The sequence below is a fragment of the Delphinapterus leucas genome, unplaced genomic scaffold (genome assembly GCF_059928025.1).
Source record: "Delphinapterus leucas isolate spDelLeu-1000000601 "Yukka" unplaced genomic scaffold, BTC_Dleu_Yukka2 spDelLeu_asBTCV2_sq25, whole genome shotgun sequence".
In the NCBI taxonomy this organism is placed as follows: Eukaryota; Metazoa; Chordata; class Mammalia; order Artiodactyla; family Monodontidae; genus Delphinapterus; species Delphinapterus leucas.
In genome coordinates, this window is record NW_028322234.1 from 2459054 (window position 1) to 2603232 (window position 144179).

At 36.6% G+C, this 144179-nt stretch overlaps 1 long non-coding RNA gene and 1 pseudogene across 2 annotated transcripts; both read right to left on the reverse strand.

Moving 5' to 3' along the window:
- Window positions 1–8922: 8922 nt before the first annotated feature.
- LOC149744021 (uncharacterized) lies at window positions 8923–73865 on the reverse strand. Of its 2 annotated transcripts, XR_016391569.1 has the most exons (4): window positions 73294–73865; window positions 71650–71837; window positions 67406–67816; window positions 8923–13051 (listed from the first exon to the last, which is right to left on the reverse strand). It is a non-coding gene; the product is annotated as an uncharacterized LOC149744021 (long non-coding RNA). The 2 variants fall into 2 exon arrangements; XR_016391570.1 differs by lacking the exon at window positions 71650–71837.
- LOC149744022 (calmodulin pseudogene) lies at window positions 42089–47369 on the reverse strand (annotated as a pseudogene).
- Window positions 73866–144179: the final 70314 nt, after the last annotated feature.

Here is a 144179-nt window from a genome sequence, read left to right on the forward strand (position 1 = left end):
CAAGCTAAATAACCTTGGACACGGATTTTTCCCAGAGCTTCCAGATAACAGCTCAGCCTGGCTGACACTCTGACTTCAGTTCTGTAAAAGAGCCTCAGGAGAGATCCCAGCCAAGCCGCGCATACTAGAGTACCTAAAGATCTGTGAGATAAATGAGTATTGTTTTAAGTCACTAAATGTGTGGTAGTTGTGTCACAGCAATAGGAAATAAATATAAACAGCTAGTGTAAATATGTTCAAGAATTTGAGGGCAACATGAACCCAATGAGGAGAGAAGTGAAAAATATAAAAATAAATGGAATGTGTAGGGCTGAAAAATACATTGTTTGAAATTCACTGCATCTGTGTAACAGCAGTTGCACACTGCAGAAGACAAACTTGAACATTGTTCAAGATAGACCATATATTGTTCCATAAACAAGTTTCAGTACACTTAAAATTATTGAACTCATTCTGATAACAACGGTATTAACTTGAAAATCAATAACAAAATATCTAGAAAATCCCCTAATATTTGATATTTAAACACACTTAACTCACAATTTTTTTAAAAATCCAGGTAGGGGCTTCCCTGGCGGCGCGGTGGTTGAGAGTCCACCTGCCAATGCAGGGGACACGGGTTCGTGCCCCGGTCCAGGAAGATCCCACATGCCACGGAGTGGCTAGACCCATGAGCCATGGCCCCTGAGCCTGCGCGTCCGGAGCCTGTGCTCCGCAACGGGAGAGGCCACAACAGTGAGAGGCCCGTGTACCGCAAAAAAAAAAAAAAAAAAAAAAAAAAAAATCCAGATAAATTAGAATATATCTTTAATGACTGATAACAATAACAGCCTGTCAAAATCTGTTGACTCTATCTAAAGCAGTTCTTAGGGAGAGATTTATAGCTTAAAGCCATATAGTAGAAAAGAAAATATACATTTAATTCAATCATCTAAACTTCGCATTCGAAACTAAAAGAGTAAAATAAATTAAACTCAAAGTAAAAAGAAAGAATAAAAAGTATAAATCAATAAAATAGAAAAGAGCAAAAAGAGATAAAACCCAATAATACCAAAAGCTGTTCCTTGTAAAGACCAGTAAAACTGAAAATGTCTAAGCTGGACAGATTAAGAAAAAAAGAAAGAAGAGAGAAATGACCAATATAAAAAGAAAAACCATCACTCTAGACCCTAGACTCATGGAAAGGAAAATAAGGAAATGTCATGAAAATTTTATATCAAAAAATTGATAACTAAGTGAAATGGACAAATTCATTGAAAGGCACAACTTACCAAAATTGACTCAAAAAGAAAGAAAAAAATCTAAAAACTTTATGTTTGTTACATTTCCTTTACAGTGAAAAACCTTCCCGTGCCTGGGGCTGGTGGTGGGAATGGCGATAAACTGGAAATGGGCATGAGAGATCTTATTAGGGTAATAAAAATATTCTAAAGCTGATTCATGTTGATGGTTGTATAATTTGGTAGTTACTAAAAATGACTAAATTGTATCCTTGAAATTAGTGGATTTTATAAGTAAAATTCATCTCAACAAAGCTGTTTGAATAAGATAAACAAAGTAACTATAAAAAATCATTCCCACAAAGAAAATTCTAGGTCCAGATGGCATTCCTTGGTGAATGTGATCAACAATCTAAGGAAAAATGTCAATCTTACAGAGACTCGTTCAGAAAATAGGGGAGAAGGAAGCAGAAATGGTGAAAATTTCACAAAACATATATTTTACAAAGAACTTGTACATAAGGAAGGTTATATACTACACACACACACAGAAAAAATATATGTTCACTAAAGAAGATACACAAAAGGCAGTAGGCACATAAAGAGATGTTCAGCACCATTAGTTTTCAGGGATAAGCAAATTAAAACCAAAATGAGATCCCACTACCTATTACAAAGGTTAAAATGAAAAAGACTGACCATTGTGAGTGTTAGAAAGGATACAGCAGAACTAGTACTTTTATACACTGCTGGTCAGAATGCAAAATGGTGCAACCACTTTAGAAAAGTCTTTCTCAGTCTCTCATAAAGGTAAACATACACTTACCATTCAACCCAACATTTCCACTTCTACCCAAGGAAAGAACAATCCACAGGTATTTCTGTATAAATGTTTATAGTGGTGTTATTCAAAATAACTATAAAATGGAAACAACACAAATGCCCATCAAAAGGATAAATACAAGTGGTATATCCATACAATGGAATACTACTCAGCTATAAAAGGGAACAACTACTATACACTAAACAGATATATCTCAAAAATGTCATAGGAAGTAAAGGAAGAAAGACAAAAGACAGTGTATGCAATATGACATCTTTTATATGAAATTCTAGAAAAGTCAAAGTTAATATGTAGTGAGAGCAGATCAGCCTGGGTCTGAGAATAGGGGATGGATTGAGTAAACAGGGGTATAAGGTACCTTTCCAGGGTGATGAAAATGTTATATATCTAATTTGTGGTGGTTTTTAGTATATAAAGTTTTATGCTTAGTTTATATTTTATAAGCTCATCAATCATATATTTAATATGCATATACTTTTGTTTATGTAAACTATACCACAATAAAGTTTATATATAAGGTTAAGATCCAATTATCTGGGCAAATTTTTCAACTCATCCATTTTTATTATCTATAAACTGAAGAGTTTTTTTTTTTTTTTGTGGCTCTCTGAGATTTAACATTTCTTTCAGCTCTAATTATATGCCATGATTTTTATATAAGTTTTGATAAAATAACTTGCATGATGCCGCCTCATGAACTTTTACACTTATATTTATGTTGCTTCTTGTAAAACATTATTTCCCTATAAATCCAACAGTGATTAATATTATAATTAATACTTTAAAAAAGGAATTGATAAAAGTGTTTTAGAAACCTCTTTCGAATACTGATAATGTCTTACTTAGGATGTTAAGACCATACCTGTCTTGCTCCTACTTCAGGTCCACTCTTAGAAATCTCTGAATATAAAATGCGGTGGTATCCCATGATATTATCCACAATAGTCTTCTCTAAGCCAGATTTGTCACAGTCATGTCAGCCTTCTTCACATCCTGTCACACTTTAGCAGTTATAAAGATTGGTTCCTTGTGATTTTTCGTTAAGTCTCCCTTTCTGAGGCTTGTTCATCCTGGTGTTCTTACCTATAGGACAAGGTTTCAAGTCCATGGGATGGTAAGTCTGCATTACCTAGCTATTCCAGTCAGGAAAGATATATGGAGAGATGGCCAGTCTATAAAAGGTAACCTGATAGAGTCAAACATAGTTAAGAATCTGGTTATTTATTTCGAGAGCAGCTCAAAATTGTGATATGTCTGCTAAGAGTTGGGGCACTTCTGACTCAATCATAACTGAAAGGATTCTTTAGGGACTCTATGAAATCAAAAGATTAAATTAAGACAAGTTAAAACAACTTTAGAAGGCTGACAGAAATGTTCTACATCTTGAAAGGGATAGTGGTTACATGGGTAAATATATCTGTCCAAAGTCATGGATTCACACACTTAAAATGTGTGCATGTTCTCTGTATAAACATAACTTGAAAAGGTTAACAACCATTTTACAAGAGTAACTTTACAATGGAGAAACACGTCAAACACTACCTCAGCCAGGTGATCAAGGTTAATGTCAACAATGATAAGCCACATTGATAGTATACACCCTTGATGTTATGTGATAAAATTGGCACTTTACCTCTGTGATCTCCTCCCCCAAACCCATAACCCCATTATAATTGTGAGGAAAACATCAGAGAAATCCCAGTTGGGAGACATTCTACAGAACACCTGGCCAGTACTTCGCAAAAGGGCCAATGTCATCAAAAACCAGGAAAGCCTGAGAAACTGTCACAGTTAAGAGGAGCCTAAGGAGACATGATGACTAAACATAATGTGATATCCTGGATGGGATCCTGTAACAGAAAAAATACACTAAGTGAAAACTAAGGAAATATGAATAAAGTATGAACTTTAGTTAATAATAATGTATCAATATTGTCATTAATTGTGACAAATTAATATAAGGTGCTAATAATAAGGGAAAGTGGGTGTGGGGATATCAGAACTCTCTGTACTATCTTTGCACCTTCTTTGTAAATATGAAGCTCTTCTCCTAAAACAAAAGATTATTAAAATCATTCTCAATGAAAGACAAGAATATACAATACAAGGGAGCTCAAACATATCCATGAAGGAGGCAGTGTTCATGTTATATAATTTATTGTCAAAATCTGAACATGTTTTGAAGTAGAAGGGGATGCAATTAATAATTGTATCAGGACAAGAGGCATAAACTGAGATGTATGGTCCCCCTAAGTACAAAGTCATATTAAATATCCAAGCTCTTGTTTCACACTTCCTGTGTCTCAATCCAAACTCTACCACTTGCTAATTAAGTAAATTATTTCACCTCACTGAGCATTATTTGCAATTTGAGAAAGAGAGTAATACCTTGTAAAATTTGGGAGAATTAAATGAGATGATCAAATTAAAGAGCTTACTTAGCAAATGCCTGGCACATAATCAGTACTCAATAAATGGTAGATGACAATTTGTGTATATTTGGACATTAGCGAATCTTGCTAAAGCATGCCTGCATAATTACACTGAATCCTCTACACTAATGTATCCTCTTGTTTTTCACCCTAACCAACAGTAGTCATACAAATACTTACTCTTTAATAGTTAGCTCAGATGTGACATGACAACTTCTAGGTCCCACCCAGGATGTGTTAGGAGATTGAATGTCGTCTAGAATAATGATGATGAAGGTTATCATCATAACCATCATCATCATAAATGATACTGACTACATAGCTTCTTTTCCTTTCAGTAACTCTCACTTCACCTTATCTTGGTGGGTCTGTCAGTATCATGGTCCCAGCACCCAGCTGCAGAAGTGGTACATGGACAAGGCTGAGGCACATCCTCTTAGATACAGAGATTGCTCCAGAAATGGGCCTAAGACTAAAGCAGAGTCAATAAATGTCATGTGAGGAAAAGAGGTAACTTTACCTTTGGAGTCATGACCTCTAATGACATTAACCCAGATCTGCTAATTGTCTTCTTTGCAACAATGTGGAAAGACAACTCAGAAGCAAACAAAATTAAGAGGTAGAGAAGGAGATAGAATTCAGGTGCCATGGTTTGAACTCCTGAGTCCAGCTGTGCATGCACTCAGGAGTTCAAACCAGGAGACCAGCTGTGCATGGACTCAGGAGTTCAAACCTGAATGCAACCTCATGCAAATTTTTTTCCTACTTAAGCTAGTTTGAATTCCTTTTTCTGTCACTTACAATTGAAGAAGCCATAAGTAATAGAGTGAATTGTCTGTCTCACTCTGCACTTGCCTACAATAGCTTTTATACTATTCATGGTTTCTTGAATTTTTTTTCCCCTCCCTGGACTTACATCTTGGATAAAGACTGAAGTTCAGAGACTTGGTGTTTAACAACTTGGAATCCTTCCCTCTTGGTTGATAATTTGTAAATGTTGGCTGAATAAATGAATTATACAGTTCTTACACAGGTGAACTCAATTACTGGTCCTCCATCATTAGAATTTGCAAACAGTATGTGAATAGAAGGACACACTCTCTGGTTTGATTCTGGACATTTTCCTCCTCCATTATCGTCTCTATTTCAATCTGTTATGAGGTCATTTTTCTCTGATGCCTTGCTTCTCCTTGAAGAACAGGTTTTTGTGAGATAGCTCACACATACTCTTTATTTGTTCATTATTCCTGCATTAAAGTTCAAGGGGCTTTTCTTGTTGTTTCGTGTTAGTCTTTCATCTGTATAGCTGTCATTTTATTTCTATGCATTTGCAATTCCTTGCTCACATTTGCTCAATGGGAATATTCTCCATACTCAGCAGACCTCTTTCAATTGTAAGTGATGGAAACCTAACACAAACTAGATGAAGCAAAAAAAAAAAAAAAAAAAAGGTTACTTTGTTGACTCATGTAGCTGGATGTCCAAGGGGCAACCTGAGCTTCAGATACAGCTGGATCCAGGTGATTAAAGAGTCTTGAGGTGCTTTATCGTTCAGGGTCTGTTTGCCTTTGTATCTTTTTGCTTGGTGGCTTAGTTCTCTCCTGTTGTGGCTAGGCTCTTTGCATTGACAGGTAAGATAATCACTGTCCCAGCTACTTTATAAAATCATTACAGGTCAAAATGCTAAAGTAATAGTTACCTCTATGCCAATGACCATAGAACAAGTACAGAAAATAGCATGAAAGTAATCTAGTTGGGCAAAGCTGAGTCATGCTTTACACCAGGAAGTGATCAGACACTGTGGCTGAGAGACTCAAGAGAACTATGTGGGTGATAGAGGAACAATTCCACACTGGGATTAATAGCTGTTCACTAATACAAAGTAAAAAAAACCAACAAAAAAACAAAAAATAATTCCCTTTTATTGTAACTAGGGAAAGCTAGTCCTCAAGATAGCCCTTTCTTCATGACTTTTTCCGTCTTTCATTCTAAGACACATCTGGACATCAAAGTGGCAAGCTTAAAATCCCCATCACCATCACCATACTCTACTCTAGAGTCTGACTGCCTTGTCCAGCCATCAAAGACAAATATTTAACTCTTTTTGCCTATTACATGTAGGGTCACATAATACAAAAAGTTAACAAGAACTGAGTTCAATTAAATTAGAATATTAAATATTTTTGTGAACTCTCCACACCCACCAAGCACATAGTCAACACTCATGCAGCCCACTTCACCTGCTTGCATTAAGGCTTGACTCCCACACCTGCCTCACTTCTTACAGCCACGACTGTTTTCCTTAGAATTTCTAAAATATCACAATGGACTGCTTAAAATCTTGGAACAAGTGTCTACTCACAATAGCTAACATATGGTAAGATTATCTTCAGTTTGGTGTCTCAGTTTGGATCTAGACTGTACATTATTTAGATCAATCGTTCTCAACCGGGGGTAGTATTGTCTCTGGTGGATATCTGGCATTCTCTGAGACATTTCTGATTATCATGACTGAGTAAAAGACTGTCATATCTCCATGTATGTGGTGGGTTGAGGCCAAGGATGCTGCTAAACATTATACAATGCATAGGACAGCAAACAACAAAAAAATGTGTCACTCCAAAGTTTTAGTGCTGAGGTTGAGAAACCCTGATCGAGATGAATACATTTTGGGGAAATTTTTATTTTATTATTTAAATTCTTTATCACATACAGTATGAAGAATATAAACAGGTGAAGAAATAATTATTTGAAGGAAAAATGCAGTAGGCAAGAATAATTATTGATGATTTTAATTCTCTTTATAACTCTTTTCTTTCATTCTTTCTATTTTTTTTTTAAGCCATCATGTCCTATTATGGAATTCCAATTGGGTTCTTAGATCTTTAATAGAACAAAAACATGAAATAAAAATCAAAAAGCACTAAAACACAAGAAACCATGTTCCTAGTTCCCATTGTATCTTTTAGTAGAGTTATGACTTGGGAAAATCATTTAATCCCTTAAAAACTAATTTTCCAACTTTTCAATATGAAATATTTATATTAAATTATTGTTTTAAAATAAAATGTTAATCTACTAAAGAAAAACACAATGTAAAAAGAAACCCAAAGAAATGCTATGAGGGGAGAAAACCAAGGAACCAAAAACCCTAATTTAGCTTACCTTCTTTCTCCACAATGGTACTGAAACAGAAATTCTTCTAGAGTCATCTCACTAATCACTGAATTCAATGAACTCTATTTTCCTTTCCAGCTCTAATGTTTAATTACTAAATCAAACTTTATCTGTCCTAGGCTCCGTTTTTAAAATATTTTGCTCTCTATCAAGGATTAAAGTTTGACCTAATAAAATAACCAAATCTATCCTCTTAGAAACCATCAGGGAGTAATATTTCTGAGATAAACAGAGAGGAATCTTAGAGCATTATTCGAATACTTATAATCTCAAGAATAATGCCAGTCTAGAGCAGGTGACATTTTACATGAGGATGCCATTTTGCTTCTGCCAAATTATGTGAGAAGATGGTTTATTCAAGACTTGTCTAAAAGGGACAGCTCCAAAATGCCAAGCCACAGAGCAAGCCGTGTTCCAGAAACAGGAACAAGTGATGGAAGATCACTCCCGACAGCATTCACTTGGTATAAGAAAACAATATGTCTCACATACAGAAAACCAGTTATGAATTGAAAAGAAAATTTTAAGTATGAAACAAAATTTTCTTTGTTAACCAGTGGATTCTTCTAAGAATGTTTATGTCCAAAATTTCAAATAAGATTTTGGAATGCCAGAAAATGAGCAGGAATGTAAGACCAGTAGAAGTACTTACTAAGAATGTGTTCATCCCTTCTAGTTTGTCCATTTGTTGGTGCATAATTGTTCATAGTAGTTTCCCATATTCCTTTCCATTTGTGTGGTATCTAGGTGTAATGTACCCTCTTTCATTTATAATTTTGTTTATTTGAATCCTCTTTTATTTTCTTGATAAGTCTAGCTAAAGGTCTGTGTGTTTTGTTTATCTTTTCAAAAAAACTCAAGTTTCAGGGATCTTTTCTATTCTCTTTTTAGTCTCTCATTCATTCATTTCTGCACTGATCTTTATTTCTTTCCTCCCACTAACTTTGGTCATAGTTTGTTCTTCTTTTTCTAGTTCTTTGAGTTGTAAAATTAGGTTGTTTATTTGAGATCTTTCTTTTTTCTTCATGTAGGTATTTATCACTAAAAACTTCCCTCTTAGAACTGCTTTAGATGCATTCCATAAGTTTTGGTATATTGTATTTTCATTTTTATTTGTCTCAAGAAATGGTTTTGATTTCTCTTTTGATTTCTTCCTTGACCCACTGGTTGTTCAGTAGCATGCTGTTTAATCTCCACATATTGGTTAATTTTTCAGTTTTCTCCTGGTAAACTAGGAGAAACTAGGAAACTAGGAAAACTTTTTAGTTTTATGCAACTGTGGTACGAAAAGGCTTTTGATATGATTTCAATCTTCTTTATTTTTTTCAAAGAAGACAGTCAAACAGGTACATGAAAAAGTCCTCAACATCAGTAATCACCGGAAAAATGCAAAACCACAATGAGATACCATCTCATACCTGTCAAAATGACTATTATCAGAAAGACGAGAAACAACAAGTGTTGGCGAAGATGTAGAGAAAAGGAACTCTCCTGCACCATTGGTGAGGGTGTAACTTGGTGCAGCCACTATGGAAAACTAAGAGGGTTCCTCAAAACATTAAAAATAAAACTACTACATGATCCAGCAATCCCATTTCTGGGTATATATACAAAGGAAATGAGAACAGGATCTTGGGAGAGATATCTGCACTCTCATGTTCATTGCAGCATTATTCACAATAACCAAGATATGGAAACAACCTAAGTGTTCCTCAGCAGATGAATGAATAAAGATGAGGTGGGGGGTGTATATACATATGTACATATTATTCAGCCATGAGAAAGACACCTTGCCATTTGTGACAACATGGATAGAGCTTGAGGGCTCTATGCTAAATGAAATAAGCCTGACACTGAAAGACAATTATTGTATGATCTCATTTACATATGGAATCTAAAAAAACCAAACAAACAAAACCCAAAATTCATAAAACTTGTAGAAACAGAGAAAAAAAGGGTGGTTACCAGGAGCTGGGAGGTGGCAGAGAAGTGATATGTTGGTCAAAGGTTATAAACTTCTAGTTATAAGATAAATAAGTTCTGGGGAATCTAATGTACAGTATAGTAATTTACGTTAATAATACTGTATTATACACTTGAAAGTTGCTAAGAGAGTATATCTTAAATATTCTCACCACAAAATATAAATGGAAATTATGCTACATGATTCAGGTATTAGCTAATGTTATGGTAGTAATTACTTTGCAATATATATGTGTATCAAGTCAACATGTTGTACACCTTAAATATACCCAATGTTATATATCATTTATATTGAAATAAAGCTGGAAAAAAGTACTTACTAAGTTTCTTTGCTTCATGCTTCCTCCTCTCTTAATCAACCTTACCAATTATTTTGGTTTAAGATTTTCTGCTAGGTTTCCCCTTTGATGCATCTTTCCTGGATGTCTTTGTGAAGAAAACACAAATGAATAGAAATTCTGTTGCATGGCTCTGTCACTATCTGAGTGTACACTTGACTTCAGAAGGTCTTTATTTGCACTGAACCTTTAAACATATTGAAATTCCAATATTTGGGCTTTCAAATCTAATCAAACTTATCCTGGAGTAGAAGGGATTCACACCTCAACACAAACAAGGTTTCTTTCAACCTATCACATGGGTGGACTTTGAGGGCGCGATGCTAACTGAAGTAAGTTGGAGAAAGACAAATACTGTAGGATATCACTTATATGTGGAATTTTTAAGAAGTCAAATTCATAGAAACAGAGACTAGAATGGTGGTTACTAGAGGCAGGGGGTTGGGGGTAATCAGGAGATGTCAGCCAAAGAGTACAAACTTCCAGTTTTAAGATGAATAAGTTCTCTGGGTCTAATTACATTACGGTGATTTTAGCTAATAAAACTGTTTAATATACTTGAAAGTTGCTAAGAGTAGACCTTAAATGTTCTCACCACAAAAAATAAATGGTAGCTACGTGACATGATGGAGGTGTCAGCTAGTACTATGGTAGTGATCATTTTGCAATATATAAATGTATCATATCAACACATTGTATACCTTAAACTTACACAGTGTTATATGTCAATTATATCTTAATAAAACTGGAGAATTTTTTTTGAATTCCTGTTGTTTCTTTCTCTTCTTTCTTTTTCTATTAGTGTTAAATATCTTGGCTTTTTCTTTTTATTCCAAAGCAAAATTTCCCAAGTGACTAATATAGAATAGTAATCCCAAAAACTGTTTTTTTTTTTTTTAAAGAAAATAGATGACCAAATATACCCTCTTTTGGATATTCTCCATTCCCATTTGCCAAATAAATTTTCTGAAGTCCTGCAGCAAAATTAACTTTTTAAATTGTCTCCTCAAGATATCTCACAAGTGAACTCTCTACCCCAACGCTCTCCTTTATATTTTTCAAGTAATAGCTACTAAAACCTGTGAAGATAGCAGAACTCATTCTGGAAAATGCTGGTCTTTTATTTGTATTATTTCTTTCCTCCTCTTTCCTTCTTTCCAAGAATTTGCAATCTTCATTGTGGCTCATATGTTACTCCCTTTGTAGCAAAGCACTTTTGCAAGAATCCCCAGTGATGCTGAATGTCTGATTTTAATAGTGTCTTTTAAGTCTTCATCATAATTGAGTTTTCTGCAAGGTACAAGAAACCTCCCATCATTTACTACCTGGTTCTCTTTGTCCCTTGATTTTCAAGGAACTATTTATCATCTGATTCTCACTCCTTTTATATGTCTCTTTTCCCCCTTGATTCTCTTTGTATCATCTTATAAATACGTCTTCACCAGGAATCCACTAGTTCTACTCTTTCTTTCGTTTTATTTCCTCTTCTTGTGTGATCTCATTCACTGCATCCGTTCAATTACAAGTGTATACTAATGACTCTCAAATCAGTATCGCCCGCCCAGACTCCAGTCCTGAGCCTAAGAATCAAATTTCAGTGGTTCCCAAATACTAGTCCGTAGTTTACAAACTTTGGGTAGGAATTTCGTGTTTCTTTTTTTTTTTTAAGCTTGGCGCTCATTAGAGTGCCTTCATCATTACACATACTTAATACATGTTGGTTAAATCAAAACTTTGAACCAAATTAACTACATGGCTTAATAATACATCTGAAAGTTTGAAGTCTATTTAACTTGCCATTGGTTAAATCACTTAATTTCTTTGTCAGCTCCATCTGAAAATTGGAGAAGATAGACGAGATAATTGCTATGATTCCTATTAACATTACCTTTCAGTTTCTAAAGTCTCTATTATCTCTTTTAAAATGAAAAGAATCTTGTAAAAAAACACCTAAAACAAGAGAAGCCTTAACTAAGCAGTTACGTTATTTCAGTTTGAATGCATTCATTTAATACACTTTTCTGAGTGCCAAATATGTGTCAGGCACTGGGCTCACAATTTTATTCCGATAACTAAGAAATACTGGGTATAAACAGAAAGATAATTCTAAAGAATGTGACTTACATTTCCTCTTTAGGTCTTATATTTTCTTATATGAGTTTAAAAAATATTCCACCAAATCTTAATTGAAACTAAAATGAGTTTGAAAAGTGGCCTAAAAAAACTCATAAATTCACTGTTAAGGGTACCACTAAATAAATATTTATGCTAAAATATTTTCATAATTTTTTAAACTTGTAATAAAGTCGATCCTAGTTGCAAGGGCTTAGAGGGCAGTCAAAGAAAAACTGTACTGTGTTAAACATTAAATAATTACTTCATTTTGTGTTTGCTATAAATTTTGAAAATATAAAGGAAAATCAGAGAGAAAATAATATTAGCCTGATATTGATCAGAAGTGCTGGAAGGCAAAATAATGACATCTACTCATTATCAGAGTTAAGAGATGTTATGAATGGGGCATCTGGCACATAGCAGTTCACGAGCAGCAAAAAAAAAAAAAAAAAAAACTCCATAAAAGCATTGAATGGCACCCTGCTCACAGTATTTCAGAGCTACATATATGAATCAGAAATCTCAGGAGACTGAGAAATATTTAAATGTAACCCTCCTCACACTGGAATGAAGTACTTTAAAATAAATAGTAGCTGATGTAGACTGACAATTAGTGATAAGGGCACATACTTTTATCCAGATATTTTTACATCTTTAAAACTTGATCTAAATTATCAAGTAAAATTTTACATAAAATACTGAAGAAAAACTGGCATAAGAATAAGTGACATAGGGGCCTATTTTTAATATGTGAAACGATGTACTTTTAGTTTTTGTGCTTGGTGGGATTTACTACATAAAGCATGGATGAGTGTTTGTTATCTCCCTTTTAGACCCTCACTGCATTCAGAGTCCAGTCCTTATTCGCCTTGGTCTTCCCAACACATAGTTGAGTAGGTGTCCAGGAGAAGGGGCTCCAGAAGGCTACTGAATTCAACCAAGCTAAAAGACAAAAGAAAAGAAATACAAAATACATGCATGATTGATATGATTATATGAAATGTGTGTAAACATGGGAGAAGCCCTTTTAACTGGTCTCAATTTAACTAACCTATTGGGTTAACTAAGAATACCAATTTTCTTTGCAAGACTTAAAACTTATGTTCATCAACCAAGGACTGCACCAGGATACTAAATTATGGTCTAATACTCTCCCATTTCTGCCACCACCACATAAGCTGCATGTTTATCAAGAATAATTTGTGCTTTTTCTCAATTTTTTTCCCCCAGGTGTCCTTTTTATTACTTCTTTGTTATTTATATAACCTAATGGAATATGAGCATGGAAAGAGCAGTTCTTTTGAAGTCTGTGCTTAATGGTTTCAAAATACTTAAGCAGGTTACAAACAAAGTCTTGAATTATGTATAGAAAAACATAAATTTAAAAAATTAGGCAGAGGAATATAAAATCTATGAGGATTATAGTCTTGGATCATTTTACAAATACATTTACGTTCTCATTTCACTTAAAAAAGACAAACAACATGGAAATAAAAGACAATGCATTATAAATACAGTTTATACAAGATAAGTAAATTCATGTTAAGATACAAAATAAAACAAAAACAAAAACCAAATAACAGTAAATGTAGCCCTGCTTCAAATTATTATAAAGTGAATGACAGTTAAAATAGTACATCTATATCAAACATTTTTAAATGACTCCCCTCTTTAAATTATTTCTGTCATTAATTGACCGGTGAGGCCAGTCATAGTGAATAAAAAAAGACTACTCTGTCCAAACTAAACATAATATATGATACCAGATGTCAAAATTTAAAACACTTTCCTAGTACCTCTTCTTACTGGTAAGCCAATTTCTTTCTTTGTGCCCATTCTACCATGAAGGCTTGGCCATGAAGTTTGTTACCTCAGGTAAAAATAGAGCAAGTTCAGCACAGAATAACACAGTCACGATTCAGCTTCAAGTCTCAATGCTGACTTATTTTTTTTCCTATTAGAAAAAACTTATCTAATACCCTATGTCAACAACAATATCAGAATCTCAAAATTCCAAGGGATCTTGTAGCTAACAAGGTAGAAGGCAGTGTTGGATTAAAAAATATATATTAATTAGATGTGTATTTTAGTTAGTGGTCTCACAGTCATTTATATATAACTTTTAAAAAAACCTCTTCTTGCAAGAGAGGTACCTAGAAAATTATTTTGCTTTGAAGGTCTGCTTTTTAAATTGCATGGTGATGCCTCTTCACTTGCTAAGTACCCTGAAAGTTCTTCCCTCTGAAAAGGATTTGCTAGCTGTTGTTTATAGCTAAGGAAAGAGAGTGGCTTGATATGTTTAAGAAGAGAGTAGACATGAGATACTGTCAGGTCTGCACAGGATTGGAGAGGGATCTAGAAGGCCTGGTACACCCCCAGTGGAATTGCTGAGGATTGAGAGCTAAACTTCCTGGGGAGGCTGAGACCACCATGGTAAGGGAATAGGTAGCCATGGGATGGATGCCTTGACATGAAGAGTCTATGCCAGGACCTGGAAAGCAGGCATTTCAGATGCTCTCAGAGCATCTGAAGCAAAGAAAATCAAGATGGAGCCAAGTTACTGCAGAAAGGGAACCACTGTACTCTGAAAAGACCATGAGTTATACCAGCTTTAAGCTACTTCAGCAGCAGGTAGAGCAAGATGTGAAACCATGACTCAGAGTCTAGTTAAGATCACTTATGGTAATCTAGAATTTATTATAAGTCAGGAAGAGAAGAACATGCAGACCATAGGTCCCTTTGTCAAATCTCTGGGCACAGGTAGGTATCCCCGTGCACCTAGAGCGGGCCTGCATTGGGAAGGAAACGATGGAACACCCTTTGAGATGGGATGAATAACCTTGATAGTAAGTGTGAACTATGACTTCACTGAGTATTCACCTCATAATGAATTACATTCCCTTAGGAAGTTTAAGTTTTTCTGAAGTACACTTATGGAGGAATAAAGCATCATATTTTATTCTTTCCACATTTGAGTGGGAGCAAATACAGTTTTTACATATATATATATGTATATATATATACACACACACATACACACTCAAAGATATATACATACAAATCTAAGAATAGAAAACTAAAGTATCTGGGAGGAAAACCATCTTGATCTCTCTGCAGAGAAAAAAATATTTGTTCGATTGATTCTATGGAAATTGGAATGAATGAAAATGTGTAGCTCTAAGAGTCTTCGTTTTACTTATTAAAATGATTTATGAACAGTTTTGAAAAACAGAAACTCTTTGGTATACACCCTCAGAATGTTTTCAGACAGTCATAAGAATTCATGTCCCAGAGTTAAATTATTCTGATAGATGTAAATATCAATATCAAAGAAGTGCAGAATAAAAAATTCTTACTTCTTAAGTGAAAATGGGATATTGAGGCAGTTAACAGCTGAGGGTAAGACGGGGGAACCCATCTTAGATGAGGTGCACAGGAAAAGTATCTCCAAGTAAGAAACATGTCAGGCAGGACAGAAACATGAGAAGGGACTAATTACAAAAGGAGCTGAGAGATAGAATAAAGAAAAAGAAAAGAGAAAGGAAGACAGAAAGGCTGATAGGAAGGCATTCAGGTTAAAGAAAGGAAAGGAAGGAAAGAAAGGGAAAGAAAGAAAGAGAAAGATTCTTCCTCTGGGGGAAAGTGTGAGGCTAGGTGTTGGAAAAGAGATCGGAGCACAGAACTAAAATAAGAACAGAGTAGCTGCAGTGAGACGAGCAAGGTGGAAAGTGACACCAGATGACACTGGAGCAAAGGTCAGCAGCCAGGACATGGCAGTCATGAGAAGGCCTTGCTGTAACTGCAAAAATGTAAGAGCTGTTCATTTTTGAAATACCAAATGTCTGACAGGGCAAAAAGAAATGAGTTCTTTGCCATGATTTAAGAATTCTGTGATCACACTTGCCTTCTAAAGTACGAAAATCCTTTCTATCACAAACACTTCTCACAAACACTTCTCCACTCTGTCGAGCTATGATGCTCTTCCTACCATCAATTCCTAATAATGCAAAGATGCCCAGTGTACGAGCACTGTAGAGTGTGTGTGTGTGTGTGTGTGGTTTCAGAAAATAATAGTGTTTTTTTTTTTCCAATAGGAACGAGAATGTTTTGAGGCTCAAGAGTCTAGGCACACACAGTTCAACGGATTTACTTTGGGTCATACGCCTGGTCTACCACCTAGATCTACTTTACCATTTTCCTAACTGTGGTCCAGAATAGCCACAGGCCATGAGTTCTAACAGATGTGATTTCCTCCTGTATTTATAATGACTGCTTCCATATTTCTTCCTCTTCTCTTATAAACTCTGCGTCCACAGTCTAATCCCCACCCTCCTTGGAGTCAACTAACAAACCTATTTCATACTCTATTAATGATTCTTTCTTTTTTCATTTTTCCAAATATCTTTTCCAAAGCAGAGATTATTAAATAAATTATTTCCCAGAACACTCAGAAATGATTGAATTAATCAGAAAGTTTTAAGTAGAATTGATTTCTGAGGAATACACGAATTTCTGGAAGGGGGCAAATCATGATGAGTTCCTAGACTCTTTTGCAAAATTTGGCAGTTCATAAAATAAATTAGAGGTTTCAACCTGTTTTCTGAGGAAAATAAAACAAAACAAAACACAGTAACTGCAAGCACGATAAACTCTTACAATTAATAAAGTTTCCAAGGTTTTTATTATCTTTATTTTATTTCTATTATAAATAATTGTAAAATATAATGTACTATGAAAGTCCTTTTGTATTCATTAATTGTATTTATACTTAATAACCACTGGAGTTCCCTGATATTTAATTAGATTATTTATTTTTCATTTTGTTAGGTCAGATTTCAGTATCTAAAAGATGAGTGGGGTAGCTGTAACTTCTACTAATGAAGACATTGACTTTTTGGAGACATTTTCTCTAACCCGTTTTCCCTCAAGTGCTTTGCTTAAACTATTTTTCCAAAGTAAGATAAACTTTCTCAAAGGCTGAATTAGGGTAAGTTGAGACAAACGTATTTTATTTCAGATATCCAATGAAGAATATATTCTTAAAATTGCCAGCAGCAGTAAATGACATACAAACAGAGCAAACAGCACGCTGAGCCCCAGCAAGTCCACCTGTCCTTTGTGTGCATTCTTTTCATCTTTCCCACAGTCTTTAGGTGTCGCTAAAGAGGCTCCTAATAAATTGTTATATAGTCTTAGTATTCCAAAAATTGCAAGGAGGAATCATCGATGTCAAGAATTCTTTGAAAAAGCTACGTAAGAACCGAAGGTTGACACACACTCTCTCTCTCTGAGTGTGGTTCCCAACAGGAAGCCAATGTGTACTGCATGCCTAGGCTTCAGTCCAAGCAATTATCTCTTGGCTAGAGTCAGGATGAGCAGAGATCCAAGTGTCATCGCTAGATGACACTGAGAAGAAAGTGGCATTTGGTGGCTGAATCAAGCAAAACTCTGATCTTTGATTCATGGTGCTGTCTTGTATCCTGGGATGAGCTAAGAAATTAGTGTGTTCCCTTTCATTTGTTGAAAGGAGCAGCCAAGTCTCTGTGGGTGATATTCTGTTAGGAACTGGAAAATTCACTACACCAGAAATGGGCAGCCATCCTAAATTTTCTATAAGATAAATTAACTTGGACAATATCATTGGAACTTCTACCTGGGGTGATCCAAAAGTAATGATAATTTCGATCAAAAAGTATAAATTCAAGTGTATTTGAGTTAAGAGGGCTCATAATCACTAAGAGAAAAACAACAAAAATATTTTCCTTCAGACTATACTACAAAGCTACAGTAATCAAGACAGTATGGTACTGGCACAAAAACAGGAATATAGATCAATGGAACAGGACAGAAAGCCCAGAGATAAACCCACCCACATATGGTCACTTTATCTTTGATAAAGGAGGTGAGAATATACAATGGAGAAAAGACAGCCTCTTCAATAAGTGCTGCTGGGAAAACTGAACAGCTACACGTAAAAGAATGAAATTAGAGCACTCCTTAACACCATACACAAAATAAACTCAAAATGGATTAAAGACCTAAATGTAAGACCAGACACTATAAAAATCTTAGAGGAAAATATAGGCAGAACACTCCATGACATAAATCACAGCAAGATCCTTTTTGACCCACCTCCTAGAGAAATGGAAATAAAAACAACCAAATGGGACCTAATGAAACTTAAAAGCTTTTGCACAGCAAAGGAAACCATAAACAAGACCAAAAGACAACCCTCAGAATGGGAGAAAACATTTGCAAATGAAGCAACTGACAAAGAATTCATCTCCAAAATTTATAAGCAGCTCATGCAGCTCAATAACAAAAAAACAAACAACCCAATCCAAAAATGGGCAGAAGACCTAAATAGACATTTCTCCAAAGAAGATATACAGACTGCCAACAAACACATGAAAGAATGCTCAACATCACTAATCATTAGAGAAATGCAAATCAAAACTACAATGAGATATCATCTCACACCGGTCAGAATGGCCATCATCAAAAAATCTAGAAACAATAAATGCTGGAGAGGGTGTGGAGAAAAGGGAACCCTCTTGCACTGTTAGTGGGAATGTAAATTGATACAGCCACTGTGGAGAACAGTATGGAGGTTCCTTAAAAAACTACAAATAGAACTACCATATGACCCAGCAATCCCACTACTGGGCATATACCCTGAGAAAACCATAATTCAAAAAGAGTCACATACCAAAATGTTCATTGCAGCTCTATTTACAATAGCCCAGAGATGGAAACAACCTAAGTGTCCATCATCGGATGAATGGATAAAGAAGATGTGGCACATATATACAATGGAATATTACTCAGCCATAAAAAGAAACAAAATTGAGCTATTTGTAATGAGGTGGATAGACCTAGAGTCTGTCATACAGAGTGAAGTCAGTCAGAAAGAGAGAGACAAATACTGTATGCTAACATATATATATGGAATTTAAGAAAAAAAAAATGTCATGAAGAACCTAGGGGTAAGACAGGAATAAAGACACAGACCTACTAGAGAATGGACTTGAGGATATGGGGAGGGGGAAGGGTAAGCTGTGACAAACTGAGAGAGGGGCATGGACATATATACACTACCAAACGTAAGGTAGATAGCTAGTGGGAAGCAGCCGCATAGCACAGGGAGATCAGCTCGGTGCTTTGTGACCGCCTGGAGTGGTGGGACAGGGAGGGTGGGAGGGAGGGAGACGCAAGAGGGAAGAGATATGGGAACATATGTATATATATAACTGATTCATTTTGTTGTAAAGCGGAAACTAACACACCATTGTAAAGCAATTATGCTCCAATAAAGATGTTAAAAAAAAAAAAAAAGAAAACAGATCCTGAATTAAACGCATGTGACTCTGTTGCCTGAGAGAAGGCAGTGCTGATGATTTCACATATATATGAATGTAAACTGAGGCTCTAAAGTCTATGCCTGGGACCAATCCTGGTGCTGCTCTGATTAAGGTTAAATGAGAAATCTCTTTCCCAAAATGGCATCTTTTAACATTTAATAAAAATTAACTGAAGTGCCTACTATATGTGATGTCCTATACTAAGTATCAGGAATTCAGAGGGAAACACAAATTACCCATAGTCTTTCCATCAAGGGTATCCCCTGTCTGAGGGAGGCGGACGTTAAGCATGTTAAGGCACAAATAAAAATCTAATTATAGGTGGCGATTAGGACTCTACTGAAAGGTGCTGGTGGGAAGTGAGGAGCTAGTGAGAACAAAGAAGTGGAAGTACTGTAGCTTGGGGCGGCAGTGTCTCACTCTGTAGCCAAAGCCCCACCTGAATTTTTTCGCCCTCTTATATGATCACCTTAACAAACTATGCAGTGACGTTTGGTGTGTTTTGAAGACATAGCTGGTGTCTTTGTATGCAATGTTTTAATCTGCCGTAGGGGTTTGCCATATCTGTAAACTCCACTACTAGGTCAAAGGTTCCTGACCAGCCTGCTTCAGATACCTTAATCCGAGTGTCTAAAGAGCCGATGAAAATATTTACTTCTTAATTTTGATATATTTATATACAGCAAAACCAAATTAATGTTCTGCTTAGCAAGAAACATCAACTGAAGCATAATTTAAAGTTTATGAGAACTTTTAAATAATGTCCTTGACTACTCAGCTTTAGAATTCGGCACAAATTATATTTTCAAACTCTCATAGCAAATCTAAACTTAATTAAAAGAATATTCTAAGTGTTTTTGAAAGCCAGTGATGACATTATGATGTCCAAATCCTATAGCATTAATATGTAAATAACTGTAAATGTAGTCACATAGTTGAAGTATGTTTTCTGTCAAACCCGTTCAGCTGCAACATGCATTTATTGTAGTACAGTGAAATAAGAAAAAAAACGTAATTATTGGTCATTCCCACCACGACAGTAGGAATCAGAGATATGGGAATAATACTGCTCTCTTGTTAATTCATAACACTCAGAAGCCTTATAGCTAAATCCCTGTGTGCCTCTTTTCCTATAACAAAATTTTAGAAAAGGATGATAAAAAGCAAATAAAAAGGGAATACAGTTTTCCCTTAACTTCAATCAAAGTTGGGTAAATGTCAACATTCTGGAAGAATCCAAGAAACACTTGACAATGGCAAAATGATCAAGAGTGACATAATCAACAAAATTCTACTTTTTTTTTCTGTTCTGAAGTTTGAGGAGTTGCACTTACTAACAAGATTACACACTCTTTCGTTTTCATTAAAAAAATAAAAATAATCATGGATGATACAGAGGAGAAATTTACAATCTGTACCTTTTATCCTAAGTTACGCAGCTCAAGTTGCAACTGTCAGCTCCAAATATATTTTATAATAAGGGCACAGAGTTAAAATCTTGATGGACAATAATATATCAGGTTGCTATGGGCAAAGAATAAGACATTTCCACTATGGCTTCTGGAAACAACCATTATATTGGTGGTCTTCCCTATTCGCCAAGATTAATCAAAAATGACTGTCTTATGTTTGCTTTACACAGGCAGACAAAATCTTTTAAATTCATGATTCAATGTTCAACATTCTAGTTGATTATTTTAATCACATCACACACAGAAGTACTTCAGTCATCCAATATTTCCCAGGAGGCACAGCCTCAAGTGCCATCTCTAATCTTTTTAGAGCACCTTCTTCTGCTGCCGTTCATTAATTAAACAGAGTTTTGCTGATGATTCTTTTGGCTGCTGTTCCCCTAGAAGCTGCCCGATCTCTTGTCATCATACTGTTTCCTTCATCGCAACCACGCTGGTTCATCATCAATTATTTTCCTCCTTCAGAACTACTTTCCTCTCTTTGACGACTTGATAAATCTTTACAACCAAATTCTACCTCACTTATTCAAATTACTTTTCTTCAAAGGCACTACCGCTCTGTCTTTGTAATCATTTCCTTATTCCCCAAAGGAGTTTAAGACTCCAACATCAACTACAGACATACATAAGTAAGTGCCCAGATTAAAGAGCAAAATTTCAAGCCAGGAGCCAAGTTTGATACTAATATCCGTGTCATTCAGAAAGGGTCAGGAACTGGGGTAGCAATAGTAATCTATTCATTTATTTTCATTCACTCAATGTATTCAGTGCTATAATTCATTCAGAGCTATATTTATTAAGTACCCGTGTTGTGTCACCACTGTTCTGGACACTCTGGTGGGCAAAACCGAAGTGGCATTTTTGGCAGATTGTGTTTCTCGACAGAGTCATACCCACATGTCCCTCTCATCATGTAACTTTGACATTTCCACCATAGAGGGATGAGGGCCTATGTTCTTTCCCCCTGAATGTGGATGCACTTGCAACTATGGCAGAAGTAACGTTATTTGACTCCTGAAGCTAGATTTACAAAGCCACACAGTCTCTGCCTGGTACTTCTGTGACACTCACGAGTGGCAATAAGTTACTATGTAAGTAGTCTGACTGCTCTGAGGTGGTAGCCATGCTGTAAGGAAACCCAAATAAGCAGCCAGCAAGAAATGAGTACTCCAGTTTTGATTGAGTTCACTACCAAAAGCCATCACCACCTTGCCAGCCACATGAGTGAGCTATCCAGAAAGTGGATCTCAGCCTCAAGTCAAGCATGGAGCAGAACAAGTCATCCCCACAGAGCCCTGCCCGAAATGCAAATTCCATAACTACTGTTGTTTCAGTCACTAAAAACAGTCACTAAGTTTTGGAGTGGTTTGTTACTCAGCAATAGATAACTGCTACATCCCAGACCTCAGAATACTTACAGCCTACAGTGGAAGATACAAAATGTTACCAACTTACATCTCTATGACATACTGTGATATACACCCTGTTGTCATATAGTTCACTCTGTTTGGGTCAGTGGGGTAAGAACAAACACCCTAGGAAGCCACACTTCCAACTGAAACTTCACCTTTGTATGAAAGAAAGAGCTGTTTCTTCCTCATAAACTTCACTGCCATTTTCTGGAACACATGGCATATAAATCCAGGATCATCACGAGCATGAGAGTTATGTTTGCAATTCAGTTACAGCTCTAGCCAAAACCTTGACATTCAGAAGGCTCCACAAAGTCAAAGTCCAGGAAACCAGAAAATAATTTAACCCCTTTTGCCAGAACACTCTTCCTAAACCTTAATATAATCATGGACTATTAATCCCACTGCTGGGAAGCTTTCTTTTTAAACTACCACACCTGGAATCTAATGATAGTGATGATGTTCCTACTCTATTGCACCTACTACTGATAATAATACATTTATTGATCGATTACTACTACTAAATATTTTACTAAGCATTGAGTATACATTTTCTCACTTAATCATCAAGTAACCCTATAAGATAAATGCTAATGTTATCAACGTTTCATGGAAAAGGAAATTGAAGCATAGTAAAGTGAACTCAGTTGCCCAAGGCCACCCAACGTGTGAGCAGTGGTGTTGTGTTTGAACTCAGATAGCTTCAACCCACAGCCTGTACTCTTAACCACTGTGTACACTGTCCTCTTTTGTACTACGGCAATGCCTTTCTCGGTTTACTCATCTTAACTGCCCAATTGATAGCAAGTTCCTGAGGGCAAGAATCAAGTCTTAGTCATATTTTATCTGTATAACCAATAATGAAGTGCCTGGTAAAAGTATGTTTGGTGCTATGTAAATAGACATTACATAAACCCATGATGGGATGAACTGTATAAGTCACTTCTCCTTCCTGGTAATATCCTTGACAGGAAGGTGAGGTGATTACAGTAGGTAGTCAGAAATATCCGTTTCAGCTCTGAAATTCAATTATTCTCTGACCTCTACTACCTTTTTTTTAAAAAAAAAAAAAAACCCTTCACCCTTAACATTTTTTGAAATTTATTTTATTTATTTTTGGCTGTGTTGGGTCTTCGTTGCTGCGGGCGGGCTTTCCCTAGTTGGGGCGAGTGGGAGTTACTCTGCCTTGCAGTGCATGGGCTCCTCATTGCAGTGGCTTCTCTTGTTGAGAAGCATGGGCTGTAGGTATGTGGGCTTCAGCAGTTGTGGCACGTGGGCTCAGTAGTTGTGGCTCACGGGCTCTAGAGCACAGGCTCCATAGTTGTGGTGCACGGGCTTAGTTGCTCTGCGACACGTGGGATCTTCCCGGACCAGGGATCGAATCCATGTCCCCTGCATGGGTAGGCGGATTCTTAACCACTGCACCACCAGGGAAGTCCTGACCTGTACTACCTCTAAGTGAGGCAGGAACTGAGAATTTTCATTGCCTTACCCCTAGACTAGAGAATAAGATGTTTCTAGTTTCATAGGGTTGTACTGAGACTGGCTTCTCCTCTTAGCATTGGGATTTCCTGTGCTACTTTAATGAAAGAGTTCATTCTCTACAGATCCTTGAGAGTCACTCAGTTGAAAGAGTCAGTCACACCTTTGTTCCTAGAGATTGGGGGAGAAACAGAAAATTCCTCAAGGCCCACAGGGCTTGGCAGTTCTTAGGGGAGACAGAGATCAAGGTTGGGATGCCATTATCACTCTTTGGGTCTCTTTGGTCCTCAGGAACGACCCATTCAAGGCCTCCTCATCACAAGGTAAGAGAAATGAGAAGCTGAAGCTCCTTTTGCAAGGTGGCAAAATGAACTCCACATTTTATAGCCTAGTTCTTGGAATTTGATGTATAAATGCTGTGGAATGCTGAGTCGGCTTTAGGAGGGAGATGATCTACCTCTGCTACCTAGTTTAATTTTGCTTTTTGTGGGGGGAGGGGAAGAGGAGGGAGGTATTAAGTTCATTGCCAAGCAAAATTACTCAGCACAACCCTCCCTATTTGAGCTCTCACAAATGAGAGGCATGGATCTCTGCCTCAGATTCTCTGCTCCACTTAGGTGTCAGAGACATCACATCAAAGCCTTTTACTTTTCCTCTCAGAAATGCTTGTATTTTGACCCTGTGACATCTACTGACTACTCTCTCATATAATTTACCTGGACTTCCTGGGTTGTAATGTTTTACTATTTCCCCAGCAATGACTTTAGAAAAGCATTTTGTTACCTACAGGACACAGTTCATGCCCTCCTTTTCTTACTTATAGTCTTGCCAAGTTGTCTGTAAAATGGGTCATTTCCCTTACTCACTAACATGGTAAAATGAAAGTTGCCATCTTTGGCAGGGAAGGAAAATAGCCTAAATGGGTAGAAACCGTGTTTGACTAAAGGGTTAATATATGGCAGTTTGACACTACAGATATTTAAACATTTTCCCCGTCTGTAACCACAAGTATTATATTACATTCCTATTGGATCTGCCTACAGTAGTACTTGGCTCTCTTTTCTTCATGTGTTAAATATACATTTCCTTTATAGCTAACAGTTTGGTCAACTCCTGGAATTTATATCTCTTCTATGAGCCTCACTGCTCTGTGATTTCCTGGGGACCACTCCTAGACTCATCTTACTACTCATCCTAGTGGACCCTTGTAAATATTGACCCTTGGTATCTGTCATTACAGTGATGATCGACACAAGCAGGCACTTCTGCGAGCCTGCCAAGACGACTCATTCTCCCAGGGTTACCCAACTGCCTTGCTCACATTGGATGTTGGCCAATTTCCTCCAAATCAATGTGGGAGAGCACCAAACTTCTATTTTTTGTCCCTCCTTTGTTCTTTGACAACAGCGTCTAATGACCACACTCTCCCTCCTCTGTTTCCATGGCTAGTAACCCTGAGGTCACTTTGACTCAGATTCTTTCTTTGAGATGAACATTAGTCAGACTGTTAGGAATTCATGTATGTATAGCTTGGCAAAGAGGTATATAGAACATTGGAATGACAGTCACACACCGTCCTGGGCTTTTGGTTTCCCTTATTGCTTTCAGTCTGCCTCACTGTGTGGAAACACTGAGCTCCCTGCTTCTTTCTAACCTTCAATGGTTTGGTATCTTTGATTGCTTAGTCTCCTTATAAGATCTGAATCCACAAATCTCCTCTTTTACACCTGTCATGAAGAATTACAGCATTTTTGAAACATGCAAATAGTCTCTTTACTGCTTGGCCTCCTTCCAAACCTCTACCTTCCTTTCTTCCATTTATTCATTAGACATTTATTGAGCACCTATTATGAACTGGTATTGTTCCACATACTGTAGCTAACTTGTTCTACAAAAGAAATGAGATTCCTGGTGCTTATATTTCTGGAAGGCAGGGAAAGGAGGGACCAGAAAAAAGAATAAACTATAAACAAGATAACCATTGAAGAGATGAATTAACTAACAGCAATTATAAGGGGTAAATGTAATAGAGAGTGACTGGGGGCGGTAGGACTATCAAAGAAGATTTCCGAGTTCAGATGAAATGATCCTGAGAAGGAAGGGAGGAGTTCCATATTTGAAAGAATCTAAGATAGTAAATCTTAGAAGTTCTTATCACAAGAAAAAAAAATTGTTTGTAACTGTGTAAGGTGACAGAGGGTAACTAGACTTATTATAGTGATCACTTAGCGGTGTATACAAATACTGAACTATTAGGTCATACACTTGCAACTAACACTGTACGTCAGCTTTACCTCAATAACAAAAGGAGTTAGTCATGCGACCAATGTTTTACAATAAGAACATATTTCGGGCAAAGGGAACAGCATACTCTGTGATGGGAAAAACTTAGCCAGACAAAAGAACAGAAATAATGCAATAAAAATGGTTGAACCAAGCATAAGAGCAGGAAGGCATTGCATCTCACCCATATTACCAAAGGTTAAACAAAGAATTAGTAACGATAAAGATGACACTGATCATTTACTTCTTCTATTCATTTGTTTCAGTGACACGTGAAGGAACTCAGCTTAACCCATCAGATACTGAACCAAAAATCTGTGAGACTGCAATCAGGCAACCAATTCAGTACATCTGGTTCTGTTATGTTACCTCAGCCTGTCCTTCCTTTCCAACTTTCTTTCATAAGAATATATCTTTGAATTCTACAGAAACATGAGTGTGGGATATAGCATAACACCAAATTTTGAGAATTAGGAGATAGAAATATATGCATATGTGTTCCAAGAAACAAGCACAAGACTATTTAGAGTTATGCTATTCATATCAGTCAGACGAACAAATGCCATTTATTCTAAAATGGATTAATTTTAGAATACTTACAGTAGAATAAATTGTGATACATTCATACAATAGAATGAAAATGACCAAGGTAATGCTACAAAAAAGAACATGAATTACTATCACAAATGTTGAGTTGTGTGAAAGAAGATAGACATAAAGGCATATACACTACTACAAATCAGTTTATCTGAAGTTAAAAGTACATTTAAAAACATCATTTTTGTTTGTTTTTGCGGTACGCGGGCCTCTCACCGCCGCGGCCTCTCCCGCCACGGAGCACAGGCTCTGGACGCGCAGGCTCGGCGGCCGTGGCTCACGGGCCCAGCCGCTCTGCGGCACGCGGGATCCCGCCGGACCGGGGCACGAACCTGCGCCCCCCGCATCAGCAGACGGACCCCCAACCACTGCGCCACCAGGGAAGCCCTAAAAAACATCATTTTTGAACGCATGTGAATGTGTAAAACTATAAAGAAAAGCTAAATTATAATCATGACCCTCAGAAGAAGGGCAGTAGGGAGGGGGGAAGGAATGGAGTCAGAAGTAGGCTGGGCTGCTCAACAAATCTGGGAAGCAAGCAATTATCCATTTCTTGACCTGAGTGGCATTACATACGTGTCTTTTTTCTTTTTTCTTTTTTCTTTTTTTTTTTGATAAATCAGTGACCTACATATCTTTTATTATAGACTCATCCTTAAGGATACTAAATTTCACAATAAAAATTGGTTAAAAGTAGAGAATAACATAGTTCCTAGTATACACTAAATATTCCATTCATTTAAAAAGATGGTATTATTAGTTTGGATAAGACATTTCTCCTTACCTGGAGAAGGATTAGGTGAAATGTTTTCTAAATACCCTGATAGCTCAAAGGAAAAAAAAAAAAACACACCTATTTTAAGAAACAGTTTAGGGACTTCCCTGGTGGCATAGCAGTTAAGAATCTGCCTGCTAATGCAGGGGACATGGGTTCCATCCCTGGTCCAGGAAGATCCCACATGCCGCGGAGCAACTAAGCCCATGCACCACAACTACCGAGCCTGCGCCCTAGAGCCCGTGAGCCACAACTACTGAAGCCCGTGCACCTAGAGCCCGTGCTGCACAACAAGAGAAGCCACCGCAATGAGAAGCACGCACACCGCAATGAAGAGTAGCCCCTGCTCGCTGCAACTAGAGAAAGCCTGCGCGTAGCAAGGAAGACCCAACGCAGCCACACATACATACATAAATACATAAATATACATATATATATATATATATTTATATATATATAAAAGAAAGAAACAGTTTAACCTACTGAGTCTACTAGCCTACTCTGTACACAGTTCCCTCGGTGTAACATGAAATCCAGATTTATGTTTGTACAAACTAACATTTGGAAATAAGCATTAATAAATTAAAAAATATAATTCATCATTGCTAGAGTAATTTAGATCTTACTGTGTGTTCCATAGCCATTGAATTTCTATTTTGCCTTTCTTTACATGTGCATAACTAATAGACTCATTGCAATAGTTTATGTCTGTTTTCCCTGCTACTTTAACAACTGAATGGAGGTAGGGCCCTTTCTTGTTTTAATGACTGTAGAATCCTTGGAATCTGCAGTACTATGTGGCACACAGCGGGCAGTGAAGAGTGTTCTGTGGTTCTACTGATTCAAGTTATCCTATCACAGGGCTCACGGTACTTTTAGAAGTGAAAAGTAATACTAGCTGTTAGAACAGATGCACGCAAAAAAAAAAAAAAGAACAGATGCACGCAAATTCTCAGTGACGGATAGTAGCTTTACTGGCAGGGTGTGAAACAGTGGTGCTCCTGTGTCACTAGTGATGGGGGCACAATGAGAAATCCTGGCAGAGCCTCCATCACCAGCGACACACAGGAGCACCACCGTTCCAGACCCTGCCAGTAAAACTATTATTAACTATTACAGTTTGGTTGAGCCTGCAAAAACTACTCAATTGACTTTTTTCACCCAGCCTTATACACCCTTCCCCACCAGAAAGCAGGTGAAGGAAAGATATTGAATCGGCATTTGAAAGGACTTCACTTCTCTCCTTTCCAAGCCACCCTTCAGTGTGACCAATATCAGTGATTACTTTATGTTATGAAACTAGAGAGTAAACATTTAATTTATGTTTTTGTTTGGTTGTGAAGACGTAGATGTACACACACACACATACACACACACAAAGAGAAAGAGAAAGAGAGAGCGAGAGAGTACTTGCAAGAGTGTTTTAGAGAATGTCTCAAAACATTCAACATTCAAAACAGAGAACAGTTCTGCTGGAAGATTAATATTCATTCTCACATAGTGCTGGGTAAGTTTGAAATTAAAACCTCAATTCCTTGATTCATATCAATAAAGGGATATTTCCAAGAAGCTCTTTTTCACATCAAAACCTTAATTTGTCAAAGCAAACAATGTCCTTCTTTTTGCAAATGCTTATTACCTTTTCAGACTATTCCTAAACTGCACATTCTTTCTTATTAAAAGTCAGCTACAGATATGTTGGCCATTCAAGACAGATGCTGAAATTTTAAATTTTCTAATAGGTTACCTTCAAGTGCTGAGTGATCACCAAGAACTGGAAATGGTGGATAATCTGCCTCTGTGATTCCAGACTAGAGCTCACAGAACCTTTGGGTAATCAACATATAGAACAGCATCACAGCACTGGGGTGGTTTAAACATGGACAAACTGGCATAGGTAATGTGGTTGAGAATCAAATCACTGAAGTACTGGAGATTAAACAGAATTAATGAATATTATGCTGCAGTCTCCATAAATGAGCCAACAAATATGCAGCAAAATCCTGAACTGCAGCCTTGAAATAAGGAGCTTAATGTAATTCCATGTTTATTGGTTTGCCTAGAAACTAACTTAGAAGGGGGTTGGGCAGGCAGGACTACAAAACGTGAAGGGTTCATAGGTTTAATAAGGAAATTATTAACTCTGAACTGCGTGGCGATGTGAGATATAAGTTCTCCAGTGTTATCCTCTTCCACAAGCCCCTTAATATATTAGAAGGCAAGGTTAGAGGGCATGCAGAGAGGTTGCTATACAATGACAGAGCAGTGCTTAGGGCTCCAGACAATCATGGACAGCAAATGTCATCATATTCAAACCTGCCGTCATTGCAGCCAGAGATTATCTCCCCTTCTTGACAAACTGCATCTGTGGGTAAAGCTTGCTTATTGATTTTTCCTAAAATATCTTTCTCGAAACATACTGCTTAGGACTTGGTTATTACATGAGAAATTTCACCAGTTAATTAGATTACTAAGGATGCTAAACATTTAAAAAAGGACAGGTAGGGGATGGGAGAGAGGGTTAGAAGACAGTTGAATAGCTCTTATGATAAGAAAATTAACAGGCTGTGAAATGGGGCATGTGACTTCATTCAAAAGCCTTTTGGAAGAGGAGGGATTAGTTTTTAAGTTTTAATTGCAAACCACAATGTCTTAAGGAGTCACTGATATCACTCATGTCAGAATCCCTGTCGTTAGTTCAGCTTCTTGTTTTTATTCAGATATAGAAACTGAAGAGCTGATGCCCAGGTGGCAATTGAAGAGGTATCATTTTAGCATTTCCTCTAAAACCATTAAGATTTACTCTCACTTTTAGCCCTCTCACTTTTAGCACAGTGCACACGCAGTGCACATGCAGTGCACACACAGGAGACATCGTGCTTTAGCATCTTAGCTTGAAAGAGCTGCTCAGGGAGGACATATTTTCTCCTAATTATTCTTGACAGGTATTAGGTCAGATTAATTATTTTAAAATTCACCTGAACAACAGCGTCTTTGCTAATTACTTCAGGGCATATACGTAATTCATTTACAACAGGGAAAAAAGGAAAAGACTAGGGGAGAATTCAAACCCTGACCCCTTTGGTGGACAATGCATAAAAAGAGGTCCCTTTGTGACCTAAAAGGGGACATAGGGAGCAGAGAGTATCTGGAGCCTTTACTTCAGAACGAGGATAAATGTTTCTTTATATAAATATCCCTATTTATATATTTATGTGTTTTAAAGTATCCATATTTAAATTATTTTTAAAGATACATTTGAAACTAGTTCAGAACATATATGTCAGAGTAAGACAGTGAGTGGTTAAGAACATGAATTTTAGAGAAAAGATTTTCCCAGCTCAACCTCTTGCAAGCTTTGCGACCTTGGGCAATGTACATACCTCTTGAAGGTTCAGGTTGTCCTTGTTAAACTAATAATAGCATTTAGCACCTACCTTAAGGCTTGTTGTAAGAATTAAAATATGAGATATGTAAACCACAGCATGTGACAAAGAGTAAGTAATATTTGTTAGGTATTATCATTTCTACAGAAACATAGGAAATTAAATAAATGTTTGCCTAGACACTTTGAAGCTAGTCCTAAAAATTACCTTTAAAATGAATTATACCTGTTGGCTTGAACTGCATTAGAAAAGCCCCTTTAAATTTAGGTTCAAATTTCTACAGGGAAAGATGGATTAAAATATTTCAGTAGACTAAATATCCACTGATATTAAGCAAAAGTCAAAACTGTCCAGGGGCTCTCAGGCTGATAGGAGAGTGTTAGTGCGTATGACTTGTCCAGGCCCTACTCAGGTCTCTGAAAGCATTTCGAAACCATTGATTTGTCAGAGAAGCCCAAAGGAAGATTTTTTATATGAAATCTCCTAATATTTAAATGCTTGCTCAGAGGTTTTTTAATAATCATATGATACAAACTTATTCTCACATCGGTTTTTATTAACTGAAGAATTCTAGGGTAAATTACGGATTTGGGAACTCATAATCCAGCATTTAGATACATATAAACTGAAGACTAATTTTGCTGAGAAAACAAACTAGGTTCAGCCTCTGTTACAAAGGATCATTTTGATTTCCTTTTCAAATACTAGAATATATTTACAGCTTAAAAATTAGATGGAATAGAAGCCATTAAAATTGATGACATTGAAGGAAGGAAATAGTAGAAATATTTTCCAAATGCAGACCCAAGTTGAAAATACAACTTGTAACACCATCTGCATCAGCGCCATCTATTTTGTTGCCTAACACATATGTTAACATCGTTGTCACTACTTTAATTTACACATCTCTCTTGAAAAACAACTGGATACTGAAGAGAATGCACGCCTCACCAGGCATGTGAGGCAGAAGTCTGGATGGTGCTAATCACATGTGGCCAAGAAGACGCTTTCTTACTTTCCATGAAGGAACTGTGTGTCTTAACACTATCATTAATCTACAAGGACAAAATGTGAATAGAATCCTTTGACTATTTTAGGGTGAAACTCAGCTACTACAGTGAAAAAAAAAGGAAATAAATGTGCTCAGGGTGGGGTGGGAAAAAGAATGCAACTATCTTAAATTGCCAAATGGCTGATTGGAATAATCATCAGGTACTGGCCATTCCTGGTGTTGTGTCTTCTCTTCTCCAGAGTAACAAACGCTCGTGAGATACTGAGTCTGAGGAGGTCACAGATGCCCACATTTCTCCTCATTGAGGAGGTAGCTGAGTTGGTTGGATGTGAATAAAATGCTCAGAAACAGAATAATTAGAACAATAACAAGACTTCCCTGGTGGTGCAGTGGTTAAGAATCCACCTGCCAATGCAGGGGACAGGGGTTCGAGCCCTGGTCCGGGAAGATCCCACATGTCGCAGAGCAACTAAGCCCGTACACCACAACTACTGAGCCTGCGCTCTAGAGCCCGCGAGCCACAACTACTGAAGCCCACAAGCCTGAAGCCCGTGCTCCACAACAAGAGAAGCCACCGCAATGAGAAGCCCACGCACGGCAACGAAGAGTAACCCTGGCTCGCCACAACTAGAGAAAGCCTGCGTGCAGCAACTCAGACCCAACGCAGCCAAAGATAAATAGCTAAATTAATTAATTTTAAAAAATAAAATAAAATAACAACAGGCGCCCTATTATCTTTGCGGAAATGAAAGAGGCAAACAGATTTTCGCTCATTCTGTTTTTGTTTCTCAGGGGTAAATAAGCGGTAGCTGGCTTTGGGTAAGAGCTAGCTTTCCAGAGTGAGGAGGCTCACCCGAGAAAAGGCTAAGCTTTTCAGTAAAAAGGAGATTTAAGCTTCTTTTACTTCACAGCCTAATGTTTTTGTTAAACTCTATTACAGTACCTAGGTCCCCAAATAATTTTGGGTTGAGTTATAGGAGCAGAAGGGGTAATAGGTCAAGAGTTATGAGGGTGTTTTCTCATGTAAATGGTGGTTTGATATTGTTGGTATGATACATATATTTACCTCGTTGTGTTATGATTAATACAGAGAGAGTGTATAGGGCGGTAATACTGTCTTAGCCCCTGTGAGGATAATAGTGATATTGGACTAGAAGAAAGATATTACTACAAATAGTTCTCTGATTAAGTTGATTGTTGGGGGCAGGGCTAGGTCTGTAAGATTTACTAGTAGTCATCATGTTGCCATTAGTGGAAGAAATGTTTGTAGACCACGGACTAAAATTATGTTTCAGCTATGAACACGCTGATAATTTGAATTTGCCAGGCAAAATAATATAGACGATGTGAGGCTGTGGGTGATTATTAGGGCCCTAGTTCCTATGGAACTTGAAGGTGTTTGGGTAAGAAGAGCTACTATGACAAGTGACACGTGCTTAACGGAGGCGCATGTGATGAGCTAGTTTAAGTCTGTTTTGTGCAAGCAGATTGAGCTCATTATAATTACTCCTTAGAAGGACAATATAAGGAATGGGTACCCTACATACTTTGCTAGGGGTTTCAGGATTATTGTGATTCGTAGCCACCATGTTTGCGTTGTAGGGCTGCAAGAATCATAGATCAGGCGATAAGGGCTTCTACGTGCATTTTTGACATCATAGGTGTAACCCATAAAGGGGTATTTTTACTATAAAAGCCACTTTACACACTAATCGTGTGAAAATATGGGATCAAAAGTTAGATATTGTTTGGGCTCAGTACTGCATTGTTAAAAAGTTTAGCGAGCCTGTAGTATTTTGGATAGACATTAGTGCAACTAGAAGTGGAAGGGATGCCACTAGTGAGTAAAATAAAAAAGTAGAGTCCTGCATTAAGCCGTTCTGTTTGGTTTCCTCATCAAGTAATAATAACTAATGTTGGGACTTGTGTTGCTTCAAATCAGCTGTAGAATGGAATCATTTCCATGGCCTTGAATGTTAAGATTAAGAATATATGTAGTATGATTAATATAGTAATAGACAGTTTGTTTGCTTTTTTCCCAAGCCAGTGATTCTTTAGGTAGCTGGAATTGCCTAGCTCTGAGTGTTAGTGGTAAGAGTCATGCCGTTCGAGTTGGTAAAGGTGCTGACAGAGGGTCAGAGAAGATTAAAGTTAAGGCTGCTGTTAGAAAGGTAAAGACTAACAAAACTAATTAGTATGCTGTAGGTTGTGGTGTGAATTCAAATTATATTGCTTTTCGATAAACGTGTTAGTGGCATGAATATAATAGTTAGAACAGTAATTTTAACACTGGAGAAGGTTTGTATTTCGATGCAATCAGTGCCATAGGTGTTTGATAATATTCCTAGCAGGGATAACCTAGCGCAGCTTTTCAGGTTATGAATATTAGTCAGATGACGAGTATTATGCTAGCTAGAGTGAAATGGACATTTAGAATTATTAGGGTTGCTATAATGAATAATGATAATATTATTTCTTCCTGACATAGCAGAGAAGATATTAAGTGAGATCAATAAATTAATAGCCCTATAAGGGAAACTGTGAATGCTGGAATAATATTTATGTAGACAAAAGATACTCAGTAATTATGAGTTTAATCATAGTTTAACGAGACAAAATCATTTGTTTTCATTTAAACTAATTATCATATTTGTGTCATTCTGATCCCTTTTGAGTTCACTCACAGGCTATACTTACTGCTAGTAGTGAGATCAGGATTAGTGCTATGATGAGTATTGTTTTTAGGTTGCTAGTTTGGACTGCTCAGGGCAGGGGCCGAAGGGGGGCAATTTCTCTCGATCAAGGGGAGAAATGTAACGGCTACCAGGAAAATCTTTATGGAAAATCCTATGGGGTCAAATCCGCATTTGTAAGGACTTGATTCTTCTGTATCTGTCTTTAGTCGGGGAAGTCAGAATTCGCTAAGTACAAGTAGTGAAGCTAGTACTATGTTTGTGGTTAATGCTATACGGTTTATTATTCTTTTCAGATTGTACTAATTGACTGGAAGACAACTAATTGATACTAAAAGAACACACCCTCAACTCCATTTCACTGTACAGTAGAAACTAACACAACATTGTAAAACAACTCTACCCCAATAAAAGAAAAAACAGAATAGACCCTCATCAATAAATGGGGATGTATAGAAACAGCCATACTATGTCTACAAAGTGTATCAGGCAGTGGCTTCAAATCTGAAATGATTTGAAACTGTAGTTGGCACAGGCAGCAGACAATGAGGAAAAGTAGAGCCAATGATCATGTGTAGGCCATGGAAACCTTTGGTTATGAAGACTGTTGACCTGTGTACTCCATCTGAGATTGTAAAAGCTGTTTCATAATATTCTGAGGCTTGCAGTAGTGTAAAGTAAACTAGGGAGATTGTAATCAAAAGAGCTTGAGGAATATGCTTACAATTTCCTTCTATCAAGCTGTCATGAGCTTGGGTAATAGGTACTCCAGAGGCCAGTAAGACAGGTGTTGAAAAGTGGTACTTCTAATGGATTTAGGGGGTGAATGCCTGTTGGTGGTTAGCAACCACCTAGTTCAAGTGTAAGGGCAAGACTTGAGTGATGAAAACCTCAGAAGAAGCCTATAAAAAAGAGAACCTCTGAAATAATAAACAGAATTATGCCATATCAACATCCTTTTTGAATGAAACTGGTGTGTGATGGCCTTGAAAAGTGCTTTCCCTGGTGATGTCTCATCATCATTGACATATTGTTAACATACTAGTTAATCAGCCCGAGGATAATAAAAAAGTTGAGTTAAAATGGAATCATATGACTAGATGGGATGCTAAGAGAAGGGCTAAGAGGGCTCCTGTAAGAGGTCAGGGACGAGGATTTACTATATGATACGCATGGGTTTGGTGAGTCATTAGGTGTCATTGTGTAGGTAGAGGCTCACTCACAGGGTGAGCACGTAAGCTTGAATAAGGGCTACTGCATATTCGAGAAAAGTGAGAAGAACAAGACTAATAAATATAATGAGGGCTGTGGGAGGATTCATGCTTAATAGGGAAAGGGATGCTCCTCTGATTAGGTGAATTAACAGGTGACCGGCTGTGATACTGTCTGTTAGTCATAGGGCTAGGGCTGTTCGTTGGATAAATAAGCTAATAGTTTCAATAATTACTAGCATAGGGATAAGAGGGATTGGTGCCCCGGGTGATAGAAAGCGGCCTACAGATGCTTTTGCTTTATGGCAGAAGCCAGTGATCACAGTGCCTTCTCATAAAGGGACCACTGTGCCTAAGGTTATTGAAAGTTGCGTAGGGGCGCAAATGAGTTCAGTAAGAGGCCTAGTAAGTTTGTTGGCCAATGAATAAGGGACATAAGGATTAATGTTCTGGTTTGTCCTTTATAGTTCTGGATGTTCATTATTTGTTCTGACATAAGCTGAAGAAGTCATTGTTAAAGAGAAATTATGTGGTTATTAATCAGTCAGTTGAGTGCGGGGGAAAAATACCTGGAAACATAATAATTAAAAATAACAACAGTCAGCCCTAGTATCGTTGGGGTAATAAAAGAAACAAATAGATTTTTGTTCATTCTGTTTTTGTTTCTCAAGGGTTAAATAAGAGGTAGCTTTTTTTCTCGGTGAGAGCTAGCTTTCTAGAATGGAAAAGCTCAAAGAGAAGAAAGCTAGCTTTATCAATATCAGTATCAATATCAATACTTTGTACATAATCTTTGTATTTCTTGTATCAACCATCTGTAACTGATATTATCATTGCCACTGGCAGGGCCAGCACATCAAGGAGTCAAGATGTGGGGTCTGGGTGAAAAAGGTACAGATGAAAATCTTTAACATAGACCATCTGAGATCTTTGCCTACCTCATAAAACTGTTTCAGCATTAAATTTTACATAAGAAATATTTTAGCAATGTCTTGATATATAGTTACTCTAAAATAATAGAGGATGTTATTGTTGGTATGGTTGTGGCTTTTATCTTTATCAAATAAAACCCAGTCCTAAATTTAAAGAGGTTCCAATTGAAATAGAGAACATTAACATGGAATGCAAGCAAATGAGAACCAGAAAAAAAAATATCATGAATAAAATTTCATTGTAGGGTTTGACTACATTATTGATTGTTTTTATCATTATGAAATATGAACACCTGCTCTTTCGTGAATGTCAACTCTGGGCTGAACTGTGTTAGGCGCTTTACATACACAATCTCATTTAACCTCACTTAATCACTCTAAGGTAGGTATTACTATAATCGTCGTTGTAAATATGAGGAAATTGAGCTTAAATGAAGTTCAGTATTTTTCTCAAAGTCCCCCGGATGGTGGTGATGCTGAAGCTATGACAGCAGGTATTGATCTCAAGCAGGTAGCAGGGTGTAAGGACTTCCCTCCTTCTGCCCCACTGGACCCCGCAGTACACCATCTAAATTTGTTTGGGCATATTTACACCATCTCTCTACTGTTATGTGTTTGCAAGAAACGATGGAGGTGGAGTGGCAGCTCATGTGATGGAAAGCGTAGAAAAAACTCAGTTCCACGTTTAGCCCCATGGATGTGGACCACCACTAGGGGTCAGGCTAATATTCAGGCATATTTCAGTATTTTTTGGCATAACCATAATGCACAAAACACAAAGCAGCACCTTAATTTGCTCCCCAATATCCAAATGTAAAACAGAACAGCTCTGTGGAAAAGTATTTGGTAGTTTCTTAGAAATTTCGACATAAACTTAACACACAACCCATTCTTTTTATTGCTGAATTGTATAATATATCCATTCATAAGTTGATAAGATGAAAAGCTCCAAAAAAATTAGAGATAAGACCAGGCCAAGGGTGAGATAAGACTTTGACTCACGCTGTTTCCTTCCTAAAACATTCACCCCTACCCATATCCTGCTGTAGCAACCTCCTCCATCCCTTCTAACTACTTTTAAAAGATTTTGTCTCTGCTTCATGTCTCTTCATCCTCATATCATATTCAACCCTCAACCCACTGCAATCTGGCTTCAGCCCACATTATTCTACTGAAACTATTCTTGCCAACTTTGTTATGACCTCCATTTTGTTACATGTAGTAGGTGTATTCCAGCCTTTATCTTTACTTCCTGTCTCAACACTTCTGGCCCTGTCGATGATTCCTTCTCTTATACTGATTCTCTTTCCATGTGATCATTGATATTTTATACTTTTAATTTTCCTTCCACACCTATGGTTACTTCTTCACCAGCCTTCTTTCCGGGTTCCTCCTCCTCTGTCCATCTTTTATGTGCTGATACTACTTAGGCTCCTATGCAAGATCCACTTTTCCTTTTACTTGAAAGTGGGGTCAGAGGATCATCTGCATCAAAACCATGGTAAGGAACTCTATTTGTCAAGCGTGTAGATTTGTGAGCTACATCCTATAACTACTCAGTAAGACTCTGGAGTTGGTGCCCAGGATTCTGAATTTTATCACACCTCCTGGGTAATTCATCTGACCCCAAAGTTTGAGAATCTCTTCAACATCTTCCTTGGGTAATATCATCCATTCCTAAATGCTCAATTACCATCCACCTGATAAAAGTTCTAAACTTTATATCTCTAGGTCACATCTCATTCCTGAGCTTTAAAATCCACAGGCCCAAATTTCTGCTAGCCATTTCATTTAGAGTCCTACAGAAACATAAAACTTTCTATGCCCCCAAATGATCTCACTACCTTCACTTGCAAACTTCTGTGTTTTCTATCTTTGGAAGTGGAACCAGCCACCACTGCTGCAGATTCCAGAAATCTAATTAGCTTCCCTGACCTCATATTCTCACCCTCCTCTACTTCCAAACAGCTGTGAAGCTCTCTCAATTTAATCTTCTAAAAAATGATGATTCCAGCTACTTCTCTCCATCAACACTTAGTGCTATTCTAGTTGAGGCCAGCATCATGTATCATCTGGAACCACTGTAGCAGATTCCAAAAGAGTCCCTCGGCCTCTAGACTTAGGCTCTCACCTAACCGTGATCTTTTCTTTACACTGAAATGACTTTTCTAAAATGTGAACCTGACCAGGCAGCTTCCTTATTTAAAACCTTACTACAGAATCCCGATGGTCTTAGAAGGATGTTCATGCTTCCATGGTACAACCTCAGCTTACTGCCTCAGTCTTATTTATTATCCCCAGTCCCTGTTTTATCTTTTAAGAATTCTAACTTTTAGTTAAATTTAACTTCTCTTCGAAGAACACCACATCTTCTTTTGTCTCCATACTTTCACATATTATGCTCACTGTGACTGAAAGATTCTTCTCCATCTCTTTGCTTGGCTGAATTCTACTAATACTTCAGGTATCACCTTCCATATCACTTTCCCTGGGAACTCTCTCTGACCAGCCCCCCCACCAAATTCAAATAAGAGGATCCTGCAGTGTGTGATTATAATACGCTGTACCAACCCCATCATAGCACTTATTATCGTGCATTTTAAGCTTCAGTTTACTTAACCTTTCCTGCACTAGACTATAAGTCTAATGGAGGCTGGAACCACGTGACCACAGCTTGGAATGTGCCACTATATATCTACTGAATGATTCAACAGGTGAATGACTTTTTAAAAAATAACCACAATCTAAGAAAAAGTGTTACAATCTTATATTTTCAGCTTTCATATAATCGAATTAAAATCAAGACTGGGAAATTACATTCTAGATCTTTAAATGATAATATGAACATTATTTTAATATAATATTTGAAGTTTTAAGAATACATAAGTATAAATTTATTAATATTTTAGGGAAAAGTATTAGACAGTGTTCACAATTCATAATTTCAGAGCCACCTCAGAATGAGCCATAATAAATTATATAAAATTCTCTTCACATATTTGGATATAAGAAATACCACTATAAGTTTTAAGCTATTTAATATTGTATTCCTATTTAATAGTACCACAAATTGAATAAAGTTCTTATTTAAATAGACATGAAAAAGAGTCTTGTTCAAGGTCTTTTATCCCTGTTTATTCACTTTCTCTGAATGAATGGAATTTGAAAAGCTATAATATACATTCCCTTATTTGAAAACATATTTTCCTCCTCTAAAACTCATTTTTTTACTCTGTAGATTTCAGGATGACCTCTTCACTGGCAATTTCAAGGTACTTCACTTACTTTTGCATGTGGGCTTTTTAAATAGAACCTGACCGCTTTGAACTTTTGTATTTGAAATCCAGAAAGCAAATTCTCCTAGGGTTCCACATTAGGATTCTTCAGCTAGAAGCTAAGACTGGATGTGCATAAAATCAAATATTCAAGCCCTAGAAGTCTGTTCTCATGCCTCCTCACTCAGTGGCCATTCCATAGCAAACTCAGCTCTGGACAGCTCCCTCAGAAATTCACCAAGGTGGGGGAATTCATCATAGATCCAATTCAAGGTGTTGTCACATTGCCACCTCATGACAAATCAGAGCTATGCAACTTCAGAGGACATTGGTATATCCACTGGGATACAGAAATTGATAACAGAGCTGGAAGGTTAATTTTTGCCTTCATATAAATGCTAAACAATTTTTAAAAATGCAAATAATGGAGTTTGGAAGACTGGTTCCTTCACTTACTAGTTGTGTGACCCTAAAGCAAGTAAGATAATGTTTTTTAATGAGCATATATCAAATTAAAAATAAAGTGTGGCTTAAGTATACCACAAATGACATCACACAGGTCCGAAATTGAGTTCTTTTCAAGGGCTGGTTTGTGAATTACATAAGAATATGGGATATAACTCAATATACTAGCATACTCCCTGGTACTGTACACCATTCTGGTTAGCACCAATGGCTCCCAATGACAGGACACCGCACTGCCTGGAAGAAAGTGTCATGATATCAAACAATAGGGCAGAACTCCACCAAGTAATACTGAATACTTTTATTAAGGAAACAGAAAAAGAAAAGAAAATATGAAATAGTGGCAGTTTCTTTGCACAAAAGCTGAGTAAAACTTGTTACCCTCAGGGTAGAAAAGTTTCTTGAATTGGGAAATCATACTCTGAGCTGAGAGTTTGGAACATTTGTTCACAAACCTATTAACTTTTCTATAGCTTCACATTAAACATCGCAACTAGTTTATTCCCATCTGGGCCAGTAGGCCAAATTCTACCCTGAATTTTTCATTCCTATATTCCCTGTGGCTGTTTTTACTGATCTGCACGCTCTTTCTCAACAAAAAGTGGCTTTACTCCTCCCTTTCTAATTTTCAGAAACATCTTTGTCATCCTTATGACCTTTCAGTGAGGGACATTCAGCATAAAGGGGAAAAAAATATGTAAAAGCATCTTTGTGATGGTTGGCAGAAGATGTAAGAGCTGATATCTATGCCCTTGGGTGATTATGTACCCACTGGGGCTCCAGGTTTCTCATCTGCTCATCTGTGAAATCAGGAGAGTGATCATAAATACTATTATAAGTTTTTGTTTCTCTAACAAAGTAACTTTCATATACATTATCTCATTTAATCCTTATAACATCCTTATATCCCTATGAGGCAGATAATACACCCAGCAACATTTCATAATGGTATTATACAAATCCGCAGAGGTGAATATGAATCACTGCGCCAGTCAAAAACTCTCATTTAAGGCTGGAGGGAAGATTACTTGTTAACATGCAACAAATATTTCCTGAGCACCTACTGTGTGTTTACCACTGTATCTACACAATAAGGATGGAGTAATGAACAAGTTAGAACACACCCCTGTCCTTAGCAAGCTTACATACGAGAGTGGAGAAAGACTATAAAGTAGGAAACCAGATAATAAACTAGATGATTTAGAGAGGGACATAGCACCGTGAAGATAATAAAGCAATATACAACTTGGAATGGATTTGAGGCAAATTGTGCCAAAAGCAGATTTTCTTTAAGTGGCTAAAACAAAGTTTAAAAAGCAAGTAACAATAAAAGAAAATGTTTCCGGTACAGGACCAGCAGTACAAAAAAATAGTGTACGAGTACCTGGATAAAACACCCGTTTTGCAATAGTGCAACTTTTTTTTTTTTTTTTTTTCTGGTACGCGGGCCTCTCACTGCTGTGGCCTCTCCCGTTGCCGAGCACAGGCTCCAGACGCGCAGGCCCAGCGGCCATGGCTCACGGGCCCAGCCGCTCCGCAGCACGTGGGATCTTCCCGGACCGGGGCACGAACCCGCGTCCCCTGCATCGGCAGGCGGGCTCTCAACCACTGCGCCACCAGGGAAGCCCAATAGTGCAACTTTTAAGTACATATTGTTGACTGTCCACAGTCCATGCAGAGTTACAACTCCACGCTTCAACAACAACATGCTGACAGTTCCTAAAGAAAACTACTTAAAAAAAAAGGCATAACCCAGATGTTCCCTCATTTGACCAACTCCATCTAAGTTTAGATGTGCAGAAGGGCTTATTAGATATATCCAGAGTAAGCCACATGCAGCATGTTACATGATCAATTTTTCTAAAATAAGGTTTCAGGGCAATGACAGTAAGATAAGGGAAGAAAACATGGAGGAATGAAGTCCTAATTACTATACACGCATATTTTTTGACAATAGGGGGAAACCTTTTACAGATAAGTTACAAACAAAGAAAAGTCAAATAAACAATTTTGTACAAGAAATTTAACACGTTCTGTACAATGTGTTCACTTTGCTGTCATCTGTACAAACTCTTCTTAGTTTACTTGGCCATCACCGTCAATATCTGCTTCCCTGACATTTCATCAACCTCTTCATCTGTTAACTTCTCTCCAAGGTTTGTCATCACATGGCGGAGCTCTGCTGCACTAATATAGCCATTACCATCCTCATCAAACACAAGGTATGCTTCTCTAAGTTCTTCTTCACTGTCTGTGTCCTTCATTTTTCTTGCCATCATTGTCAGAAATTCCGGGAAGTCAATTGTGCCGTTACCATCAGCATCCACCTCATTAATCATGTCCTGTAACTGCTTCTGTGGGATTCTGCCCAACAGACCTCATTACAGTTCCCAACTCCTTTGTTGTTATAGTTCCATCACCATCCTTGTCAAATAGTGAGAAAGCTTCTTTGAATTCTGCAACCTGCTCTTCAGTCAGCTGGTCAGCCATGCTGCAAGCGTTACCGGTCTCCGGGACTCGACTACTCAAGCACTCAGCTCGCTTGCTCCACTCGGACTAATTCTGTTCTGCTACTTTAATAGACTTATTTTATGCCTAACAGAAACTCAATACATGGTTGATGAGTAAATCTCCAATCAGAATTCATCCCTCCGTTACCTCTATGCCTAAGGAACAGAGTCTGAATCTGTTGTAACAATACTCCCTGTGTGGAAGTCTGGAAAGAAAGTAGAAAGATTTTTGACAAGGACAAAGAAACAGATTTGAGAGATTCCAGAGAAAGAAGCAAGGACCACGATGATGAGGGGGAGGTGAAATTTTGGGGGGATTCTGGGTGGGTGCAATGAGGAAGGAGGAAAGTTCCAGAATGATGGCCAGGTTTGGTGTGAATAAATGGCTAAACTATCAGTTCTCCCAAAAGAGGGTTACCTGGTTTATAATGTTTGACACATCCCTTATCACACAAAAGTGCTCGATTGCTTGAATTGTTTTGAATAGTATGTTTTCATTAGTGCTAATAATGAAAACATAATTAAAAGCATGTTTGTAGTGAGAGGCAATAAGTTCATTCTTGCACATGACAAATTTAAAGTTCTTATGGGACCACTAAGCAAAGAGGTCCCATTGCTTGCTGGATATATACGAATGGAGCAGATGGGAAATAGGGTCTAGATTTGTAGATGTGATGCTGATGAGGTTATTGAAAGCAACACAGTATAAAGAGAATATGTAACCTGAGAAGAGAAGAAGTCAGACATTGGAATATCAACATTTAGTGAAGCGATAGGTAACTATGATGAGAGAGGGGTGGAATAGCCAAAGGTGTAGGAGAAAGACCAGGGCAAACTGGTTTCACAGAATTCAAGGTAGAAAAAAAATCATGTAGAAGAGAGTACTCAACTGTGCATTTCACTGGATATAAATTTTTTATCAATTAAAAAAAACCACTTACCCTCAGACATCCTTTACTAATTTGTTTTGGCCTAGATTGTTTTGCTTCTAGAGATTCTCTGCCTCTGTTGGTATGCTGAAACAGCAGCCTCCAGTGGTTATGGTCATGGAGAACTACGATTTATGGACTAGGAATGGTTTTTTCACATAGTACATGCTCAACGAAGTGAGTTGAACTAAATTAATTGTTCTTCACTCACAAAGAAACAAATGCTTTGCGTGACGCTCTCTTAGGGCAAAGAACATTGGCTTAAAGTGAAGATCCTGGGATTATGCTGGTAAAACAGTCAAGACTGTTTGCTTGAAATACTGATCTACGGTCCAATCGTTGTTTGCTGGCTGCTGTGGCAATCTGAAGCTCACAAGATCAGCATCTTTGCTCTCCCTTCCCCTCAATTTTTGGTTGTTATGGGAGGGACAGCAAGCCAATAGTTATGCTTAGCTCTGAGTATATGATCAATTATTTCTTTCTTCATAGTATGCTTTCTTAAAAAGCCAAAAAGTGCATTTTTACCCTAACAAGGCTTTTAAAAGTTGCTCATAGTGTGCCACTGACAACAATAGTCCTAAATTTCAATTTCTACTCCACCTCTCAGACTTGCTTTATCTTTTTTAGATCTTTTCTTCTCATCTGATGAGAACATGTTTTTCCAGACCTCAAGAATCTTGAGAACTCCACTGAGTCCACACCACCAGGCACTGGGGTCTTGCAGAGGCGCACAGTTACTAAACAGTTGCTGACCCTTCCTTATAGCTCTCTATCACTTTCTTGTTTCCACTCGTCTGACTTTGGAGCTCTCTTGAAAGCCCATCTCCCTTAAGCTACTTTAAGCCCCTCTCAATTCCACCCAACATTTTTCAATGGCTCCCTGCTTCCTTAATCTCTACTTCCCATCTATTCCCCTGGTAAAATTTAGCTTCTCTAAATTCTTCACTTATGTTTTGCATTGACATGCCTTATGTCCAGTCATTTCAGTGAAAGGAAATATCCTAAAAGGGAAGGATTCACCAAGAAGAATGAGGACCATTGATGGATTATACTTTTGCGTGTGTCTTTGAAATTCCAAATTCATCTTCATTTTCAGCACGTGGTTATATCATATGATGAAGTGAAATATCAATATGTTAAAAAATATAATTTTGTATTTGTGACGAAATCTAATTTATTGAAGCTATATTTCTATACACACACACACAAAAATGGCTATGTTCACAGTTCCCTAAATCTACCATATTTTAGAAATGTAAACATTTTTATATTGGTAGCTACATTACCCCACTGTTTTACTTATTTTACTTAAAAAAAAAAGAAAATATTTGCCTTCTTGTTAAAGGAAAGCTATGTAAGGAAAAAAACGTTACTTTAAAACTATAAAAAGATATATCAGAAGAAAAAGAAGTATGAGAGGCATCTAGGAATTTCAGAGTTCTCTCATGGGCATGGTGAAGTGAACACTACAATCAAGTTAGAGTTCTACCACATACTATTCCTATGTTTCTGGAAAAGTCATGGAGTCTATATTCATGATCCATAGGGACGCTGTCAGAACCGACAAGATAACCTACCTAAAATTGCTGTGTGCTCTTATGTTCTCCCAGAATTGTAGTGAATGGGAATTATTTGGATTGTGTGGAAACAAGTATATAAAGCAAGCTCCAGAAGAATTCTGTTTTCTTTGTTTTTCTGATCAGGTTCGATACTATGATCAGATGCATTATATAACCTCTAAATGCTCTTGTCCACTGTAGAATATAACTAAGTACTTCTATTCAAAACCAAGTCATGTTACCCATCTGACTATAATAACTCACACACTGGGTTGGCCAAAAGTTCCTTCGGGTTTTTCCGTGGATGTTACAAAAAACCCAAAGGAACTTTCTGGCCAACCCAATAGTTTGAATTGAAAAATCTTTGGATTAGAATGCCTACGTGCCAATAGCTCTAGCCATTGGTGTTGACATATAAAATGAAGGTAAATGCAGCATCTTTCTTACACATTTCACTACTGCTTAGCAAATGGCCCACAAAAGGAGTATAATACATATACTAAATTGATGGCATAAATCAACGGATAAATGAATGACCGAATGAATGACATACAGAAGCTATGGCACGTTGAGGCAATGAATGCACTGAGTGACTGACGGGAGTCATGGGGTTGTGAAGTTGCTGGGAAGTCCACCTCACACTTCACATCTGGCAAACCATCACTCATTTTTGAAGCCCCAACAATGAAAAAAATCTTCCAGCTACACAGCTTCTGAACCTCAGGCAGGACTGCTCACTCAGAACTATGTCTATCCCTCCTTAAGATCACCTGCCATGCTGCACGACAACTGGCACTGGCATTTGGCCTGTTAGACCACAGACCCCCTGGAGGAGGAGCTGTGCATTTCTGAACACACAGAGCCTGGGACCGTGCCTGACACACACAGGAGGTCTTAACAAGAAAGTAAAGAGTTAGTTGAATAAAAGAGTACTTTACATTTCACTTGAACTCCTTACTGAATAAAGACAATGATTTACTCTTCAGGGAAAAAAAAAGAAAACGAAAAACCCATCAATTAAGTAATAAGCTCAGTAGAGTTGGGAAGGAAAAAGAGTAAAACAGGCAGTCATAGCACAGCTGAAAAGCAGACTCAACCATTTATTCTTCTTCTGCACTTAAAACATTTGAGAATGCCATTCTCAGAAAATTACTATAAACGTTCTCATTTATATAATAGGAGAAGCCAGTGCGTGTTTTCCTTCTGTAATTACGGTTATCCAAGAAATCACATTCACTGCACTTCCCCCACCCCTTTCCTTCCCAAAACCACAAAGATTCTCAATTACCATTTAGTAGGTTTCCTTGTATATGGGCACTAGACGATGAGAAAGTAAGTTCTACCCCTTCCTCCTTCGAGCATAAATAAAATGAGGCCAGGGGTTTCTCACTTACTTTGTTCTCTGCTCCTTCCTCAGCACTTCGAACTGTACCTGGCACAGAGCAGATACTCAATAACTAACTGTTGCTTGAATGACTGACTACATATTTGATAATAAAGTCATAAATCCTCTCAGCTGAAAAATCTTTGTTTTCCATTCTTAGTACTTGCTTTTTTTTTGGCATGATATCTAAATGTAACCAAAGAAAACTAATAGAAAAAATTTTAAAGATACCTATAAATTTTTATACATATTCTTCATTCATTCTCTTTACTCCAATTTAAATCTGAAAATTCATATTAAGGAGCCAGAAGTGTCCTAACTAAACTCAAGAAAATGGAGGCAATGTCTTCAGATTTAATGATTTTAAAATCAGTGTGTGAGTTGACTAAATTTGTTTATAGCATTTTTTGTTGAGCAGGAAGTTTTAAGCATATTTCTTAATGCTTTCATTGTGCAACTTAACTTTTTTCCACTGTAAACATATAAAAATGTAAATATGCAGTGAATCCATAGACGATCTGAGTCCTCTTAGTTCACTCTGCCTTCCCACAGGTGTGTATTCCTCTAGCACTAATCTTTGAATTATATTCAAAGCAATCCTGATCAATATAGAAGTCCTGAACTTAACTACTTCGTTACTGCAGAGTTTACAGAGGTGAATTCTGGGTGAAATTTCTAAATCATGCCTTGTTACCACTGGAGATATTAAGTATAGGGCAATTTACCCTGTGTCGCCATACATTTCACAAAGCTGCTAAGTTAAACACATTGCAAAAATAACTGCAATGGCAATTTTAAAATTTCTAAACATTTAGAATATTTCAAATAGACTAAAACTTACCTAGGGGAAAAAGTAATGTATATTCATATATTCACCACACCACAGATTCAGTTTGCCAAATTTGTCTCAAAACTTTTTGTTTTTAATGGACTAGGTCTTCACAGATATAGAGATATAGCTAAAGCTTTCTGTGAACTGCTGCTCAATCTCCCACATCCTCCCCCACCAGCCCTTTCCCAGGCACTCCCTCTAATGACTTTGGTGATTATCATTACTGTCCATATTATTCTTTTACAAAATATTTCTCCCTAAACAATATTTGCAATATTTTCCGTTACTTTAAACTTTATATAAACTGTATTTACAATATGCTCAACATAGAATAACACCCGATAAATGCTGTTAGTCTTTTTGTCTTTTTGCCATGGCATATGCTTTTTTTTTTGTCTCTTGACACTGCATTTGAGATTTACTATGTTGAGACATGTAATTATGATTAATTCCCTTTAGCTGTGTCACTGGGCTCTAATCAAACCACTCCTGTCTGAAAGCATCTTTTTCTTTCTTTCACCCAGCAGCTCCTGGGATCCAGCCACCAGCTCAGGAATGCCTCTCCCCCAAGACTACTTCCTTTGACCTTGGTCTTTTAAAACACTTTGTTGGTATAGAGTGATTTTTTCTTGTAATTTAAACAGGCCTAGCATTACTGTTTCCATTTAATGGACATGAGATAATTTAGAGGTTTTAAAGTGATTTTATGTATAGACCATGTAAACTGAATAAATAAATACATGAGAAAACAAGTAAAAGAAAGACCTTGTAATAAACATTATGTACTGTATTTAATGTTTTAATGCAAATGACTCCATAATTAAGTCTGTATATGTTTCCCTGCTCACATACTAGGGAGTTTTTCTAAAATCACAGCTAGTAACAGAACTGCTAGGTTAAAAATGGGTACAATTTTACTTACTAGCTACTACACAATTGTTCTGCAAATTAGGCTTATCAAGCTATGCAAAAGACAACAGGGTCTAAAAATGTCGCTTTCTAAACACCCTTACCAACATTTGGTATTGTAAGAATTTAAAATATTTTACCGATTTCCTAGATCTCCTTGTTTCTCATATATTTCACCAATTTCTAGTGAAGTTGAACATCTTATCAATTCTTTATCCATCAGTCCAGTATGGTCCCTTCTAGAAATTGCCTGCTTCGATCCTCATTTGTCCATTTTCCTATTAGTTACTGTCCTGCTAATTTATAGAAATTCTTTATAAATATGAAATATTGATCCTACATTGTTTACATGTGTTGCAAACATCTACTCCCAGTTTGTGACTTGGCTGTTTATAGTGATTTTTATTGAACAGGATATTTTTATTTGGATCAATGTGTCAACTCTTTTATTCAAGGTTTGAATTTTATATTTCATTAAACAAACTCATTCTTATTTTAAGTTTATAAGAAATCATCTTACATTTTATTTTTAAAATTTTAATATTTTATTTACATAATTAGGTATTTAACCTAAATGCAACAGATTTTTTTTATATTTGAATGGTATAGATTTTTCTTTTCTATATGGATAACATAGTACTTCCAGGTTAGTTATTTACCAGTCCATTTTTTTCTTCAGTGATCTGTAATGTCATCTCTATTATGTATCACGTTTACATTCACATGCAGGCAACAGCATTCTTTCCCTGGTTTAAAAAATCTAGATCAAGAGGACAGTAAGTTGTTTTAGTCAACACAGCCTGCCATAACAAAATGCCACAGGCCAGGTGTCTTAAACAACAGACATTTATTTCTCACAGTTCTGAAGGCTGGGAAGTCCAAGATCAAAGTGCCAGCAGATTCAGTGTCTGGTGAGAGCTGATTCCTGGCTACAGAGGGCCTCCTTCCAGCTTGTGCGTACATAGCCTTTCCTCCATGTGTGCTTGTGGGGAGGGAGTTGACTCTCCTGTCTCTTCTTCTTATGAGGACACGAATCTCATCATGAGGGCATCACCCTAAACCTAACTACATCCCAAAGGCCCTCCAACCATCACACTGGGGGTTAGGGTTTCAATATATGCATTTCGAGGGAGCACACAAAACACTGAGTCCGTAACATAGGTGCTCAATAAGTGCTCTTTGATGCATCAAAAAGTAATTTAGGGCTTCCCTGGTGGCTCAGTGGTTGAGAGTCCGCCTGCTGATGCAGGGGACACGGGTTCGTGCCCTGGTCCGGGAAGATCCCACATGCTGCGGAGCGGCTGGGCCCGTGAGCCGTGGCCGCTGAGCTTGTGCATCCGGAGCCTGTGCTCCACAACGGGACAGGCCACAACAGTGAGAGGCCCTAGTACCGCAAAAAAAAAAAAAAGTAATTTAAACTGATTCTCTGCAGCAGCCTATTACTGAAACATCTTTTAAATCATCTTTCCCCTCTATGAATACAGAGCTAACCCTAGCTATAGAGGAGCCTCATCATTTGGGTATTTAGCTTATAATATTCTAATTGTACACATCTAGGGAGATAAAGAGAGAAGGAGAGAAACAAGAATTTAAGTAGCCTGAGTGAGTCTGCCTGCCCTTCCATGCACTAAATATAACCAGGGGGGTAGTGAACAGGGAGACACAAATTAACTGTGCCTACAAGGTATGTCGGTCCCTGGAACCTCTCTCAGAGTAATCAGCTTGCAGTGTGTGCAGTGTGGTTCTAGTTTGAAGATATGCATTTTTCATATACGTATTTTACTTCATAGAATTGTACACAAATCTCCTTACGCTGCACTTTATGTCAAACTTAACGGATTTCTAAAGGCATTTTTTTACTATACATGGTTTCTGCCCTAAGTGCTGACTAAACCCTAATTGCTGAGGCAGACACTACTCCACCGTAATCAGTGTGTCAACAGAACATCAAAATACTCTTCTTCTTTAAACAAGAGGTCAGATAAAAAGAGAAGTTTCTAGTCTTCACTCACAGGTGAACCAAGAGGTGCAGGGATAAGAGTGATTTCTGAGATAAAGCCAGCATGAAATAGAAAACTAGTGAGGATGTGCTGTATAGCAAGGGGAACTCTACTTGGTGCTCTGTGGTGACCTGGATGGGAGGGAAATCCAAAAGGGAGGGGAATATGTGTATACATATGGCGGGTTCACTTCACTGTGCCGCAGGAGCTAGCACAACATTGTAAAACAACTATACCCCTGATTAAAAACAAAAATAAAAACAGAAAACCCCAGCATGTCTTAGTTTCCAAGGTAAACACAGGTATACCAGGACCCTGAAAACCTGGAAACAGAGCCTCTGTCCACCAGCAACAACTGGGCAACAACAACTTGGCCCTTTCCTCCTGGATGAAGAAATGAGTTTGCTGACACTGTGTTTGTTTCAAGACCCAGAAAGTGCCAAATACTATGAAGTCACAGAAATGAACATGACACGTTATGGTGGAAGCTCTTCTCAAAAGATGGCAGACACATTGAATAGAAAAGGGTTTGGCTGTACCAAGAAGCGAGTTTCTCAAAGCTACAGAGAGAATGACTTTGCAGGGACAGTGGCATTGCTGAGAAGGTGATTCCCTTAGGAACACTGTTGACAAACAAAGCTTTGCTGATAGTGGCTACACCTGCCAATTCTCTGTGTGGCTAACTCACTTCTGATAACCTTTTATATCAGCTTGTTATGTCAGGAACTTAATCCAGCCCAGCAGTGGTTCTGTGGTGCTGTCCAGACAAGCTATTCTCACCTGAAATGCTTCAATGGCTGTATCTATCCAATGGCAAGGAAAATTAGAATAATTTTCCCAACAATTTATTATACCATAGTAATAGTTTACCTGAGGAACTGGGAGCAGAATTCATTCCCCATTCTTTAAAGCATGATTCCTTTCTGAATCAATCACAGGATATTAGCTCTTCTAGGTATCTCAGAGATTACCAAGTCCCATAACTTGGATAAGAATCTGCAAAGGAGAGGCACTGAGTAGTCCACAGTCGCAACGCTAAGAGGCAGAGCTGGTCTTAAACACCGCTTTCCTAAATCTTTGCATCCTAAATCTTCGCTCAGCATTTGCATCCACAAAGCCAAATGCCAATAAGCTAATCAGGATCCTATCAATGCAGTATTTTCTTGCTTAAACAATTTACTACTTTAAGAGACTAGAGACCTAAAACTTTGTGCTCCTAAGAGCTTAAATGGAATGACACAAGAAAAAATCTGTATAACTGGGGTTATCTGTAATGCTCTTTTTTTAAAGTTAAAAAAAAAAGGAAAGAAAATGGCCGTAATTCTTCTCCACTGACTAGGTTTACTTGTGGTTGGTTATTATTTCAGAGTAGCAGGTCTTAAAGGGACAGCCAGGTCTCAACGGCATGAAGAAAGGTGCACAATTTTTTCTGAAGCTCATCAAATTAATAATGACAATAATAATAAGACTAATAATATGATAGCTAACTTTTATTGAGTTTGCGGGGTTTTTTTGTTTTTTTTTTTTTGGCCACACCACACAGCATGCGGGATCTTAGTTCCCAGACCAGGGATTGAACCTGTGGCCCTTGCAGTAGAAGCACAGAGTCCTAACCACTGGACTGCCAGGGAATTCCCTATTGAGCTCTTATTAGTATCTAAGTTCTATTTATCATTTAATGCTCATAATAAACTATATGGTAGATATTATTTACCTATGAGAAAACTGAGGCATAGAGGAATTTTAAACCTTATGGAGGAAGGAATTGAATCTAGGAATGCCTCCTTAAAAATCACAACCTTAATCATTCCTTACTGAGATGATCCTCTTACAAAGATAGGGAGATGGACTTCAGAACTCTCATCGTCTTTTCTGGATTTAGAATTTTAGTTCACAAAAGGTGAATCTGCTACCTGGTTTGCTGGTACCCTCAAAGAGTTAATGATCCTTCCAAGGCAGAAATTCCCTGGAAGGGAGTAATTCACAGCCTGGGGAAATGCAGACCAGTACGTATAACATGGTAAGCAAATGAGTTCTTTCTATTGCAGTGTCGAGGCTGACACATTACATAGGATCCTCTCTGCATCCTGTGGATAGCAGCATCTATATAATGTACTCAAAATAAATAAGGCTTTGAGTGTATGGGAAAGATAATCACAATTCAATTTACACAGAGACATGAATCGTCTACTGTACGTTACAGTGACTGCTCAACTTCTCAAAGAAAACATTCGTTCTTCTTCTTTCCCAAAGAGCATCTTGCTCATCTACTAACTTCATATTTTCAAATACAGCTGTTTCCCTCTCAGAGGTCAGAAATGCCACCACACATACTGGATCCCCTTGAAGGGATCAAGAGAGAGTCAAGTTCTCAAAAGTGCCTCATGAGCACAAGAAGAAGGTCCAAGTAGTGTATGAAGGGGGATGAGACAGTTTCCATTCTCTTGAAAGATGGCTACTCTCAACTGTAATGGATGGTCAGAGAGTTGCTGGTGAAGAGGGACCGACACACTGCTGCGGCAAGGCACACAGGTGCAGAGTTTTGGAGTATCTACAGGAGAGCCTTCCATCCCTCAGAGCCAACAGTATGGCAGTGATTCCAAACATACAGGCAAAGCTCCACCCTCAAGGTCGTATTACACGTACGTGGCTAAAAATGGAAAATTTCCTACTGTCCCAAAATGGGGACGCTGTTAAACACATATGGTGCATTTTCGTTAAGGAATACTATGTGGTCACCAAAGACCACACTTAAAAAGCACAAACAGTAAAAGATAACAATAAATATTAGATTCTACTACTTTTATAAGTTTTGAGTATTAAAAAAATAAATAGGGGACCTGGTCCGAGGAGCAGGGGCGGGAGCTGCGAGGCCAGGGTGGTGCAAAAGGAAGTGGAGTTTCTAAGTTATCATTAAAGTGAAGAAACGTTATTATTTATTTGAACCTTCTTCTTGTCATAATCTTTGGAAAGATAGGTGTTTCAAGTAAGGGATCAGGACTCCCTCTTGCCAGAACACCAGAATCACAACTAATTGCTGAACAATCGTCAACAGGAAGATACTGGAACTGACCAAAAAGGATACGCCACTACCACAGATAAAGGAGAAACCACAATGAGATGGTAGGAGGGGTGCAATCACAATAAAATCAAATCCCATAACTGATGGGTGGATGACTCACAAACTGGAGAACTATACCACAAAAGTCCACCCAATGGAGTGAAGGTTCTGAGCCCCATGTCAGGCTTCCCAACCTGGGGGTCCAGCAATGGGAGGAGAAATTCCTAGAGAATCAGATTTTGAAGGCTAGCGGGATTTGATTAGAGGACTTCGACAGGACTGGGGGAAACAGAGGCTCCACTCTTGGAGGGCACACACAAAGTAGTGTGCACATCGGGACCCAGGGGAAGGAGCAGTGACCCCAGAGGAGACTGAACCAGACCTACCTGCTAGTGTTGGGGGCTCTCCTGCAGAGGCATGGGGTGGCTGCGGCTCACCGTGAGGAGAAGGACACTGGCAGCAGAAGTACTCCTTGGCGTGAGCCCTCCCAGAGTCCGCCATTAGCCCCACCAAAGAGTCCAGGTGGGCTCCAGTGTTGGGTTGCCTCAGGCCAAACAACCAACAGGGAGGGAACCCAGCCACACCCATCAGCAGAAAAGCAGATTAAAGTTTTACTGAGCTCTGCCCACCAGAGCAACAGCCAGCTCTACCCACCACCAGTCCCTCCCATCAGGAAACTAGCACAAGCCACTCAGATAGCCTCACCCACCAGAGGGCACACAGCAGAAGCAAGAACCACAATCCTGCAGCCTATGGGAAAAAAACCACATTCACAGAAAGAGAGACAAGATGAAAAGGCAGAGGGCTATGTACCAGATGAAGGAACAAGTTAAAACCCCAGAAAAAAAAACTAAATGAAGTAGAGATAGGCAACCTTCCACAAAAAGAATTCAGAATAATGATAGTGAAGATGATCCAGGACCTTGGAAAGAAAATGGAGGCAAAGATTGAGAAGATGCAAGAAATGTTTAACAAAAACCTAAAAGAATTAAAGAACAAACAAACAGAGATGAACAATACAATAACTGAAATGCAAACTACACTAGAAGGAATCAATAGCAGAATAACCGAGGCAGAAGAATGGATAAGTGACCTGGAAGACCGAATGGTGGAATTCACTGCTGCAGAACAGAATAAAGAAAAAAGAATGAAAAGAAATGAAGACAGCCTAAGATACCTCTGGGACAACATTAAACGCAACAACACTCGCATTATAGGGGTCCCAGAAGGAGAAGAGAGACAGAAAGGACCCGAGAAAATATTTGAAGAGATTATAGTCGAACACTTCCCTAACATAGGAAAGGAAATAGCCACCCAAGTCCAGGAAGAGCAGAGAGTCCCATACAGGATAAACCCAAGGAGAAACACGCTGAGACACATAGTAATCAAATTGGCAAAAATTAAAGACATAGAAAACTTACTGAAAGCAACAAGGGAAAAACAACAAATAACATACAAGGGAACTCCCATAAGGTGAACATCTGATTTCTCATCAGAAACTCTACAAGCCACAAGGGAGTGACATGATATACTTAAAGTGATGAAAGGGAAGAACCTACAACCAAGATTACTCTACCCGGCAAGGATCTAATTCAGATTCAATGGAGAAATCAAAAGCTTTACAGACAAGCAAAAGCCAAGAGAATTCAGCACCACAAAACCAGCTCTCCAACAAATGCTACAGGAACTTCTCTAAGTGGGAAACACAAGAGAAGAAAAGGACCTACAAAAACAAACCTAAAACAATTAAGAAAATGGTCATAGGAACATACATATTGATAATTACCTTGAACGTGAATGGATTAAATGCTCCAACCGAAACACACAGGCTTGCTGAATGGATACAAAAACAAGATCCATACATATGTTGTCTACAAGAGACCCACTCAGACATAGGGACACATACAGACTGAAAGTGAGGGGATGGAAAAGATATTCCATGCAAATGGAAATCAAAAGAAAGCTGGAGTAGCAATATTCGTATCAGATAAAATAGACTTTAAAATAGAGAATGTTACAAGAGACAAGGAAGGACACTACCTAATGATCAAGGGATCAATCCAAGAGGAAGATACAACAATTATAAATATATATGCACCCAACAAAGGAGCACCGCAATACATAAGGCAACTGCTAACAGCCATAAAAGAGGAAATCAACAGTAACACACTAGTGGGGGACTTTAACACCTCACTTACACCAATGGACAGATCATCCAAAATGAAAATAAATAAGGAAACAGAAGCTTTAAATGACACAATAGACAAGATAGATTTAATTGATATTTATAGGATGTTCCATCCAAAAACAGCAGATTACACTTTCTTCTCAAGTGCACATGGAACCTTCTCCAGGATAGATCACATCTTGGGTCACATATCAAGTCTCAGTAAAGTGAAGAAAATTGAAATCATATCAAGCATCTTTTCTAACCACAATGCTATGAGATTAGAAATGAATTCCAGGGAAAAACAGACACATGGAGGTTAAACAATACGTTACTAAATAAGGGATCACTGAAGAAATCAAAGAGGAAATCAAAAAATACCTAGACACAAATGACAACGAAAACGAGATGATCCAAAACCTATCGGATGCAGCAAAAGCAGTTCTAAAAGTGAAGTTTATATCTATACAAGCCTACCTCAAGTAACAAGAAAAATCTCAAATAAACAATCTAACCTTACACCTAAAGGAACTACAGAAAGAAGAACAAACAAAACCCAAAGTTAGCAGAAGGAAAGAAATCATAAAGATCAGAGCAGAAATAAATGAAATAGAGACAAAACAATAGCAAAGATCAATAACACTAAAAGCTGGTTCTTCGAGAAGATAAACAAAATTGATAAACCATTAGCCAGACTCATCAAGAAAAAGAGGGAGAGGACTCAAATCAATAAAATTAGAAATGAAAAAGGAGAAGTTACAACAGACACTGCAGAAATACAAAGCATCCTAAGAGACTACTACAAGCAACTCTATGCCAATAAAATGGGCAACCTGGAAGAAATGGACAAATTCTTAGAAAGGTATAAGCTTCCAAGACTGAACCATATAGAAAATATGAACAGACCAATCACAAGTAATGAAATTGAAACTGTGATTAAAAATCTTCCAAAAAACAAAAGTCCAGGACCAGATGGCTTCACAGGTGAATTCTATCAAACATTTAGAGAAGAGCTAACACCCGTCCTTCTCAAACTCTTGCAAAAAATTGCGGAGGAAGGAATACTCCCAAACTCATTCTATGAGGCCACCATCACCCTGATACCAAAACCGGACAAAGATACTACAAACAAAGAAAATTACAGACCAATATCACTGATGAATATAGATGCAAAAATCCTCAACAAAATACTAGCAAACAGAATCCAACAACACATTAAAAGGATCATACACCATGACCAAGTGGGATTTATCTCAGGGATGCAAGGATACTTCAATATACGCAAATAAATCAATGTGATACACCATATTAACACACTGAGAAGAAAAACCATATGATCATCTCAATAGATGCAGAAAAATCTTTTGACAAAATTCAACACCCATTTATGATAAAAACTCTCCAGAAAGTGGGCATAGAGGGAACCTACCTCACCATAATAAAGGCCGTATATGACAAACCCACAGCAAACATCATTCTCAATGGTGAAAAACTGAAAGCATTTCCAGTAAGATCAGGAACAAGCCAACGGTGTCCACTCTCACGACTATTATTCAACATAGTTTTGGAAGTTTTAGCCACAGCAATCAGAGAAGAAAAAGAAATAAAAGGAATACAAATTGGAAAAGAAGAAGTAACACTGTCACTGTTTACAGACGACATGATACTATACATAGAGAATCCTAAAGATGCCACCAGAAAACTACTAGAGGTAATCAATGAATTTGGTAAAGTTGCAGGATACAAAATTAATGCACAGAAATCTCTTGCATTCCTATATACTAATGATGAAAAATCTGAAAGAGAAATTAAGGAAACACTCCCATTTACCATTGCAACAAAAAGAATAAAATATCTAGGAATAAACCTACTTAGGGAGAGGAAAGACCTGTATGCAGAAAACTATAAGACACTGATGAAAGAAATTAAAGATGATACCAACAGATGGAGAGATATACCCTGTACTTGGATTGGAAGAATCAATATTGTGAAAATGACTATCTACCCAAAGCAATCTACAGATTCAATGCAATCCCTATCAAATTACCAATGGCATTTTTTACAGAACTAGAACAAAAAATCTTAAAATTTGTATGGAGACACAAAGAACCCCGAATAGCCAAAGCAGTCTTGAGGGAAAAAAACGGAGCTGGAAGAAACAGACTCCCTGACTTCAGACAATACTACAAACCTACAGTAATCAAGACAATATGGTACTGGCACAAAAACAGAAATATAGATCAACGGAACAGGATAGAAAGCCCAGAGATAAACCCACATTCCTAGATTGGTAAACTAATCTATGACAAAGGAGACAAGGATATACAATGGAGAAAAGACAGTCTCTTCAATAAGCGGTGCTGGGGAAACTGGACCGCTACATGTAAAAGAATGAAATTAGAACACTCCCTAACACCATACACACAAAAAAACTCAAAATGGATTAGAGACCTAAATGGAAGACTACACACTATAAAACTCTTAGAGGAAAACATAGGAAGAACATTCTTTGACAGCAAGATCTTTTTTGATCCACCTCCTAGAGTAATGGAAATTAAAAAAATAAATAAACAAATGGGACTTAATGAAACTTAAATGCTTTTGCCCAGCAAAGGAAACCATAAACAAGACGAAAAGACAACCGTCAGAACGGGAGAAAATATTTGCAAACAAATCAACGGACAAAGGATTAATCTCCAAAATATATAAACAGCTCATGCAGCTCAATATTAAAAAAACAAACAACCCAATCCAAAAATGGGCAGAAGACCTAAATAGACATTTCTCCAAAGAAGACATACACGTGGCTAAGAAGCACATGAAAAGCTTCTCAACATCACTAATTATTAGAGAAATGCAAATTAAAACTACAATGAGGTATCACCTCACACCAGTTAGAATGGGCAGCATCAGAAAATCTACAAACGACAAATGCTGGAGAGGGTGTGGAGAAAAGGGAACCCTCTTGCACTTTTGGTGGGAATGTAAATTGATACAGCCACTATGGAGGACAGTATGGAGGTTCCTTAAAAAACTAAAAATAGAATTACCGTATGATGCAGCAATCCCACTACCGGGCATATACCCAGAGAAAACCATTATTCAAAAAGACACATGTACCCCAATGTTCATTGCAGCTCTATTTACAATAGGCAGGTCATGGAAGCAACCTAAATGCCCATCGACAGACGAATGGATAAAGAAGATGTGGCACATATATATTACTCAGCCATAAAATGGAACGTAATTGGGTCATTTCTTGAGACATGGATGATCTAGAGAGTGTCATACAGAGTGACGTAAGTCAGAAAGAGAAAAACAAATATCGTATATTAATGCATATATGTGGAACCTAGAAAAATGGTAGACTTGAACTGGTTTGCAGGGCAGAAGCTGAGACAAAGATGTAGAGAACAAACGTATGGACATCAAGGGGGGAAAGCAGTGGGGGTGTGGGGGTGGGGGAGTGATGAATTGGGCGACTGGGATTGACATGTATACGCTGGTGAAAAATAAATAAATAAATCTAACCACTTATGCTTTAAATAATGCCAAGGGGAAAAAGTTGCTTAAAAATATTCATTTAGAGCAGCAGTAATTGACCTATCGCCATTTGCTGGGTACCAGGGAAGCTGATATTTAGCCTTTCCAAGAATGTAACAGATAACTAATATCACAAACCAGACATCTATTCTATTCTGGCAGTAGCACCAAGGGTTTTATCCTGCAGAAATCTTGCACCAGCTTGCCTCTAAGTTTTCAGTCTCAAAATTTTAGGCTGGATAAGCTACCTCTCTCCCAGAGAAGTCACTGGCTCTGAGACTGCCACAGAAACAAAGCATACTTTTCTCTATTCGCCTATTTGCCATCCAGACTGTCCTGAAACTTGAGATCACTGCTGGGAACAAGTGAGAAAAAGGGTGTAAAAACTTCTTATTCCTCCCTCTTCCCAAGTCCATCAAACATAAAATCTTTGTTATACTGCTTTAGTCAACTTATGTTACCCCTATTTGTGCAATGGGTTAAAAATAAATATGGTAGAGATTATTGAAATAAAATCATAAACTAAACATTAATCTTCAATTATGAGAAAATTTCCATAAAATACTCATTATGAGCTTGAGACTCTCTGGACACTCTAAGAAATGAGTTAATTTTTCCTTATGGGAAGTAAAGAGGATTGACCAAACATGAATTTTTCCTTTTAAGGAAGAAGCACATGATTTGATATGTGTGTACCTTTCCAGAAGGTAGATCTTATGTACTATCCCAAAGGAAAAGAACATGTACATTTTGAAGAACTCCTTTGAAAAACATCTCTTTGATTAGAAATGATGTTTGCTTCTTTTCAAAATATTTCTTGGGCTTCCCTGGTGCTGCAGTGGATGAGAGTCCGCCTGCCGATGCAGGAGACACGGGTTCGTGCTCCGGTCCAGGAGGATCCCATACGCCGCGGAGCAGCTGGGCCCGTGAGCCATGGCCACTGGGCCTGCGCGTCCAGAGCCTGTGCTCCGCAACGGGAGAGGCCACAACAGTGAGAGGCCGTGTACCGCAAAAAATAAAATAAAATAAAATAAAGTAATAAATAAAAATATTTCTTATACAGAATAAACAGAAATCTACCTCTTAGGGTACCAAATGTGGGAAGAGAGTTGTGATTCTCTATCATCACGGGTCCTTGAGAAATGTTAGGGATAGAGTCAATCACTTTCCTTTTGACCTTAGAATTGTACCCTATAAGCCATACAAAGACTCCCCAGTAAGGCAAAGACACCTCTATGAGATCTACCCTCAACCATCAACAATGTAGGTTCTGGAGCTAAAATGGTGAATACTACAAGGGATCTCTCCTTCAAGAAGAGAGCTTATAGAAGTATGAAAATATCCATTTATTGCTTGTTGCTTTATTTGAAGGAACTCTAAGGCCAATTCAAAATGTAGTCTAACATAAAGAGGGGGGAGGCAACCCCAAGTTTCCAGAAACTAAATACTTTCTCTTTCACAAATGAGGAAATGTAAATGAGAGGCCTCATCAGGATAGCCCCCACGTTTCCCCAAGTCTAGTGTATAATCTCTCAATGACAAGTGAAATATTTTGTCTTAGAACTGTTAAAAATATACCAAAAATGTCAACCCAGTATGGATAAAAGTAAGTTCAACTAAGGTTTTTAAAGTAAGCATTTTACAGATGGTAATCTAAGGAAGATGCATAGTTTTCCATGCAATACATCTTTCTTTTCCACACATGACTGCTAAACAAACAACTGAACCTGAGACTGATATAACAGAAATAAAGGCTCAAGTCCCAGGAAGACTACAGTCACCCTCTACTGCATGCAAGTAAAAACACATCTACAATAAAATGTGAATTCTAGAAGTAAGTTTGTTACAAACAGAACTATCCATTCTTACCCCAGCCCCAAGACCTTCCCCCTCACCATAAGTCTTTCCTATTTCAGGTCAGGACAACAGTGTCCACCCAGCTACTGAAATCCCCAAAATAGAAAGCATCTAATTATTCTTTTTCAATAGCCATCCACCCCAACTCAAAGAATAAGTTTTGTGTAACATTTGAGTTTTTATTTTCATAACGTCAGAACAAAATTGGTAATCATCAACCCATCTCACAATCTACCTGTATACGTGGCTCTCACAGATGCCATAAACATATTAGCTATATCAATCAATAAATCTATGCTTCTTTCTTTGTGAAGTTTTCAATTTGTCAACCAAAACTCTGTTTTCATCTATAATTCCTCTAAAATAGTCACATTCAAAAAATGATTTATAAGAAATTAAAATATTTGTTAAAGTTTGCCAGGCCTGGCATAATATTTTTTAAAAAGTCTTACAAAATAAACGTTAGATGAACTTATTTTTTGTAAATTAATTGTGTCATTTAATCTTCATGATTTATATTTTCAATGTTAATAATAACTTATACAAATGATACCTTAAAATCAATTAATGTTATATGAGTACAAAAAGTGCTTGCACAGATACAGCTCTGGAAATGATATTATATCGTTACCTTTTTTGACTTATGAATCACAATTTTCTAAATATTTAAACTGCACCTTTGCCAAAGATGCAATGTTTCTTTTTCCTTGTCAGTAAAGTACGTTTTCTTCTTCCTTGACAAGACAAAAAATGAACCACTCCAATTTATGAGTCATGAGCTAATCTTTTTTAAAAGACAGTTTTAGAATATAACTTCAAGTAAGTTTCCTCTAAGAATTAATGAATTACAATCTCTCAGAACCTTAGTCACTGAAGTATACACTTCTGAGAATAGAGGCAATGTATGAATTTGCTTAGAAACACTCAATGATATCTTTCATTATTGACAAACTAATTCTGTTGTACACAAAGTGCCTAAAATTTTACTAAATGGCTTGTGGAAGCTCAAAGACTGATCATTAGAAATTCTCCCTTCCACTAGGAGGATGCAATGTTCTTGGGGCTGAGGTATAAAATGAATCATTTGACATTTGAATTCATAATTGTACTGGCAAAATTGATTCTGGGTATTTCACATGAGAGTCCAGAATTTTTCTGGGAAATTGGCATCATATGAAATGTGTTAATGTCACATTATTAAATACAGAATTCGGGAGCACAACTTTACAGTAGTTTGTGTGAAAACATATGGGTGTTCATCTGCCCAGGAGAGCAATATGAGCCATTGGTGAGAACTGTGCTAAAAGATCATTTTTAGGAAAAAGTAAAGCTATGATTCTCATACAGATATAAAAAGGAATGCACATTAAAGATTTTACTTTACTTAGATGAGGAAATCAAGCAGATGTTGTAACTGAATGAAGGGAAAAGGAAGAAAAATTCATATGGAGTAAAGGAATGTTGAAATTAATTGCAAATGTGGACAAAACCAGTTTTCCACAGAAAAAAGGTACTCAATTAAAATCACTACTGCACAGAGAAGAGTTTATATATCTATTAGTTACCTGCAACTTACAAAGAGGTGCAAAATAGCTCAGAGACAAGAAACAGAGCTAGAATCTGATAACCAAGAAGGGAAATCTAAGAAGCCTGCATTAAAAAAAAGTACGTGTGTGTGTGTGTGTGTGTGTGTGTGTGTGTGTATATATATATATATATATATATATAGAGAGAGAGAGAGAGAGAGAGAGAGAGAGAGAGAGAGAAAGGTTTTTCACTGAATACATTTTTTTCTACACATGACTGCTTAATAAACAACTACAACCTGAGGCTGATATAATAGAAATAACGGCTCAAATTCAAGGGAAACTACTGTTACCCTGTACTGCATATAAGTGAGAACACATCTAAAACAAAATATAAATTCCAGACATAATTGTTTTAAAACCAGAACTACCCATTTGTCCCCAGCCCCAAGACCTTTTCTCTCACCCTAAGTCTTTCCTACTTCAAGTGAGGACAGCGTTGTCCACCCAGCTACTCAAATCCCCAGCTAGGAAGTGTCCAATTCTTCCCTTTCAATCACCATCCGCCCCAACTCTAAGGCAAGACAATGCATCATCAAGTCCTTGTTTGAACATGATAATCTCTTTTGGTTTACTGGAAGCCTCTCACTAGTCCCCAGACTCTACTCTTGCCTCCCCACAATTCATTTTTCTTAAAACAGCCAGCGTATTCTTTTAAAAATGAGATCAGATCAAGTCTCTCCACACTCAAAACCAATAGATAGCACTAGGATTTAGAATAAAATCCAAATCCCTTTTATGGGGCATCCTAAGGCCCCAGAATATCTGTCCCTGCCTATGTCCCTAACTTCAATTCTTCTCATTTGCACCCTTATTCAACTTAGTCCTTATTTATTGGAATCCTCTTGATCCTTTGATCACACCAGCCTGGCTCCCATCTTTGCACTAACATTTTCCTTTATTTGGCTCTCTCTTGTCCCAGATTTTTGAATGCCTGGCTCCTTTTTTGTCTTTCAAAGGCAATTTCCTCAGGGATAACTTCTTGCTCCATTCAATATAATATAATGCTCAAGAACACTGTTTTTTATTTTATTTTTTTCATGGCAACTTACTGCTGAATAAAATTTTAAATTATTTCATGAATATCACCTATGTCCCTGCCCTAATAAGCAAATTACCTAATTTCAAGGACTGTATCTTTTTTGTTCATGACTGTACATAAACACACAATAAGATTCTAATACTGTTGGCCATCAGTCAATATTAGCTGAGTGAATTATACTTGTTTTCTTTCTTCAGGGAAGTGGATAAAGTACATTTTTCTGACGTATGATGAAAGTTCTAGAATTTGTGATAGATAAGTTCAGACTACTGAGGGAAGTCTGATTTAGAGAAAAGAGTAACTTAGAAGATCTGCAGGTATGTTAGCTTTAGGGCTAATGGGGAAGAGGAATTAGACTCATTTTCTTAGGTCTATCAGCATCTAACTCAAGAAAGACTAGCAGGAGTTTATTTATTTATTTATTTTTTGTGATACGCGGGCCTCTCACTGTTGTGGCCTCTCCTGTTGCAGAGCACAGGCTCCGGACGCGCAGGCTCAGCGGCCGTGGCTCACGGACCCAGCTGCTCCGCGGCATGTGGGATCTTCCCGGACCTGGGCACGAACCCATGTTCCCCACATCAGCAGGCAGACTCTCAACCACTGAGCCACCAGGGAAGCCCAGGAGTTTATTTTTAAAGAAATCAGAATAAAGTCAATGCTGGGGAAATGCTGTAGGCTTTACAATGATAGCAAGAGAAGCTCCCCTACGTAACAGTGAGAGCTGGAATCAATGTCTCCAGTTTAGCCTGAGTATACATCTGATAGAGAAACATCAGCTTTCTAATTTGTTATACGGAGATAACAGTCTTATATTCTTGTTTCTATTCTATTTAGTTGTATAGATCCAAGGAGATTATTTATGAGGATATACTTTGAAAAATGAAATACAGTACTAACATGAAGCACCACTGTCATTAAACCCATCACTTAACCTCTAAGTCTCCATTTCCCTATTTAAACTATCTCAAAATGCCTCTCCCTCTGCTTTTTGAGTCAGAGGTAAATGGAAAAGATTTTATTTTGCTGCTGATGGTAGCAATACAGGTTGCATTAGAAATGAATGGGATGGAAGGACTCTGTTGATTTTGTTTAACCCTGCAATCGGATCCACAAATGCACAGGGCATTCACAGAGTGGAAATTTATGCCTCCAACTAACAGTAATAAGGTAAGTTTACTTTAAAAATGATATTTGGGGAGTGTTCAATTACTGTGAAGTTATGCCCCCAACCAAAATGTCATCCAGTTCCCTAGAATCATCCACATGTCTTCTGAAAAGGTTTCCTCATTTGCCTCATCCTTCTGGCTTGACTGATGGCTCCCACCCAGCCTAATCACTATCACAAAGTATATGTTGGTTTAGGCAATAACAGACTTTCATAGATCATTTACTGGATTCTCCCTTGACGTAAATTGTTATTTTTCTTTGTTTCTAGCAATAATAATACAGGGCATTGTGTAAAACCAGGTTTTCAAGCACTGAGCTAAAAGCTCAACGTGCATTAACAATGATAATAACATTTGAGACAGACACTGTCACAAGTGCTTTGCAGTCATTATTAGTAACTCATTTCTTTCTCAAAAAACCCTGTGAAGCAGATACAATCTTCCCAAATTTACAAAACAGAAAAGTGAGGCACGATAATATTCCAGAACATGACAGCATTCACAGAACTGGTTACGTGGTTAAGTTGCGCTGGAGCTGTGATGGAAGCTCTTAAATGTCTTGCCACAATGCTGGAAAGCAGTTATTGTCTTCAGTAGAAAGATACTGAGATCAATTCTCAAAATTCTGAAGTGACTGGCCCTATTTGCATAGTAAAGACTATGTGATAGGCCAAGGACTCTGTCAAAGTAACCAGATTAGGTCCAAGATGGAATCACTCATGCTAAGCCCCACATCAGCAAACCAAAATTTATCTAAGTTTCCCTACCTGGGCTCTCCAAGCAAAGGAAGGCCCAGGTCAACCAACCAATCATGCTTGCCTGCTTACCAAACCCTTATCCAGCTCCTTGTTCCATATAAGGAAAGGAACTCTCATTAACCCATTAGCAAATGACCAGTACATCGTCCTTGACCCTGCTCACTTTGGTCTATAAAAAGCTCTCACCTTGTACTGCTCTTCAGAGCTCCTTTCTACCTGTTAGATTAAACAGTACCCAAGTCATGAATCACTGAATAGAAGTCAACTAGATCAGTAAGTTATCTGTAGAAAATTTTACTTTAACAACTCTACGGCGATCCTTTCCAAATCCATGATCTCAGCTCTTCCACATGCCTCACGAGCTTTATATCGTGAGAGAACACTGTGACCTCAGTTTCCTCAGGAAAGTGACTCCTCTCTGCCTAATCATATCATAAGGGAAACCAGGGCTAGAAACAGTAAATGTTTCCCAACAAATAGAACTAAACAGTAAAGTGTTTTAATCCCAGCACATCATTCATTCTAATCACTATATTCTCAGGGGCAAGTACTCAGCAAGCTGTGTGGGAATGACATGCACTGTTTCCATTAAAGTCATAACAGAATCTGTGCACAACACTCCTTCTCACTCCTTCGAAAACAGCTCCCTTGCTCCTCTTCTAGTGAATATTAGCATCTACAATGTGTTCTGCTTTGCCTCTGCATTCCTGGTCTGAAACTCTTTTCTGGAAAAAAGGCTTACAAAGAGTTCCTGGAAGTAAGAATTATAGACCCCCAGGGTACCTAAGGATAGGAAACTCACAAATTAATCCAATATGTAATTAGTTTTTTCCTTTTTCTCAGCGATAATAAAAATTAAGTGTTCTCACAAATATAGTAACTGAATATCCAAAACAATATTACTGAATCATATTGGCTTAAAATGTACATGATAGAAGACTCACTTGATTTTTGTCATCAATTAAAAGTTATTAAGTATTAAGGAAATTATATTTTATTTTTTTGGTCTGAACATGTTTTATGATTCCTACCTAATCACATCTCCTTCTAAAAAAATTATCTACCTTTTTTAGAGACAAGAGCTAACATGTCCATGTTTTATTTTATAATCATAGCTGATAACTTGTGAGTCATAGTTGTTCGGGTTGGACTAAGGAACTTGAACCCTTGGACTGGCAGAAGGCTGTGCTTTGTGGGGCCTAGTTCAAAAATAGACTTCACCATTCATATCTTTCCCTGGGAATCTGGAAGGGTGTAATTGAGAGATTAGATAGTTAGAAACGGTAATAAAATAGTTTTTGAATAAAAAGGCAATAATTAATCTCAAACCCTTTACTTCTCGTATGGCAGAATTTTTCAACTTTGGCACTACTGACATTTGGGGCTAGAAAAAATTTTTTTAATTTTTACTTTATATTGGAGTATAGTTGATTAACAATGCTGTGTTAGCTTCAGGTGTACAGCAAAGTGACTCAGTTGTACGTATACATGTATCTACTCTTTATCGAATTTTTTTTCCCATATAAGTTATTACAGAGTATTGAGCAGAGTTCCTGGTGCTATACAGTAGCTCCTTGTTGGTTATCTATTTTAAATATAGCAGTATTATTATTGTTATTTTTAACGCGGGTTGTTACCTGGTGCATTGAATGATGTTTGGCAGCATCCTTGAACTCTAATGACCAGAAGCCAGTAGAATCTCCTTCTTCAGTCCTGACAATCACAAATGTTTTCTGACATTGTCAAATGTCCCCTATCAAAATCACTTCCAGTTGAGAATCACTGCCTTATGGATCTTGAACCAGTAGATCAATATACATAGAAATCAAAAGGGGAAATTTAACAGCTGTCATTCTGGTAAAGCCAGAATACAGCTTGGAATTTAAAATCAAGACTTCTTTCAGGACTTTCCTGGTGGTCCAGCAGTTAAGACTATGCACTTCCACTGCGGGTTCAATCCCTGGTTGGGGAACTAAGATTCCCCATGCTGCGTGGTGCGGCCAAAAAAGAAAAAAAAAAGGATTTCTTTCTTTCCCTCTGAAGTGAAACTAGTGAGAAACAGAAAGAACAAGAGAATGAGAATAAGAACGAGTGGTAAATTCTTGGCAGCCCAGGTCCCAATTCCCTCAATCATATTAGTTACATATTCCCAAATGAAGGAGTTGCTCTGAGGAGAAAAGAGGAAAATGCTTTCCTTACCCCAACAGAGGCAAGGCTTCCTATGTTATACATGAGATTAAAATACAAGTTAGAGAAAAAAATGTGTGCTGTAGAAAGGGGACAAAGATAATCTAGGAGAAGTAACCTACGCAAATAGGCAAGCTGGACAATGAAGATGTAGAAAACCAGCGTCAGCAGATAAGTTCCAGAGGTTGGAATGGGGAATACAGCAGATGGACACAGAGCACCAAAGACTCAGAGAGGGAGCAAAATATTTCTCTCTACGCCTCAGCTTCCAGGTCCAGTCAGAGTCCATATGTAATTATAACAACCATTTGTCCACTGCAATAATCTGACTGAATTCTTCCTCGTAACCAAATGAGCCAGATTCAAACACTGATACTGCTATCATTTGTATGAAAAGAAGAGTAACTAGTCAATAATGTCAATCCAAATCTGAACCCATGTCATTTTTTAAAAATTCAATTTTAACAGCTAAAAGGCAGGCTTGATTTTTTCGTAGATTTTTTTTTTTTTTTTTTTTGTAGTACGCGGGCCTCTCACTGCTGTGGCCTCTCCCGTTGCAGAGCACAGGCTCCGGACGCGCAGGCTCAGTGGCCACAGCTCACGAGCCCAGCCGCTCCGCGGCATGTGGGATCCTCCCGGACCGGGGCACGAACCCGTGTCCCCTGCATCGGGAGGCAGACTCCCAACCACTGCGCCACCAGGGAAGCCCTTTTTCATGGATTTTTAAAGCAGTTTTGAGAGAGAAAGAAAAAGAATAAATGGCATTTTGCATCTTTCCTGGCATCCCAAGACCTTAAACAGCTTAAGACTAGGAGATAACTTCCTTTCCTCTACTGATTTTTCCCTTTTAGTTAGGTGCCTTTATAATAAGTTCAGTTATCTTTCTCTATTATATTTTTGTGAAAACTGCTTTTCTCTGCCAGAGATTTTATCTACTTCCTACACCCTTAAGAGATTCTATTTTCTTCTACAATTTTCAGTTCCTCAGAGTGCCTTTTCTAAATTTTCTAAATGTAGCACTGTAATCAAGGTTTCTAACTGTAAAAAAACAAAAACACAACAACAACAAACAGGCCTCAAGTTTCATATTTTTAGAACAATGACCAGGTGTTACTATGAAAAACCAGTTTCAGTTTGTCACTGATAAGACAAACTAAACTAAGAGGACTTTTTTCTTTACCCTCCCAAATGCATTGAATGTACTATCCTCACCTCTATTTTTTTTCTTCCTTGCATTGCTTAATTCACCTTTTATGATGGCAAGCATCAGGCAAGTCTTAAAAAAAAAACAAAACAACTTCATCGTTTGCTATCATACGCCTTAAACAATGAGTCATCTAAAGAAGTGAACATTCTTGTTATTTCAAATCATTACTGAAAATTAGAAGCAAATGAAACTAGAATATAAGTCTCAGAATTTTAAAAACTTGAGAAACATTAAAGAAAACGCAGTTCATCTCCCACTGTAGCTGGAACAAATAAACCCCAGAAAACTTTGCTCAAGGCCAAACAATAAGTAGGTCTGAGAGTTGAACCTAGATCATTTTACTCTAAATATTGTTCACCACTCTCTGGCCCTACCATTATAACACACTGTCTCTATGTCTTTCTCTACTGTGTCATATGTAGTCACCATGTAACTAAAAAGTATACTGAGGATTTAATTTTTCTATCAGGTAGGTTCACATTGAACCACCCTAGGCATTATGAGGGGAAAATAGAAGCTAATATTTATTATCCACTCTGTGCCAGGCATTTGGCTAAGGAAACTGTATGCAAGTATCCCATTTAATCACCAAAATGTTTGCAATCTATGAAGTAGGCACCAAGGCAGTCTTACTCAGGGTTCAGCTGTAGAGCATAGAATCTTTCCTAGATACCTGAAGTAGAAAAGTTTATAATTAGAGAGAAGGGAAGCAACAGACCCTAGACTGAGGTTCTGGCCACACCAGGCTGCCACAACAGCTACTGCCTCTGCAATGGTGAGGAAGCAGATTCTCAAATCAGGAAACACCGCTGAAGCTGATGACTCCAGCAACTGAGAACCTCTGCCACCATCTGCACAAGAAAATTCCAAATCCATGTCCCCGTGAGAATGTGTGACTTGCAGAACTAAAATCACATCCAGAACCATAGCTGTAAAGGAGCTGGGGAACATCCTGAAGAGACTGGAAAGGGAAGAAGTATAGGAAGGCACACAAGAAAGCAGTGGGAGTGGATACTGCAAAAGTCAATATAAACAAATTTATAGAAAACTCCAAATGCCTTCTGAACAATTTCTGATCCTCAGGATCAAAATCCCAAAAAGTATAATAACATCACTTTTATAATAAAATAATGAAAATTAATTTGAAGACAATATTAGATTGAAAGTCACTGTAGGAGAGAAAGGGTTTCCTAAAAGAAAATTGTAATCTGGAAAACAAAAAGAAGAAAGTGTTTCTTTTCTGAGTTAATGTCATGTTAATATAAGTCTAACTTCTAGAAGTAACTTGTAATTACAATCATTTATTTTATTTATTATTTTCTGCTTTTACTAAAATGAATTTAGTACATGGTTAGGTTTTGGATAGCTGCCATTCACACTAAAATGAACAGTAATGAAACTTGCTATTAGTGCTTTTAAGAGCATGCTAATGTTACTCATTAAACACTGGATGGATTGTTTCTCAGCCCATGTTCCATGGTGGCTGCATTTGATTATGTATATGTTGGCCGAAATGCTGGCAAATGACATGGACTGTCCTCCCAGAAAACGCATGGAAATGAAATGTGTGCATCCTGAGGCGAGGTGGGTGAGAAAAGTTCGGCACTTAATGAAATCAACAAAGAGCCTGTTTGTCAAGGGTGACTTGAAGTGTGTGTAAATGATCCTTGCCTCCATAAGCACGATGAGGTGATTTTACCATCAGTGATTTTAGGTGATTAAACACCTCTGGTCTGCTGCTCCCATTAAGCAGCACCATTACTTTCATCCTTGCAACAAAGCTAAGGTTTATGCTTTATTAGGGAGTCTGTGGTGACTAGATGTGTCATTATCTGTCCTACCATCCACCACTGGGTTTAGAATTTTTACTTCAAAATGACCACCATTGACTCTTTCAGATTCCTTCTAGTTTACTATTTAATGTGTGCTTGTTCTGCACTATTCTCGATGGAGCTCATGCTGTTTATGTTTCCAGAGTTTTTTAAGACTCATCCTTGAATAAGGATTAGGAAAAAGTCATTTGCGTTTCCTCCAAAGAACAGCTATTAGATGGGTAATGGATCCTGGAGCTCAGATTATTAAATATTCAACTGTCCTTCTGGATCATCAGGAGGTGCATATCCCAGTTTGACAGAGACAAAGTTAGCCTATAAAAGGACCCAATTTCTCTGGTTAAGGGCTGTGAATCTCATTTTATAGGGTATGCAAGAATGATCAATGATTTTATTTTCATTTAATCAAATTATATTCAGCCTCAAAAGCCTAATGGGCTGCTAGGAAATTCTGATCTCTGCCATTGCTGGGTGTATCACCTTCAGGGTTCACCCATAATTTAGGACATTCTAGAGAAAGAGCTTCATCTTGCAGTCTTCTGTGGCCACAGCAGAAATCCTCATTATGCAAGTCTATAATCTAAAAGCTATTTGATTTTACGCCATGTATGTACCTGGGGATGTACGCTGAGACTAGGAGCCTCTAGAATCTCACCTTCAAACTGCTTCCCATTCCTTCCAAAATCCTGTCACCATCAATGTGCATCCTCCAAAATTCCAATCCTAAACATAGGCACTTAGTATCATCTTTCCAGGATGCTCAGCCTTTAAAGATCAAAACCCAGGAGAGGAATATATCGTCCAGGAAATTTCTGCAAGTTAGCACTGAAATACAAGCCTGCCCTGAGACAAAAGAGCATAAAAGGTGCTAAGATACTTTTGTGAAATGTGGCTGGGGAGGATTCAGACGAGGAGAAAAAAATTAAGAAGAATTATTTCCATAAATTATTCTGAATACTTACTGTGTGCCAGGCACTCTTTTAAGTGCTATATTTGAATGGTGTTTTACTAAGCTCTCAAGATAAGTCCCAAGTGAGGATTAAATGAAACATCACTAATACATGCCAAACAACTATTTTAAGCACGTTCGAAATATCATTACCTCATATAATCACATAACAACTCTATCAGGTAGGAACTACTGTTATCACCAAATGAAGAACTAAGGCATAGAAAGATAAGTAAGGTGCTGAAAAGGGGTCACTGGACCTGTATGGAAGAATGTTTTTTAAACGGGACATTGGCCTTAAGCACTTAGAAATCTAAGATAAGCATTTTAAAGTGATTCCAAACAGGGCTACATGAATGGCCAGAGTGGGCAGCTTCTCTGTGCTAAAAGATACATAATCATAGATCAAAAAACAATTACCACTTTCAGTGTGTAAGATATTTTAACAGCTATTTTGTTCTAACAGTTATTAAAGTGAATATAGAACTGACTTATATCAGTGGTTTCACTTTTCATACTTAATTACCCAGTTACCCTTATAAAGCACTAAAGAAAATATGGGGGAGTCAAGATGGCAGACTAGGAGGGCATGAAATTCGCATCTTGGCACAACTAGGGCACCTACCAGGCACCGGTAGGGGACCACGGACGCCTAAGGGGACGGGAGGAACCCCCAGCAACCAAGTACGACATGGGGCATGGGGAGAGTGAGTGGGGAGGAGAAGTGGAGGTGAGACTGGACTGGCGCCCCTGAGGGGCAGCTGGGGGAGAGGAAGAGATCCCACACCTGGAGGGGGAAATTGGGGGACCACTGGGAGGGCAGAGGATCAAAAGGGAGGGTGGCTAGGTTTCCCCTACTCTCTTGGGCCCCAGAAGCCTGATGAAATCCCGGACCTGATCCTCTGCCCACCTAAACCCCTCCAGCTGCGTGGGTCCTGACGGAGTGGGAGGGAGGAAAGGGGGATCAAAAGTAAAGGCCAGACCTCTGGGACCTGCACCCCTGAGGGGCAAATGGGTGGGGGTAGGAGTTCCTACACTCAGTGGGACCAGCCCACAGTTAGGGTCCAGCGGCGACTGTGGAGACCCTGGGAGAGACCATGGGGGAGGGCGTGGAGGAACAGAAAGGAACACGGCCAGTGCTTTCGCTGCCCACTTAGGCACCAGGGAGCCTGTTGGGCTCCCAGGCCTAATCCTCTGCCCTGGGAGCCTCCCTCCTACCAGGTAGAGCCCAAGCCCTGCCCCTACACCCCCACCCAGGGCCCCACCTCTACACTCGGAGACCCCTTCTGAGACCCCCTCCAAACACCCTGGGCCTAAACCCCACACACACACCCTCACCCATGGCCCTACCTCCAAACTCCCGAAATCCACACTCCAGAGAACCCCTTTGGATGTGCTGCCTCTCCCATTCCGTGTAGGTCCTAGGCAGAGGCCCCACCACACACTTGAATGTTGCCCAGCCTAGTCCCCACACCCAAGGCCTTTTCTGGCTGTGTGGGTCCTGAGTCTAGGCCCCGCCCCACACTCAAACGTCACCACCCTGGCTAGGCCCTGCCCAACCCTAAACCCTGCCCCTGCCTAAGTTCCACCCCCCCACCTAAACTCCACCCCCAAGAGCCAAGGCCTTTTTTTTTTTTTTCCTTTTCTCTTCTTTTAGGTCAGGGTGCTGTTTTACCTTCTTCTTGATAATTCATTAATATAATTATTTTTTTCTAATAAACCTTTTATTTTTCTAATTTTATTTTATTCTCTATACTTTGTTATTGTTCTGCTCCTTTTGGGTTGTTCCCCCCCACCACTTTTTTTTCTTGTTTCTGGTGTGGTTTTGTTTTCCCTTGTTGCAGTTGCAGTTGTTTCAATTATATTTTTATTTTTCCTAATACATTTTTTATTGTTCTAATTTTATATTTATTCTTTGTTATTGTACTCTCCTTTTATTCTTTTTTATTCTTTTTTTTTAATGATGCTATGCAGCTTGCAGGTTCTTGGTTCCCAGGCCAGAGGTCAGGCCCGAGCTCCTGTGGTGGGAGCACCAAGTCCAAGCTGCTGGACTAACAAAGAACCTCAGATGCCAGGAAATATTAATTGAGGTGAGGCCTCCTGGAGGTCCTCATCTCGGCACCAAGGTCCGGCTCTACCTAACTTCCTGCAAACTCCATTGAAGGAAGCCTCAGGCCAAACAACCAGTAAGACAGGAATACAGCCCCTCCCATCAAAAAAAAAATGAAACAACAAAAATTATGTTACAGATGAAGGAGCAAGGTAAAATCCTACAAGACCAAATAAATGAAGACAAAATATGCAACCTACCTGAAAAGGAATTCAGAGTAAGGACAGTAAAGATGATCCAAAATCTCAGAAACAAAATGGAGAAAAACACAAACATTTAACAAGGATCTAAAGGAACTGAAGAGCAAACAAACAGTGATGAACAATGTAATAACTGATATTAAAAATACTATAGAAGGAATCAATAGCAGAATAACTGAGGCAGAAGAATGGATGAATGAGCTGGAAGATAAAATGGTGAAAACAACTGCCAGGGAGCAGAATAAAGAAAAAAAAAATGAAAAGAACTGAGAACAGTCTCAGAGACTTCTGGGACAACATTAAACACACCAACATTCGAATTATAGTGGTCCCAGAAGAAAAAGAGAAAAAGAAAGGGTCTGAGAAAATATTTGAAGAGATTAGAGTCAAAAACTTCCCTAACAAGGGAAAGGAAATAGTCAATCAAGTCCAGGAAATGCAGAGAGTTCCATACAGGAAAAACCCAAAGAGAAACACACCAAGACACATATTAATCAAACTATCAAAAATTAAATACAAAGAAAAATATTAAAAGCAGTAATGGAAAAGCAACAAATATCACACAAGGGAATCCCCATAAGGTTAACAGCTGATCTTTCAGCAGAAACTCTGCAAGCCAGAAGCGAATGGCAGGACATATTTAAAGTGATGAAAGGGAAAAACCTACAACCAACATGACTCTACCCAGCAAGGATCTCATTCAGATTTGACAGAGAAATTAAAACCTTTACAGACATGCAAAAGCTAAGAGAATTTAGCACCATCAAACCAGCTTTACAACAAACGATAAAGGAACTTCTCTAGGCAGGAAACACAAGAGAAGGAAAAGACCTACAATAATAAACCCAAAACAATTAAGAAAATGGTAATAGGAACATACATATCAATAATTACCATAAATGTAAATGGATTAAATGCTCCAACAAAAAGACACAGACTGGCTGAATGGATACAAAAACAAGACCCATATTTATGCTGTCTACAAGAGACCCACTTCAGACCTAGGGACACATACTGACTGAAAGTGAGGGAATGGAAAAAGATATTCCATGCAAATGGAAATCAAAAGAAAGCTGGAGTAGCAATTCTCATATCAGACAAAAGAGACTTTAAAACAAAGACAAGAGACAAAGAAGGACACTACATGATGATCAAGGGAACAACCCAAGTAAAATATATAACAATTGTAAATATTTATGCACCCAACAAAGGAGCACCTCAATACATAAAGCAAATACTAACAGCCATAAAAGGGGAAATCGACAGTAACACAATCATAGGAGGGGACTTTAACACTCCACTTTCACCAATGGACAGATCATCCAAAATGAAAATAAATAACGAAACACAAGCTTTAAATGATACATTAAACAAGATGGACTTAATTGATATTTATAGGACATTCCATTCAAAAACAAGAGAATAAACATTCTTCTCAAGTGCTCATGGAACATTCTCCAGGATAGATCATATCTTGGGTCACAAATCGAGCCTTGGTAAATTTAAGAAAATTGAAATTGTATCAAGTATCTTTTCCAACTACAACGCTATGAAACTAAATATCAATTGCAGGAAAAATGTGCAAAAAATACAGACACATGGACGCTAAACAATACACTACTAAATAACCAAGATATCACTGAAGAAATCAAAGAGGAAATAAAAAAATACCTTGAAACAAATGACAATGAAAACATGATGACACAAAAACCTATGGGATGCAGCAAAATCAGTTCTAAGAGCGAAGTTTCTATCAATACAATCCTACCTTAAAAAACAAGAAACATCTCAAATAAACAACCTACATGTAAATGAATGAAATTAGAACACTCCCTAAAACCATACACAAAAATAAACTCAAAATGGATGAAAGACCTAAGTGTAAGACCAGACACCATCAAACTCTTAGAGGAAATCATAGGCAGAACACTCTATGACATAAATCACAGCAAGATCCCTTTTGACCCACCTCCTAGAGAAATGGAAATAAAAACGAAAATAAACCAATGGGACCTAATGAAACTTCAAAGCTTTTGCATAGCAAAGGGAAACATAAACAAGACGAAAAGACAACCCTCAGAATGGGAGAAAATATTTGCAAATGAAGCAACTGACAAAGGATTAATCTCCAAATCATACAAACACACATGCAGCTCAACATCAAAAAAACAAGCAACCCAATCCAAAAATAGGCAGAAGACCTAAATAGACATTTCTCCAAAGAAGATATACAGATTGACAACAAACACATGAAAGGATGCTCAACATCACTAATCATTAGAGAAATGCAAATCACTAATCATTAGAGAAATGCAAATCAAAACCACAAGGAGGTATCACATCACACTGGTCAGAATGGCCATCATCAAAAAATCTACAAACAATAAATGCTGGAGAGGGTGTGCAGAAAAGGGAATCCTCTTGTACTGTTGGTGGGAATGTAAATTGATACAGCCACTGTGGAGAACAGTATGGAGGTTCCTTAAAAAACTAAAAATAGAACTACCATACAACCCAGCAATCCCACTACTGGGTATATACCCTGAGAAAACCATAATTCAAAAAGAGTCATGTACCAAAATGTTCATTGCAGCTCTATTTACAATAGTGAGGATATGGAAGCAACCTAAGTGTCCATCAACAGATGAATGGATAAAGAAGATGTGGCGCATATATATATACATGGACTATTACTCCACCATAAAAAGGAATGAAATTGAGTTATTTGTAGTGAGGTGGATGGACCTAGAATCCGTCATGCAGAGTGAAGCAAGTCAGAAAGAGAAAAACAAATACTGTACGCTAACACATATATATGGAATTTTAAAAAGCCGTACTGATGAACCTAGTGGCAGGGCAGGAATAAAGATGTAGACGTAGAGAATGGATTTGAGGGCACAGGGGAGGGGGCAGGCGATGCTGGGATGAAGTGAAAGAGTAGCACTGACATATATACACTACCAAACGTAAAATGGATGGCTACTAGGAAGCTGCTGCATAGCACAAGGAGGTCAGCTTGGTGCTTTGTGACGACCTAGAGGGGTGGGATAGGGAGGGTGGGAGGGAGGCTCAAGACGGAGGGGATATGGGGATATATGTATACATATAGCTGATTCACTTTGTTGTACAGCAGAAACTAACACAACATTGTAAAGCATTTATACTCCAATAAACATGTGAAAAAAAAAGAAAATATGGGGCAATCTAAATAAATTATGTAAATTACAGGTTGCACAGGGATTTGGAGAAAACAATGGCAGTGGTACACAATCCCTGTCATTCAGACAATTCTGCTCTTGGTATCGGTAGGCAGGAGTGTTAGGTATGTGAAAACATGATGGAAGAACACATGCTAGCATGTAAAGGAGGCCAGGATTCCTCCCTGTGAATGGAGGTGTTCAGGGACATTACTATACACTCACATGAGGCATATTCAGGAAAAGGGAGATTGCTTTGGCCAAAACAGAGTTAGTAAACCAGAAGCAAACTGCAACTGATCCTAACAAAGTGAACAGTAATGGTGGAAATATCAGCAGAGGCTAAATTATGAGGAGCTTTGAATATTAACTTTAGACTTGCTTATATAGTTACAAACGCTCATGGTATATGTCAATTTTTTCTTTCAATGTTGCATATAAAAGTGATACAAGCTCCTAATGAAAATTTCAATCAGTAATTAAATGTATACATTTTTAAAAATCTATTTACATTTATTTCTAAGAGGTAACTGTTTTAATAAAATAGGGTATAGCCTTCCAAACTTTGTCTGTACATACACATGTACATATGTAAACACATACTTATTTTCTCAACTAAATTGTGTATCTACTCTAAAATCCCTTATAGCTTGCTTTCTTATTTGACAATCCATCTTGGGGATTTTTCTATGTTAAGCCAGGTAGATTTATCTCTTTTAATAGTTACATAGTATTCTACTTTGCAGATACAGCATTATTGATTCAACCAAGCCCCAGTTGATTGGCATTTGAGTTCACTGATGATTTTGAATAGACAACAAAAACTTTAAAGAAAAGAAACTGTTTAAATATAACCATTAAAATATCTCACATACTAAGAGTGGTAATTGTTCTTTGATCTAGAATAAAACATCCTATTGCACAGATGAGCTGTCCACTCTGAACATCCATACAGACTTGTATAGAATAATGTTAAAAATTTAAAGCAATGTGCCAGAAGATGATTTACAGAAGAAATCTTTAACTTTTTTCTAATCATAGATTTCCTCTAAAAATCAGATCAAAATCTGATTGTAGTATTTTGCATTCAACGTCAGGGGCTGAACCTTTGAAATTTATAAGTGGAGAACATCATGTATTATATAGAGCCAGGGCTCCAGATAGTGAAAATAGCTGATTATTGCAAGTGCTTAATTATGGTAGCAACAATTAGAATAAGGGGGAAAAGACTGATGAGATATCAAGGAAAACTATCAATACAGCTTGATAACTAATTGCACAAGAAGAGTAAAGGGGAGTGTATACTTAAAAGTGGTTTCAAGGTTCTGATTTGGGGTGAAATAATGATGGTTTTAATTGTCACTTGACAACTTTTTCACATCAGAAAGAAGATAGAAAGAAAGACAGAGAGACAGGAAAAGGAAGGAAGGGTGGGAGGAAGGGAGGGAGGGAAGGAGGAAGGAAGGGAGGGAGGAAGAAAGGGAAAGAAAGAAAGAAAGAAAGAAAGAAAGAAAGAAAGAAAGAAAGAAAGAAAGAAAGAAAGAAAGAAAGGAGGGAGGGAGGGAGGGAGGAAGGAAGGAAGGAAGGAAGGAAAGAAAAGAATACCTCTAATGTCACTTGGTCAAGAAAAGTGGGAAAGGTCGTTACATGATTAAGGCAAATTCATATTAAAAGAACCAGGACCCTACAAGAATCTGATACAAAGGGGTAATACTACTACACTGAACGGAAAGACTTTCCTTCCAAGGAGACACTTTTATTCCCCTAAAATATCAAGATGCAATAGAATCCTCTTCTAACAAGTACTGTGAACCATTAGGTTTCAGGGAAGTCAAACAAAGACAGTCCTACAAACAAAACCTGCATTCTTTGAAGGAAGTGTAAATTGAGACAAGCTGAAAAGAAACCATTTCACTGATCTCAGGGTATCAATAATTCACAGGTAATGATCAATAACTGGCCACCCTAGTTGATCTGTAAATCAAAGCTCTACCACACAGCACTCCATTGCTCTTCATCAGCATCTTTATACATTATAATGCAACTTTTACTCTGTGCTTTCAATAATCAAATCTGCTGATATGAGATCTGGTTGCAGTTTCTAAGAACAGAAACCCATGGTGGTTCTAAATTACTAAATGCAATTTTAAAATGCAAAATGTTCATTTTTCTTCATCCAAAAAAAACCTTACATACCGTGTTGATAGCAAAATGGATGGTATTAAAGTTACAAACTAATGATTAAAATCACAAAAGCAGATAGAATGGACCTGATTCTGGTTGTTATGAGGAGAATGTTAAGGAGATGGGGCATGGGGGGCTTTAGAGTTTATGGCTCATCACCATTTGTTGGAAACAAGCAATCAATAGGATATATGACTCTGACAAAGATGGGAAACATTTTGAGCCATTATTTTCACCCTCTCTCACAGATGAACGGGATATGAGCAAAGAAGTGTGGGCCTGTATATTTTCCAATGACTTACAAATTTAATAAAAAAGAAAGAACATCCATTGATCCTTTTTATGGGTCCTAAAGTATGGATGTTCATAGAAAGAATTGTAAGAAATAAAGCATCACATCTTTACTCACTACTTTAACTGCATGCTTCTAATGGCACATTTGTTTGAATCAATTTTTAGACTGCTATTCCTTTTAGTAGTATTTCCCTCCCTCACTAGCAAGATTCACTATGGAAAAATATTAACTATTTCTCAAGTATGTGCTATATTATAGCATGAAAAGTCTCCAAAGGTGTTTTGGGGGGTAGAAATTGGTTTAAACCCAGCATGTCTTATCCTATCGAATTGTTCTTCCTTACCTCCCGCCAACTCATAAAGTCAGCAATGAGGTAATAAGAGCTGCACCCAGAAAGCTTTCTCCCCAAACTGTCATTAGGCTATCTAGTAGAGCAGGTCATATGGTACATGTCCTCACATCTTTTGGAGACAACTATTAAAATACCCTCAGAACAAAAGAAATAGGCTTGTGTTTTGAGAGCAATCTTTTGTTTGAGATTAAATTACAGAACCCACCCAGTAAAGGCAATTTCAGTGTAAGCAAACTTAAGTTTGGTGACCTTTTCCAGGTGTCTGAGGTACCACAGGGCACTTCTGATAGCTGGGGCAGGGGGCGGGGGCAGGTCAATGTAATACTGTGATGCTAGAGAACTGTCCACAATACCGCCCTTTCTTCTGACACCATCTAAATAGTCTGGGCATTTCCCTAATCACCCTCACTTTTGACACAAATTACAAGTTCAGAGATCCCCAAGACCACCCGCAAGTTCGATAATTTTCTAGAAAAACGGACAAATATCACTGAAAGCTATTATACTCATGGCTATAGCCTATTACAATGAAAGAATACCAATTAAAATCAGACAAAGGAAAAAATGCAATTGGTAGACTTTAGAAGGTCTCCAAACACGGATCATCCAGCTGTCCTTTCCTGGTGAAGTCATGGACAGTGTTAACTCCTCTCATCAATGACGTGTGCTAATAGACATGAAGAATTTGCATTTAGGAAAGCTCACCTAAGCTTTGGTTTCTAGAGTTTTAACTGGAGCTTAGTCACAGACCCAGTTGACTGCCTCCTGGAGGAGTTGGTCGGGGTTATTCTATAAAGACATTATTAAGAAACTGACAAAATTGAAAGATGCACTGTAGATTAAAGGATTATATTCATGTAAATTTTTAAAGTTGATAACTGTACTATGATGTGAAAATGTAAGAGGATAACCCTATTCTTAGGAAACACACACTGACATATTTAGCGATAAAGGGTCAAACTATTATACATGTGTAACTTACCCTAAAATAGCTCAAAATGTTATGTGCATATGTATACATGTATATATATAATTACTTACATATATACTCTGTGTGTTTATATAGAGACACATATATACATATATGTGTGTATATATGTGAGTGATCAGTCTGTTCAAATAATCTATTTCTTCCTGATTCAGTTTTGGTGGACTGTAAATGTTTAGAATTTTGTCCATTTCTTCAAGGCTGTCCAATTGTTGGCATACAATTGTTCATAGTATTCTCTTATGGTTTATGTAGTTCTGTGGTATTGGTTATTGTTTCTCCTTTTTCATTTTGTTTATTTGGATTATTTATCTTTTCTTCTTGGTGAGCCTGCCCAGAAGTTGGTCAATTTTGTTTACCCTTTCAAAGAAACAGCTATTGGTTTTATTGATTTCTTTTTCTATTGTTTTTAAATATCTTTTATTTCCTCTGATTTTTATTATTTCCTTCTTTCTGCTAAATTTAAGTTTTGTTTGTTCTTCTTTTTCTAATTATTTTAGGAGGTAGGTTAGGTTGTTTATTTGAGATTTTGCTTGTTTTCTGAGGAAGACCTGTATCACTATGAACATCCATCTAAGAACTGCGTTTGCTGCATTCCGTAAATTTTTGTATGGTTGTGTATTCACTGTCATTTATCTCAAGGTATTGTTAAATTTAGTCTTTGGTTTCATCGTCGGCCCTTTGGTCTTTTAGTAGCATGTTGTTTAGTTTCCATGTAATCATTTTGTTTTGTTTTTTCATTTACTTTTCTGTGGTTGATTTCTAGCTTCATGCCACTGTGGTAAAAATAAATGCTTGAAATAATTTCTATACTCTTAAATTGGCTGAGGTTTTTTCTGTGCCCTAGTATGTGGTCAGTCCTAGAAAATGTTCCATGTGCACTTGAACACAATGTGTATTCTGCTTTTTTTTGGATGTAGTGTTCCAAAAATATCAGTTAAGTCTAATTGTTCTATTGCATCATTTAGGATCTCTGTTGCCATATTGATTTTCTGTCTAGAAGTTCTGCCACTGATGTGAGTGGGGTGTTAAAGTCTCCTACTATTATTGTATTTCCATCAATTTCTCCCTTTATATCAGTTAGTATTTGTTTTATGTATTTGGGTGCTCCTATATTGGGTGCATATATATATATATGTTGACAAGTGTAATATCCTCTTCTTGTACTGATCCTTTTATCACTATATAGTGTCCTTCTTTTTCTTTCTTAATGGCCTTTGTTTCGAAGTTTATTTTGTATCATATGAGTATTTCAACCCCCAATTTATCGTTTCCATTTGCATGAAGTATCTTTTTCCATCCCCTCACTTTCAATCTATGTGTGATCTTTGACCTAAAGTGGATCTCTTGTAGGGAGACTATTGTAGGCTCTTATTTTTTTTAATGCAATCTGTTACTCTATGTCTTTTGATTGGAATGCTTAGTCCATTGACATCTAAGGTGATTATTGATAGATATGTATTTATTGCCATTTTAAACCTTGCTTTCCAGTTGATTCTGTATTTCTTTGTTTCTTTTTTCTTTTGTACTTTGATGCCTTCCTTTTGTATTATGTTTGTGTTTTTTTTGGTTTCTGTGCACCTATTGCATGTTTTTGATTTGTGGCTACCCTGTTTTTCAAAAATGTTAACCCCTTGCTATATCTACTTGCTTTAGACTGATAGTCATATAGGCTCCAACACATTCTGAAAAAAACCCCTACATTTTCTTACTCTCCTCCCCAACATTTTATGAGTTTGATGTCCTCTTTTAAATCTTCATGTTTATCATCTTGCTGTTCATTGTGGTTACCATTGCTTTCACAAATTTTTTTTTGATTTTTTTCTTTTTTTAATCTGTATACTAGCTTAATTTAAGTGATATACTTTCCAATTGTGATTTTCTCATTCCTATAGGTTCTTGCTTCTTTTCTATTTAGAAAAGACATTTCAATATTTCTTTTAAGGACAGGTTTAGTATTGCTGTATTCCTTTAGCTTTTGTTTGAGAAATTCTTTATCTCTCCTTCTATTCTGAATGTTAATCTTCCTGGGTAGAGTATTTTAGATTGCAGAATTTTCCCTTTCAAGACTTTGGATATATTTTCCCCCTCCCTTCTGACATGCAACATTTCTGTAGAGAAATCGGCTGATAGCCTTGTGGGGGTTTCCTTGTAATAAACTTTTTGTTTTTCTCTTGCTGTTTTTTGAATCCTCTCTTTAACTTTTGCCATTTTAATTATAATATGTCTTGGTGTAGGTCTGTTTGGGTTTATCTTGTATGGGTCCCTCTGTGCTTCCTGTACCTGGATATCTGTTTCCTTCTTTAGGTTGGGGAAGTTTTCAGCCATAATTTCTTCAACTACATTTTTGATCCCCTTTTATCTTTCTTCTCCTTCTGGAATCCCTATTATGCATAGACTGGCATGCTTTATATTATCCCATAGGTCTCTTATATTGCTTTCATTTTTTTAAAATTTGGCTTTCTGTCTGCTGTTCTGATTGGCTGATTTCCATTATTCTATCTTCCAGATCACTTATTCCTTCTTCTGCATTATTCATTCTGCTATTCATTGCCTTTAGTTCAGATTTCATCTCTGCAAATGAATTTTCTAATTTTTCTTGGCTCCTCCTTATAGTTTCTAGTTCCTTTTTATAGTAATCCACATTTCTGTCGATAGCTTCTCTTAATTCCTTCAATATTTTCATTATCTCCTTTTTGAACTCAGTTTCTATTAGACTGAAGAAGTCAGTTTGTTTCTTCTTTCAGGGGAATTCTCTTGATCTTTTCATTGGAAGTGGTTCCTCATCTTCTTCACTTTACTTTTATTTCTCTTACTCTATGAGTTTAGGAGAAACAGTTATCTATTGTGGTCTTGGAGGGCTATTTTTGCATGGGAACATCCCTGTGTAGCCTGCATGGGTTTAATGTTTTTTGGTGTGAGGGCTGTTTTTAGTATGGATGCCTGTGACCTCTTTTCTCAGTGTGTGCTGGCTGTTATCCCCTCATTCGGGGATGTGACTGTTGTGGTGTCTAGCTAGAGCTTGCACTTAATGTTGAATGGGGCCTCCTCTTTGCTCTATGGTTGTCACAGCCCTGTTGGGGGCAGGATCTGCTCCATAGTTGTTGGACTAGAAGCCCCCATATCTGTTTGTGAGCTGTGGTTTGAGGTAGGCAGGATTGGAGCACTCCCACTGAGAGAGAAGCCACTAAGTATTCCTCTGCTGGAGCTGTCCACAGGGGAGTGTGCTCTGTGGTGTCACCTATCATCCATCTCACAAAGTACACTGTTGTTGGCACTTCCCTCAGACCTGCCTCAACTGTGAGAATGCCAGAAATCAGCCCTGGTGTCCCTCAGGTGTTGCTTTCACAAAACTATCAGTGCAGATCCATAGGCACAGATCCACTGAAATCAGGTAACAGGGCCACAGTTGTTGCACACTTGGACCCGCCATGGGAGCTATGGAAACAGCCCAGACCCTGGCCATGCCTCCACATATGCATGCCCTATAAGCCCACAGATTCTAAGGCCAGACCTGTCCCAGCTGTGGGAGTACCCACTGTCCACTTGGATATCCTGCAGGTGCAGATTTTACAAAGCTGGTGGTGGCAGTTTAAATCTGTGGATTGCATAGCCATGGGGAAAGGGCTCAGATTTCAGCCCTGCTTCCTAAGTTGAATGGCCCCTGGAGATCAGCTCTGATTTCAGCCCACCTCTGCCTGTGGGCAACATGCTGGCACTTGCACCTTTGTGCTCCCAGAGCTTGTAGAGGTGGGACCAAGCTGGCTGAGAGCTCACTGAGAAAGAGGCTGTTTTGGCAGGCCCTGCCCCTCCCTTCACAGGCCGCTTAAAAATGGTATTTCACTTCTATGGCAGGCCCAGGCTTCTTCTGCATACATCCGTGATTGCAGCCTGTACCAAACTCCAGCCCCTTCAGGCTGTCTCTGTGCAGCCAATCCCAGTCCTGTCCCCAGGTCTGTCCTCTAATACCCGAGTTTCAGCCCCCAGCCCCCACCCACACCAGTGGAGGCACTTATCGGGCTAGGGAGTGCAGGGTGGTGGCACGGACCATCTGTGCAGGTCTCTCTCTGTTCTGCCTGCCGAAACTGGTTGCTGTACTTTCCTCTGAGCTTCTGAAGTTCTCTTTCTGTCCCAGCTGATCTTGCTGCCAGTGAGGGGGCTTCCCAGGTTGCAGGAATCTTTCCTGTTTCACAGCTCCCTTCCAGGGGTTCAGGTCCTGTCCTGCTTCCTTTTATTTTCTTTCATCCCACCTGGATACATGGAGATCTTTCTTTCACTTTTGTGTGTCTGAGAGCTGCCAGGATTCAGTAGGTATTCTGTGAGAATTGTTCTGCATGTAGATGTATTTTTGAAGTATTTGTGGGAAGAGGTGAGCTCCACATCCTTCTATTCTTCCGTCTTGATTGGAGCCCTCTGGTTGTTTTTTTGATAAGGAGTTGTATGAGTTGTTTATATATTTTAGATATTAATCCCTTATTGGTCATATCATATGCAGATATTTTCTTCCATTCAGATATTTTGTCAATGTCTTCCTTTGTTGTGCAAAAACTTTTAAGTTTAATTAGTCCCCATTTGTTTATTTTTGCTCTTGTTTCTTTTGCCTTAGGAGATAAATCATTGCAATATATATTTTTTGGATCTATGTGAAAGAGTGTTCTGCCTTTGTTCTCTCCTAGGAGTTTTATAGTTTCTGGTCTTATATTTAGGTAGGTCTTTAATCCGTTTTATTTTTGTATGTGGTGTGAGAAAATGTTCTGATTTCATTCTTTTTCATGTAACTGACCAGTTTTCCCAGCACTATTTATTGAAGAGACTTTCTTTTCCTGCCGTATATTCTTGGCTCCTTTTGTAGATTAATTGACCATAGATGTGTGGGTTTATTTCTGGGTCTCAGTTCTCTTCCATTGATCTGTGTGTCTGTTTTTGTGCCAGTGCCATGCTGTTTTGATTACTGTAGACTTGTAGTATAGTCTGAAATCAGGGAGCATGATAATTTGAGCTATCTACTTTTTTTCTCAAGATTGCTGTGGCAACTTGAGGTCTTTTGTGGTTAGTTCCATATAAATTTTAGGATTATTTGGTCTAATTTGGTGAAAAGTGTCATGGTTATTTTGTCAGGGATTCCATCAAATGTGTAGATTGCTTTGTGTAGTATGGACACATTTAACTATTAATTCTTCCAATCTAAGAACACAGGATATCTTTCCATTTCTTTGTATCATCTTCAATTTCCTTCATCAGTGTTTCATAATTTTCAGAGTTTAGGTTTTTCTCCTCCTTGGTTAAGTTTATTCCTAGGTATTTTATTCTTTCTGATCCAATTCTAAACATGATTTTGTTCTGCTTTCTCTTTTTGATAGTTCATTATTAGTGTATAAAAAAGCAACAGATTTCTGTATATTAATTTTGTATTCTGCAACTTTAATGAATTCCTTTATTAGTTCTAATAGTTTTTGGATAGAGACTTTAGGGTTTTCCACATTGGTATAATGCTACCTGCAAATAGGATTTTACTTCTTTCTTTCCAGTTTGGATGCCTTTTATTTCTTTTTATTGTCTGATTGCTATGGCTAGGACTACCAGTACTATGTATGTTAAATAGAAGTGGCAAGAGTGGGCATCCTTGTCTTGTTCCTGATTTTAGGGGAAAAGTTTTCAGCTTTTCACCATTAAATATGTTAGTCGTGAGTTTGTTGTAAATAGTCTCTATTATGTTCAGACATGTTTCCTCTATACCAATTATGATGAGAGTTTTTATCATGAATGGATGTTGAATTTTCTCACATGCTTTTCCTTTGTCTATTGAGATGATCATGTGAATATTCTCCTTCCTTTTGTTAATGTGGTATATCACATTAATTGATTTGCAAGTGTTGAACCATCTTTGTGACCCTAGAATAAACTCCACTTCATCATGGCATATATATCCTTTTTATATATTATTGAATTTGTTTTTCTAATATTGTGTTGAGAATTTCTGCATTTATATTCATCAGATATATTTGCCTATAATTTTCTTTTTTGTAGACTCTTTCCTTGGTTTTGATATCAGAGTGATGGTGACCTTGTAGAATGAATTTGGGAGTATTCCATCCTTTTTAAATTTTTTAGAATAATTTGAGACAGATAGGTATTAGCTTTTCTTTATATATTTGGTAGAAGTCCCCTGTGAAGATGTCCAGTCCTGGACTTCTGTTTACTGGGAAGTTTTGTTTTTGTTTTTTTATTACAAATTCAATTTCACTACTAGTGATCGGTCTGTTTACATTGTCTATTTCTTCCTGATACAGTCTTGGAAGATTGTATCTTTCTAGAAATTTGTCCATTTCTTCTAGTTTGTCCAATTTGTTGGCATATAGCTGTTCATAGTATTCTCTCATGATTTTATTTTGTATCTCTGTGATGTTGGTTGTTATTTCTCCTCTTTCATTTCTTATTTTGTTTATGTGAATCCTCTTTTTTCCTGATGAGTCTGGCTAAATTTTTCTCAATTTTGTTTATCTTAAAAAAAAAATCAACTCTTTGTTTTACTGATCATTTCTTTTTTTTTGTCTCTATTTTATTCATTTCCCTTCTGATCTTTATTATTTCCTTTTCTCTACTGACTTTGGACTTTGTTCTTCTTTTTCTGATTCATTTAGATGGTACTTCATCCTGTTTTTATGCGTGTTTTCTTGTTTCTTGAGGTAGGCCTGTGTCACTATAAACTTCCATCTTAGAACTGCTTTTGCTGCATCACATGAATTTTGGAAAGTTGTATTTCCATTCTCATTTGTCTCAAGGTATTTTCTGATTTCCTCAATGAATTCTTCATTGACCCATTGGTTTTTCAGTAGCATACATTTTAGTCTCCATGTGTATGTTCTTTTCCCATTTTTCTTCCTGTAACTGATTTCCATTTTTATATCATTTTGGTCAGAAAGGATGCTTTGATATAACTTCTATCCACTTAAATTTGTTAAGACTTGTTTTTTGGCCAACATGTTGTCTATCATGGAGAACATTCCATGCATGCTTGAAAAGAATGTTTATTCTGCTGTTTTTGTATGGAATTTCCTATAGGTATGTATTAAATCCAACTGGTCAAACGTGTCATTTAAGACCACTCTTTCCTTATTGATTTTCTATCTGGATGATCTGTCCATTGATGTATGTGGTGTACTGAAGTCCCCTGCTAATATTATTGTCAATTTCTCCCTTTATGTCTGTTAATATTTGCTTTTAGTTAGGTGTTCCTGTATTAGGTTCATATATAACGAGTGTTATACCCTCTTCTTTTATTGATCCTTTTATCATTATGTAATATCCTTCTCTGTCTTTTGTTATAGCCTCTGTTTTAAAGTCTACTTTGTCTGATATGAGCACTGCTACCATGCTTTTTGTTGTTTCCGTTTACATGAAATATCTTTTTCCATCCCCTCAGCTTTCAGTCTGTGTGTATCTTTAGCTCTGAAGTAAGTCTCTTGTAAGCAGCATTATAGATGGGTCCTAATTTTTTTTCCAATAACCACCTTTTGTCCATTGAAAAAAATTTAGCCCACTGATATTTAAAGTGATTATTGATAGGTGTGTATTTATTGTCATTTTTTTAAAAACTTGTTCTCTGGTTCTTTTTTGTAGTTCTGTTTTTTAATTCTTTTTCTAGTTTCTTCCTTTTGGTTTGATAATTTTAAGTAGTATATTTGTGTTCCTTACTCTCTAGTTTTTGTGTATCTATTGTAGGTTTTTGATTTGTGGTTACCATGGTATTCATATATGTTGATCTATAACTATATGTTTTAATCAGGTAATCATTTCAGTTCAAAAACATTCTAAAAGATTTACATTTTTAACTCCCATCCTCCACATTTTGTGCTTTTAATGTCACATCTTCATCTCTTTACTGATTATTGTAGATGATTTTACAAATTTTTGCATTTTATTCTTTGCGCAGTTTAACTGGCTGATCCTCAGCCTTTACTATATATTTACCCTTGCTAGTGGGATTTTTCATTTCCTATATATACTTACTTCTTATTATAGCCTTTTCATTTCCAGTCAGAGAAAACCCTGTAACATTTCTTTTAGGGTAGGTTTAGTATACATGAACTCTTTTAGCTTTTGCTTGTCTCAGAATTTCTTTCTCTCTCCTTCAATTCTAAACGATAATCTTGCTGGGTGTAGTATCCTAGGTTGCAGGTTTTTACCTTTAAGCTCTTTGACTATATCAAGCCACTCCATTCTGGCCTGAGAAGTTTCTGCAGAGAAGTCAGCTGATAACTTTGGGAGACTCCCTTGTATATAACAGTTTTTCTCTTGCTGCCTTTAAAATTCTCTCTTTAACTTTTGCCATTTTAATTATGGTATTTCTTGGTGAGGATCTGTTTGGGTTCATCTTGTTTGGGATCCTCTGTGCTTCCCATACCTGGATATGTTTCCTTCTTCACGTTTGGGAAGTTTCCAGCAATATTTTTATCAAATACATCTTCTACCCCCTTTTTTCTCTCTTCTCTGGGTCTGTGCTGCCTTTGTCCCTAACAGCTGAGCTCTCCTCTTGGCCACTGTATCCCTCACCCTAGTGTGGAGCTGTGCTGTGGAGTAGGTGGGGCTGGTGCAGGTGCTTAGCATGGATTGTTGAGAAGGCTGAGGGCAGTCCCAGACACAGTCAGAGACCTGGATCACTTATGATGCACTGCCTGAGTAAGCACCAGTAATTGTTGCCCTTACCCTGCTCAGATGCAGCTCCTGGTCTGAGCTGCCTTTGTCCCTCACAGCTGAGCTTTCCCTGCAGCAGTGGTAGCCCTTGCCCCAATGTGAACCTATGTCATGAGCAGGTGGGGCATGAGTGGGCACTCATCTCAGGCTGGGGTGCACGCCAGGGCGGTCTTAGGAAACCAGCCTGCATCCTGTGCAGTTTCAATCCACTCTCTCCACCCTGTTTCAGAAGTAAGCAAGCATGTGTGCACTCTCATGAGCAGAGTCCAGGCTTCCCACAGCTCTCCTGTTAGTCCCACCAGTCCTCCAACCAGCCAAGGGGACTTGTTTTCCAGGTGTCAGACCCCAGCCCTGGGGCACCCAGTATGTGACTTGAGCCAATCACTCTCTATGGGAGATCTCCACTTGTGTAACCTCCCTCCTCTTCTGAGTCCCCTCCCAGGTGCACAGGTCCAAATCTGATCAGTTCTCTTCCCTTCCTTACCTAATCCTGTGTGGATCTTTCTTACAGCCTTGGCTGTGCAGGAGTCTTTCTGCCAGTCTACAGTTAGTTTTCAGTGAGAATCATTCCACATGTAGATATATTTTTGATGTTTTTGTAGGAGGAGGTGAGTTTTACATCTTCCTACTCTACCATCTTCATCTCCACAATAATTTCAAATTTTAGTTCGATCGCTCTGACCAATACATTAGCGTAAGAAAATTCAGGATCCCAATTAGGTAATAATAGCAAATGCCTACATTGCACTTACCATGTTTTGGCCACTTATTCTAATCATATTACATGAATTAACTCATTTTAGTTCTCACAATAAAAATAATTAGAAGAAATTCGGTAATAAAAACTTATCCTCCTTGGCTTCAACTTTTTTCATACCATGACTTTGGCTGTTATCTTTGTTTAATTAATTCTGTGTTGGATGTTATGACATAATTTGTAAAGGACTCTAATGACAACAGAGCTTGTAAGTCACTAATCAGCTGACCTTAGAGGCTAAGTGTGCTTTGTTTGCCCTGTGTCCCTATAAAAAGGAAAAAAAGTAAAGTAGCCTCAAAAGGAAATTCTCTTTCTTGTCTGTCTGAAAGATGGATCACTTGTGTAATAGTTTGCTAGAGCTGCCGTAACAAAATATCAGGTATGGGTGGCTTGAACAACTGAAGTTTATTGTCTCAAAGTTCTGGAGCCTGGAAGTTCAAGATAAAGGTGTCAACAGGGTTAGTAACTTCTAAGGGCCTCTCTCCTTACATTAAAGACAGCCATTGTCTCTCTGTGTCTTTTCACATTATTTTCTCTCTGTACTTGTCTCTCTGTCCAAACTTTTTTCCTTTTCATAAGGATACCACTCATATTAGATTAGGGCTTACCCTATCCACCACATTTTAACTTAATTACCTCTGTAAAAACTGTCTCCAAATAAGGTCACACTCTCAATCTCTGGGGATTAGGACTCCAACATTTGTGGGGGGGAGGACACATTTTAAATTACAACTCGGCTTAAGATATGAGGAGTATTATTACTTTAACATGAAACATCTGAAATCTCACGTCCTTGTGCCTCCAACTAGCCTGTTTTATCTTCACCATTGATTTGTGTTTCCTCTATCTTTTCGATTCTCTATCCCAAATTCCTTTAATTGATATAAAATCAAGACCCCTGGGCACCAAGTGTCTACATTAATCTATTTGTCAGTCCATCATGAGAAGAAAAGTGGTTAAATATCTTCAAAACAGAATACTAAGAAACATTTTTAAAATGAGAATAATTTTCATCCAGGACTAAATAAAACAAGGAAAGTAAGGCAGAACTTAGATCAGGCTATATCTTATACCTTATCATTAAAATTTGATTAGACTAAAGTTGCAAGGTTGTGAAAACAGAGGGATGCATTAATAGGATACTTTAGTACTACTTTTTATGATTCTTTTAAGCAATATTTGGTAGACTTGAAAGCTAATGGAACTTTCGGTCTCTCTCCCTCTCTCCCCCACTCCCTCCATTTCTTACTCAAATGGAGTAAAACTTTAAATAGTAAATTTATTTGGAAAAATAAATAAATTAATGAATTGAAGGTTTGGGAGATTTCTTAACTGCAGCTGCATTAATTAGGAAATATCATTGCTTTGACTTCATGTAACCATTCACTATCTTTTTCTGCAAGTAGAATATGTGTGTTGTCCCTGTTTATTTTAACTGAAATTGACCTCAAACTGTGTTCCATAATGTATTTTTTATGATTCCTAATCATTTATTAAAAGTATAACACTTTGCCATTATCATACTTGTGATTTTTAAAAAATTTCTATTGCAGTGTAGTTGATTTAAAATGTTGTATTAGTTTTTGCTGTATAGCAGAGTGAGTCAGTTGTACGTATACATATATCCACTCCTATTTAGAATCTTTTCCTGTACAGGTCATTCGAGAGTATTAAGACGAGTTCCCTGTGCTATAGAGTAAGTCCTTATTAGTTATCTATTATATATATATATAGTAGTGTGTATATGTCAGTCTCCCAATTTATCCCCCCCGACCCCAGTAACAATGAGTTTGTTTTCTGCATCTGTGACTCTATCTCTGTTTTGTAAATAAGTTCATTTGTACCATTTTTTTAGATTCCACAGGTACGTGATATCTTATGATATTTGTCTTTCTCTGTCTTCACTCAGTATGACAATTTCTAGGCCCATTCATGTCACTGCAAATGATATTATTTCATACTACTTTTATGGCTGCAGTGAACATTGGGGTGCAATGTATCTTTTCGAATTATGGTTTTCTCTGGATATATGCCCAGGAGTGGGATTGCTGGATCATATGGTATCTCTATTTTTAGTTTCTTAAGCAAACTCCATACTGTCCTCCATAGTGGCTGTACCAATTTACATTCCCACCAACAGTGGAGGAGGGTTCCCTTTTCTGCACACCCTCCCTAGCATTTATTGTTTGTAGATATTTTGATGATGGCCATTCTGACCAGTGTGAGGTGATACCTCATTGTAGTTTTGATTTGTATTTCTCTAATAATTAGTGTTGTTAAGTATCTTTTCATTTGCTTTTTGTCCATCTGTTTGTCTTCTTTGGAGAAATGTCTATTTAGAGTTTCCACCCATTTTTTGATTGGGTTTTTATATATATATATATATATATATATATATATATTGAGCTGCATGAGCTGTTTGTTTGTTTGTATATTTTGGAGATTAGTCCTTTGTCACTTCACTTGCAAATATTTTCTCCAGTTTGGTGTCTTTTCGTTTTGTTTATGGTTTCAATTGCTGTGCAAAAGTTTTTTTGTTTTGGTTTTGGGATTTTTGGCTGTGCTGCACAGCATACAGGAATTTAGTTCCCTGACCATGGTTCGAACTCGTGCCTCCTGCAGTGGAAGTGCAGTCTTAACCACTGGACCACTGGCGAAGTCCCCGTGCAAAATCTTTTAATTAGGTCCCATTTGTTTATTTTTGCTTTTATTTTCATTACTCTAAGAAGTGGGTCAAAAAAGATCTTGCTGCAATTTATGTCATAAAGTGTTCTGCCTATGTTTTCCTCTAAGAGTTTTATAGTATCCGGCCTTACATTTAGGTCTTTAATCCATTTTGACTTTATTTTGTGTATGGTGTTAGGGAGTGTTCTAATTTCATTCTTTTACATGTAGCTGTCCTGTTTTCCCAGCACCACTTATTAAAGAGGATGTCTTTTCTCCATTGCATATTCTTGCCTCCTTTGTAGTAGATTAGGGGACCATACGTGCTTGGATATATCTCTGGACTTGCTATCCTGTTCCATTGATCTATATTTCTCTTTTTGTGCCAGTACCATACTGTTTTGATGACTGTAGCTTTGTGGTATAGTTTGAAGTCAGGGGGCCTGATTCCTCCAGCTCCGTTTTTGTTTCTCAAGATTGCTTTATCTATTTGGGGTCTTCTGTGTTTCTGTACAAATTTTAAAAAATTTTGCTCTAATTCTGTGAAAAATGCTATTGGTAATTTGATAGGGATTGAATTGAATCTGTAGATTGCTTTGGGCAGTACAGTCATTTGGACAATATTGATTCTTCCAATCCAAGAACATGGTATATCTCTCCATCTGTTTGTGTCATCTGTGATTTTTTTCATCAGTATATTTTTTCTTTTTATTGGAGTATAATTGTTTTACAATATTGGGTTAGTTTCTGCTCTAGAACAAAGTGAATCAGCTATATTTATACATATATCCCCACCCCACCCCTCTAGTTCATCACAGAGCACCGAGCTGAGCTCTCTGTGCTATACAGCAGCTTCCTACTATCTCTTTTACACATGGCAGTGTATATATTTCAGTGTTACTCTCTCAGTTCATCCCACCCTCCCCTTCCCTCCCCCTTTGTCTACAAGTCTGTTCTCTACATCTGTATCTCAGTATCTTATAGTTTTCTCTGTGCAGGCCTTTTGCCTCCTTAGGTAGGGTTATTCCTAGGTATTTTATTCTTTTTGATGCAATGGTAAATGGTATTATTTTCTTAATTTCTTTTGGTGAATTTAAGAAAATTGAAATCATATCAAGCATCTTTTCTGACCACAATGCTATGAGATTAGAAATCAATTACAGGAAAACTTTTCTTCTCAAACTCTTTCAAAAAATTGCAGAGGAAGGAAGGCTCCCAAGCTCATTCTATGAGGCCACCATCACCCTGATACCAAAACCAGACAAAGATAGATAGCACAAAAAAGAAAATTACAGGCCAATATCACTGATGCACATAGACACAAAAATCCTCAAGAAAATACTAGCAAACAGAATCCAGCAACACATTAAAGGGATCATACACTATGATCAGGTGGGATTTAGCCCAGGGATGAAATGATTTTTCATTATCCACAAATCAACGAGTGTGATACATCACATCAATAATCTGAAGAATAAAAATCACATGATCATCTCAATAGATACAGAAAAAGCTTTTGACAGAATTCAAAACCCATTTATGATAAAAATTCTCCAGAAAGTGGGCATAGAGGGAACCTACCACAGCATAATAAAGCCATAGTCGATAAACCCAGAGCAAACATCAATCTCTGTGGTGAAAAGCTGAAAGCATTTCCTCTAAGATCAGGAACAAGACAAGGATGTCCATTCTTGCCAGTATTATTCAACATAGTTTTGGAAGTTTTAGCCACAACAATCAGAGAAGAAAAAGAAATAAAATGACCCAAATTGGAAAAGAAGTAGTAAAACTGTCACTATTTGAAGATGACATAATACTATCCATAGAACATCCTGAAGATGCTACCAGAAAATTACTAGAGCTCATTAATGAATTTGGTAAAGTTGCAGGATATAAAAACCATACACAGAAATCTCTTGCATTCCTAACAGCAAAAGATCAGAAAGAGAATTTAAGGAAACCAGTCACTATTTTAACATATTAATCAATAATTTATTTTATTCTTACTTTATAAAGGAGATTTTGTTTCTTTATAAAGGAGATATAGTTTAAGAATATTATCCAGTGTAGACCTTTTAAATATCTCTATGCCAAACCCCTGATTTAGTATTATTGTTAATAGGTCTTACCTTAAAAATTAAAAGTAAAAATAACAAGCTGGTTATGGAGTAACAACGCCACACTCCCTTGTATGACTTATCAAGAGGATCCTATGAGAATTAAAATAATTCATAAGTATACTGTCAAAAGCTCAGAGATAACAGAAGTAAAACCAATGAATCACTGAAGTAGTAATTAGTAAAAGTTTGTTGTGCACACACCAAAAAGATAGTTTGCAAACCAAGCACACTCAAAGCAAAACATAGAGGCTCATAGGCAATTGTTATAAAGCAGTTTAGTGAGAAGACAGTGACTGCTTATTCTTCAGTGACTGGTTATAATATTAGAATTTAAGTGATAGGGAATTGGTTAGTTGTTACCTCTTATCAAGCTTGAGAAGAAGTTTAAGTCTTGCTTATGATTTGCAGAAGCAGAAACAAGAAATGAGCGAGGTCAAGCTAGTAATTAAGCTTTGTTTGTATGGCTAAATTGGTTTTGTCTTTTCAGGGAATTTGCAAGTTTGGTCTCTTTTTTATTTTAACAATACTTAGCACATAAATTATCTATAAGTCAGTATGCATTGCGTATTTAGTAAAAATAGGAGACTGAAGACAATTTTGGATAAAACTTTTTTTAGTGACTACAATTTTGCAAAAAGAAAAAATGTACTGTTTAACAATTGTAATTTGATATTTTCCACTTTATGATAAATATATTAGTATAAATCAGATATAATCATGTTGGAAACAAATGGTTAAAAATAATATCTCACAAAACAGTGATGTATGTGATTTTTAAAGTAGCTTTATAAAGAAAATACTTCTTGTAAAACTGATTTGTTGTTTATCATACACAAAGGCCAAGGAAAGAGAAGGTAGATTAGTTTATTATTATTCCACATTTTCTACATCTAGTTGACAATAGAATGTTTTTCTCTTATAATACATGTAACAAAATTTCACATTACAGACCTTAACTCAGGAAAGGAGAAAATAATTACAAAACATGAGTAGACTAACTGTTCCTGAAATAAAACTAGTAAAAGTGAAATAAGCAATGTGAGAAAAATAGTCTTCTTGCAAGGTTCCTAGAGCTGCCTATTGCCAATTCCTAGCAAATAAAATGGAAATAAGGAATCAATATTATAATAAATCTGACCTGTAAAATATTAATCTTTATGAAAATATTTGAGTAAGTAAGACTACCACTGGATAGGGTAAAGAGGGTGGACCCACTGCCCTAGTGGGGTAAGGAGACCAAGCATTGAGCCACAGAGTGTTATTCTCTGGTCTTGGCACCTAACAGAAATTGCTATACTGAGCTTTGGACATCCTTGAGACCCTTGACTTCTTTTTCCTTCCTATTCATCCCTTTTAAGGTAGGAATATCTACCCTATACATATCCCCCATTATAATTTGAAAGCAGATAACTTTTTTCTAGGTTGGCAGGTCCATGAGTAGAAAACAATTTTTCCCCACAATGGACCATATCAGAGCTTCACCCATGTCTGACTTAAATTATTTAGAAGATATACAATTTGAGACTTTTGAATTAATTATATTGAGATGGTATTTTGAACTTAGAGTTGATACTGGAATGGATTAAGACTTGGTGACGATGGAATAGTATGAATATATTTTGTATATAGAAATAATGAAAATTTGGAGGGAACAATGGAAGAACTGTACTGGGTTGAATAATTCTCCCCAAAATTCAAACCATCCTAAATGTGCACACGTGGCATTATTTGGAATAGGATCTTTGCAGATGTAATCTAGTTATGATGAGGTCATATTTGATAAGAATGGACCATAAATCCAATGACTAGTGTCTTTGTAAGATAAAGGAGAAGAATATGTGAATGCAAAGAATAGAATCATACAGAGAAAAGACGGTCACGTGAAGATGGAGGCAAAAATTGTAACGATGTAGCTATGAGCCAAGGAATGACAAGGACTGTTAGCAAACCACCAGAAGCTAAGAAGAGGCAAGGAAGGATTCTTCCCTGGAAACTTCAGAAAGAATATAGTGCTGCTGACACTCTCATTTCAGCCTTCTAGCCTCCAGAACTGTGAGAGGACAAACTTCTGTTGTTTGAAGTCATCTAGTTTGTGTCAAACTGTTATGGCAGCTCTAGGAAACTAATGCACTGTTCATCCCTCTGGTTTCAACTGACATTGAATATCCTCTATGAGCCTTCTCTAATAGTCACAAAGCTAAGTGCCTCTCTATAGTACTTCTCACTTTTCCCTTTGCATTGTCATTCATAGCACTGAATATATTATATGAAAGATCTGTTAATGAGTGTATCTACTTACTCTAGTGTGCCTCAAGGTGACAAGTATCTTATTGCTCTTTGCAACACTAGCACCTAGGAAATTTCCTGTCACTAGAACAAAGTTAAAAAAAAGAAAAAAAACTACAGAGAATAACTATTTGGTTACGGTACAGTCACCATGCAACAATCTGTAAACATATGAAGTGTACCCTTCAACAGGTACATTCATATGTCAAAACTCAGCAAAGGGTTATGTAATCAAGATACCACACTGTCTGGCTGAGTAAAACATTTTATAGTTTTGATGAAACAAATCTTTATAATTTATCAGTGAAAGTAGAATGATTTTTGTCCACTGGTGTCCTTACTTGTGACAAGAATAACATTGGCAATGATATAAAGTACATATCAAAATAATATGAAATATTAATATTAATTTGATCATTAAAATAGAAAAGGCTTGTATTAACTGCAATTTAAAATACATTTTGACTAGTATTAATGGAGATCACTTTGCAAATGAAATGTGTTTGCTATTTGGCTAACAATTTGCATCTCAGTATTAATTGATTGTGAAAGATAAATATACAAAATAAAAACAAGCTCATTAAAGACAGATTCACTCCATTATTTTCTTAATTATTTTTAACTGTTTTATATTCTCTTTGCAGAAATAAAACTTGAAATTTGCAAATATTTAAATGCTCATTTTCTTCACAGTTTATAGAAGAGCATCACACAGTGCAGTCACACATAAAATGCTTAAAGAGTGCAAACCCACATTTTAATTATACAGTATCAGCTAAGATAACTCAATAATATCAATAAACTTACAAAACAATTTCAGGAGAAATGTAAAACTCTATCAGAGTTTTAAAATCAAACAATAGATTATCAAATGGCAAAAGGAAGATAATTTACTGGACTGAAATTTGATAAAATTTGTAAATGAAGTAAGTATGTAATTATAAAGCATGATATAATAATTTTCACAAAATAAATCATTTCTCAGCTCCATTCCTTTTGCTTTAGATTGAATTCAGACAATCTATTACTAAAATTTTTTCTATTTTATGAATGTTACCATTTTTGCTTTTGAATCATTACTTACTTCAATCACAATTTAAAATATATATCTAACAGGACTTCTGGTTTCAGTCCTAACACATAAAGAATATTGAAATCAAACCTTTAATACTCACAACAACAACAACAAAAACCCTGAAAACCAATGTATCTTTTTGGACTCAACATGGACTAGAGCTTACAGGGCAAATCACCACTCCAAAGTCTAGAAACACAGGTGAACCCACGTAGTCACAGCAAAGATCTGCTTATCTGGAGAAAAAAGTTACGGGAGCCATAAAATGGTAGGGCCCCTTTAATCATAATATTGCTGAACTGCTAAACACTGAGTATGGAACCAGTGTGAGTGGGCTTTAACCCAACATTTTGTGGGCTTTAACCTACAGAAATACACACAAGTTATCACAATAAAGAGTCAGGAAAAATTTCCTCCTGGTGTTAGGAGTGGGAGTCGGAAAAGAAAGCCCTTAGGGCTGCTATAACAAATCATTACAAATGTGATGGCTTAAAACAGTAGAAATTTACTCTCTTGCAATTCTGAAGTACTGAAGCTGAAAATCAATTTCACTGACCTAAAATTAAAGGGTTACCTGGGCCATGCTCCTTCAGGAGACATGAGAGGAGAATCCATTTCTTCCCTCTTCCAGCTTCTGGTAGCTGCTACATTCCTTAACTGTGACCACATCATTCCAATCTCTGCTTCTGTGGCCACATTGCCTCCTCTTTTATATGCCTCTCTTATAATGACACATATAATTGAATTTAAGACGCATCTGGAAAATCCATGATAATCTTCTTGATGTCAATAAATTAACTTAGTCATGTCTGCAAAAAGCCCTTTTCCTTATAAGATAACATTTACAGATTCCATGAATTAAGACCTGATATCTTTGGGAGGCCATTATTCCATTACAACACTAAGCATTTTGAAATAGGCACAGAATAGTCTCTATAACAATGAGCTAATCCATAAGAAAAGACTTAACTATAGTCTTATCCCACCTGGGGAAGAACATTTATCCCAAAACAGCCCCATTTAGTTTTCCTGTCTCACATAAATGGGAAGAAGAAAAAACTATTCAAATAAAGAAACACTTGTAAAGGTCACAGCTCAGAGACACAGGCCTTTGGAAACACTGAGATTTAATTATAAGATTATAGAACTTGTTCCTTCCCTCATACCATACCACCACACCAACATTGCTCTAGTATAGTAACAGTGGATTATAGCTGAAACATTCCAAGATGCAGACTCACTGAGGAGGAGTAATTAGAGAAGCCCAAAACTAAGATAATAACAAGGACACAAAATGAAGGCTCTGGAATCTCTAGTTACAGAAAATATTAAGGGGTCCAACTTCTATCTGTATTAACATAAATCCTCACTTTAGTGGCCTATGTAACTTAGTTCCTATTGCCTGATATATGTCCTACTTTCAATAAAAAATTAAAAGACATTCTAAAATGCCAGAAAAGTTAGTCTGCAAGGAGAAACAAGCTTAAGGACCAGACTTACACATGATATAAATGTTGAAATCATCAGCTAGATAAAATGACAATGTTCAAAGTAGATCAAATGCAAGAAGAGATGAATACTATAAACAGAAACATGAAAACTCTAAAAAAGAATCAAAAATAAATGTTAGAAATAAAAAGCAGTGTATCATACCCATAACTTTGAAGGACTCATCCGTAGGATGGACATGGTTAAAGGAATAATCAGTGAGCTTGGTCAATAGAAACTTCCCAAACTGAAATGCAAATAGAAGAAAATTTAAATAAAAGGATGCAATGTCCAAATCAGTGGGACAATTACAAAGGTGGAACATAATCATAATTGGTATACTATAAGGAGAAAAAAGAACATAGAATTATCTGAATTAATGCTGATTGAGAATATTCCAAAAGCAAGGACCATAAGACAGTGAACCTAAAAAAAAAAAAAGAAAAAAAAGGAGAATCCAAATAATTAAACAACAATAAATTACATCTAGGATTATCATACTCAGAATGTAGGAAACCAGATGTAAAGAAAATCTTGAAAGAAATTAGAGAAAACAAATACACTCAAAACAAATACATACATTTAGAGTAACATGGATAAGAAACTCATGGGGCTTCCCCCCAAAACTACAATCAAGAAGAGAATAAAATGAAATATTCAAAGTACTGAAAAAAACCTAGAATTCTATAACCAGTAAAATTATCCTACAAAATTGAAGGAGAAATAAAGACTTTATTAGAAAAAAGCATAAGTAAATAAATTACTGAAGAAACTCATTGCCAGCAGACTTATATGGAAGAAATATTTTTAAAAGTTCTCCAGGATTGAAAATAATTAGATCAGAAATTCAGATCTATATTAATCAGAAATAGTGGACAGGGAGAATAAATGAAGAGAAAATTAATTATTTTTTTCTTATTCTTAATTGATCTAAAAGATAATTTTAATGTAACTATAATAATCATGTATTAGGTGATTATATCATAAAATATGTGAAACAAATGACAGCAATGTAGTAAAGGAGATAAGGGAGAGAGAATAATCTGTTATATCTGCACTACAAGTGAATTTAAAACATTATATGTATATATATGATTTAAATAAAGCATGTCTAAATAAAACTTGACACTACAAAGTAGAAATCTCAAAAGAAATTTTTTAAATGGGAACTAAATTAAAATGAAGATAGAACATCAAAATTATGGGATGTAGTAAAAGTGGTGCTAAGAGGAAAAATTTTACCATTAAATACATATATTAGAAAACAAGAAAGAACTAATCAATAATCTTAGTGATCATCTTAGGAAGCTAGGAAAAGACAGAAATTTAAGTCTGAATCAAGAAGAAGAAAAGAAGTAATAAAAATTAAAGGAGAAATTAATGAAACTGAAAACAGAAAACAATAAATCAAGGAAACCAAAAGTTGGCTCTTTGAAAAGTTCAGTAAAATTGATAGATAACCTCTAGCCAGGGAGAGAGAACAGATTACCTGTATCAAAATTAAAATAATGTAATGGGGGCGTCACTGCTGATTCCACAGGTATTAAAAGGAAAGACATAGAACGCTATGTACACTGTATGCAAACTTATTTGATAACTTAGATAAAATGTACTTATTCCTTAAAAGATATAATTACTAACACACACAAAAGGAGGAATAGATAATCTGAATAGGCCAGTAATTATTATTGTAGACAGAATGATTTTTAAGTTGACACTAAAAGGCAAAAGGTTTAGAAGTGTCAACACAATGCTCAAGAAGAACAAATTTGGAGTACTCACGTTCTCCAGTTTCAAGAGTGATTATAGGGGACCTTGAAGATGGCGGAAGAGTAAGACGCGGAGATCGCCTTCCTCCCCACGGATACACCAGAAATACATCTACACGTGGAACAACTCCTACAGAACACCTACTGAAGGCTGGCAGAAGACCTCAGACCTCCCAAAAGGCAAGAAACTCCCCACGTACCTGGGTAGGGCAAAAGAAAAAAAGAAAAAACAGAGACAAAAGAATAAGGACGGCACCTGCGCCAGTGGGAGGGAGCTGTGAAGGAGGAAAAGTTTCCACACACTAGGAAGCCCCTCCGCGGGCGGAGACTGCGGGAGGCGGAGGGGGGGGCTTCGGGACCGAGGAGTAGTGCACAGCGACGGGTGCGGAGGGCAAAGCGGGGAGATTCCCGCACAGAGGATCGGTGCCGACCGGCACTCACCAGCCCGAGAGGCTTGTCTGCTCACCCGCCCGGGCGGGCGGGGCTGCGAGCTGAAGCTCGGGTTTCGGTTTTGGACGGAGCGCAGGGAGAGGACTGGGGTTGGCGGCTTGAACATAGCCTGAAGGGGTTAGTGCACCACGACTAGCCGGGAGGGAGTTCGGGGAAAAGCCTGCACCTGCCGAAGAGGCAAGAGACTTTTTCTTCCCTCTTTGTTTCCTGGTGCGCGAGGAGAGGGGTTTAAGAGCGCTGCTTAAAGGAACTCCAGAGACGGGCGCGAGCCGCGGCTAAAAGCGCGAACCCCAGAGACGGGCGCGAGCCGCGGCAAAAAGCGCGAACCCCAGAGACGGGCGCGAGCCGCGGCTAAAAGCGCGGACCCCAGAGACGGGCGGGAGACGCTAAGGCTGCTGCTGCCGCCACCAAGGGGCCTGTGTGCGAGCACAGGTCACTCTCCACACCCCTCTTCTGCGGAGCCTGTGCAGCCCGCCACTGCCAGGTTCCCGGGAACCAGGGACAACTTCCCCGGGAGAACGCACGGCGGGCCTCAGGCTGGTGCAACGTCACGCCGGCCTCTGCCGCAACGTCACGCCGCCTCTGACGCCGCAGGCCCGCCCCGCACGCAGTGCCCCTCCTTCCCCCCCCTCACCCCCGGCCTGAGTGAGCCTGAGCCCCCGAATCAGCGGCTCCTTTAACCCCGTCCTGTCTGAGCAAAAAACAGACGCCCTCCAGCGACCTACACGCAGAGGCAGGGCCAAATCCAAAGCTGAGCTCCTGTGAGCTGTGAGAACAAAGAAGAGAAAGGGAAATCTTTCCCAGCAGCCTCAGAAGCAGAGGATTAAAGCTCCACAATCAACTTGATATACCCTGCATCTGTGGAATACCTGAATAGACAAGGAATGATCCCAAATTGAAGAGGTGGAATTTAGGAGCGAGATCTATGATTTTTTTCCCTTCTCCTCTTTTTGTGAATATGTACGTGTATGCTTATGTGTGACATCTTGTCTGTATACTCTTGCTTCCACCATTTGTCCTAGGGCTCTATCCGTCCATGGTTTTTAAAAAAAAAAATTTTTTTTTCTCAATAATTAATTTTAATTGTAATAACTTTATTATACTTTACCGTCGTTCCTTCTTTCTTTCTTTCTTTCTTTCCGTCCTTCCCTCCTTTAGACAACGAATCACCCCAAATTGAGGAGGTGGTCTCTGAGAGCAAGATTTATGATTTTTCCCCCTTTACCTCTTTTTGTGAAGGTGTATGTGTATGCTTCTGTATAAGATTTTCTCTGTATAGCTTTGCTTCCAACATTTGTCCTAAGGTTCTATCCGTCCCTCTTTTTTTTTTTTTCTAAATATTTTTTAATTCAATAACTATATTATACTTTATTTTATTTTTACTGTATCTTCTTTCTTTCTGTCTTTTTTCCTTCTTTCCCTCCTTCCTTCCTTCCTTCCTTCCTCCCTCCCTCCCTCCTTTCTTTCCTTCTTTGCTTCTTTCTTCCTTCCTTCCTTTCCTCCTTTCCTTCTTTCTTTCCTCATACTTCTACTAATTCTCTCTACTTTTTCTCCCTTTTATTCTGAGCCATGTGGATGAAAGGCTCTTGGTGCTCCAGCCAGGAGTCAGGGCTCTGCCTCTGAGGTAGGAGAGCCAACTTCAGGACACTGGTCAACAAGAGACCTCCCAGCTCCACATAATATTAAACGGTGGAAATCTCCCAGTGACCTCCATCTTAACACCAGCACCCAGCTTCACTCAACGACCAGCAAGCCACAGTGCTAGACAACCTATGCCAAACAACTAGCAAAACAGGAACACAACCCCACCCATTAGCAGAGAGGCTGCCTAAAATCATAATAAGGCCACAGACACCCCAAAACACACCACCAGACGTGAACCTGCCCACTAGAGAGACAAGATCCAGCCTCATCCACCACAACACAGGCACTAGTCCCCTCCACCAGGAAGCCTACACAACCCACTGAAACAACCTTAGCCACTGGAGACAGACATCAAAAACAACGGGAACTACGAACGTGCAGCCTGCAAAAAGGAGACCCCAAACACAGTAAGATAAGCAAAATGAGAAGACAGAAAAACACACAGCAGATGAAGGAGCAAGATAAAAATGCACCAGACCTAACAAATGAAGAGGAAATAGGCAGTCTACCTGAAAAAGAATTCAGAATCATGATAGTAAGGATGATCCGAAATCTTGGAAGTAGAATGGACAAAATGCAAGAAGCAGTTAACAAGGACCTAGAAGAAATAAAGATGAAACAAGCAATGATGAACAACGCAATAAATGAAATTAAAAGTACTCTAGATGGGATCAATAACAGAATAACTGAGGCAGAAGAACGGATAAGTGACCTGGAAGATAAAATAGTGGAAATAACTACTGCAGAGCAGAATAAAGAAAAAAGAATGAAAAGAACTGAGGACAGTCTCAGAGACCTCTGGGACAACATTAAACGCACCAACATTCGAATTATAGGGGTTCCAGAAGAAGAAGAGAAAAAGAAAGGGACTGAGAAAATATTTGAAGAGATTATAGTTGAAAACTTCCCTAATATGGGAAAGGAAATAGTTAATCAAGTCCAGGAAGCACAGAGAGTCCCATACAGGATAAATACAAGGAGAAATACGCCAAGACACATATTAATCAAACTGTCAAAAATTAAATACAAAGAAAGCATATTAAAAGCAGCAAGGGAAAAACAGCAAATAACACACAAGGGAATCCCCATAAGGTTAACAGCTGATCTCTCAGCAGAAACCCTACAAGCCAGAAGGGAGTGGCAGGACATACTGAAAGTGATGAAGGAGAAAAACCTGCAACCAAGGCTACTCTACCCAGCAAGGATCTCATTCAGATTTGATGGAGAAATTAAAACCTTTACAGACAAGCAAAAGCTGAGAGAGTTTAGCACCACCAAACCAGCTTTACAGCAAATGCTAAAGGAACTTCTCTAGACAAGGAACACAAGAGAAGGAAAAGACCTATAATAACGAACCCAAAACAATATAGAAAATGGGAATAGGAACATACATATCGATAATTACCTTAAATGTAAATGGACTAAATGCTCCCACCAAAAGACACAGATTGGCTGAATGGATACAAAAACAAGACCCTTATATATGCTGTCTACAAGAGACCCACTTCAGACCTAGAGACACATACAGACTGAAAATAAGGGGATGGAAAAAGATATTCCATGCAAATGGAAACCAAAAGAAAGCTGGAGTAGCAATTCTCATATCAGACAAAATAGACTTTAAAATAAGGACTATTACAAGAGACAAAGAAGGACACTACATAATGATAAAGGGATCGATCCAAGAAGAAGATATAACAATTGTAAATATTTATGCACCCAACATAGGAGCACCTCAATACATAAGGCAAATACTAACAGCCATAAAAGGGGAGATTGACAGTAACACATTCATAGTAGGGGACTTTAACACCCCACTTTCACCCATGGACAGATCATCCAAAATGAAAATAAATAAGGAAACACAAGCTTTAAATGATACATTAAACAAGATGGACTTAATTGATATTTATAGGACACTCCATCCAAAAACAACAGAATACACATTTTTCTCAAGTGCTCATGGAACATTCTCCAGGATAGACCATATCTTGGGTCACAAATCAAGCCTTGGTAAATTTAAGAAAATTGAAATTGTATCAAGTATCTTTTCTGACCACAACGCCATGAGACTAGATATCAATTACAGGAAAAGATCTGTAAAAAATACAAACACATGGAAGCTAAACAATACACTACTTAATAATGAAGTGATCACTGAAGAAATCAAAGAGGAAATAAAAAAATACCTAGAAACAAATGACAATGGAGACACAACGACCCAAAACCTATGGGATGCAGCAAAAGCAGTTCTAAGGGGGAAGTTTATAGCAATACAAGACCACCTTAAGAAGCAGGAAACATCTCGAATAAACAACCTAACCTTGCACCTCAAGCAATTAGAGAAAGAAGAACAAAAAAACCCCAAAGCTAGCAGAAGGAAAGAAATCATAAAAATCAGATCAGAAATAAATGAAAAAGAAATGAAGGAAACGATAGCAAAGATCAATAAAACTAAAAGCTGGTTCTTTGAGAAGATAAACAAAATAGATAAACCACTAGCCAGACTCATCAAGAAAAAAAGGGAGAAGACTCAAATCAATAGAATTAGAAATGAAAAAGGAGAAGTAACAACTGACACTGCAGAAATAAAAAAAATCATAAGAGATTACTACAAGCAACTCTATGCCAATAAAATGGACAATCTGGAAGAAATGGACAAATTCTTAGAAATGCACAACCTGCCAAGACTGAATCAGGAAGAAATAGAAAATATGAACAGACCAATCACAAGCACTGAAATTGAAACTGTCATTAAAAATCTTCCAACAAACAAAAGCCCAGGACCAGATGGCTTCACAGGTGAATTCTATCAAACGTTTAGAGAAGAGCTAACACCTATCCTTCTCAAACTCTTCCAAAATATAGCAGAGGGAGGAACACTCCCAAATTCCTTCTACGAGGCCACCATCACCTTGATACCAAAACCAGACAAGGATGTCACAAAGAAAGAAAACTACAGGCCAATATCACTGATGAACATAGATGCAAAAATCCTCAACAAAATACTAGCAAACAGAATCCAACAGCACATTAAAAGGATCATACACCATGATCAAGTGGGGTTTATTCCAGGAATGCAAGGATTCTTCAATATACGCAAATCTATCAATGTGATAAACCATATTAACAAATTGAAAAAGAAAAACCATATGATCATCTCAATAGATGCAGAGAAAGCTTTTGACAAAATTCAACACCCATTTATGCTAAAAACCCTGCAGAAAGTAGGCATAGAGGGAACTTTCCTCAACATAATAAAGGCCATATATGACAAGCCCACAGCAAACATCATCCTCAATGGTGAAAAACTGAAAGCATTTCCACTAAGATCAGGAACAAGACAAGGTTGCCCACTCTCACCACTCTTATTCAACATAGTTTTGGAAGTTTTAGCCACAGCAATCAGAGAAGAAAAGGAAATAAAAGGAATCCAAATCAGAAAAGAAGAAGTAAAGCTGTCACTGTTTGCAGATGACATGATACTATACATAGAGAATCCTAAAGATGCTACCAGAAAACTACTAGAGCTAATCAATGAATTTGGTAAAGTAGCAGGATACAAAGTTAATGCACAGAAATCTCTGGCATTCCTATATACTAATGATGAAAAATCTGAAAGTGAAATCAAGAAAACACTCCCATTTACCATTGCAACAAAAAGAATAAAATATCTAGGAATAAACCTACCTAAGGAGACGAAAGACCTGTATGCAGAAAATTATAAGACACTGATGAAAGAAATTAAAGATGATACAAATAGATGGAGAGATATACCATGTTCTTGGATGGGAAGAATCAACATTGTGAAAATGACTCTACTACCCAAAGCAATCTACAGATTCAATGCAGTCCCTATCAAACTACCACTGGCATTTTTCACAGAACTAGAACAAAAAATTTCACAATTTGTATGGAAACACAAAAGACCCCGAATAGCCAAAGCAATCTTGAGAACGAAAAAAGGAGCTGGAGGAATCAGGCTCCCTGACTTCAGACTATACTACAAAGCTACAGTAATCAAGACAGTATGGTACTGGCACAAAAACAGAAATATAGATCAATGGAACAGGATAGAAAGCCCAGCGATAAACCCACGCACATATGGACACCTTATCTTTGATAAAGGTGGCAGGAATGTACAGTGGAGAAAGGACAGCCTCTTCAATAAATGGTGCTGGGAAAACTGGACAGGTACATGTAAAAGTATGAGATTAGATCACTCCCTAACACCATACACAAAAATAAGCTCAAAATGGATTAAAGACCTAAATGTAAGGCCAGAAACTATCAAACTCTTAGGGGAAAACATAGGCAGAACACTCTATGACATAAATCACAGCAAGATCCTTTCTGACCCACCTCCTAGAGTAATGGAAATAAAAACAAAAATAAACAAATGGGACCTAATGAAACTTCAAAGCTTTTGCACAGCAAAGGAAACCATAATCAAGACCAAAAGACAACCCTCAGAATGGGAGAAAATATTTGCAAATGAAGCAACTGACAAAGGATTAATCTCCAAAATTTACAAGCAGCTCATGCAGCTCAATAACAAAAAAACAAACAACCCAATCCAAAAATGGGCAGAAGACCTAAATAGACATTTCTCCAAAGAAGATATACAGAATGCCAACAAACACATGAAAGAATGCTCAACATCATTAATCATTAGAGAAATGCAAATCAAAACTACAATGAGATATCATCTCACACCAGTCAGAATGGCCATCATCAAAAAATCTAGAAACAATAAATGCTGGAGAGGGTGTGGAGAAAAGGGAACACTCTTGCACTGCTGGTGGGAATGTGAATTGGTTCAGCCACTATGGAGAACAGTATGGAGGTTCCTTAAAAAACTACAAATAGAATTACCATATGACCCAGCAATCCCACTACTGGGCATATACCCTGAGAAAACCAAAATTCAAAAAGAGTCATGTACCAAAATGTTCATTGCAGCTCTATTTACAATAGCCCGGAGATGGAAACAACCTAAGCGCCCATCATCGGATGAATGGATAAAGAAGATGTGGCACATATATACAATGGAATATTACTCAGCCATAAAAAGAAACGAAATTGAGCTATTTGTAATGAGGTGGATAGACCTAGAGTCTGTCATACAGAGTGAAGTAAGTCAGAAAGAAAAAGACAAATACCGTATGCTAACGCATATATATGGAATTTAAGGGGAAAAAAAATGTCATGAAGAACCTAGGGGTAAGACAGGAATAAAGACGCAGACCTACTGGAGAACGGACTTGAGGATATGGGGAGGGGGAAGGGTGAGCTTTGACAGGGTGAGAGAGAGTCATGGACATATACACACTAACAAACGTAGTAAGGTAGATAGCTAGGGGGAAGCAGCCGCAAGGCACAGGGATATTAGCTCGGTGCTTTGTGACAGCCTGGAGGGGTGGGATAGGGAGAGTGGGAGGGAGGGAGACGCAAGAGGGAAGACATATGGGAACATATGTATATGTATAACTGATTCACTTTGTTATAAAGCAGAAACTAACACACAATTGTAAAGCAATTATACCCCAATAAAGATGTTTAAAAAAAAAAAAAAAAAAGAGTGATTATAAAGCTATAGTAATCAACATGAGTGAATTGACACATAGACCCATGGCAACAGACTCACACAAATACAGTGAACTAGTCTTTGAAAAGTAGCAAAGGCAATTCAATCGAGCAGGGATAGTTTTTTCAACAAGTAATTCTAGAAAAATTGGATGTCCATAAGCAAAAAAAAATAAATAAATCCAGGAACAGATTTTACACCATTCACAGAAACTAAATCAAAATGGATCATAGACCCAAAAGTTAAATGCAAAACTTTAAAACTTCCAGAAAAAAATAAAGAGAAAAATCTGTGAGACATTGGCTCTTTTAAATAAGTTCTTAGATGCAACACCAAAATTATAAAACATGGAAGAAAAATTAATAAGTTTAACTTTATTAACTTAAAATCTACTCTTTGCAAAGGCACTATTAAGAAGTTGAAAAGACTAGCCACATATTGAGAGAAAATGTTTGCAAAACGTATCTGATAGAGAACTTGTACCTATATACAAAGAACTCTTAAAACTCACCAGTAAGAAACCAAAAACTTCAATTCAAACATGCAAAATATGTTAATAGATACCTCTCTAAAAAGTATATTCAATGGTAACTAATCATATGAAATTATACTCAAAATTATTTCTCATGAGGGATTTGCAAAATACAGCAATAATATAACACATGTACCTATTACAAAGATACCCATTACAACTGCTAAAATCCAAAAACTAGCAATACCAGTTGCTGATAAGCATGTGGAGTAGTAAGAACTATTTATTATTCTAATTACATGATATTCTGGAAAAGGTAAAACTGTAAAGATGGTAAACAGATCAGTGGCTGCATGGGGTCCCCATGAGTATGTGGGAATAGGTTGAATAGGGGAAATGCAGAAGAATTTTACTATGGTGAGACTATGTGCATAAGACAGTAATGGTGATTACATGAAACTACAGATTTGTCAATACTCAGACTTTTAGAGCATAAAAATTGAACTTTAATGTATGAAAAAATGTTAAAGTCCTATAGAAGATCAGGGGGTTCCAGGATAGAATGCAGAATATTAAAATCAATAACTGTATTAGAAATGCATTAAATAACTTCACTGGAAAGTGTACAAGAGATTAGCAATCCAAGTGACTTTGGAAATGAGTGTAATCCATAAGACTAAAGGTAAAGAAAACTGCACATAAGAACTGTATCTAGATGATAGTCATTTCTTTCAACTAGAAATGACTATCAAGTGGGGTGTGGGTTAATAATTCTGATACTAAAATACACATATACTAGCATTCAAGAATTAAGTAAATGGGTGGAGAATGGTAGGAATCAGTTTCCTCACTTTGGGAATAGGAATTTACAGATAGAGAAGGATGCTAAAATGATACATGTGGTAATGAACACTGATGCCTCTGACTCTAATCAACTCATGCGTAACTTAATGTGAATACCATTTAGAAATATATATAGATCTCTACATACATAGAATTGTATTGTTTGGCACACAGTTGAGCTGGAGAAGTATCTGAGATGTCAAATATTGGAGTAATTGATTAAAAACAGAAAGCCAATATGAAAGTTAAGGCTTTAATCGTTTACTGCCATGAAAAAAGCAAGAATCTAAACAGGAGAAAGTACAAGCACCCCCATTTCGTTTTCCCCCAACAAATGTTTTGCCAGTCAAGGGTCAGATGGCTCAGCAGAGACATGAAGGAATCCTCTCACTGTGGAGGGATCCTTAAACAAAAAGTTTTTGCAGATTTATGTACCCTGAGGCTGGGGGTATGGGGAGATAAGATAGTAGGAAGAAAAGAGAGGGCTACAAGTAGAGAAGTACTGAGTATTGAGTCAGATTCAGGAAACGTGTCTTCAAGGTATATCCCCCTGCTCCCCTGATAAGGAGGTGCCTGAGGAAGACGTTGGCTGAGGACCCCAGGTAAAGAAACCTAGGTATGAATGCACCGGGCATTCAGCATTGTGTATTTTATCTTGTCCTACTATCATCCCTCTCTCTATGTTCTAGAGTAAAAAAACAACAGCCTAAAAGTACAGTGAAACGCAGCAGCATGACAGCATTAAACCTGCAAATGGGATAGAGCTCTTTCAAAGCCTCATTCTCGTCAATATTTGAACTGTCTGGTAATTCCCTAAAAGATGCAGTTAAAAGGCTTGTATTTATTTGACCTAAGTCAGAGTTAACCAATTGCAAGATAAATTTTCTTGGTGGGCATTTGTTGAAAACGATCAATGGCAATTGTTTAACATTACCGATGTCTGAGGCAGTAACAACTGGGACAAACAATAGACTAACAAAAAGACTTAAATGGAAAAGCTGGGAAAATGAGATGTCCATACAGGGCTTTGAATAGCTTTGACATATTCCTAGAAGGCTATGCACATGTGAAGTTCTGAGTGCTTGGCTGAGGGTTGCATGCGAGACATAGTCCATGTGCAGAAATCCTCAGCAAAGAATGGAAGCCTAATTAATCACAGACATTTAAGGGATTCTCTATAAAATCATTAGCTGCCCAATAAGGTAAACAAGCAGAAATTTAAGTGGCAATGCAATTACAAAAATTTACATAATTCAGAAAAGTCACTAAACAAACAGCAAAAAACAACAAATGCTAGAGGGGGAAATATCTGATTTCCAGAATTGCCATGTTATATTATTTAACAAATGTATTTTAAAACACAAAATATAAAAAGAAACCGTGGCCCATAAAAGGAAAATAAACGGTCAATAAAAACTGTCCCTTAGGAAGCCAGATGTTGGACTTACTAGACAAAGATAGTGAATCAGTTACACATGTTCAAAGAACTTACAGAAAACATACCTAATACTAAAGCAAAGAATTATGTTTATCAAATATAGAATATCAATAAAGCATTAGAAATCATAAAAAAGAACCAGATAGAAATTCAAGAAGTTAAAAGCACAATAACTAGCATGTAAAATTCATTAGAAGCCCTCCAGAGTAATTTTTACTTGGCAAAGGAAAGAAACAGCATACTTGATGAGAGCTCAACTGAGATCATCTCAATTATCTCAGTTAATCAATAACAGATTATGTTGCTCAGATAGTCTCAATTATTTTAGTCCAAAAAATGGAAAGAAAAAGGAATTAAGAAAAATATAAGAGTCTCTGAGATCTGTGGTGAACTATGACATGCACCAACATAGACTTATTGTGATGAACAGAAGGAAAGGAGAGAGAAAAGTGCATAGAAAGAATATTTGAAGAAATAATGGACCAAAAGTTCACAAGTTTGATGAAAAATGACAGAAACTATAAAAGCCAGCAGGCAGTGGGATGACATAGTCAATGTAATGGAACAAAAGTTTGTAATTCAATAATTTTATATCCAGAACACCTATCCATCAGAGGAGAGATTTAGGGATTCTCAGATAAAGAAAAACTGAGAATTTCATTGCTAGCAGATTTGCTAGCATTGATAATTGATAATTATCAATTGATAATTGATATCAATTGATAATATTAGGAATCCTTCACACTGAAATAAATGACACTAGACAATTCATAGAATCCACTGGAAGACAAAGTTACCAATAAAGGTAACTATATACATAGATTTTGCAGCTCTTTTTTCTCCTATATGAATTAAATGACAGCTACAAAAAAGCAATATTTATAAATCTTTGTTGATTGCATTGTAGTGTATAAAGATGTAATTGGTATGGCAATAGCCACACAAATAAGAAAGAAACAATGAATATAAAGGAAAAACATTTTGTATACTATGGAAAATGTTAGTATTAATTGAAGAAGACTGTTATAACTTAAGATGTAAATTGTAAGAGCTAGGACAACCATTAAGAAAATATCTGAAAAAACATAGTGAATTAAATAACAGGTGAGTGAAAATGGTAAACTAGAAAAACACCCTTGAGATACAAGAGAAAGCAGTAATTGAAGGACAGAGGGACAAATGGGACATAAAACAGGTAGAAAGCAAATAACAAAATAGAGGATATAAATCCTACCTCATTAGTAATTATGTTAAATTTTAATAGATTAAACTTTACAGTCAAACAGAAAAGACCTGCAGGATGAATAAAAATACAAAATCTAACAATATGTTGCTTTCAGGAGACACATTTTAGACTCAAAGACACAAACAGAATGAAAATAAAATGATAGAAAAACTATTTCATGCAACAGTAATCAAAAAAACCTGGAGTGACTAATATCAGAAAAAAATAGACTTTAGCACAGAAATTGTAACTAGGGACAAATGAGGTCCCTAGATACATGGGGTTTTAATGTTAATGGGGTCATTTCATTAAATTATGTAAGACTTGTAAACATATATGCACCTAATAATAGATTTCCATAGTACATAAACCAGAAATATAAACTTAAAGGGAAATAATTTAAGTCACATCTGAACATATAATTCCTCATTGTCAATAATGGATTAATTATATAGGAAAAGGATCAATAAAGGTTTGGAAGACTTGAACTACACTACAGACCAAATAGACTTACACATATCCACAGAACACTCTAGCAACATCAGGAGAATACACATTCATCTCAAGCGCACACAGAATATTCTCTTAGATTATATGTCAGGTCATAAAATGTCTCAATAAATTTAAAATAAATTAAAATCATATATGTTCTTCTAATAATGGAAGAAATTATGAGAACCTGAATAATGTTTTCCAAAATAACTACTGGGTAAAATAAGAAATCACAAGTGAAATCATAAAATAATTTGAGAGGAATGGAAAGGAAAATACAGCACATCAAAACTTATTGGATGCTAATAAAGCATTGTTTATGAGAAATTTATTGTTATAAATGTTATTTTAAAAATTCTTTCTTAAATCAATAACCTAATGTTCTCAATTGAGAACTAGAAAAATAAGGGTAAACTAATCCCAAAGCAAACAGAAGAAAGGATATAAAACAAGAGCAGAGATAACAGAACAGGTGTTATATAAATAAAAGATGAATTCAACAGAACTAAATGTTAGTTCTTTGAGAAGATCAGCTAAACTGACAAATATTTAGATGAACTAAACAAGATAAAAATGGTGAAGACTCTAATTTCATAATCAGACATGAAAGAGGGGACACTACTACTGACATTATAGAAATAAAAGGGATTATATGGGAACACTATGAATAATTGTATTCCAAAAATAATAGAAAATCTAAATGAAATGGGGAGATTTCTAGATGAACACAAACAACAAAAACTAACCCAACAAGAAAAAGACAATCTGAATATGCCTGTAAGTAATGAGATTGAATTAGTAATCAAAAAATATTCTACAAAGAAAACACTTAGACAAGAAGATTACTGTAAAACTATACAAAATATTTAAGATGAATTAATGCTGATACTTAATCTTTTCCAAAAAACAGAAGAGGAAGAAACATTTCTTATCTCATTCTATGGGTCCCCTATTCCCTTGATAACAAAACCAAAGATATGACAAGAACAGAAAGTTATAGAACAGTATGTCTATGATATAGATGTAACAATCCTCAATAAAGTGTACAAGCCAAATCCAGAACAATATTAAAAGGATTATACACTATGACCAAGTGGGATTTGTCCAAGAAATACAAGATTGTTTCAACACATGAAAATATATAAATGTAAAATACCATGAAAATAGAACAAAAGACATGAAAATGGTCTTAATAAACAATGAACACATTTTGACAAACTCACAGCAAACTTGATAATTAACAGTAAAAAAACAAAAGTTTTCTTCCTAAAATCAGGAACGAGACAAGAATGTCCTCTCTTGCTACTTCAATTCAAAATTATTCTGTAGGTTCCAACCAAAAAAATTAGAGAGGAGAAAATAAGGAAATAAAGAAAACACATTTCTAAAAAACACATTGCTAAAATCACACTTAATAGGATTGGATTTGTTTCCCCTAAGGTCAAGAACAAGACAACAATGTCTGCTCTCAGTGCATCTATTTTATCAAGTCTTGTAATATAGGTTCTAGCCATTAAAAAGAATAGGAATAAAAGGCAACTAAATTGAAAAGAAAGAACTAAAACTATCTCTATTCACAGATAACATGATATTGTGTATGGGAAATTATAAGGATCCTCAAAAAATAATTAGACCTATAAAGAAATTTATCAAAACTTCAGAATACAAGATTAATAAACAACTAAATTGCACTTATATACACTGGCAAAAACTGTCAGAAAATAAAACCAAGTTAACATTTTCATCTATAATAGCATCAAAAAATAAAATATTTAGAAGTAAATTGAATAAAAGTAGTACATGATTTTCATGTGGAAAACTACAGAACACTGTTAAAAGACATTAAAAACTAAAATGAATGTAAGGGCATATTGTGTTCATGGATTGGAAGACTTAGCATTGTTAAGATAGCAAATCCCTTAATTAATCTACAGAGTTAACACAGACTGTATCAAAACTCCAGGTGATTTTTTGCAGAAATTTCTAATCTGTTACTAAAATTCATATAGAATTGCAGAATACACAGAATAGTCAGAACAAACTTGAAAAACAAATTAAAAAGCCAAACAAAAATAGTTAGAAGTCTCACTTCCTGATTTTAAAACCTAAGACAAAGCCACAGAAATCAAGGCTTCATGGATTAGCATAAGGTTAGACATACAACAATTAAATAAAATTTACAGTGTAAAAATAAAGTCATTCATTTATGTTTAATTAATTTTTCCTAGGGTATCAAGTCAATTCAATAGGGAAATAATAGTTTTTAATAAATGTTTCTGAGAAACTGGATATACATATTGTATATATGCAAATGATGATGTTGAATCCTTACCTTACACAATATACAAAATAAACCTCTAGATGAATCAAATTATAAGAACTAAAATTATAAAAATCCTTAGAAAATATACACCTGAATCTTTCTGTTGTTGGATTACATGATGGTTTCTTTTATGCAACATCAAAACACAATCAACAAAAGAAAAATTAATAAACTTAGCTGCATCAAAAAAATTTCTTTCTAATATCTGCAAATCAATCCATCTGATAGACCACATTAACAAGTTGAAGATTAAAAGCTATATGATCATCTCAATAGATACAGAAAAAGCTTTTGATAAAACTCAACATCCATTTATGATAAAAACTCTCTAGAAAGTGGGCATAGAGGGAACATATTTCAACATAATAAAGCCCATATATTCAAGCCCACAGCTAACATCATACTCAAAGGTGAATATCTGAAAGCATTTCCTCTGAGATCAGGAACAAGACAAGCCCAAGCCCACTCTCACCACTTTTATTCAACATAATATTAGAAGTCCTAGCCATAGCAATCAGACAAGAAAAAGAAACAAAATGAATCCAAATTGGAAAGGTAGAAGTATCAGTAAAACTATCACTGTTCGCAGCTGTCATGATACTATACAGAGAAAACCCTAAAGATGCCACCAAAAAACTAGTAGTCTCATCACTGAATCTGGTACAGTTGCAGGATACAAAATTAATACACAGAAATCTATTTTCCTTTTATATACACTAACAATGAACTATCAGAAAGAGAAATTAAGGAAACAATCCCATTACAATAACATCAAAAACAATAAAATACCTAGGAATAACCTACCTAAGGAGGTAAGACACTTGTATTTGGAAACTATAAGACACTGGTGAAAGTAATTGAAGATGACACAAACAGATGGAAAGATATACTGTGTTCATGGATTGGAAGAATTAATACTGTTAAAATGTCCATACCACCCAAGGCAATCTACAGATTCAATGCAGTTCCTATCAAAATACCAGGGGTATTTTTCACAGAAATAGAAAAAATAATTTAAAATTTTGTATGGACACACAAGAGACTCCAAATGGTCAAAACGATCTTGAGAAAGAAGAACAGAACTAGAGGAATCATGCTCCCTAACTTACACTATACTACAAAGCTACAGAAGTCTAAACAGTATGGTACTGGCACCAAAACAGACACATAGAACAATGAAACAGAATTGAGACCCAGAAATAAATCCACAAACTTATGGTCAGTTAACTACAACAGAGGAGGCAAGAATATACTATGTAGAGAAGACAGGCAGTTCAATAACTGGTGTTAGGAAAACTGGACAGCAACATGTAAAAGAATGAAATTACAACATTCCTAACACTGTATACAATAATAACTCAAAATGGATGAAAGATCTAAATTTAAGGCTGGAAAGGGACTAGAAGGACACATAGGCAGAACCTTCTTTGACATAATCAATTTTTTAAAAATATGTCTCTTAAAGCGAAGTAAATAAAGCAAAAATAAATGTACAAGCTTTTGCACAGCAAAGGAAGCCATGAACAAAACAAAAAGACAACCTAAGGAATGGGAGAAAATATTTGCAAATATGACTGATAAGGGATTAATATCCAAATATATAAAGCATTCACACAACTCATCAAAAAAACAGCTTGGTTTTAAAATGAGCAGAAGCCCTGAATAAACAGTTTTTCAAAGAAGATAAACGGATGGCCAACAGGTACATGAAAAGATGCTCAACATCATTAGACATCAGAGGAATGCAAATCAAAACCACAATAAGATATCACCTCACGCCTGACAGAATGGCTATCATCAAAAAGACTACAAATAACAAATGTTGGCGAGGATGTGGAGAAAAAGGAACCCTCATACACTGTCGGTGGGAATGTAAGCTGGTGCAGCCACTATGGGAAACAGAATAGAGGTTTCTCAAACAACTGAGAAAAGCACTACCATATGACCCAGTAATTCCACTCCTGGGTATATATCGCCCCAAAATGACAACACTAATTCAAAAGAATACATGCAATCCAGTGTTCATTGCAGTATTATTTACACTAGCCAAGATATGAAAGTAACCAAAGTGTGCATCAACAGATGAATGGATAATGAAAATGTGGTGTTATGTGTATGTGTGTGTGTGTGTATACACACACACACACACACACACACACACACATATACATACATACCATGGGCTACTACTCAGCCATAAAAAATAATAAAATTTTGCCATTTGGAACAACATAGATGGACTTGGAAGGTATTATGCTAAATGAAATAAGTCAAAGAAAAAACCTGTATAATATCACTTATATGTGGGATCTAAAAAATAAAACTAGTGAATATAACAAAAAGGAAACAGACCCACAGATATAGAGAACAAACTAGTGGTTACCAGTAGGTAGTAGGAAGTGGGAAGAGCATGATGGGAGAAGGGTGTTAAGAAGTACAAACTATTATGTATAAAATAAATAAGCTACAAGGATATATAGTACAACACAGGGAATATAGCCAATATTTTATAATAACTATAAATGGGATATAGCCATTAAAATTGTGAATTACTATGTTGTACACCTGAAAGTTACAATATTGTACATCAAATATAATTCAATTAAAAAATTAAAAATAGGGCTTCCCTGGTGGCACAGTGGTTGAGAGTCTGCCTGCCGATGCAGGGGACACGGGTTCGTGCCCCAGTCCGGGAAGATCCCACATGCCGTGAAGCAGCTGGGCCTGTGAGCCATGGCTGCTGAGCCTGCGCATCCGGAGCCTGTGCTCCACGATGGCAGAGGCCAAAACAGTGAGAGGCCTGTGTACTGGAAAAAAAAAAAATAAATTAAAAATAAATTTTTTAAGTGTGCTTCAAAGACACAATCAAGGATGTGAAAACATAATCCACAGAATAGAAGATGATATTTGAAAATTACATGTCTGATAAGAAGCCAGTGTTCAAACTATATAAAGAAATCTTACAAATCAACAATAAAAAGACAATTCAATTGAAATTGAGCAAAAAGTTTGAAGAGACATTCTTCCAAGGAAAATTTATAAATGATCGATAATCACATGAAAGAAAGCTCAACATCTTTAGTCGTTAGCAAAATAAAAACTAAAATGTGGGTGTGACATCACAAACAATGGCAGGTTAGGAAGTTCCAGGAGTCGGTCTTAACACCAAAACAGCAATTAAGTTGTAAAAATTATAAGAATCGACTATTTTGGAACTCCAGAACCTGATCAGACACTTAGAGCAACCAGGGGAGTGCTTGATGAAGGGAGAGACTGCATAACTCTGGTAAGAGAGAAGAATGTGCAAACCTGCTACCATTCACCATTTCTCAGGTTTACTCTGGCCATAAGGATGGTGGCCTACATTCTTAGAATGGCTGGTGTCAGAATGGAGAGTAAAAAGATAACCTACAGACTGGGAGAAAATATTTGCAAATGATTTGACCGACAAGAGCTTAATTCCCAAAATATACTAATATACAAACAGCTCACACAGCTCAGTATCAAAAAAAAAAAGAAAGAAAACCAATAAAAAATGGGCTCAAGACCAAAATTTCTCCAAAGAAGACACACAGATGGCCAACAGGCACCTGAAAAGATGCTCAACATCACTAATTATTAGAGAAATGCACCCAATCAAAAATGGGCAGAAGATCTAAATAGACATTTCTCCAAAGATGACATACAGATGGCCAAAAAGCGCATGAAAAGATCATGTCAACATCACTAATTATGAGAGAAATGCAAATCAAAACTACAATGAGGTTATCACCTCACACCGGTCAGAATGGCCATCATCAAAAAGTCTGCAGACAATAAATGCTGGAAAGGGTGTGGAGAAAAGAGAACCCTCCTACACTGTTGGTGGGAATGTAAATTGGTACAACCACTATGGAGAACAGTATGGAGGTTCCTTAAGAAACTAAAAATAGAGCTACCATATGATCCAGCAATCCCACTCCTGGGCATATATCTGCAGAAAAGCATTATTCAAAAAGACACGTGCACCCCAATGTTCATTGCAGCACTATTTACAATAGCCAAGACATGGAAACAACTAAATGCCCATTGACAGATAAATGGATAAAAAACATGTGGTACATAGTACAATGGAATATTACTCAGCCATAAAAAAGGAACAAATCAATGCCATTTGCAGCAACATGAACAGACCTAGAGATTATCATACTAGGTGAAATAAGTAAGACAGAGGAAGACAAATATCATATATTACTCATATGTGAAATCTAATTTTAGAAAATGATATTAATGAGCTTATTTACAAAACAGAAACAGGCTCACTGATTTCAAAAACAGACTTATGGTTACCAAAGGGGAAATGTAGTAGGGAGGAATAAATAAGGAGCTTGGGATTAAAATACACACAGTACTATATATAAAATAGATAACCAACAAGGACCTACTTTATAGAACAGGGAACTCTACTCAATATTCTGTAATAACCTATATGGGTAAAGAATCTGAAAAAGAATGCATATATGTATAACTGAATCACTTTGCTGTACACATGCAACTAAAACAACATTGTAAATCAACTATGCTTCAATTTAAAGAAAGAAAAGAATGGAGAGTAAAAACCTTGTCCTCCAAAATTGGGGTTGTGTGTTTTGGTGAATTTGTCATTTTCAATGCATCAGTGTAGGCTCGTGCTTTTGTTTTGGCCTCCTCTGCTGGCAGCAGCTTCCCCGGCACTATCTACTGTAAGATTCAAAGAAACCAACACACTTGTAATTAAATTATTTATACATTTATTTATGGTTCCAGACATTTAAGGACATCCCTTGTAGGTAACAGCCTGACTGAAAAGATAATGGAACAGAAACATCAGTGATCCATCACAACAATATATACAGACTAGGCAAAATTAGTTTGGAAAGCCACTATACAAATGGGTGACTGCATCCCTCAACAAGTGGAAAAAAAGCAGTCCCTGATGAGGGGGTGAATCTGATTTCCAGAGTTACCACATTAATGATACTCAAAACATCCAGTTATCATTTAAAAATCACAAAGTGTACAAAGAAATAGGAAAATATGAATCACTCACAGGAAAAGACACAAACCATCCCTTAGGAAGCTCTGACATTGACATTACTAGTCAAAGAACCTATATCAACTATCTTAAATATGCTCAGTGTGCTAGGAAAAAAAAATGGGAAAAGAAAGAAACTTAGGGAACAGATGTATGTACAGATAGAGAATGTTAACAAAGAGAAATTGTAAAAAGAGCTAAATAGAATTTCTGGGCCTTAAAGTATAGAATTCTGGAACTGAAAGTAAAATAATTAAAATTAAAAGTTCACTAGAGGGATTCAGCAGCAGATTTGAGCAGGCAGAATAAAGAATCAGGAAAACTGAAGATAATAAGACACTCCAAAGAGCAGGCAAAGAAATTAAGAAAAAATGAACAGAACCACGCAACCTGTTGGGTACCACACAGTGCACCAATATATGGATCACTGGAGTTCCAGAAGGAGAAGAGAAAAAGTGGCAGAAAAAAATTTGACGAAATAGTGGAAGGAGACATTCCAACTTGGATGAAATCTATGAATACACACATCCAAGAAGCTCAATGAACTCCATACATGAAAAACTCAAAGAGTCTGATACATAGACATGTTATAGTCAAATCACCATAAGACAAAAACAAGGAGAATTTTTAAAGCAGCAAGAGAAAAGTGAATCATACATCCAGGGGCCATCAGTACGATTAAAAGTTGATTTATCACCAGGAATCATGGAGACCAGAAGAAATGGGATGACATAAAGTGTTTTAAGTTTAAAACAAAAACAAACAAAAGACAAACAAGTACTCTGTATCTGGAAAACCATCCTTCAAGAATGAGAGAAAAATTAAAACATTCTCAGATAATCAAAAGCTAAGAAATTTTATTATTAGTAGACCTCTCATATATTAAATGCTAGAGGCAGCCCTTCACACAGAAATGGAATGATACTAGCCAGTAATCTGAAGTCATATTAAGAAATAAAGGACTTTAATAAAGGTTACTGTACAGTAAGTCCCCTACATACGAACCTTCAAGTTGTGAACTTTCAAAGATGCGAACGTGCATTCAGATGTCCAATCACGTAAGTTAGTTCACATGTCTGGAGTACATTGTCACATGCGTGCAACCTCTACAAGTGGTTGTGCTTTTGTGTACTTTACTTCTGTGTGAAAAGTATTATAAACCTATCATGGCTCAGTACTATATAGCTGATTGTGTTAGTTGAGTACCTAGGCTAACGTTTTTGGACTTAACGAACAAATTGGACTTACGAACGTGCTCTCAGAATGGAACTCATGTAGCAGACTTACTGTATATGTAAATATGAATGTTAGTATTATTTTACATTTAGTTTATAACTCCTCTTTATTTCCCATATGACTGAAAGGCAAATACATAAAATAATAATTATAAATCTAGATTAATATTCACACATATATAGCATTAATCTGTGAGAATAACAATATAAAGGAGGTAAGAAGGAGATGCATAGGAACAAAATGTTTGTACACTATTGAAATTTAGTTGGTAGAATTCAAACTGTGTTGTTAACACACACACACATAAAAGGAAAGCAGAGGGGGATCAAAAGTTTACACAACAAAAAATTAACTATTACAAAAAGACAGTGATGGAGACATTGAGAAACAAAAAAATATACAACATACAATAATCAAATAGCTAAGGCAGAAAGAAGTCCTTAACAGTAATTACTTTAAAAGTAAATGTAATAAATTTTTCAATTAAAAGGAAGAGATTTAGGAATGGATTAAAAAATAAGATCCCTCTATATACTGTCTATAAGAAACTCTGTTTTAGATATGAAAACAGACAGAAGTTGTAAGACTAGCAACCTATTATGAATTTGTCAAGTTAACCTTTATCAAGGGGAGGAGAAGGTGCCAGACGGTACATCACCATTCAACAAAAGACCACAAGAGGAACTGAAATAGAGAAGTTTATTACTCACAAGTCCTGGAGGGAGTATCTGGTATAATCTGAGGGACCTGAAGGGGAGATCAAGACAGAGTACAGAAAGAGAGAGGAAGGACCTGGAGCACATGCGTTTATTAGAGTCCATGGATAGAGTGCTTTGGGGTTCCTGGGCTAGGGCTGGATTGGTTAATTCAAACTAAATGAGCAGGGTTTTGGTAAGTTATATGGAGGTCTTACCTAGGGGAGCATAAACAAATGGCAGTGGAAGGCAGAAGAGACTGTTTAATCACAAGGGCTGCTGGGAAATCATATAAGGAACTTACATTTGCTTGTGACTCTGCAGGCTGCTGTTTAGGGCATGTGCTTGAATGAGGGGGCTAGTGTCAGTTTAAAGTCACTGCAGGTTTCTTGACCAAACAAAATGGACACCAAAGCAGTAATACCATGGAGTAGTTTAACTCAACTCTTGACACAATCCTATTAAAAAAGGGACAAAGCCCTTGGGTTAAACATTATCCAAAGAAGATATACAAATGGCCAATAAGCACATAAATGGTATTCAACACCATTAGTTATTAGGGAAATGCAAATGTAAACCACAATGAGATAGCACTTCAGACCTACTAGGATAGCTATAATTTTTTTAATGCAAATTAAAAAGTTTTGGCAAGGATGTGGAAACATTGGAACCCTCATTTATTGCTTGTGGGAATATAAAATGTTACAGCTGTTTAGAAAATCTATTTGAAAATTCCTCAAAATGTTTATTATAAAGTTACTTATTGGTCCAGCAATTCCCAGAAAGTCCACCAAAAAACACTGAACACATAGGTCCACGTGAAAACTTGTGTACAAATTTTTACAGCAGTACTTTTCATAATAGCCAAAAGGTAAAAACAATCCAAATATCTGTCAATTGATGAATCTATAAATAAAATATGGTATATCCATATAGTAATGTTATTCAGTCATAAAAATATAGGAATTATTGATAGATGCTACAGCAACAATGAATCTTGAAAATATGTTAAGTGAAAGAAGCTAGACACGAAAGGCCAGATATTGTAGGATTCTGTTTGTATAAAATGTCCAGAATAGGCAAATCTATAGGGATAGAAAGTAAATTATCAGTTGCCAGGCAGAAGAGGGGTATATGGAATAGGTGCTAATGGGTACCTCATTCCTTCTGGGGTGTGAAAAATGGAGAATTAGATAGTGCTGATGGTTACACAACTTTGTGAAGGTACTAAAACCATTAAATTTTACACTTTAGAAAGGTAAAGTTTATGCTATGAGAATTACATCTCACTTTATATATATGTAAATAAAGTATGTATGAAACAATATGTATATATTTTCATATATATACACATATATATGAAACAAAACTAAAACTGACAATTGATATGTTTTACCCCTCCATAAAGTTGAGAGAGAGGTTGCATATCCAGAATGGCCACTAATGCTTAATCCTACATCATGAAGGTGGTCCTAACCATGAGAATCTTTGTGTTCTGTATTCTGTGTTAACTAAATAGGTATGAGATTGATTGCCATTCTGAGATGTCAAGATGTGAGGTATGATTGGCTTTATATCCTTACAAAGCTGATGTACGTGCTTTGGAGCTGGTGATGTTCTTAAGTGAGGGAAGATATAAAAGATCAATTTCCTTGTTCAAAAATGCACAAGTACCCATTAATCATTTTTCTCTGAGATTAAAATGGATTAGAGGAGAATATTTTTCTTTTAATCCTAAAAACAAATATTCCCCGAGTCCACTAGAGGAAAATTAATTTTACTGCATCTCCTTAAACAGTTTCTTAAAAATTTTTTAAGATTGCACCTACACAAATACAATGTTTTGATTTCATTTCAGAGATACAATTTATAAAGCTTATAACCTAATAAATATATAAGCATGCATTTAACAAGTTAATTTTAGAGAGACATAGTGTCAATAACCATGTCCTTATGTGATTTCTAAAAAATAATTCAGTCTGAATTTCTTTACACTGCTTAGATTTCCCATGTTAGAAAATCTGTTTTAAAAATAGCACTTAGTGTTCTAATTCTCCTAATTTACTGTCTGGAAGCTGCCCACTTGCAACTATAAAATACCAAATTATTCCATCTTATTATCAATTGCTTCATTAGTTTTCTGCAGGTTAAATGCATTTTAGATCATACTTTCAAGTTTCATATTATATCAGCAATTTTCTAGCTCATAGTTAATACAAGAAATTTAATCAAAATGTTGCAAGTGTAATCAGAGTACAGTGATGGACATTTTTTCTTTATTAAAGATCTTGCACCCCCCACAGCTTATACTACATAAAGTGTTCATTAGTTCCTAAACAGTACCTCTGTGTTTTCACATTAATGCAGCTAATATTTGGATGTGATGGCAGGGGAGATAAAACAAGACCTCGTAATTGCCATCACATTTCTAGACTCTTCACAATTCACATCTTATTCTGAATATTTATTTATTTCAATAACAGCACCCTTGCTGTCAATAGGAAAGCTGCACTAACCTCTGAACTGATTTCCTGCTTCCATGATTGTCTTGCAACTCTCCCTACTCCACCCCAGAACTCTTCTCCATTTAGGGTTCTGACTATCAAGTTAAAGATATAAATGGGATCATGTCATTCCACTACTCAAAATCTTCTAGTCACTACCTATTTTTGAATAAAATCAAAATCTTGCGATGGTCTACAAGCATGGATGTTATCTGCACCTCCTCATGATTCTGATTTTATTACCTTCCTGCTATTTTAGATATACAGTAACCTTTATTTTTTGGACATTAGGTCAAACTTGACAATAAGCCCATTCCCACCTACACCAGTTCTGCTTCCTCTGCCTGGGATTATCTTCTGATATCTACTTAGAGTACTTCATCACATCATTTTACTCCATGATATGCTCAAGTAGCTCATTAACAGTGAGGCCACTCCATTCCTAAGCAATTTTACATCTCATAGCTTATGTTCTTTTCCTTGTGTCGATCTTATTTTCAGCAAGCTTCTTCCCTTTGCCCTAGGGTAGCTACAGCAATGTCAAGCATAATGTCACTTTAACCTCCTATCTAGTAGGAAGAATAAGTAGGTGTCCTGAGTCTGTCTTTCTCTTACACTAATGATAACAGGATGAACTGTGGTCAAGGGGATAGGATGATTTTGTTCCTTTTGGAAAAAAAAATTGCCTGCTTGTGAAATTGAGAACAGGTTAAGTCCATCCAAACTGAGTGAGCTAAAAATGAGGAATAGACAGTTTCCCACAGAGATGAATATAATTGAGCTTTCTATCACATACTGATTGGGCAGTTGGATGTAAATATTGAATAGACAGTTGGATTGTATGAGTGGAGAGGGAATAAGGCTTGAAATATAAATTCTTAAATGTAAGAATATTGATGATATTTAACCCATGAAACTATATGAATTCACGGAGTAAATTGACATGCACACACATGCGATATATATATATATATATATATATATATATATATATGTAATTTCCTAAGGAGATATATACACACACACTTTCTTGAACATAATTGATGAACACCTGGAAGAAAACCCTTAACAATATAGTGACTTCTGTTATGAATCAGTCATTAAATTATACAAGTTTCTTCCTGGGCAAACTTGTCTTGTATATATCATCTGGCAAGTGGTAGATACTTGAAAAACAGAGAAAGCCAGTATCTCTTTCTGAATCATGGCTTATAGCATGAAAGGACAAATTGAGTGAAGGGTCAATAGAGCAGAGCTGAGCACAAGATCTCTCGTGCTGTGAACAGAGACTTGCCATGGATGTCACATTCAGCTTCTTGAGTAGCTTCAAAGTGTCACTATGAGCCATCCTCACCATCAACTGAAAAAGACAGCCTCACAAATCAACCAGACCTCTAATGCTGAATTCCTAAGGAGGTGCATGAAAGTAGGTAAAGCTAGAAATTGTTTCTCGGTTTATTACAGAGAATCCGCTAAAGGATAAGCTGGGAGCACAATGTCAAGCAAAAAGATATAACTTAAGATGCATTAGAATATTTCCACCTGGTAGATGAGAAGATAGAGAAAAACAGAGTTTCTTTTGAGGACTGAGAAAATCTTTGCCTAGTGCAGCAAACCAATGTAAATACAGGTCTAAAGGATTGATTGAGATGTGAACAAATATAGTAGCAATAAAAGCTTAGAGATTTTCATAAAGGATCCTGAAAAAGGAAATACACCCCAGTCCTATTTAGTAAATTCTTTATCTTGATGAACACATATCACTATTAAGAAATATAAAGTATGGTTTCTTTATAACATTACTTAAATTGTGTGGTGGACTTCAGTAATAGAATTGCAATTATTTATTTTTATTCTGAAAAACTAGATTATAGATAAAATGATTTAAAAATTTATGCAATAGTTTGCAAAAAAAAAAAAAGGGGGTGGATTCTGAATGCCAGAAGTGAAGAAGGCACTGAGCACTAGACAGAGGTAAATAAGATGATACAGCAACAGTTCTGTGAAATTATGGAAATAGTGATGGTTTGAGTACTGTGCTTTCAGGCCTACAAAATTCCTATAGAGTAGATTCTGTCAAAGGCCGTTACTATTAGTGGTAAGGGAACTAACTAAATCTGCCACCAGAGAAAATTAAGCTTGCCTTTGTCATAACTCTGTGTGGGGCAACAATTCTCACAAGAAATCAAAAGAGTGGCCGTGCAACTTTGATGTGTTTGAACATGAATTTACACTATGCTCATAATATGGGGATATCCTAAGCTGAGAAACTAGCAATTAAAAAATGATCCTGGTGTCATGAAAATCCTAGGGAGTCTAGAAATCAAATGCAAAATTGCTCTGGAGGGACACATTGGTCCATGTAGGATTTATAAAGGGGAAAATCAAAAGAGGCCAGATTAAGATGAGCTTACAAGCTCAAAATCAGAAATTACAAAGTTCATAGTAAGTGAAAGTCATCAGTCACAAGCACCAGGAGAACTCAAGCTATTGGATTTAAAACCTCAAAATGAAACCCAAGAGCATGAGATCATGGGATGACAGAAAAACTGCACACACATGTATACATACATATAGCCTAAGTGTCTAAAAGGATTAAAGAGATAGCAGTGCCTTCTGCTTACATGCAGTAAGCTTGGGAAGACAGAACCTTAATTTAGCAGTGGGGAAATTTAAGAATGAAGTAAACCTATCCCCATAGAGCTTCCAGAAGCCATACTAATTGGTGGCAGTAAACTCTGAAAGGTAAAGGAAGGTGACCTTTACAGCAGGTGGACTGGTTGAAAGTCTAATTGAGAAGAAATTATACCCAAGTATCCTCCCCCCATTCCAAGCAGGCAGGAGATTGTAACTTCCCTACCTAAGAGAAGACTCAGAATTATACTCTAGAGTGTAAAATATAAATTATCTTTCTTGGAGGAAAAGTTGAAGCTTGGGAGACGATCACATGGGGATTAAGGAACACCCAAGGGCTTTATCTGCTATTTGGTATTCTAACTGGGACAAAGGTGTTCACACTTAAGGCAGGAGACGGACATTATCTTCTCTACAATATATGGGAAGTCCAAGCAAATGAAAAAATAAATAAATAAAAAATATTATCACCAGTGTTTTCTACACTAAGTGCCAGCAAGATCAATCTACAGTAAGGATAGAGAGGCCAAGTATTCCCACACACCTGTTAGTTGACCTTGCTTTTTAGTATCCCTGTCTTATACATAAGATGATTGATCAAGATCGCCAGGAAAGAAAATAATATGAAAACAAACCAAAGCAACTTGAGAGAATCAGTTTATTTATGGGGAAGAAATACTACTATTATCCTTAAAGATATGAGAGAATACTGCATCCTTCAAAAGTCAGATGTAATATACCTTTATATTAATATATAATACATATATATGGCATAAATATATATATGTGTGTGTGTGTGTGTGTGTGTGTGTGTATATATATATATATACTTCTGATACAATGCTGAATAGAAAGCAGACAGTCTTGTCCCTGAGCTCAAGGGGAAAGTATTCGATCTTCCATCGTAAGGAAGATATTTGTTGTAGCCTTATCAAAGGTGCTCTATATCAGGATAAGGATGTCTCTGTGGCAGCCAGGGGAGTGCTCCAACTCAGAACTCTCTTCAAGAGATAATCTGTGTTGGAAAGAGTAAAGTTACTTGAGAGCCTCCAATTGCCATAACTTAAGGATCTTCCAGAACATTTTATCAAACCACACTCTTCCCAGACTACTCCCAGCCAATGACTGAACATGGTTCAGGTACTTGAGCTATGATACATATTCCTGCCTAATATGTGATTCCTTTAATGGGACATCTTTGTCCTGAGGCTCTGATCACCCTGGCCAATACTTTGTCAGAGCTGCATTACAGGCTGAAGCTCTTTCTATCCCTCCTTTTCTTCTCTCCCTGCATTTAGGTTTGAGGGTCCATTTTTCTCTATGCTCCATTTTTCCACTACTGCTCCATTTTTCTCTATGCTCCCCAGTGTAGAATTCTATACCTAGTTAAATATCATTTAAAATGGAAACAAAATAAATATTTTATAACATGAAATATGAGATAATTATCTCCAGGAGATCCATACTAAAAAATGTTAAATGTTGTTCTTCAGACAAAAAGAAAGTAACAACCAAATGGAAATAGGGATCTACACAAAAGAATAAAGAGTACTTGGAATAAACATGGGTCAGAAAATAGACTCTGCTTAAATTATACTAACTTAGAGTTGTTTTTATGGTCCATCTTATTAATTACCTTAGTTAATGTACTATGTACACTTGAGAGGGATATTTAAGCTTCAGTGGTAAGCTGTATTTGTCCTTTAGATGTCAGGACAATTAGATCCACAGAACTTAAGTTGGTTGATAGTACTGATCAAATATCTGTATCTTTACTCCTTTTTTTACACTTTCTCTATCAATTGCTAAGAGAGTATTATTGAAATATTTAACATTTATTATGGATTTGTCTACTATTTTTAGCTTTGTCAATTTTTCTTCAAGTATCTTATAGCTCTGTTAGTGGGTAAACACTTAGGATTGTTAGATCTTCTTGAATAATTGATCCTCCTTTAATTATAAAATACCCTTTTTCACTCTGGTAATACATTTGACTTGAAATCTACCTTGTCAGGTATTATTATAGCCACTACAGCCTACTTTAGCTTAGTGTTTTCATAGTATGTAATTTTCAACATTTTAGTTTCAGCCACTATGTCTTTTTTTGTTACTGTGTTTCTTATAAGCAACATATAATGTGGTCTTACTTCATCATCTGGTCTGACAATCTTTGCCTTTTCATGAAGAATCTTAATTCAAGCATATAAAATTAATAATGGATCTGTCTGGGTTAAGACTCCTGTCTTGGTATTTGGTTTTAATTTATCCCATTTGTTTTTGTTTTTGATTTTTTTTTTGTTCATCCTCTTGACAATTTTATACAAGTTTCCTGGTTAAATATTTTATTCTTCTTCATTAACAATCTTGTCTCTTATTTTCCTGGCAATACCTTCTTTTAAAGAAAAATTTAATTTTTTATACAATTTTTAAAAGTTACTTTCCATTTACAGTTATTACAAAATATTGGCTATATTCCCCATGTTGTACAATACCTCTTGGATCCTATCTTACACCCAATAGTTTGTACCTCCCACTCCCCTACCCCTACATTACCCTTCACCTCTCCCACTGGTAACCACTAGTTGATTCTCTTTATCTGTGAGTCTACTTATTTTTTTAATATTCACCAGTTTGTTGTATCTTTTAGATTCCACATATAAGTCATCTCATACCATATTTGTCTCTCTGTCTCACTTGTTTTACTTAGCATAATGCTCTCCAAGTCCATCCATGTTGCTGCAAATGACAAAATTCTGATCATTTTTATGGCTCAGTAGTATTCCATTGTGTGTATATATATACCATATCTTCTTTAACCATTCATCTGTTGATGGACACTTAGGCTGCTACCATATCTTGGCAATTGTAAATAATGCTGCTATGAACATTGGGGTACATGTATCTTTTCAAATTAGTGTTTTTGTTTTTATTTCTTTGGTTTTTGTCTTCTGCCTATTTGTGGTGAGTGTACCCTTTATTGACTTATTATCTATGTATTTTTAAGTTTGCTATGCTAGAGATATTAATACATAATAATATGATATTTCATAATCATTTTACAAAACATCAAACCATATCACAGTAAAATATATTTACTTCCCTTCAAATATTTGTAGACATCTTATATTTTACTTCCTTCTGTATTATAAACCCTCTAACATATTTTACTCTAAAGAGTCACTAGGTTTTTAACAATTTAAAAAATCTAAATATAAAAATACAAATACTAAAACAAGGATGTTCTGTTATTTCCCTAGAGATATTCTTTTTCTGGGTCTTCATCACATATATAAATCTGGCTTTTTATCTGTTAGTTTTCCATTCCACTTGAAGAATTTAGTTCAACCATTTATTATAGTGCTTTTACTAGATGCAAATAGTTTCAGGCTTTGTCTGGAAATGTCCTTTAAAATCCATTAAAATTTAAGCAATATTTTTACTGAATATAAAATTGTAGCTAAAAATTAGTATTTATTTTCTATTTATTTATGTTTTTTTTAATTTATTTATGTTTTCCCTGATGGGATGTTGACATCATTAGTCACTCGTTTTGTTGTTCTATATGTAACGAGTATTTTTAGCCTTGTCCCTTAAGATTTATCCTTTTTTGGTTTTAAATAACTAATTTATAACATGCTGGGTGTGGTTTTATTTGTATATTATTTGCTTGGAGTTTTGCTGAATTTCTTGCACATATACAATAATATCTTTCATCAACCTGGAAATCCCCAACTCTTTATTTCTTCAAAAAGTTCTTCTGATTTATCCTATCTTTCCTCCCCTTCTTGGATACTAGTTACATACAAGTTTTTCATTTGCTAATGTAACACATATCAGCCATGCTCTATTCTTCGTTTCTCACTCTTTTTTCTCTTTCTGTTCCACTTTGACTAGTTATTTTCAAGCTGTCTTCAAGTTTTCTGGCCTTCCTATTTCAAATCCAGTCTGAAGTTAAGGCTATCTAGTGGAAAATATTCAAAATGAAACACAGAGAGGAAAGAATAAGGCAGCACAGAAAGGAGCATTATAGACAAGTGCAAAGTGGTGAAAAAGTTTAGCCTGCATACAATTTGATTTATAGGGGAAAAGGAGAGAAGAAAATGGAGTAGAAGTAATATCTGAAGATATATTCACCATGAATTTTCTAAAACTGAAGAAAGATACCAAAACACAGATTCATAAAGCATTGTGAACACCAAGTAGTATAAATGAAAATAAAATGACATCTATAAACATCATAGTAAAATATTTGGGAAAAACAGGGAAAATATTCAAGAAAACAATTTTTTAAAGACAGTATTTTAAATTAAGAACCAGTAAAACTGACATCTGACTTCTCAGCAAAATCAGTGGAATCCAGAAGACAGTGGAGTTATATCATTAAAGCAGTGCAATAAATATAAAATTCTACAAGTAGTAATCTTCAAAAATTAAGACATTTTATAATACTTTAAAACAAACAAAAATAAAAGTAATGTTTCATCAGCATTCCTATACTACAACACAATTCTGTAGAGTGAAGGAAAAATGATCCCAGTCAGATATGGGGATTAAGGGGAAAAAAGTGTACTTGACAAGGAATTGAATGTCAGGGTAGACAAATTTGAAATTTTAAAATTAATGTGCCAAGTAGATGAATGGGTTGATAAAATGAATTTAAAGTAGACAAAGATAAATTAACAGAGAACTAATATACAAAGAAGATAGCTGTATAAAGGGAATAGAAACAATTATTCTACCACTTTATATTTTTAACTATCCCAACTTTAAAAAGTGATGAGATTACGTGAATTGAAAGGGACCATTTGTTTTCAGGGAAGTGAAATGTTGAGGAGCAATGTCCAGGCTGCCAGTATTTTGTTCCAGGGAAAGTTAGTGAAAAGTGAAGCAGGTTGAAACCAATCTTATTTTTTTGGTTTTTTGTTGAATTAAAGTGCATTTTAAATAGTTGATAATAAACAAGGGGAAGGGAAGCACGATAGCAAAATAAAAGCAAAACTATCATAGCTTTCTGAAAATTTTCTTCAAAATATGTCTGGTTTAGTACCTTCTGATTTACTCATATCCAAGATGAGAGATGGGTCTCAAAATTTCAAGTTTGTTTTCTTAAGTCCATTAGTGTCCATTTATTGGATTCTGTTGAAATGTGACACTAGTATTGCCCACCCTTACTTAATTGCACTCTCCATAACTGCCAGCTGATCTACTTGACAATCTAAAATCGTCATCATTCTTATGATACTAAAGTTTTGACTGCATTTATCTCTACATTCAGTATTTCTCAGGTGGATCAACCTCCCAGAATGCAATGTTACATTATTGGCCCCTCTCACTCACATCCTGTCTTGTTTCTTAAAGTGTCACCACACAGGGACATAAAATAAAAGATCTACTAATAAAGGATAGGTACAAAATCCATTTTTGAAGAAAAGTGTGGCTGCCATACAGCAGCAATTGCAGGAGAGGTGTGGATATTTGGGTTTGTAACCAGCTTGAAGGCAGTAGAAAAGCTTTTTTTTTTCAAGCAGCAAAATTTCTGTATAGATTAGTCAATTGTATCCTTTATTTATTGCCTATAAAATGTATTTATCTATGAAACCTTGAAAAATGTTTAACACTTTTCATTATATCTGTGCCTTTGTGTGCCTTAATTTATCATTTTTCAAGTGTATTTAAAATATGTCTTTTATCTCATTTGATTCTTACTCAATGCTCTGAGATAAACTAAGTGTTACTAGCCACATTTTAAACATAAAGAAACTAGAGACTAGTGAGATTTTAATAGCTTGCCCTGGTGAAAGAAAGAAAACGGGATTGCAGAGGTTGTTGTCATTTCTATTGGGTTGGCCAAAAAGTTCATTTGGGCTTTTCTGAAACATCTACTCCTGCCTCTCTGTCTTAAGAATAAAATGAGAACAACTGCTTTTTCTTGAAAAATATTTGGATAAAATATAGATCCAGTTTTTAAAGTCTATACTTCTAATTGCATCTATTGATATTGTCATTTAATTTGCTTTTAGTAGGCTACAGTTTGAATATATGGGAAACTTTTTGTGTATTCTTATGTTTCGATTATTTCCCCCAGGATTCCTTCCTTCCAGAGTATGATCTTATTTAATCAAAGAGAAATAGTCCATCATCTCAGTACTTAACCCTAATATAATGTGCATCATCAGCAAACAATATATAAAACATGGTGCCAATATAATATATACTGATTTCTATCATGAGAATAATGTTATGGAAAAGTAGCAACGGCAATGTTTTACTGAGTGCTTACTATGTGTCAGAATATTTCTATGTCTTTTACATACATTAGATCATTTAATTCTAAAAAAAAAGAGCAAAATAAATTAGAAAGGTATTATTGATTGGTATCCATCCTCTAGAGATGAGGAGTCATTGAGAGGAGAGCAAATAATTTGCCCAAGGTCATCCAGCTAGTAAGGACAAGGTTAGGATCAAAACCTAGGCAGTCTGGCCCCTGCTCCTCTACCTTCACACTCATCCACATTTCCATGTCCAGCTCCCAAATCTGCTTCTCCCCAACTTGTCTTATAAGCAGATTGAAAAGGAATTCCTTGATACTCCTATAAAACTCAGCAGTTTCCTCTAGGTTGCAGCAAGATGTGTTGTATTTCCTGTTTTTTGGCTTCATCACACTAAGCTCCTTGACCTTATTTATACTTTGCAACCCAAGCACATCCTTAGGTAAGAATTCTTACTCAATAAACTATGGTTGAATAATAAATGATAGGATGAACACATTATCAAATTTTATTGAACATCTATGTACTGGGCATGATCTAGATACAATGAAAGCAGCATTAAACAAAAAACTAGCAAAATATTTTGTTGCCATGGAGATTATAATTGTTCCAAAGGTCTTAAACAGCTTCATATGATCCTGAAAGACTAAATCCTATTTCAAATTACTTGAGTTTCCCGGCATCTGATGCTGAAATAGACAATATTTACTAGTTTCAAAATGATGTAAATGTCAGTTCATTTAATTTCTTTAAAAGTCTAAACCTGTGAACCAAGCTTGTCAAGATGGTGCAACATAAATCTTTCTCCATACAGTTTAATTAGACTTTGTTAAGTAGAGTCATTTGTGCTTTTACTTACCACTTTTTTTTATCCCACATTAAATAGGGCTACTCTGCTGTCCTTATCTACTTTTTCTTTCTGTATTTTGTTTCCACTCTGTATAAACACCTAGTCTTTGACTATTTCAATTCAATCATAAATTTAGTTTAAAAAAATCTTTTGCATGATCAAACCTATTTGAAGTGCAGGAATCAGAAATCATCCTGGTTGATCTTATAGTTTTTGTCAGAACTGAATTTACCTCTGAGAAGGGAGCTAAGTGATTCATTGAAATATTATAGAGTTGTCTCCTAAAAACCTCAGTATACTTGTGTGATTCAACTCATCACAAAAATCATCTATTATTTAAAAAATACATGTACTTACCAAAGGCAATAATTTATTATATCATCTCTGAATAGATAAGTTCAGTTTTTACTACCTTTAATATCACTTGTATATATATGAACATTTGCTAATTTATTTATAAAAATACATTTTTAAAAATGCTTTAATTTTTCTATGCTTTGTCATTTTACGTTCTATAGCAATAGGGTGCTACAAACTATGAGCCAAATTATGTGTCTGAATTTACTTAGAGTTTGTGTACTTTCTGTGATACCTTGTGTTTTCTTTCTTTTTAAAGTTATCTAGTTGATTCCCGTTGGTGTGTTGAAAGACTTACCATTTCTCAGCCATATAATTTTAGGCCTTTTACTTAATATTGTAATGGCTTATTCCTTACTACACCACTGATGTAGAGATAATAATACTTGCCTCAAAAGGTTATAGAAAATGAGTCATAATATTAAACAACTAAATGTGTGAGGTATTGCCTAACATGTAGTTAAGTATTTATTAAATCTAGTTTTATTTTCATATCCTGATTTCATTCATTCATTCATGAAATCTTTTTGGGTAACTTTTCATGCCAAGAACTGCATAGTGGTTGGAAATTTAAAAATATATATATATAATAAAACATTCTCTACTTCATGGTGCTCCCTGGTTATCATAGGCATTTAAGATGATGACACAATACAATATGTTGAATGTCAGAAGTGGAATTATCTGCAGTCCCAAAGTATGCCATTCCATGTGTATGGGCACACAAAGAAGGGACATTGATCCCAGATAGAGAACTAGAGGATAAGGAAGGAGAGGAATTGGGATTGGTAGGAAAGAACAAGAAAAGCAGGTATGTAGGATGAAAATGTGGTGACCACTAAAATCGCTGATGTAAATAGAGAAATCTAGAAAGCAGTTGAGATACATGTCAGAATCTAGAGAATTATTCTAAGCATGAAGTATACTTGGAGATGTAATCAACATCTAGAGTGAATAATAGCATCAGGGGAGGAGGGCAAGTAGAGTGAAACAGCCAGTTAGTGGCTAGCGAAGGGAATTCTAGGGAACCCTAGCCTTTAAGGAGCATGGAGAGGAACTCTTGAAGAGTGAGAGGAGGCAGCCAGAGCTGTCTCAAAACTACATGACGGGGCTTCCCTGGTGGCACAGTGGTTGAGAGTCTGCCTACCGATGCTGGGGACACGGGTTCGTGCCCCAGTCCGGGAAGATCCCACATGCCGCGGAGCGGCTGCGGCCGTGAGCCATGGCCGCTAAGCCTGCGCGTCCGGAGCCTGTGCTCCGCGATGGGAGAGGCCACAACAGTGAGAGGCCTGTGTACTGCAAAACAAAAAACAAAAAACAAAACAAACAAACAGAAAAACTACAAGATGGGTATAAAGTTTCCAAATGCATAAGAACTGAGGAGCAAAAAATTTTGCAAAAAGGTCAGTCGATTTATATAAGGATTGAAAACCTTTTTAGATTTAGAATTTCCCCAGAGACTTCATTTTTTTAGTAGTAATTTTTAAAAATTTTATTGGAGTATAATTAATTTACAGTGTTGTGTTGGTTTCAGGTATACAGCAGAGTGATTCAGTTATACGTATGTTCATTCTTTTTCAAATTCTTTTCTCATATAGGTTATCACAAAATATTGAGTAGCGTTCCTTGTGCTATACAGGAGGTCCTTGTTAGTTATCTATTTTATATTTAGTAGTGTGTGTATGATAATCCCAAGCTCCTGATTTATTCCCCCCCCCATTTTTCCCCTTTGGTAAACATAAGTCTGTTTTCAATATCTGTAAGTCTGTTTCTGCTTTGTAAATAAGTTATTTTGTGTCATTTTTTAAAAATTAGATTCCTTATATAAGTGATATCACATGATATTTGTCTTTGTCTGACTGACTTCACTTAGTATGATAATCTCTAGGTCCATCCATGTTGCTGCAAATGGCATTATTTTGTTCCTTTTTATAGCTGAGCAATATTCCATTGCATACATGTACCACATCTTCTTTATCCATTCCTCTGTCAATGGACATTTAAGTTGCTTCCCTGTCTTGACTAGTGTAAATAGTGCTGCAACGAACACTGAGGTGCATGTATCTTTTCGAATTATGGTTTTCTCCAGATATATGCCCAAGAGTGGGATTGCTGGCTCACACATTAGTTCTATTTTTAGTTTTTTAAGGAACTTCCATACTGTTCTCCATAGTAGTTGTACCAACTTACATTCCCACCAACAATGTAGGAGGATTCCCTCTTCTCCACACCCTCTCCAGCATTTATTGTTTGTAGACATTTTGGTGATGGCCATTGATTTTACATTTCTCTGATAATTAGTGATGTTGATCATCTTTTCATGTACTTTTTGGCCATCTATATGCCTTCTTTGGAGAAATTCCATAATGATGAATATAAAAGCATCAAATCTCTTTGGACAAAAAAGTGTAGAGACTGTGAATGGCCTGTGTAGTGGAAAATGCAAAACAGTGGAGGAAAGTGTAAGATATGGCATTCACAAAAACTGATCTAATTATATGCATAGAAGGATGGTTTATTATTGCCAAGTAAAGGACCTGACAATTATCATCCCGTTTTTCTTTCTTTTTATCCTCTCTCCAGAGACGTTAAAATTAGAAAATTTCAGTAGATTATTTCAGTAAGATTATTTTATAGATTATTTCAGTAGAGTAAATGTAAACTACTCTCTCAAAACACAAGATAAAAAGAGAACATATAGGTAAATTTTTCCATTTGGATTATCAGTCAATATTATCACTAAATATTGACCACATGCAATTTAAAAGCCTGTTTCTATATTTTTTCTATTTAATGTTTCTAAATATGAAAATGTATATGTAAATTATAAATGTAAAATTTTAAAAATTGTTATTAAATCTAAATATTTTCTGAAAAATGAAGATATTCCTTTTAATTTCTTTGCTCAAACTCTCCTATTTGATAAATTCTCTAGTTGGATTTTAATGGAATTTTTCTTCCAAATTGTGCATTTTTCCTATATAAAATTCAGGTCATTATAATTCATTTCTGCATTAAATTTCTTAATCTTTGAAAAATTTTTCATTTAAAAATTAATAAACTATATTCTGTATAAAATTCATATTCAATTTTTCAGAATGAAGAAAAAATTGAGTATTAGGACTTCAAATTGTAAAACTTTACATATACATTTTTAAAATGTTTATCTTTGCTATGATTTTTTCATAATCTATTGTTTTTTTCTTTACATGTACCCACTTACTTCCTGACCAAGTAAGGCAGCTTTTCTATTTCATATACAAATGAAGAGAGGAAGGATGAGCAAATCTGAAATTTTAATTGTATGTGCTTTAAAAAGTCAAACAAAAACCGTTAAATGATCTTGGTGCTTAGACTATAAATTCAGTGACCCTATTTTGGTCTTTTTGGTGGTTAGTTTCTTAAAGTCTGAATATCATGTATGCTGTTGATAGTTATGGAGTTTTTAAAAACCATAAACCACTCAGGTGATTGTGGGCTTCTATACTTTTTCTACACCTATTATTCCTATATTCTACCCTGTCTTAACTTTTTTTTTAAGTTATAAAAGGAATTCTTTGTATCATCTTTTTGTATTCTCTCTCCCACGTCTACCTCTAACTGTAACCCATTCTCTCTCTATTATCACTCAATTTTAGCCTCTAATTATGTCCCTGCTGTCTTTTTATTTCTCCCTCTTTGTCCATATTAGCCCTTTGAACCGTAACTTTCTGAGAAAATGGAAATGCCCTCCATCTGCACTGTTCAATATGGTAATGAGTAGCCATGTGTAAATACTGAGCACTTGTAATGAGGCTAGCAAGTCTGAGGAAGTGAATTTTTAATTTTATTTAATTTTAATTAATTGAAATTTGAATAACTTCACATGGCTAATGGTTACCATATAGGACAGTGCAGCTTTATACCCCTTATTCTTTCTCATTTTCTCATTCTTTCTCCTCTGCCTTGGTATGTATTTCTTCTTTGTCTCTGTCTCTAATTCCAACTGTAGTTATTTTTTTTTCAGAACTTAGGGTCACTTGCTTAACCCAAATGAAAGGCAGAAGCTATACTTCAAGTGCAGCCGCAAGGCACTGATCTTGTTCATAACATTAACTCCTCTTCCAGCACCTCCAGGGGCTGCTGACTGGAGCTGTTTGAATCTTTTGCTGGTTCAGTTGTGATAAACTCTGAGGGGGTTTATCATACACTACTTTTTTTTTTGGTTATTGTTCTTGCACTCGACAAAAATCAGAAGCCATTAGGACACTTTCAAGTTTATGATTCTTGAAGTGAGTTGAAGGCAAGGAAATGTTGCAAACGACTTTAAGCTTGAGCAATGTAGGCCTTTACTCTCATGAATTTTTACTCTTTCCAACATTGTTCCTTGCATTATTTGCCCTAACTCACTTATCGATCTTATACATTCTGCATCTTCTTTCAGATACTACTCTATTAAAATATATCTTCAGTCTATTCTTTCAATACTTAAGCCATGTCCAAAATTTGATATATCCCATATTTTAGAGATCAGGTGAAGCCTCAACTGAAGCAAAGACCATTCAGTTTTAACTTTTACAGCATTATTTCTAAAACCACTGTATTATAAAGCTGTTCACTTTTCAAATTCTTAGATCCATGGGAAATTTTATTTTTGCTTATATACATTGTAGAATTTACTGCTTCGTTTAAGAAAAGTTAACTTACTAATCAGGAAAATGAATCAAAAGCCTTTAAGTATTTTGTATAACACTAGTAAGAACAGGCTAAGGATTTTTAAAAAGGGCTAGCTAAGCTTGGTCCCAGAAAACTTGTGAGCACATTACAATTGCATGTTAAATTGTAATCTCTCAGTAAACTGATTCTGTCATTTTAAATTGTGTGAATCTGTGCCTTCCTAATGATTTTATTTTTCTTTGTGATAGAATGCCTCCTTTTCCCTTTCTGTCACATATACATGTGCAGACACACACACAAAAGTTTTCAAATTCTTCTGCTGGATTTGAAAAGCTCTGAAAGCCAACCAAACTAGTTTCACTCCCTTTGAAATAAAATAAGCAACCTGCCATCTACTGAGTTTAAAGCACTATTCCAAAAATATGTTCAATAAAATTTATATGTTTTAAAGTTTAACTTTGGATTTTTTTTCTTTTTGTTTTGTTGCTTTTAGATGTGCTTTTTAAAAATGGAGACATTCATATTTCATGGCTATTTTTTGGGAAGAATTTTCAGGCACATTTTAAAGAAGAAACTTTAAATTTAATTCAAAACTGATTTATTATACATTCACATTTATAGACAAGTTTTAAGATTCCTGAGAAGCCCCAGTTTCCCAAACAATACTAACACATTTATTTTCACCACAAAATGAAATCGATCCAAAAAAAAAGACTTTTATGATTCTATAAAACCAATGCTTATCATCTTATCAACAATGACCAAAATTATATTTGCCTCTGAGGGGTGGGATAGGGAGGGTGGGAGGGAGGTGCACGAGGGAGAAGATATAGGGATATATGTATATGTATAGCTGATTCACTTTGTTATACAGCAGAAACTAACACACCATTGTAAAGCAATCATACTCCAATAAAGATGTTAATAATAATAAAAATAATAAAAGCTAAAGTGATATGCACAGTGTTTCACTGCTCCAGCTTCAGGTAGCGGGTAAAGAAGAATGACAACAAAATACAGTGTGTGACAGGATGAAGTCAGGTAACAGGAATCCAGTAGATCTTACTGAAGTCACCATTCATCCTGCTTATACAAGTAACAAAGCTTGGCTGACATGCAGGTGATAGATGGCTGGCTCTATCCACTCACTGAGTGGAACGTGTAGATGAATAATCGTGATTCAGATCTGTGCCTTAGTTATTCAACAAGTTACTCTGTATAGTGAATTTGGGGGGTATCTTGTGGGTATCACAAGAATAAACACAAAAGTAAAATCTGCCAATATTAAATATGTAAATTCTATTTTTTTCTTATCTGGACTATTGTCTCCTGTAAATAAGAAAATTTAAAAACTGTCAATGTTGGCTAAGAGAGTTTCATATATACTGTATCCATACTTTTTGTGCTCTTACTGTTGTTTTAAGATTTTATGATTTTTCTTGTTTCTGTTAACTCAGGCCAATTAAAGCAATTCCTTTTGTGGGCATTTGGGTCATTGTTTTCAAGTTTATTGATTCAATTGCAATCTATAAATATTTGTGAAAAATCACTTCTTGTCATACTCCATACCAGATGCTGGCACAATAAAGATAAATGAGGCACAATTACTATGGTGAAGGAAGTAACTAGATACCATAGTAGATGATGGAGTTCTACAACTTGAGTACGGAAGAGGGCTGCAGTCTGCAGTACCTCATTACCCACAGAATTATGAAGACAGAACACATCAGGGTGGAGGTTTTGGTGTGTATATTAGATGTCACCTCCAGAAAGAATTGCAGTCTTTTTTTCCAGTTTGCCTGGTGCTATTAAGAAAGTACAAGTCCACTGAATTCTGAATACTAATCTTGTGACAAGTACTTTCAAATGTATGACAACTATAGGTTTCATATTGTGGACAGCTTGGCTACAAAACACTAAATAAATGGAGAGCCTAAGTATAGTGACACTAGGTGGGAACACTTAGGCTTTCCTGAGAGTAGAGTGATGAGTATCCACACAGATCTGCATTGGTATCAAGGAGCAAGGCTAACAGTTTGATTGATGTCACTCCCCACTCCTTGATTGCAAGTCTGCTAAATAAAAAAATGTAGGCTGTCTTGGACACATCATGTGCTATGTAAGATATTAAGTTTCAATTCCTTTTCCCATAAAGTTGACAAGTTCTTATATTATACCATAAAAAATCCTTTGTCACTAGCAGAAACCAATCAACATATAGGAAAGAGAAGATACTTAATATTATAAAAAGAATGTAAAGTTAAAGGCAATGTCGTAAAGAATTATTGGCAAACAGTTGCTATTTGTGTTGATCTTTCCTTTCTTTCCAAGTTTTGATTTTAGATTTTAAGGATTTTTAGGTTAGCAACATCATATCTAGGTTTTCTCATATTTTTGTATATCAGCAAGATTTCACACTTCTTGATATGTTATGATTTTAGACGTTTGTGTTTTAAGAGTCCCCCCAAAATGTATCTTGGGTATTGAAATTCTAGACTTCAAATTCACAGAACAGGAACCATATCTTTTTTTTTTTGTATCCCTCACAGATTACTTTGTAAATAACTATTTATTTACTAAGATATAGGGTTTGCTAAATAATATCTGAATGACAAGTCAAAAATCAGTAGTTTTTTTTTCTAATTTGTCCAGGCACTTAGGAAAAATTCTCACTAACAATTTATAGCATAACACCAAATGTAACACGTAGGGAACATAATGCATATAAAACACATAGGGAACAAAATGCATATACATAAAAAAATGTAACACGTAGGGAACATAATGCATATTTAAATGCTATGGAAGCGGGATTAGACATGAATTATCTGTGGAAAGATCATGTTTTCCTTAATTTACAATCTCTAGGTACATATTATTTATTATATATGAAACATAGTGTTCTAACACACTGTTTTTCCAAATAGTCTGAGACTTGGTAGGTAAATTAAATTTCACTGGTGCTACTTTCACTGGCCTAAGTCATTCCTAGTGATGGCTCACACTCTTGTTTCTTGAATTCAATGCTGCCCACAACCTGGGGTTACGCTTTTGTTATTTGATAAAGCAATGACCGTGTTATTGAGGAATAAACATCTAAGTGCCTAAAATAAGCTCATATTTTTCTCCACTTACCCCAAACATAACTACTGTGTAATATAATAGATGCTGAAGAACTGAACATCTCCCACTGACCCTTGCTAAACACTAGCCCCAACTATTCCTCACTACCCCTCTTTTTTAAAATTAATTTTTTATACTGGAGTATAGTTGATTTACAATGTTGCATTAGTCTCAGGTATATACCTATTCAGTTATACAAATACATA